The 134,246-nt window shown below is 36.6% G+C and overlaps 23 protein-coding genes, 1 non-coding gene and 8 pseudogenes across 57 annotated transcripts; 12 read left to right on the forward strand and 20 right to left on the reverse strand.

Moving 5' to 3' along the window:
- The first annotated feature begins 205 nt into the window (after positions 1-205).
- On the forward strand, positions 206-2,673 carry LOC104724613 (ras-related protein RABA5a). 4 transcript variants are annotated; one of them, XM_010443141.3, is made up of 5 exons: positions 206-428; positions 1,231-1,300; positions 1,377-1,473; positions 1,621-2,031; positions 2,107-2,673. In XM_010443141.3, the coding sequence occupies exons 4-5, from the start codon at positions 1,692-1,694 to the stop codon at positions 2,430-2,432; spliced, it is 666 nt and encodes a 221-aa protein (XP_010441443.1). In that variant the 5' UTR covers positions 206-428; positions 1,231-1,300; positions 1,377-1,473; positions 1,621-1,691; the 3' UTR covers positions 2,433-2,673. The 4 variants fall into 4 exon arrangements, with proteins under 4 accessions (XP_010441443.1, XP_010441445.1, XP_087330534.1 ...); XM_010443143.3 differs by having other exon boundaries at positions 236-428; positions 1,442-1,473; XM_087474408.1 differs by lacking the exon at positions 206-428 and adding an exon at positions 993-1,141.
- Positions 2,674-2,819: 146 nt separating this feature from the next.
- LOC104724614 (phosphatidylinositol/phosphatidylcholine transfer protein SFH11-like) lies at positions 2,820-4,791 on the reverse strand (annotated as a pseudogene). The gene is made up of 10 exons (XR_015572923.1): positions 4,691-4,791; positions 4,351-4,617; positions 4,195-4,272; positions 4,018-4,119; positions 3,885-3,934; positions 3,668-3,776; positions 3,507-3,587; positions 3,368-3,442; positions 3,231-3,272; positions 2,820-3,132 (listed from the first exon to the last, which is right to left on the reverse strand). The product of XR_015572923.1 is annotated as a phosphatidylinositol/phosphatidylcholine transfer protein SFH11-like (transcript).
- An 813-nt stretch (positions 4,792-5,604) lies between these two features.
- LOC109127655 (uncharacterized protein At4g04775-like) lies at positions 5,605-6,296 on the forward strand. Its single transcript, XM_019232811.2, has 2 exons — positions 5,605-5,815; positions 5,888-6,296. Exons 1-2 carry the CDS (start codon positions 5,690-5,692, stop codon positions 6,161-6,163), a joined length of 402 nt encoding a protein of 133 aa, XP_019088356.1. The 5' UTR covers positions 5,605-5,689; the 3' UTR covers positions 6,164-6,296.
- On the reverse strand, positions 6,279-9,373 carry LOC104724615 (uncharacterized). Its single transcript, XM_087472046.1, has 4 exons — positions 9,208-9,373; positions 8,019-8,960; positions 7,592-7,931; positions 6,279-7,506 (listed from the first exon to the last, which is right to left on the reverse strand). Exons 1-4 carry the CDS (start codon positions 9,210-9,212, stop codon positions 6,910-6,912), a joined length of 1,884 nt encoding a protein of 627 aa, XP_087328172.1. The 5' UTR covers positions 9,213-9,373; the 3' UTR covers positions 6,279-6,909.
- Positions 9,374-11,077: 1,704 nt separating this feature from the next.
- On the forward strand, positions 11,078-13,114 carry LOC104728490 (putative pectinesterase 68). Of its 2 annotated transcripts, none has more exons than XM_087474410.1 (5): positions 11,078-11,558; positions 11,655-11,844; positions 11,950-12,156; positions 12,348-12,586; positions 12,672-13,114. In XM_087474410.1, exons 1-5 carry the CDS (start codon positions 11,266-11,268, stop codon positions 12,826-12,828), a joined length of 1,086 nt encoding a protein of 361 aa, XP_087330536.1. In that variant the 5' UTR covers positions 11,078-11,265; the 3' UTR covers positions 12,829-13,114. The 2 variants fall into 2 exon arrangements, 1 of the variants encoding a protein (XP_087330536.1); XR_015572001.1 differs by having other exon boundaries at positions 11,109-11,558; positions 12,301-12,586.
- Positions 13,115-13,538: 424 nt separating this feature from the next.
- On the reverse strand, positions 13,539-20,487 carry LOC104728492 (protein transport protein SEC16B homolog). Of its 2 annotated transcripts, none has more exons than XR_015572002.1 (13): positions 18,106-20,481; positions 17,648-17,971; positions 17,426-17,551; positions 17,197-17,319; positions 16,941-17,111; positions 16,472-16,597; positions 16,261-16,395; positions 15,942-16,062; positions 15,748-15,856; positions 15,174-15,494; positions 14,957-15,091; positions 14,592-14,878; positions 13,539-14,286 (listed from the first exon to the last, which is right to left on the reverse strand). XR_015572002.1 is itself a non-coding variant. In XM_087474411.1 (13 exons), the coding sequence occupies exons 1-13, from the start codon at positions 19,717-19,719 to the stop codon at positions 13,833-13,835; spliced, it is 4,053 nt and encodes a 1,350-aa protein (XP_087330537.1). In that variant the 5' UTR covers positions 19,720-20,487; the 3' UTR covers positions 13,539-13,832. The 2 variants fall into 2 exon arrangements, 1 of the variants encoding a protein (XP_087330537.1); XM_087474411.1 differs by having other exon boundaries at positions 15,942-16,069; positions 18,106-20,487.
- Positions 20,488-20,763: 276 nt separating this feature from the next.
- Positions 20,764-27,650, reverse strand: LOC104724617 (protein transport protein SEC16A homolog). Of its 6 annotated transcripts, none has more exons than XR_002034197.2 (13): positions 25,546-27,620; positions 25,033-25,353; positions 24,809-24,937; positions 24,602-24,724; positions 24,348-24,518; positions 23,901-24,035; positions 23,689-23,823; positions 23,399-23,526; positions 23,207-23,315; positions 22,622-22,925; positions 22,253-22,396; positions 21,874-22,172; positions 20,764-21,543 (listed from the first exon to the last, which is right to left on the reverse strand). XR_002034197.2 is itself a non-coding variant. In XM_010443146.3 (13 exons), exons 1-13 carry the CDS (start codon positions 27,169-27,171, stop codon positions 21,057-21,059), a joined length of 4,128 nt encoding a protein of 1,375 aa, XP_010441448.2. In that variant the 5' UTR covers positions 27,172-27,650; the 3' UTR covers positions 20,764-21,056. The 6 variants fall into 6 exon arrangements, 2 of the variants coding, with proteins under 2 accessions (XP_010441448.2, XP_010441451.2); XR_015572005.1 differs by having other exon boundaries at positions 24,253-24,518; positions 25,546-27,616; XM_010443146.3 differs by having other exon boundaries at positions 22,605-22,925; positions 25,546-27,650.
- A 223-nt stretch (positions 27,651-27,873) lies between these two features.
- LOC147934687 (uncharacterized protein At4g02000-like) lies at positions 27,874-30,666 on the reverse strand (annotated as a pseudogene).
- Positions 30,667-37,077: 6,411 nt separating this feature from the next.
- On the forward strand, positions 37,078-41,103 carry LOC147934688 (uncharacterized; annotated as a pseudogene).
- A 5,629-nt stretch (positions 41,104-46,732) lies between these two features.
- LOC104724621 (WAT1-related protein At5g47470) lies at positions 46,733-48,987 on the reverse strand. 3 transcript variants are annotated; one of them, XM_087475968.1, is made up of 9 exons: positions 48,854-48,987; positions 48,529-48,768; positions 48,366-48,431; positions 48,157-48,273; positions 47,855-48,077; positions 47,610-47,774; positions 47,384-47,535; positions 47,183-47,274; positions 46,733-46,977 (listed from the first exon to the last, which is right to left on the reverse strand). In XM_087475968.1, exons 2-9 carry the CDS (start codon positions 48,714-48,716, stop codon positions 46,952-46,954), a joined length of 1,029 nt encoding a protein of 342 aa, XP_087332094.1. In that variant the 5' UTR covers positions 48,717-48,768; positions 48,854-48,987; the 3' UTR covers positions 46,733-46,951. The 3 variants fall into 3 exon arrangements, with proteins under 3 accessions (XP_087332094.1, XP_087332095.1, XP_019087543.2); XM_087475969.1 differs by lacking the exon at positions 46,733-46,977 and having other exon boundaries at positions 46,987-47,274; positions 47,855-48,072; XM_019231998.2 differs by lacking the exon at positions 46,733-46,977 and having other exon boundaries at positions 46,987-47,274.
- LOC104724620 (putative pentatricopeptide repeat-containing protein At5g47460 pseudogene) lies at positions 48,826-51,081 on the forward strand (annotated as a pseudogene). The gene has a single exon (XR_015572859.1). The product of XR_015572859.1 is annotated as a putative pentatricopeptide repeat-containing protein At5g47460 pseudogene (transcript).
- Positions 50,976-52,897, reverse strand: LOC104724622 (protein NONRESPONDING TO OXYLIPINS 2, mitochondrial). Of its 9 annotated transcripts, none has more exons than XR_015572863.1 (5): positions 52,608-52,897; positions 52,339-52,457; positions 51,640-51,686; positions 51,378-51,422; positions 50,976-51,175 (listed from the first exon to the last, which is right to left on the reverse strand). XR_015572863.1 is itself a non-coding variant. In XM_087475972.1 (4 exons), the coding sequence occupies exons 1-3, from the start codon at positions 52,778-52,780 to the stop codon at positions 51,403-51,405; spliced, it is 312 nt and encodes a 103-aa protein (XP_087332098.1). In that variant the 5' UTR covers positions 52,781-52,878; the 3' UTR covers positions 50,976-51,175; positions 51,378-51,402. The 9 variants fall into 9 exon arrangements, 4 of the variants coding, with proteins under 4 accessions (XP_087332098.1, XP_010441460.1, XP_087332097.1 ...); XR_015572860.1 differs by having other exon boundaries at positions 52,282-52,457; XR_015572865.1 differs by having other exon boundaries at positions 51,378-51,437; positions 52,608-52,878.
- A 1,322-nt stretch (positions 52,898-54,219) lies between these two features.
- LOC104724623 (aquaporin TIP2-3-like) lies at positions 54,220-55,576 on the forward strand. The gene is made up of 2 exons (XM_010443160.3): positions 54,220-54,693; positions 55,010-55,576. Exons 1-2 carry the CDS (start codon positions 54,316-54,318, stop codon positions 55,382-55,384), a joined length of 753 nt encoding a protein of 250 aa, XP_010441462.1. The 5' UTR covers positions 54,220-54,315; the 3' UTR covers positions 55,385-55,576.
- A 253-nt stretch (positions 55,577-55,829) lies between these two features.
- LOC104724627 (VAN3-binding protein-like) lies at positions 55,830-58,235 on the forward strand. 2 transcript variants are annotated; one of them, XM_087474412.1, is made up of 6 exons: positions 55,830-56,632; positions 56,772-57,165; positions 57,255-57,431; positions 57,514-57,566; positions 57,654-57,711; positions 57,792-58,235. In XM_087474412.1, exons 1-6 carry the CDS (start codon positions 56,336-56,338, stop codon positions 58,031-58,033), a joined length of 1,221 nt encoding a protein of 406 aa, XP_087330538.1. In that variant the 5' UTR covers positions 55,830-56,335; the 3' UTR covers positions 58,034-58,235. The 2 variants fall into 2 exon arrangements, with proteins under 2 accessions (XP_087330538.1, XP_010441467.2); XM_010443165.3 differs by having other exon boundaries at positions 56,172-56,632; positions 57,517-57,566.
- On the reverse strand, positions 58,093-60,266 carry LOC104724626 (formyltetrahydrofolate deformylase 1, mitochondrial). The gene is made up of 8 exons (XM_010443163.3): positions 59,852-60,266; positions 59,633-59,745; positions 59,325-59,475; positions 59,165-59,238; positions 58,906-59,065; positions 58,587-58,685; positions 58,414-58,500; positions 58,093-58,316 (listed from the first exon to the last, which is right to left on the reverse strand). The coding sequence occupies exons 1-8, from the start codon at positions 59,987-59,989 to the stop codon at positions 58,170-58,172; spliced, it is 969 nt and encodes a 322-aa protein (XP_010441465.2). The 5' UTR covers positions 59,990-60,266; the 3' UTR covers positions 58,093-58,169.
- A 152-nt stretch (positions 60,267-60,418) lies between these two features.
- Positions 60,419-66,294, forward strand: LOC104724625 (E3 ubiquitin ligase PQT3-like). Its single transcript, XM_010443162.3, has 16 exons — positions 60,419-60,974; positions 61,207-61,388; positions 61,804-61,900; positions 62,093-62,174; positions 62,277-62,443; positions 62,532-62,608; positions 62,742-62,798; positions 62,895-63,051; positions 63,152-63,303; positions 63,407-63,571; positions 63,654-63,956; positions 64,073-64,111; positions 64,218-64,536; positions 64,630-64,749; positions 64,839-64,929; positions 65,389-66,294. Exons 2-16 carry the CDS (start codon positions 61,223-61,225, stop codon positions 66,091-66,093), a joined length of 2,697 nt encoding a protein of 898 aa, XP_010441464.2. The 5' UTR covers positions 60,419-60,974; positions 61,207-61,222; the 3' UTR covers positions 66,094-66,294.
- Positions 66,295-66,612: 318 nt separating this feature from the next.
- On the reverse strand, positions 66,613-66,684 carry TRNAP-AGG (transfer RNA proline (anticodon AGG)). The gene has a single exon. It is a non-coding gene; the product is annotated as a tRNA-Pro (tRNA).
- A 904-nt stretch (positions 66,685-67,588) lies between these two features.
- On the reverse strand, positions 67,589-69,875 carry LOC104724624 (uncharacterized). The gene is made up of 10 exons (XM_010443161.3): positions 69,632-69,875; positions 69,403-69,462; positions 69,271-69,310; positions 68,986-69,164; positions 68,869-68,907; positions 68,659-68,748; positions 68,479-68,539; positions 68,281-68,405; positions 68,067-68,158; positions 67,589-67,954 (listed from the first exon to the last, which is right to left on the reverse strand). The coding sequence occupies exons 1-10, from the start codon at positions 69,677-69,679 to the stop codon at positions 67,840-67,842; spliced, it is 849 nt and encodes a 282-aa protein (XP_010441463.2). The 5' UTR covers positions 69,680-69,875; the 3' UTR covers positions 67,589-67,839.
- A 1,845-nt stretch (positions 69,876-71,720) lies between these two features.
- LOC104728493 (uncharacterized) lies at positions 71,721-75,334 on the reverse strand. Its single transcript, XM_087474413.1, has 4 exons — positions 73,489-75,334; positions 73,217-73,363; positions 72,908-73,024; positions 71,721-72,425 (listed from the first exon to the last, which is right to left on the reverse strand). The coding sequence occupies exons 1-4, from the start codon at positions 75,013-75,015 to the stop codon at positions 71,814-71,816; spliced, it is 2,403 nt and encodes an 800-aa protein (XP_087330539.1). The 5' UTR covers positions 75,016-75,334; the 3' UTR covers positions 71,721-71,813.
- Positions 75,335-75,551: 217 nt separating this feature from the next.
- LOC104724629 (transcription factor KUA1) lies at positions 75,552-77,884 on the reverse strand. Its single transcript, XM_010443166.3, has 3 exons — positions 77,292-77,884; positions 76,867-77,075; positions 75,552-76,535 (listed from the first exon to the last, which is right to left on the reverse strand). The coding sequence occupies exons 1-3, from the start codon at positions 77,575-77,577 to the stop codon at positions 75,903-75,905; spliced, it is 1,128 nt and encodes a 375-aa protein (XP_010441468.1). The 5' UTR covers positions 77,578-77,884; the 3' UTR covers positions 75,552-75,902.
- A 3,191-nt stretch (positions 77,885-81,075) lies between these two features.
- Positions 81,076-84,300, forward strand: LOC104724630 (uncharacterized). Its single transcript, XM_010443167.3, has 11 exons — positions 81,076-81,417; positions 81,585-81,660; positions 81,748-81,861; positions 81,941-82,057; positions 82,148-82,477; positions 82,598-82,929; positions 83,017-83,116; positions 83,200-83,259; positions 83,343-83,429; positions 83,508-83,642; positions 83,762-84,300. Exons 1-11 carry the CDS (start codon positions 81,320-81,322, stop codon positions 84,095-84,097), a joined length of 1,785 nt encoding a protein of 594 aa, XP_010441469.1. The 5' UTR covers positions 81,076-81,319; the 3' UTR covers positions 84,098-84,300.
- Positions 84,301-88,315: 4,015 nt separating this feature from the next.
- On the reverse strand, positions 88,316-91,720 carry LOC147934689 (uncharacterized). The gene is made up of 5 exons (XM_087472741.1): positions 91,688-91,720; positions 90,220-91,588; positions 89,918-90,101; positions 89,004-89,254; positions 88,316-88,728 (listed from the first exon to the last, which is right to left on the reverse strand). Exons 1-5 carry the CDS (start codon positions 91,718-91,720, stop codon positions 88,316-88,318), a joined length of 2,250 nt encoding a protein of 749 aa, XP_087328867.1.
- Positions 91,721-94,771: 3,051 nt separating this feature from the next.
- On the reverse strand, positions 94,772-97,129 carry LOC147934690 (uncharacterized; annotated as a pseudogene).
- Positions 97,130-98,921: 1,792 nt separating this feature from the next.
- LOC104724631 (homeobox-leucine zipper protein HAT2) lies at positions 98,922-100,788 on the forward strand. The gene is made up of 4 exons (XM_010443169.3): positions 98,922-99,564; positions 99,731-100,029; positions 100,121-100,200; positions 100,296-100,788. The coding sequence occupies exons 1-4, from the start codon at positions 99,171-99,173 to the stop codon at positions 100,612-100,614; spliced, it is 1,092 nt and encodes a 363-aa protein (XP_010441471.2). The 5' UTR covers positions 98,922-99,170; the 3' UTR covers positions 100,615-100,788.
- A 446-nt stretch (positions 100,789-101,234) lies between these two features.
- Positions 101,235-103,487, forward strand: LOC104724633 (pentatricopeptide repeat-containing protein At5g47360). Its single transcript, XM_010443170.3, has one exon. The coding sequence runs from the start codon at positions 101,356-101,358 to the stop codon at positions 102,790-102,792; it is 1,437 nt and encodes a 478-aa protein (XP_010441472.1). The 5' UTR covers positions 101,235-101,355; the 3' UTR covers positions 102,793-103,487.
- On the reverse strand, positions 102,903-109,936 carry LOC147934691 (uncharacterized; annotated as a pseudogene).
- Positions 109,937-110,667: 731 nt separating this feature from the next.
- On the reverse strand, positions 110,668-112,397 carry LOC104724632 (uncharacterized; annotated as a pseudogene). The gene is made up of 7 exons (XR_015572006.1): positions 112,186-112,397; positions 111,867-111,993; positions 111,657-111,770; positions 111,487-111,561; positions 111,362-111,400; positions 111,136-111,259; positions 110,668-111,054 (listed from the first exon to the last, which is right to left on the reverse strand). The product of XR_015572006.1 is annotated as an uncharacterized LOC104724632 (transcript).
- Positions 112,398-113,926: 1,529 nt separating this feature from the next.
- On the reverse strand, positions 113,927-116,099 carry LOC104724634 (uncharacterized). The gene is made up of 7 exons (XM_010443172.3): positions 115,528-116,099; positions 115,228-115,354; positions 115,029-115,142; positions 114,838-114,903; positions 114,721-114,759; positions 114,505-114,627; positions 113,927-114,419 (listed from the first exon to the last, which is right to left on the reverse strand). The coding sequence occupies exons 1-7, from the start codon at positions 115,710-115,712 to the stop codon at positions 114,129-114,131; spliced, it is 945 nt and encodes a 314-aa protein (XP_010441474.1). The 5' UTR covers positions 115,713-116,099; the 3' UTR covers positions 113,927-114,128.
- A 5,791-nt stretch (positions 116,100-121,890) lies between these two features.
- Positions 121,891-124,017, reverse strand: LOC104724635 (small ribosomal subunit protein uS19m). 3 transcript variants are annotated; one of them, XM_010443174.3, is made up of 5 exons: positions 123,854-124,017; positions 123,177-123,313; positions 122,984-123,052; positions 122,596-122,702; positions 121,891-122,485 (listed from the first exon to the last, which is right to left on the reverse strand). In XM_010443174.3, exons 2-5 carry the CDS (start codon positions 123,295-123,297, stop codon positions 122,129-122,131), a joined length of 654 nt encoding a protein of 217 aa, XP_010441476.1. In that variant the 5' UTR covers positions 123,298-123,313; positions 123,854-124,017; the 3' UTR covers positions 121,891-122,128. The 3 variants fall into 3 exon arrangements, with proteins under 3 accessions (XP_010441476.1, XP_010441475.1, XP_010441477.1); XM_010443173.3 differs by having other exon boundaries at positions 123,177-123,366; XM_010443175.3 differs by having other exon boundaries at positions 123,177-123,361; positions 123,854-123,981.
- A 2,107-nt stretch (positions 124,018-126,124) lies between these two features.
- LOC104724636 (deSI-like protein At4g17486) lies at positions 126,125-128,274 on the reverse strand. 7 transcript variants are annotated; one of them, XM_087474766.1, is made up of 7 exons: positions 128,135-128,263; positions 128,009-128,040; positions 127,884-127,923; positions 127,554-127,796; positions 126,810-127,097; positions 126,633-126,710; positions 126,125-126,548 (listed from the first exon to the last, which is right to left on the reverse strand). In XM_087474766.1, the coding sequence occupies exons 4-7, from the start codon at positions 127,729-127,731 to the stop codon at positions 126,343-126,345; spliced, it is 750 nt and encodes a 249-aa protein (XP_087330892.1). In that variant the 5' UTR covers positions 127,732-127,796; positions 127,884-127,923; positions 128,009-128,040; positions 128,135-128,263; the 3' UTR covers positions 126,125-126,342. The 7 variants fall into 7 exon arrangements, with proteins under 7 accessions (XP_087330892.1, XP_087330889.1, XP_087330893.1 ...); XM_087474763.1 differs by having other exon boundaries at positions 127,554-127,805; positions 128,135-128,240; XM_087474767.1 differs by lacking the exon at positions 127,884-127,923 and having other exon boundaries at positions 128,135-128,265.
- A 3,615-nt stretch (positions 128,275-131,889) lies between these two features.
- Positions 131,890-132,728, reverse strand: LOC147934692 (uncharacterized; annotated as a pseudogene).
- An 867-nt stretch (positions 132,729-133,595) lies between these two features.
- On the forward strand, positions 133,596-134,136 carry LOC104728494 (thionin-like protein 2). Of its 2 annotated transcripts, XM_087474768.1 has the most exons (3): positions 133,699-133,731; positions 133,857-133,953; positions 134,075-134,136. In XM_087474768.1, the coding sequence occupies exons 2-3, from the start codon at positions 133,857-133,859 to the stop codon at positions 134,134-134,136; spliced, it is 159 nt and encodes a 52-aa protein (XP_087330894.1). In that variant the 5' UTR covers positions 133,699-133,731. The 2 variants fall into 2 exon arrangements, with proteins under 2 accessions (XP_019088643.2, XP_087330894.1); XM_019233098.2 differs by having other exon boundaries at positions 133,596-133,953.
- The last annotated feature ends 110 nt before the right edge of the window (positions 134,137-134,246 follow it).

The raw sequence follows: 134,246 nt of genomic DNA on the forward strand, positions 1-134,246 counted from the left end.
ATAAAATCACTAGTTTTCTAAAAACAATTCACATTGCATTGTTTAGATGGAGTAGTTGGTAATTTGGTTTACAAAAAAAAAAAAAAAACTACAAACATACATAATAGTAGTACCAAGGGTAAAAAAAGAAGAAGGTTATTGCTAAATTATAAAAATAAAATAGGGACTAAGATAAAATAGGGAAAGGGGGTCCAAAAAGGCCCATATTGAGCCCATAATTGAAAATTCCGAAACCGAAATGGAAAAAATTCCGGTTTTTTCTCTTTCTCGGTGTCTCTGTCTCTGTGCCAGAAGAAGTTACTCTCAGCGTGTCTTTGATTTCCCAGAAGAAGCGTTGAATCTTTTTTCTGAATCCATATTGAGAGGATCCTCTTTCGTTATTCTTCTCCTTGGATCCATTCCCATCCTCTTTCGTTAGCTTCTACCAGGTAATCTTGTTTTACTCACCATAATTCCCCAGAAAAAAAAAAAAAAAGTTTCTTTTAAAAAAATTCTCTCTCTCTACATGATTATCCCTGTAAATGTGAGTTCTTTTGCAAAATGGGTCTGCGAATTTGTGATCATCAGCGTTTTGTGTGTTGTGTGTGTGTGTGATCTTACATTTTGACGGGAATGTGATGTGATCTCTCATGTAATTCTTTATCTTGTTGACTTGGTTTCCATTACAAATGCTCTGTTTGCTTTAAAAGATATATCCCAAATCTCTCTTTGACTCTCCTCTAAGCGAATTGGGTTCTCTTCACTTGACTTTAGTTTCATAGGTGAAAATTTTCGATTTTTTTTTTTTTGTTTTGTTTTGTGTGTTTATGATTCTCTCTGTAACAGATGTCTCATCATCTTTTAAAAAATTCTGTGTGGCGGCCTACCTTTGGAAGGAAGGTTTTCCTAGTTAAGCAGAAACCAAATTTACTCAATTCATCTTTTTAATGTGAGCCCCTAAAGACAAGACTGAGAATTTCTATCAGTGTTTAGTTTTGCACTTTGTGTGATCTAAAGTGATGAGTATTTTGTTGGTTGAATTGGGCCCGCTGCTTGTCTTTTCTGTCTCAGTTCTGTTTTTTTTTTTCCTCTTTATGATAGATCAGAATATTTCTCTGCTTTCTTATTGGAGGCTTTCATGATGCCTTGTGACTTCTCAACAGTTAGTTTTGTATCTACCGACTTCTTACTTAGATTCTCATGCTGAGCTTTGTGTAACTTAAGTTGCCTTTACTTGTTTCTTTTATTTAGGCTTATGTGAGCTTGTATGACAAGTTTCTCTAGGAGCTGTTAAAGGGGTCAGATCCAGCTTTCAGAAGAGGTAACTTGTTACTGCTGCCTTCCTTACTTTTGGAATCATAATGGTGTTTTTGTGCTGAATCCTCTGCTTGTGTTAGATTTTCTTACGGTGGTTGAGATTATGAGCTGAAAGTTTTTAAATTTAGTCAACTTTGTTGCACAGAACCTTCTAGGAAGCTACCTCCTCAAGCACAGGTGATCTTAAAGATTCTCTTGTTTCACCTTTTCTTCTTAACTCTTTAGATCTCAATCTTTCCTGTTTCCTTTGCCAACTCTACTTATTCTTGTCTTCCCTCTTCCTCACTTTGGCACTTTGTTTTCTTCTTAACTTTGTGTACACAGGCTTACAAGCCAGTGGTTAAGACATGTTGCTGTAGAAGGGATAATCTCGAGCATAAAAAAAAAAAAAGGAGATGGCTTTCTACTCTGAGGACGACAAGAGCGAAGACTACCTCTTTAAGATAGTTCTAATCGGTGATTCTGCAGTTGGGAAATCAAATTTGCTTGCCAGATTTGCGAGGGATGAGTTCTATCCCAATTCAAAGTCGACCATTGGAGTGGAGTTTCAGACGCAGAAGATGGATATCAACGGAAAGGAGATCAAAGCACAGATATGGGACACAGCAGGTCAAGAACGCTTCAGAGCAGTCACTTCTGCGTACTACCGAGGTGCAGTTGGAGCTCTTCTGGTTTACGACATCAGCAGACGGCAGACTTTCCACAGCATTGGTAGATGGCTCAACGAGCTACACAGTAAGAATCCACGCCTTAAAAAAATACCCTTTCTTACTTATCTTCTGCTAAACAATCTCAATGAAACTGTTGCAGCACACTCTGATATGAACGTTGTGACGATCCTGGTGGGCAACAAGTCGGATCTGAAGGACTTGAGAGAGGTCTCAACAGCAGAAGGAAAAGCCTTGGCTGAAGCACAAGGTCTTTTCTTCATGGAGACATCGGCTTTGGACTCATCAAACGTGGCCGCTGCATTTGAGACGGTTGTGAAAGAGATATACAACATACTGAGCAGGAAAGTGATGAGCTCACAGGAGTTAAACAAGCAAGATCCTGCTTCACTCAGCAATGGCAAGAAAGTTGTGATTCCGTCAGAGGGGCAGGGGGAGTCCAAGAAAGGTGGATGTTGTTCTTCTTGATAGGAACTGAAATTGTAGAGAGCTTTCAAAAGCAAGATTATTTTATCATCTGTTTTGATTGTTTATTTTGTCCACTCTGCGATGAATGTTGAAATTTGGGATGGGGCTGTGTTGTGGTGTGGAAGTGTTTAGGTGTAGCAATCTGTAAATTTTCTATTGCAGAAGCTTTTATGAAACTCACACGCTACTCTATAAAGTTTGCTCATGATGATGATGATGATGATGGTCAGTCTTTCTGTTATTGTTGTTAGTTGTTACTTGTTATGCATCACACAGCCAAATCTTGATACATTAGATCTTGCTACTAGAAATGATCTAAACCCTAAATTAAAATAATACTACTATGAAGCATTTGTCTTTGTCATCGGGAAGAGGATCAAATCGAGCTGTGGAATTAGATTTTAATAAAACATAGAGAAATAAATGTGTGAGCAAATGAAGTTGAAGCATCAGAGATCACACGTGCAGTGCAGTTGTTTGTGGAAGTAAATTAGAGGGCATGTGAGACAGATTGGCTCCACACAGGATTGCATTTATCACACCGTAGTACGGATTCCACACACTATCTATCATCATTTCAAGCTCATTAAACCGGACATTTTTCTTAACTAATTTGTCTTAATCTAAACCGGTTTGTATTTGGCTATAGGTTTGCTTCGGTTTCATTCGGTTTAATGATCTCTGCGAGTCCCTTCAAGACCTGAAAATAAGAGAAAGGCCATTGACTCTTAAGCATATATACAACTATGCAAGATCACAACTAGTACAATTTAGCTTATCTTGTTGGTCTCTCTTTACCTTTTTGGTCTCATGGAGTGATACCTCCAACATTTCAATTTTCTGCAGAGGAACCAACCACACAAGTTCAAACAAAAGATTCATGAAATCAAATATTTATTCTTGTGAAATGTGTATATCAATACGCGCGGTTTCACCTTCTGGGAATCCTTAACAGCAGTTTTCAGGGCAGTATACTTTTCCAGTGTAATCACCATCTTTCCTGAGTTTTCCTGCATTTCATTTATATCTCAATTCCTAGAATTTGATTTTCATAAGACAACAATCCTTTTGTACCTTTTGATTGGCTGAAGCATTTTCTGAGACTTTATCTAAAGTTTCCCTCTCTGGATCAGCATCTCCGATTGTGGAAGACTCCTATTGATATAGAAGAAGTTGTCACCAATTTCACTGTGTATAGTAGTACTTGATGGAAGTTCAATAGTTCTGGCACAAACCTGGATCTTTTCCTTGATGTCTGGATCATTCCAAGGTCCTTCATCGCTAAAAAGACAGCCTCCATGATCTGTACAAGTGCAATTTCCTCCAAGAAATGTTGGCAAGTTGCTGTATTTTTTTTGACATCAGACATAACCAAAATGCTGAGATTCCAAAGCAAACAAATCCTTCCACCAGTTAACAGAAAATCGAATATACAAAAAAGGTTTTGTTGACCTTGGATCTACTGCTTCAAGTAGCTCTCCAAGGTAGTTGGGTCCTAGCACCTTGAACAAACATAACTCTCTGATAAAGAACTTGTGACTAAACCAAACAAAACAAAAAAAGAAAGAAGCATCAAAATTCATACTTGAACTTTAGCCAAAGTCCGAGGATCAAGAAAGGTCTTGAGTGCAAGCCACAACATCCTGAATCCAGAACTGGCATTGACAACGAAGAGGCGATGCAAAGTCTAGAACCAAACCAAATCAGATATACAAGGCATTAATTGTTGTTGATGAAGCTGGTAATAAAAATCCGAACCTACCTCAGGGTAGTAGTTGCTGTCTATCTTGTGAATTTCCATGAAGAGTGATCTCGCAGGTTTTGAGAAGTTTGACATTCCCTTTTTTGCAAGAACAATGGATTAGCAGCTTTACAAACAATCAAACGATTCTCATCTCTACGAGAAAGTCATACATACCACTCCAGATACATCCAAAATGGTAGTGGTAGACGAAACGTGCTTCCCTGAAGCAATCGAACAAGCGGGATATCTCAAGCTCAGCGTCTTCTCTTGCTCTTTGATATGATTGTTAACATATCTGTCAACAGTGGTTGCTTTAAGAAAGGCGTTAAGGTCAACCATCCCGAGCCTCTCGATGTAGATTGGTCTACCACTTTTGTCAACCTTATGAAAGCCATGAGGGTAATGTTTCTTCACTTCATCGTATTCCTCAAACTTAAACTCCTGTCAGACATTTTGTCGAACACGTTGTGAGTTGACGGAAAACACACAAAAAACAAAATTTTGTTGGTTATACATTAGAGATCAAATCCACTTTGGAATCAACTCGCCACTTCGTGTAATCGAGAAACGCATCTTTTGGATTTCTCCAGATCAAAATCCCTCATTTTTAGAAACCTGATTGGTTCGAAACAATCTGAGAAGAATCAAAATCTCAACCAGGAGATAAAAAGGATGATTTTTTTTTGATTATGTACCTGAGAAGAGTATTGTGATCACCATGGTTTGACGGTAAGTGACCATGGAGGAGAAGCAAGTTACGAAACGCTTCAACCATATCTTCTTCATTATTTGGTAAGTGTCCTTCATCATCTCTGTTGTTCAAGGAATCAGAGTAGTCTTCAGCACTACCATCGGAGATGTGTATGTCTCTGTAACCCATCTCTGTTTGAAAGGTTCATTGGGGGCTCTGTTCTCAAGAATTCAAAAGCTTGTAAGGAAGGGAGAGGAATCGAATAATTGATTTCTCTCGGGCGCGGGAAAATAGGAAAAAAAGAATAACAACGGTCTTTGGGTTGCTTTACGGCGTCGTTTCTTGGATTGTTACGGAAACAGCAAGGAAGGCCCACTTACAGTTTTTGTAAGATAAAATGGGCCTACTATAACTCACTTTATGATGATTATCTCTGAATTCAACGGGAAAAGGGTATATTTCTACCCGTACTATTTGTAAAGTGTATATTTCTACCTAAACAAAAGAGAAGTGTATTATCTAACCGGAACGCCAATAAAATTCAAAATTACTACCCAAACTTTGAAGCGTTATCGATAATACTACATTGACACAAAAACTGTTAGTCAACCGTTAAATATGAGTGATTCGTATGACACATAAGCAATGATGTGGCAAGAGTTTTTGGAATCAAACTCAAAACGACGTCGTTTTGATTTGGGGGAAAAACTTCAATTAGGGTTTTTTTTTTTTTTTGATTTCACGATTCATTTCTCTCTTTCTCTTTCTCTTTCTCTGCGAAGGCGTTCTTCAATTAGGGTTCTTTCTCTTCGAAGAAATCAAATGGATAATCAAAGAAGAGGTTTCCCCAAGAGATGTCAATGTGGAGAACCTGTTGTTTTGAAGACATCGACAACTGCTAAAAATCCTGGAAGATTGTTTCATGGGTGTCCGTTTGGAAGGGATGGGGTAAGTGTGATTCTCTAAATTTTGTTGTATAGTTTGGCTGTGTCTGCAACTAAAAGTCTGTAAATGTTATAGAATTGGTATCATACATTTAAATGGACCGATACGTCTATGGTCGAAGAGATCGAGGACTTGATTGAGAAAGTGGAGAACATTGATGGAGCTGCAATGACATTGCAGAAGGGTGTCAATGCTTGCGAATCTCAGATTGATACTCTCGCCATGGAGACTCGTGTGCATTTGGGTGTGGTTGAGAAGGAGGTCGAAGAGATGAAAATGCAACTAAGAAGCTTGAAGAACATTGTTGGCTTTGTTATGGTTATGGTTTTGTTTTTCATGTGTATGTATTGAATATGTGAGTTAAAAAGTGGTTGTATGAGAGTAACTAGTTTGGATGTTTAGAGAAAAATATGGCTTGTAAGACTGTTTGTTTGTATGAAAGGTAATGGAAAAAGAACAAGACATATGACATTGCTCAAACCCAATCCAACTGTGATAAAATCCAAAATAGACCGAGACATTTGGTTGTGGTACATGTCACAAAACAGACCATGAAATCAAAAGACATTGTGTTGTTACATGTCCCCAAAAACAGACCATGACATCAAAAAGAGAAAAAGAAATAGTCCTCAACCGCTTCATACTTCAAATGTGTCTTGTGTTGGTTGACTTGAAAATGTGTCTTGTGTTGGTTGACTTGGTCCTCCTCCATCTGCCGATGGTTTAGTCTTCTTCTTCTTCTTAGGTGGCATAGACCTTTCCACTTCCATATTTGGACATTTAGCTGCATTGTGTCCAGTTAAACTGCAACGACGACAATGCATGATTCTCCTCTCTCTACTAGCCTTTTTCTTTTTTGGAGACTCATTCTTCCCTTTCTTCCTTTTTGGCTTTGGCTTTCTTCCTTTTCTGTTTTCAAGTTCTTCAACCAGATTTGGAGGTGGCAATATCACAGAACCGGAGTTATCCCAGAAACACATACCATTTACTGGCCGAATTGAGTCCCTATAAATTTGTTGTTGCCTTCCATTGAGAAGCCAACTAGAGATGTAATCTTCATGATTTGGCTTCATGAGAAGCCAACTGCGATGTAATCTTCATGGAACTCCACTCATTTCCCATCTCCTGCAGGCACATGTCTTCATTGTAATGTTCACAGAGTAAGATGTACCTGACTCACGGACTTCATTTCTACCGTCTGATCCAGGGATAACCTTGCAGAACTTAAGCCTTTTCTGCTCCAACGCTATCATTTCTTTTATTCTAGGAGGTACTCTGCTTAGATCCTTGTCAGCTTTTGTCTTCCTCATATCAATACGCACCATGGTTCTTCTCCTTATCGTCTCCAACATCTCTACCATTGGCATATACCTTGCAGGATCTATTGCATTGTTGAAAGATTCAGAGATGTTGTTATGAACATCTACGCAGGAGGATGTTGGCGTGAAAAAAGCAAGGCTGCAATTCTTTGGGTTCTTCTCCATCATGGCTTCATAAACACGCATATCATAGCTCTTTACCAATTCCAAATTTGCTTCATACTCTTTCGTGGTATAACTTTCCGCTACTTGCCAAAAGAGCTTTTTCATGTCACCTTGATGGGGAAATATCTTCTTTAGGTTCCCATAGATGTGTCTAGCACACATTCTATGTTCAACATAAGGTAACTCTCTTCCCACTGCATTCAATAAACCCTGTAAAAGCAAAACAAATATATATTAGTTAAACCATACATGTCATTTTACATGTTCTAAAGCCTAGTACGGGTTGGAGATATACCTTTTGCCTATCAGATATGATAGTAAACCCTTGACCCTCCTGTAGATTGAAATCAACCTTCAACTTTTCTAGGAACCATACCCAATTGTCTTCATTTTCAATATCAACAACGGCCCAAGCCATGGGATACATTCCATTGTTAGTATCCCTCCCCACAGCAGCCAATAATTGTCCCTTTAGTGTGCATTTCATAAAACAACCATCCACTCCAAAGATAGGACGACACCACATAGACCACATCTTTCGAATGGCAGCAAAACACACATAGAATCTATGGAAGATCTCTGATCCATCATCATCAAGCATTGTGTCTAGCACTACTGTTGACTCAAGGTTAGATCTAGCAAAATATCAAAATGGAAACCTAGTTAACAGATTGGAAAACACTTGTTAAATTTAAAATTTCAGTAATGAAAGAAGAACTTACTGAAGAAGTGCTAAGCGGTAATCTTTCAGCCTAGAAAAATGCTCCTTGTGCTCACGGTCGATGATCTCTACAGCTTTTTTCTTAGCATTTTTACATTTGTCTATGCTTACTATCAGATTGTAGTTCTTCTCAATCTCTTTTTGCATCCTTTTTGGTCCATAATCAGGATCAGTTCTGATATCATCCAAAAACATCTTGCAAATCACAGGTTCTTTCAATATCTTACAATAGTTATCATTTGTGCAACTGTGCTGATCTTCAAAAGTTTTCATTTTCCACTTGCCAACGCACTCCTCATAAGAACAGTAGATATACCATGGACAAGGCTCTTTAGTCCCACACACAGCCGCTGACTTGTCTTTCCCCCATCTACTTATCTTTATGTTATAACCCTCTTTTAATGCATAAGCTACTAAAGCTTCTCTGAACTCCTCTAGACTATCAAATACTTGTTCTATCTCTAGCTGACCACTACCTCGTTTGTATCTAACCAAATGCTCCTCTTCTTCTTCACCATCAGAGTTAGGAGGTGTGTTATGATAATCGAAATCCTCATCCTCATCAACAAAAGAAGCCACATTTCTTTCAACCCGGATCTCTTCTTCACATGGCTCAGATGACTCGATATCATTAGGATGCTCTGTTGAGTTCACCAAAAAAACATTCATCACTCCAGTCCATCTGCCTGCATCACACATCCTCTTAAAACTCAAATCCGCAGACCTCAATCTCTTTCTTTCATTATGCTCTTCAAAAGGGTACTTATACCACATGTTTTGGCCATATAATCCCTCCCCCAACTCCGCCGACAACTTGATGAAAAACTCTTCTGGTTTACATTCTATAGCTATATCTTTACCATTGAGATAAGCAACATCTCCTACATGATTCTTCACCCAATACCCTCCAAAATACACAAGGAATGTCACATGATCCGGATTGCTGTCAACAAAAAAAAATTATACAAAGTTTCAAACACTCAAGCATTTAATCAAACACTTAGTGTGCAGTAAACAAATACGACTCTTTAAAGATAAAACTTCAAATTATTGTCTCCAAATATCTACATTATGCAACTATTAAACAAAAACAAGACAAAATACAAGATTTAATACCAAAAATCGATTGTGTATTACCAAAAATACAAGATTTAATACCAAAAATACGACAAAATACGAACTAAAAATACCTCATTTTCGCTTCTGTAGAAACGATTGTGGGTAATGCTAACAACTCCCACGATTCACGCCTTGTTTCCTCTACACTTATCCCTCGCAATTAACTTCAATCCTCGTTCTCCATTTTCGACTTCGCAGAGAAAGAGAAAGAGAAAGAGAGAAATGAATCGTGAAATCAAAAAAAAAAAAACCCTAATTGAAGTTTTTCCCCCAAATCAAAACGACGTCGTTTTGAGTTTGATTCCAAAAACTCTTGCCACATCATTGCTTATGTGTCATACGAATCACTCATATTTAACGGTTGACTAACAGTTTTTGTGTCAATGTAGTATTATCGATAACGCTTCAAAGTTTGGGTAGTAATTTTGAATTTTATTGGCGTTCCGGTTGGATAATACACTTCTCTTTTGTTTAGGTAGAAATATACACTTTACAAATAGTACGGGTAGAAATATACCCTTTTCCCCTGAATTCAACACAGGTTTATTTTCTGAGTACGTTCCCTAAAATCATTTTTTCCCAAGTACAAGAAACTATTTAAGAGAAAGAAAAAAAATTGTTTTAAGAAATACAAATCATATTTTAAAGAAACATAAGATAAGGAGTAAATAATGTGAAAATAAGGTTGGGTCCCCATGACCATGAGCCACCATAAAAAGATTCCAAACACTTACTTTACTTCCTTTCAGCACTAGTTTTTTTTTGTTTTTCCTTTCTTTCTGGATTAGTATTTTTCATCTTTACACACTTTCAAAACTCTTTTGGATATCTCTCACTATATGTTACATGACAGTTGATATATTTATCTTTTGGGTAAGCGGTTTTTTGATTATATATAAAATAGTGATGAAAACAGAAAATATTCTTACAATTTACAAAAAAAAAAAAAAAGAAACAAACAAAATTTGAACCCCTTAATTGTAAGAAAAACTCTTCGGAGGTACGTAGTTCTAAATGAAACAAACTATGATTTGGGTATGTTCTGAATGTATATTATGTTTTAGCATTCGATTGCTTTGTAAATATTATGGATCGGATATCAAAGAATATATATGGTCCCATTCGGATTTAACAAAAAAGTTTTGGAACAAGCTCCAACGTTCATAAATTATATATAGGTTGCTAGGTTGTGGATATATTGACGAATGATGATGATGATGATGATGATGATGAGTGAGTGCTACTTTTCAAAGGAAGTGGGACCAAATTGACGTTCACGTGATGCTTAAGAAGTAGCCCTGCACTGTGTCCGCACTATCATAAATTCACGTCCTAGCCTCTCTCTATTATTTTCACCCATTTCCATCTTCTTTCCCACTTATAATCACATTTTGCTTTCTCGTTTCAATTTCGTTTTTTCCCCGTTTTATTGTCCATATTCTCCCATTTAATTACATCCAAATTGTGTATGGTTTGAGTGCATGTGTACTGTGCATTTATATAGAGATAAAATACAAACGAGATCAGAGAGAGAGAGAGAGTGGGTTCCTCATGCTACATTTAGTGTGCTTAACTGAGAGCATGCTTCCAATAATCTTATCATGATTATGGGCATCCCAATATACAATATATACTACAGCTATAGACTATGAAAAAATAACAAGTATTCACAGTCAAATAGTAAATCATGGGCTCCTATATTATTATTAACAATAAAGCTATTCCATTGGTCGAATCTGAAATAAAGACAAACCCTAAACTCAAGACCTGAAATAATTAGCCAAACACGTCATTCCAAACAGAAAAAATAACAATGACCTAACACGTTAATAGGCAGTCTACTTTTTTTTTTCTTTTTAAACATAGAAATAAGGACTCTGTTTCTTGGTTTTTAAACAGTAAAAGCTAATACATATGAAGACAAAAAAACATATAGATAATAGATTTATTGGTGTGTGTCTTTGCCTTTCTTGCCTTCACTCCACCACAAAAATATAACCGTTGCGACTGATACGTACAAGAGGACCACTTCATAACAAGTACACATATATAAAACCATCGATCTTCTTCCATCGTAATTTACAATTACTCCCGATCGACCGTTTCCTTTCTCCACACTTCCCAATCCAATGGCGCAACTTACTAATTCCCTTAATTATCTTTTTTCTATTTCTCTCTTGCTATTATTATTCCACTGCTTATGTTTTCGTTTTTCATTGGTTGCAGCTTGCTCAAACTCCACCGAAGACCAACAGATTCAACACCATCACCACCGGAAATGGGTGGGTCCTTCAGGTCACAAAGTCATCACCGTCTCACTTACCGGCCATGCTCAGTTTCGCTCCGTCCAAGACGCCGTTGATTCCATACCAAAGAACAATAACATGAGTATCGTTATCAAGATTGCTCCCGGATATTACCGGTATATATATAAACCTTAATTAGCTAATTTTTTTTTTTTTTCTGAGTGTCAATATAATGGACACATGCAAACTTAATACATTTTTCATGTGTGCAGAGAGAAAGTGGTGGTTCCAGCGACAAAGCCGTACATAACGTTCAAAGGAGCGGGTCGGGACGTGACGGTTATAGAGTGGCACGACCGTGCGTCGGACCGTGGCCCTGACGGTCAACAGTTACGTACTTATCAAACTGCTTCCGTCACCGTCTACGCTAATTATTTCTCCGCTAGAAACATTAGCTTCACGGTACTCTATATATATTTCTAAAGCAATTAATTTAAGGAAAACTTTCACAAAAAAAAATGTGAGTCTTTATTTTTATTTGTTATATATATTTTTTGATATGTGAAGAATACTGCGCCGGCTCCATTGCCGGGTATGCAAGGATGGCAAGCGGTAGCTTTTAGAATCTCCGGCGACAAAGCTTTCTTTTCCGGCTGTGGGTTCTACGGTGCACAAGACACTTTATGCGACGATGCTGGCCGTCACTACTTCAAGGAGTGTTACATTGAAGGCTCTATCGACTTTATTTTCGGTAACGGCCGCTCCATGTATAAAGTAAGGACTCCTAATTACCAAAAACAGACTTTTTTTTTTTTTTTTTTTTTGGTATCAAAAACAGACTAATTTTTTTTTTTGGTATCAAAAACAGACTAATTTTTGGGGACTTGTAATAAAAATGTGTCTATATGTCTTATACAGAAAATGATTACACATTAAATAATATGTGTTGTTGCTTGTTGGTGAAGGATTGTGAGTTGCATTCGATAGCGTCAAGATTCGGATCGATAGCAGCGCATGGGAGGACATGCCCGGAGGAGAAAACGGGTTTCGCGTTCGTGGGTTGTCGGGTAACGGGTACGGGTCCGTTGTACGTAGGCCGTGCCATGGGCCAATACTCACGTATTGTCTACGCCTACACCTACTTCGATGCTCTCGTCGCTCATGGTGGCTGGGACGATTGGGACCACAAATCCAACAAAAGCAAGTACGTAACTATTATTTTACAGTGCTAATAAATGTATGATTTGAGAGGTTAATCTGAAGAAATTAATAAATGGCTGAAATATTAGGACGGCATTTTTTGGAGTGTACAATTGCTACGGGCCAGGAGCAGCAGCGACGAGAGGCGTCTCATGGGCCAGAGCGTTGGACTATGACTCGGCCCATCCATTTATTGCTAAGAGCTTCGTTAATGGGAGACATTGGATCGCTCCACGAGATGCCTAACCAAAACTTCAAAGTTCAAAGTTCAAACTTCGTTTTGCTTCTACTCCTAGCTTAATTATATTCGTTTATTGTTTTTATTCTTTTCCCGATTTATTTATACCTTGTGATACAGAGCAGAATTGCATCTTCTTCATTTGTATACATTTTTCAATTAAGGTTTCGTGTGCTGCCAAAAAAAAAAAAGCTAATTTATACACAATCTTGATTAAGTACTAGGACAATAGGAGCAAATAACTCGTCTGTATTTTACCTAGGGAAGTTGATTTATACAATCTTGTATCTGAAATTCTGAATCCCCAATCGTAATCTGTTCATCGTAACCTGAGAATCTCTTCTCTTAATCGGATTCTCTGCTGGTATCAATTCCAGTAGCTGTTAAGTACTTGAGGAACTAGCAACTTCTTTATCAAAAAGTCCCTCAATGAGCTATATAGCTCGAAACTGAGAGGTAATTGATAGAGAAAATTAGACCAGGAGAAAGCAGAGCAAAGGATGGCTTCTCTTGAAGTTTCACAAAAACGAGGCTTGCTATATTCACTGAAGTTAAGATATTGCAAAATGATTTAGCAAATCAGGAAGTATTGCATGCAAATCTAGACATTACTGGCTGGAAAGTTCAACAGTTTCGTACTAAAACATGCAGAGACTAATACAAGGATGTGTAACATTGTGCTGACATAGAAAAAAAATTAATGAATAAGAGAAAGCAATACATGAAAAATTGGTCAGATTTGACCTTATTATATATTGAGAAAAACAAAAAGGTACAGTTTTGCAACTCTCCCGAAGACAACTTTTGGTTCCATTCTCAAAACCCAAATGAAGCAAAGAATCATCTATACAAACTACCATTATATATATTGCCTGCCCCTGAAGAAGACGAAGGAGGCGTAAATTCCAAGCTCCATGTTTCCCTCATGTATTGGTTTCTGTGGGACAATTTTCCTACCTGTGACAGTGACCAAAAACTTTTGTGAAATTTCCAGTTCCCGGTGAGTCGTGACTTAGAGTTCCACTTCCTGAAGCTCCTCTCCTAAGCTGCTGCTGCTACCGTTGAGTAAAACTGGTTTGAAGGTTGATGGACTAGCCGGAGGCGTAAACGAAGTGTTGAAGTTTCCACTCCATGAGGCTGTTCTTCTGGAAGCCGGAGGAGGCTGATGATCCCCGTTGACACTTATTCCCAATCCATTTCTTTGGATGTTATCCATACTTGGATGTCTCTGCATCATCATTGGTGGCGGAGCCCCTGAGGAGGCTACTACTTCATCTGCCGAGTTCTCCTCCTGTCTGGCTTCAACAGCAGCCGCGTCCATCACCTGGTCGTTTGAAAACGATGCAGGTGCTGCTGGAACAAAGAATTTTGCTTTTGCGGGGATTGGTGGTTTTGCAGTTTGTACGGAAGGTGACTGAAACATGGTCTGAGAGTTTCCACGGCCTTGATTGAAGGTGTCAACATATCTGCACAAAAAGAGAGGAAAATGATTAGCTCTAAGCATGCGTATTATCCTCAGTAAAACACTAACAAGACAGCAAACACTTACACTCAAAAACATTACAACTCACAGCTATAGAACGGCAACTACAATCAAGAAAATTATGCTTATTTCATACTGAATGATTCATCTTTTACACTTTCCTAGTAGTAAAACCAAGTGTGGCTTATAATCCCTCCCTAATATGACGGTACAATTGCGCTCATGGTTTAGAATCCAGGATAGTCTCCACACATTGTAATTCTAAAGTGCCTCAAGCTATTTGTTTACCTTGCTCGCACACCCGTACGCCCACGAGCTGAGAATTGATTCGAACCGTGTGAGATTGGTGGGATTCCGGAAGAATTATCTGATGGAGTTGGGCCGCCAGAGCTCCAGTTACCATTAGATGGATTCACGTCAGATTTGTTTTCATAACCCGATGAGTTGTTTTGGAATGAGCCTATTGTAGGAGGAGGAGGCAGTGCAGCTTCCTCAGCTGGGAGTTCCACACCTTTTTCCACCCATCTCTTTAGATTATCGTCATAGTAGAATTGATTTTCTGCCCCCAGTTTTGCCTTAACCCAAAGCATGAACCAAAAAAATTAGAATAAGTTCAAGAGATATCATCACGACCAAAGCATTTAGCAGTATACCTCTTTGGATGGCCGAGCTAAGACCCTCCCTACTTTTTCCAGCATGCGACTAAACCGCGAACCTGCCACAGTCCCAGAGGATTTCAACTTTTTCACCCCGTCAACTGCCTTTTCTTTCGAGGAGCCAGCCATATCCTAGAATAAGGGAAATCTTTTCTAAATTCCATATTTTAAATTATTCTTAGCGGTGATAAGATAATGGTTTTCTGGTATAGACCTGTATTGGCGTTCTACCAAAATCTGGCTCTGATACACTTCTAGTATGTACTGCCATTCTCCTTCCATTCCCACCCGACTCATGTATGGGTTCCATTGAAGCAGGGGGCATCAGTGATGACATTGTATTAACTGATTGACTATATGGTAACTTAGTGGCTTCCTGCTGTTGATGTTGATACTCATTTCCCTGTAGGTTTCCTTTGGTTGAATGTGGTGCAGGTGGTGGCATACCCCCAACAGCACGATGTGCTCTACTATCAAAAAAGTTCAGCAGTTTTCCAACAAGTTTTGCCGGGGCCAAATTCTCTGTATACCCGCACTGAAATTGAGATGCATGGTTAAGTTGCATAATTAAAGAAAAGATTACGCCTTAGATTATTCCAAGTTTTATGGATGTCCATACGGCTGAGTTTCATTTTCACAATTAAAATCAATGGAAAGGAACTCACAGATGTAAATCTTATTTTTTATTTCCATTTATATGAATAGAAAACTAACAGATGTAAATCAACCAGACAAGAATTTGTGGTTCTATGAAGTTCTATTGGAACCAGAAGTAGAGTAGGTTGTACCTGTTGGTGAATACGGATTCTCTCTTCAAGAGATGAAACAAACTGTTTCCACATTTCCACTTCAGGTGATCGCCCAGTCTTGAGGCATTTTATTACTGATTGACAGTATCTGATTCAGCCAAAGCACACAGGACATCAGAAAACCATTACACAGCTTAACAAAGGAGTAGATGATGGAAAGTGAATCTCCTTACTTCAATGCAGTCGAGAGTTTACCAACTTCAGCCAGCATATGGGCATATATGACTTTATATGGCTGAAACGGTATCAGGGTATACTGAGAGTTTCCCAGCGTCTTAGAGTATTCATATAACTCTGTTCTCTGACCATGCAAAGTTCAATCGACGAATCAAGTAATCATCAAACAATTAAAGAAAAGAATGGTGTTCTCCATAAATTTCGTTGGAGTATCTATGCAACATATTTGAGGAACATGGATGGTATTTATGATAAACATACAATTGTGCGGCTAGTATGATGATAACTAAAAGCCAAAATTATAGAAACAATCACCTGTATAGCCTCTGGACTTGCATATGTTCGAGGATATTTCCAGTGATCCGCTCCAACAAGGCAGAGTCTGGCGCTTTCAGAGTATGGATCAAAGTTCTTATCCGCAATTAAATAACAAATATGCGCCGCAATTATCTGATTCATAACCGTAGTTCAAATGTCATGATAAAGTTTTCATGAAGTAAAACAACACAACAAGGCAGAAAACCACCTCGCCCCTTTCTTTCCACATGCAATCTCCAAGATGAGTAATGACAAGCTCATCATCTGTTGTTCTGTTAGCAGTTATTATACCCAAATTTTCTTCCCAACTGTCAAGCATGCTAGTACTTCCAAACTGCAATTCAAGGAAACAAAGAGACATTACTAACAAGTTCCCCAGGCAGAACTTCATAAGAAAATATGTCGTTTGCAAAGGTAGTGTAACGTAGTTCCCAATGGTAGAGAAATATTTGGGATTTGGGGTTTTCCTATTTCCTATCTAATAAGCTCTTGAAAAGCAGTAGGGGGTTCTGTTTTTATTGGATTCTTGGAAGGAACAATAGATTTTAGCTATTTAGAATTTAATACTTTGTACTCCTCAGTACAAGTTTTCATTGTGATCTCTCCATCTTTGGTCAACACGTTTCAAAGTATTTTACATTATCTTACTGATACGAAATAGATGGTTTATGCATTACCTGAGGTTGCTGTGGATGCACATTTATGGAACCAGGAAAAGAGAGATCACTTGTACTTCCAGTTGAGAAAACTTCAGCTGGTTGCCCTGCAACCAGCAGGCATAATGTTCGTAAAGGTGACCCGGGAACCAGCTGACGAAGGGCCATTTGTTTCACAGTGTCAACATAGAACTGCATCAATTAAGATATCGACCAAGTCAGTCCACCAAGCACTACCGTGGAATGCTTAGTTCTATAGCAATCAAGAGATAAAAACCTGTTGCCCAAGTTGTGCCGCGATAACAAGTGCTGGTCCCCATAAATGACCTACTTGTGCACACTGGAGAGCCTCCATCTTCCTACCAGAAGCCAGAAGAGTCTGAACCTCTGAAGCAATTACCTGGGGAATTCTTCCAAATGAGTTAATTAGCAAAATCCAGACTATGTTAACTTTAGAACCATTATCATCGAAAGATAAAATACCAGATATGATGTCCAATACTCACTTGCATTTGTGATTCAGGTGGTAAATGCTGTAAGCATTGGCTAATAGGACCATAACCATTTTGTACACCATCTTTCTTGGCATTTGCAAAAAGTTTAGCTACGGCAGCTTCAGCAGAGTCCGTTTCCTGTTTGCAGTGTACAGACAAGGATGAGAAAATTGTAATACATATCAAATATTTCCTTAAGACAAGAACGGACAAGACAACTCATGAATTTCTCACCTTTTGCGATGCATCAGTACCAAAAGGAGACCGGAGTTTCCCATAATACTGACAAGATATTCTTAGCAAAGAAAGGAGCATCTTTAAAAGTTTCCCTCTTGAAAAATCCATGTTGGAAGATTCACAATTCAAAATTTTCTCATCAAGCCACTTATGTAAGTCTTTACTTCCAGCATTTCCTCCTACCAAGGGACCTGGAATAGATTGTTGATCCAGACAATTGAAGTAGCTCAAAGAGTTTTCCCCGAGACTTGAATAAGAGGCACTCCCAGTAATAATTTCTGCCAAGTTTAAGACAGAGATATAGCTTCCTCCAGTTCCATTCTGAGTCGGATAGAAAAAGGTCAGCATTGAAAAAATTCTCACAATTCATTTTATGAAGTTAACAGGAGAATGTCTTTCATACATGTTCCTGGAGTGTAAAATAACCTAATGAAAAATACCACTTTGGTTCTAACCTGACTTCCAAATGATGAACTCTGGAGAGAACCACTGTCATCCTTCATAACAATAAGCTTTCCTCCAAATCCAAAATTGACAAGTGCATGTGGTGGACGCCCATCAGATGATCTTCCTGCACTTGGGGAGAAAAGCTGATTGTTCTGGAATGATTGTGAAGCATTATTTACAGAATTCTGTCTACTATAGAAATCATTCGAGAAACTCATAGGTCCATTCTGCGTGACACTAGCCACATTCGTATGCTGAGGGATGAAGCTCTCAACGCCAATCTCATTTGGCTTTAACTGTTCAGCCACAGATCCTGTACTGTACAAATTATTTACTTGCTGGTTCCCTCCGAAGTTTGATAATGATGCAGAAGTTACAGCCGCCTCGGCGTTACCTGCATTTTCTGATTGCCAAGTGTTAGTAGTCTGCTGATTGTTGGCATAGTACGATTGATCCCAATTTCCATGTTGGCTCTGGATATCAAATTCTTGCGTTCTGAGTGTCTGCTTTTTATCGTAAACATCATGTACGTTACTCTCTCTATTATGGTACATAGCTGCAAGAGAATTGCCATTCTGAACATGCTGATCATTAGCTTGACCAGTAGTTTGAAAAGCCTGGTTGTAGCTGTCCAGAGAGCGCCATTCTTGAGCAATTGTGTCATAGTACCATCCCGGATATTGGGAGTCAAAGACCATGTGTTCCGGATACCCATTGTTCACTTGTGAAACCTGGTTCCAAGTAGACACATTCTCAACTGTGCCAGCCACTGCGGAAGTTGTACTCTGTCTCTGATAAGCAACATCCAAGTTATTAGCAGAAATGTTATCCCAGTTACTCGTTGTTGAGATTTCATAGCCCTCCTGTGAATTCATGCTTGCATCATGACCATCAACTTGATACCATTGGCCAGTACTTTCATCATATTTCCATCCAGGATAGAGATTTTCCCAAGATTGACTATTATCCACGTACTGCCCACTTGCAGAATCGTGATGCACTTGACCCTGATGTTGGTCAGAACCTGGGGAATTATCTAAACCATCTCTTGTGTTCATTGTATCATTAAATACCAAGTTTCCCCCGGTGGCCACAGCAACTTGTGCCTTTCCCTGTAAACTTCCTGCAGTTGCATCCAACTCAGTGAAGAAATCAGAGTATGAACCAAAACCACGACCGTCATTAACAGATAAATCGGCATCAAACGAACCCCAATCAAGCTCCTTAACCCCAGGAATCCCGGGCTCATTAACTAGCTTGCTTTCTTTTGCTGAATCAGATAGTGGAATCTCAGCTACCTCTGATCTCATTTCATCATCTCTTGCATCACTGTTGACAAATTGAACAGGTTCCAGGGCAGTGGAGGAAGGATCGTCGTCTATTCCCAGGGAACTACTTGCGCCCTCATTCAATGTGTCAACTCCATCAGCCACAGGATCTTTGGCAATGGAGAGATTAGAAAAAGCTCTGGTGTCATCGGAGTCACTTCCGTAGTCGAATTTCAGCTCTGAGGCAGAGGATGAAGCCTGAGCTTGGGTGGGAGAAAAGGCATCATCAACAAGCTTGTCGAAGAAATCCTCATCCGTTTGATCCTCCAGCAGGAACTGAGAAGCCGAAGCCATCAATCCAAAACGAGATAAAAAAAATCACACCGCGCGAGGATCAAATAATGCCAAAGGAAGTAGTTCTATAGAACAAAGCGATCAAGTGGAGCATGACGATGCCATTAAGACTCCGATCCAAAACCTAGAAGAAGAATTCGTCGGCGAAAAATTCCGATCCACCCAAATTTGTAACTTTACAAAAAAAAAAAAAAACTGTTACGGCTAATTTAAGCCTTTTGTTTCCATCTCACAGCCTACACAATAGAACTGCTTCCCCCAAAATTGTCTTCCGGTATGATTCGAATTATGTCTTCCTATTAACGTTTCTATATATGCATCCAACATGGCGGACCTGATCTGTTGGAAGGGATCATCAAATGCAAAGATCTGTGTCTAAGAAACTTACAGATTTTACGAAATCACAAAAACGGGAGCTTCTCCGGCAACGTTTCTTTGTGACGACAGGTAGAACACACACAGAGATGCTCAAATGAATATATATATATATATCTCAGCTACGCTTTATTTTCCAGTTTCCTTTTTCAGATTCTACGCAAGGATCGGTTAGCTGGAAGATGCTCACGACGTGTTTGACGAAATTCCTGATCCAGATGTAATATATATCGGAAGGAAGAAGAAGACATATATATATATATATATATAATTGGATTCTGGTTTGTTTTCTGTTTTTTTTTCCTTTTACGTTGGAGGAAGAAGAAGAAGAAGAAGAAGACCTTTCTCTCTCTCTCTGTGTCTTCTAAAGCTCCACACAGATCTGATGAATACAACGGTAGCCATTGGATCGCTCCTTAACCGACCGGTTCATCCGTTAATTAACTATATAGCTGAGATCGGACAAACTAAATAAATTATTAAAAAAAAACACGGCCCAATGATTAATGGCCAGCCCACATAAAACAAAAGACAGAGAGAGAGAGAGAAATATTTCCGGACCAAAGCTCGCGTTGAACCACACTATTTCGGACACAATGTTTTTTTGCTTATTTGTTTTTTTAAAAAATTTTAAGGGTAAACAAAAATTTGGGATTGATGAAAATCGAATTTAACAAAGAGAAATATTAATGAATATATATATTATTGTGCAACTTCTGAAGTCTGTTAACAAAAGAAATTAATGAATTTTATATTTAGAAAAAAAAAAAAAAAGCAAATGATACAAACTGCATACTACATATTGCCCCCCTATCATTGACAGAAGCAGAGTAAGTGTTCCATATATTTTGGGTAACTCATGGATTAACATTTGATTGGTTCATCGGATCTACCTGTGACAGTGTCAGTGAGCAAAACTTTTTTTTTGTTTTTTTTTTTGTTGATATTACAGATTTTTCAACTTACAGTTCCACTTCCTGAAGCTCCTCTCCTAAACTGCTACTGCTACTATTGAGCGGGCTTGGTTTATATGTTGATGCACTCGTTGGAGACATAAACGAGGTGTTGACGCTTCCGCTCCATGAAGCTGTTCTTCTTGAACCTGCAGGAGGAAGATCACCATCTAGGCTTATTCCTGATCCACTTCTTCTCATGTTGTCTAGACTTGGAAATCTCTGCATTGTCATCGGAGATGGTGTAGGGGACTGGAATGACGACTGGCTTGGGGGTGGAGCGCCTGCAGAGCCTACTACTGCTTCATCTGCTGAGTTCTCCTGTCTTGTTTCAGCACTAACTGATTCCATTACCTGGTCGTTTGCAAACGATGCAGGTGCTGCTGGGACGAAGAATTTTGTTTTTGCAGGAATTGGTGGTTTAGCAGATTGTACGGGAGGTGACTGAAACATGCTCGACGAGTTTCCACGGCCTTGATTGTAGGTGTCAACGTATCTGCCCCGAGAATAAGAGTTAAATTATCAGTTCTAAGCATGCACCTCATCTACAGTAAAATACTAACAAAGGAACATTTGATTCACCAGCATTTCTCTTTAGTAATCTATCAGACAAATCATAACTAATTATTTAGCTGCACAACTGGTTACTGCAATCAAGAAAAATATGCCCATCTCACACGCAAAGCTCTAATAAATTAATGGTCACTTATATTCTCTCCTTAATGCTATTCTAATCTGACACTACACTTATGCTCATGATTTAGGATTTAGGATCCAGGATAGTCTTCACAGATTAATATCTGAATTATCTCAAACGGCTGCTTACCTTGCACGCCCACCCATACGCCTACGAGCTGAGAATTGGTTCGAGGTCTGTAAGACTGGTGGGGCTCCAGACGAACTTTCCGACGGAGTTGGGCTGCCACTACTCCAGCTCCCACCAGTAGGAGACATCTCGTCCTTCATGTCAGATTTGTTTTCATAGCCCAATGAGTTGCTTCGTGATGCGCCTAACGTTGGAGGAGGAGGTAGTGCAGCTTCCTCAGCTGGCGGTTCCACTCCTCTTTGCACCCATGTCTTTAGGTTATCATCATAGTAGAACTGATTCTCCTCACCCAGTTTTGCCTTCACCCAAAGCATGATTCACAAAGATTAGAATAAGTTCAAGAAGATACATCACGATCTTAATATCTAGCAAGGTGCACCTCTTTAGATGGCCGAGAGAAGAACTTCCCTACAGTGTTCTTCACTATGACATCAAAGCTAAACCGAGAACTTGGGAAAGTCCGAGTTGATTTCACCTGTGTCACCTTATCAGCAGCTTTGTCTTTTGCGGAGTTAGCCTGATCCTATCAGAAAAAGGTAAATATTTCAGCAATAAGCAATGGTTTTCTAAACCCAATTTGGTTGGTAAAGTTGGAAAGCCTCCTTAGGACTACTCGATCCAGAGAATTATCCGAGGTGGGGAGGCGGCACGGTAATAGGGTAATTGCATGATGAGGACACCTGTTGCTGATAAAAAAGAAGAAAAAGAAATGGTTTTCTAGTGATATAGACCTGTATTGGCGTCCTACCAAAATCTGGCTCTGATACACTTCTAGAATGTGCTGCCATTGTCCTCCCGTTCACACCCCACTCATGTACGGGTTCAATTGAAGCAGGTGGTATCAATGATGACATTGTATTAGCCGATTGACTATATGGTAACTTAGCCGCTTCCTGCTGTTGATGTTGATACTCATTTATCTGTAGGTTTCCAGTTGTTGAATGTGGTGCAGGTGGTGGCATGCCCCCAACAACACGATTTGCTGCACTATCAATAAAGCCCATGAGTTTTCCAACAAGTTTTGCTGGGGCCAAATTCACAGCATACCCGCCCTGAAATAGAAATGTCTAATTAGGTTGGATCATTAAAAAAAAAAAAAAGCTTCACATTATTCCCAGTTGTATGGATATCCATAAAGTTTAAATTTCTTTTTTTACATCTTTAATCGAAGTACACCTCACAGACGTAATTCTTATTCACAATTGCAATTTCTTTTTCTGGCAACTTGCACATTTCCATTTAAAGGAAAAGGCAGCTAACAGATGTAAAAGACACCGGAAAAATCAACTGTTTTATGTAATTCTATTGGAACCAGAAGTTTTGTAAGTTCTACCTGTTGATGGATACGGATTCTCTCTTCAAGAGATAGAACAAACTGTTTCAACATTTCTCCTTCAGATGATCGACCAGTCTTGAGGCATTTTAATACTGCTTGACAATACCTGTAACAGCCACAGATGAACGACATCAAGAAGCCGTATACAGTCTAACTAAGGAGTAGATGATGGAAAGTGAATCTTCTTACTTTTGTGCAGCCGAAAGTTTACCAACTTCAGCCAGCATATGGGCATATATGATTTTATATGGTTGAAACGACGACAGGATATACTGAGAGTTTCCCAGCGTCTTGGAGTATTCATATAACTCTGTTCTCTGCCCATGTACAGATCAATCGACGAATCAAGACAATATCAAACAAGAAAAAGAATAGTGTACTCCATGAATTTCGTCAGAGTTTCTATTCATGATATTCTCAAAATAGAATCTTCCGTCTAGTATTCTGATAACTAAAATCCACAGTGTTAAAAAAATCACCTGTATAGCCTCGGGACTTGCATATGTTCGAGGACATTTCCAATGGTCCGCCCCAACAAGGCAGATTCTGGCGCTTTCTGAGTATGGATCAAAGTCCATATCCGCGATTAAATAGCAAATATGCGCCGCAATTATCTGATTCATAACAGTAATCTAAATGTCATTATAAAGTCTTCCATAAAGTAAAACAATACAACAAGGCAGAGAACCACCTCTCCCCGTTCTTTCCATATGTTATCTCCAAGATTAGTAATCACAAGCTCATCACCTGTGGTTCTGTTAGCAGTTATTATACCCAAATTCTCTTCCCAATTGTCAAGCATGCACTGCATGCTACTACTTCCAAACTGAATTTCAAGGAAACAAAGAGACATTATTAAAAAGCTCCCTGTGGCAGAGCTGCCGAAGAAAATATGTCTTTTAAAATCAAAGAGTGAACTAGATCCCTGTGATGGAGAACTGTCTCTACCCTACGTTTTCTGTCATTGCATTTTAAGTTTATTTTTTCTCTCTATAACCTATCGCATTGTCTGACAGGGGAGAAATAGATGGTTAATGTATTACCTGTGGTTGTTGTTGAGGCACATTTCAAGTTTATTTTTTCTCTCTATAATCTATCACATTGTCTGACAGGGGGAAATAGATGGTTAATGTATTACCTGTGGTTTTTGTTGAGGCACATTTACAGAACCAGGAAAATGGATATCGCTTGTACTTCCAGTTGAAAACACTTCTTCTGGTTGTCCAGCAACCAGCAAGCACAATGTTCGTAAAGGTGACCCTGGTATCAGATGGCGTAGGGCCATTTGTTTCACAGTGTCTACATAGAACTGCAATAAAAGACATTAACCATGTCAGTAAAACATCAACGAGAGTGATATGTCTAGATCTATAGAAACCAAGGGAAAGGGACCTGATCCCCAAGTTGTGCCGCGATAACAAGTGCTGGTCCCCATAAATGGCCTTCTTGTGCACATTGTAGAGCCTCCATTTTTCTACCAGAAGCCAGAAGATTCTGAACATCTGAAGCAGTTACCTGGGAAAATCTTCCACATGAGTTAATCAGGAAAAAACAAAAATTCTTCGAAAGAGCATATGGGATTTAATGTCAAATACTTACTTCCATTTGTGATTCGGGTGGTAAATGCTGCAAGCATTGGCTAAAAGGAATATAACCGCCATTTTGGATGCCATCTTTCTTGGCGAATGCAAAAAGTTTGGCGACTGCTGCTTCTGCAGTATCCGTCTCCTGTTTCAGTGTAAATACCAAGATGAGGAAGTTGCAACCTATACAAATGTTTCCTTTAAGAAAATAATTGACAAGACATCTCATGAATTGCTCACCTTTTGCGATGCATCAGTGCCAAAAGGAGATCGGAGTTTCCCATAATGCTGACAAGATATTTTGAGCAAAGAAAGAAGCATCTTTAAGAGTTTCCCTCTTGAAAAATTCATGTTGGAAGATTCACAATTTAGTAGTCTCTCATCAATCCACTTATGCAACTCTTTGCTTCCAACATTTCCTCCTACCAAAGGACCTGGAAAAGATTGTTGATGCAGACAACGGAAGTAGCTCAAAGAGTCTTCCCCGGGACTTGAATAAGAGACACTCCCTGAAATAACTTCTGCCAAGTTTAAGACAGAGACGGTGCTTCCCCCAGTTCCCTTTGAATTCAAATAGAATAAGATCAGCAGTTAAACCAGAATTAAATTTCACTTTATTGAGGTTACAATTGGACAATATATTTCATGCATGTTAATAATAGGCACCCAAAAAAAGTAACAGCTCTACAGTAGTTGGCATAGACTTCCCAAGGTGTAAAATAAACTAAAGATAATCCACACATAAGGACTAACCTGACTTCGAAATGATGAATTCTGCAGAGGGCCATTATTATCCTTCATTACAATGAGCTTCCCACCAAACCCAAAATTAACAAGTGCATGTGGTGGACGCCCATCAGATGATCTTCCTGCGCTTGGGGAGAAAAGCTGATTGGTCTGAAAAGATTGTTGAGCATCACCTACAGATTGCTGTCTACTAAAGGAATGGTTTGAGAAACTCAATGGTCCATTCTGCGTGACACTAGCCACATTCATATGCTGAGGGATGAAGCTCTGAGTTCCAATCACATTTGGCTTAAACTGTTCCGCCGCAGGTTCTAATTGCTGGTTTCCTCCGAAGCTTGATAATGAATCAGAAATTACAGCCGACTCTTGTTCACCTGCATTTATTGATTGCCAAGTGTTTGTAGCCTGCTGGTTGTTGGCATGGTAAGATTGGTCCCAACTTCCTTGTTGGCTCTGAATAGGAAACTCTTGCGCTTTGAATGTCTGGTTTTTATCATTAAAATTATACATACTACTCTCGCTATTACTGTGATACATAGCTGTAAGAGCATGACCATTCTGAACATGCTGATCATGAGCTTCACCAGTTACGGATGTTTGAGAAGCCTGGTTGTAGCTGTCCAGAGACCGCCACTCTTGAGCAATTGTATCATAGTACCATCCAGGATACTGGGCGTCAAATACCATGTGTTCTGGATATCCACTGCCCACTTGTGAAACCTGGTTCCAAGTAGACACACTCTCAGTAGTGCCAGCCACTGTAGATGCTGTACTCTGTTTCAGATAAGCAACATCCGAGTTATCAGCAGCAACTGTTGAGTTTATATAACTCTCCTGTGAATTAGCGCTTACATCATGACCATCAACTTGATACCATTGGGCAGTGCTTGCATCATAAGTCCATCCAGGATAGAGATTTTCCCAAGATTGACTGTCACCTACATACTGCCCGCTTGCAGAACCGTGGTGCACTTGACCCTGATGTTGCTCAAACCCTGCCGAATGATCCAAACCAACACTTGTGTTGTTTGTATCATTAGATACTAAATTTCCCCCAGTGGCCACAGCTACCTCCGCCTTTCCCTGTAAATCTCCTGCAGGTCCATCCAACTCAGTGAAGAAATCAGAGTAAGAACCAAACCCACGACCGTCGTTGGCAGATGAATCCGCACAAAACGAACCCCAATCAACCTCCTTAACCCCAGGACTCCCAGATCCGTCGACTAAATTACTTTCTTTTGCTGTTTCAGATAGTGGGATATCATCAACCTCCGATCTCACCACATCATCCTCCCTTAACTTATTGGCATCGCTGCTGACAAGTTGAACAGCTTCCGCGGCGGCAATAGATGAAGAAGGCTCGTCTTTTCCCACCGAGCCACTCGTACCCTCGTTTGCAACAACATGGTTCCCCAAAACCGCTTCGTTCAACGCGACATCTCCATCACCCACAAAATCGTCAGCAACAGAGAGATTCGCAAAAGCTTTGGCATCATCAGAGTCACTGCCGTCGTCGAATTTTAGCTCCTTAGCAGAGGAAGAAGCGGTGGGAGTATAGGAATCATCAACAAGTTTATCGAAGAAATCCTCGTCCGTTTGATCCTCCATCAAGAAATCAGCAGTCGAAGCCATCAAATTTGACAACCGGAATTGAAATTAAAAACCCTAACCCTAAAACCCCACAAAAATCACAGAAAGAGATGGATGGATCTGCAAGCTTTCTCCCGAGAATCCAAAACGAAAGTTAAAAAAATTTATAGAAGATCAAAGATCAAATAGAGTAGAGAGTGGCATAGAACGATCCAAATCTAGCAAGGAAACGTCGGTGATTTCCCGGATCTAAACTCCGATTGAAACTCCGATTTGATTAGTCGGTGAAATCTTCGAGATCGATTGAGAGAGAAAGAGAGACTCTTTGACTTGTTTTGGGATTCTCTTTTCCGAAATTACCCTTTTATATTAATAATTCGTCATTGGGACGATTATGTATTGATGAGCCCATAATGAATCCATTTTTATGACGTCAAAAAAAAAAAAAAAAAAAAAATCCTTTTTATTTTATTTTGGTAACGTTAATGACTATTGACTAGTGAGTATTGAGTAATATAGACATATAGTATTGACCGGATCACTTATCCTTTATAATATAAATCACATATCCCTTGACCAATTATGTCTTGACACATGGAATTTTAAACAAGTATTCAATTTAATCAAAATTAAGCAGCAAATATACATCAAACAAAACAACTTAACTTTTTTTTTTTTTACACAAGGGGAAGATTTTATTAAAAGCCGAGAGGAACTATCTCAAGCTATCGGTCCACCAAATATATTACAAGATATATAAGAGTATTACATGATACAGTATAATTTGAACATAAAACAGAGTATAGAACTATCAGAACTAGGATTAACTTAACATTTCCAAAAAATTACAGTAGCTGAGATGACTGTTAATTTCAGAGCCAAAAAGAGAGGGGGCATGTCCTGCTAATTGTCATCCAACTTCACACTGCAAGCTAAATTTCGTTAGACCATAGGCTATCATGCCTAAACTGAAGGAACTATTCACATCAAAAAGAGAAGCTTGACAGAACATAGCAGAAGCTTTAGCGAGGGTTAGGAGGTTGATGATTAGGTCCTTGTCTTGGTCCGGTAAACCTGATCGTTTCTTCAAGGGGAGTTCCTTGTTTGGATTAACATCCCATCTCCTTTTTGAACATTCTCCCACTTCAAACTTAGACTGTAACTTGGTAGGAGAACCACCAACGAGATTTGACCCTATAGACTCATCTTTGCCCGAAAGTTCAAAATGAGGAAAGGCTAAGGCAAAGTAAGGACCTGATCTCTTCTTAGGACGAAAATCCTGGTTCTCCTGAGGCATAACTGGAACTTGAGCAACAGGGCTTGATTGTTGTGATATGGGAGCCGAGTCTGATTCCTCTTGTCCATCATTTATCCTTTGTTGAACCTAATTATCTTGGTGGTTGAAATGATTCGGATTTATAGGTTCAAAAGGACATCTGGAAACGGGGTGCATAATTCTGCAACAGTTGGTACAGATTTTTTCCATCCTCTCATACTGGAAGCCCAACATGACGCGATCCCCTGATTGAAATCTCGCTCTCCTGAAGAACCTGAAACGATCCGTTATAGAGACTCTGATTTTGACCCTGATGAATGAAACCTGATTGGTAACAGAGTCTTCAAAGTCCATGTGAACGATCTCCCCTAAGGATCTAGCTATTCTGCGAACAGTCTTAGCAGAAACATAAGATATAGGGATACCTCTGATTTGAACCCAAAAGTCTAAGGACGTTAAGAAGTCCAGTCTTGGTAAGTCATCACATCGTTGCAAAGCTACGAATCATTTATTGAAGCTCCAGGGTTCCCGGCGTAATACTGATGTCAAGTCTCTTTCAGACTGGAAGCGAAACTGGATAAAACGATCATCAAGCACTCTGCCATGAACCGAAGATGCGAGCCCACAAGCTGTAGGTAGATTATCCGCCACTTCAAGCAAATTCTGATCCGTCGGATTAAGTGGTCGAGCAATCAAACTTAACCTGTTTCTGGCTAGAACATCTTCATAGTCTGAGCTTGGAATTAAAAGTTCTGGATCATCTCTCCCTAAAGCTAAGTATTGAATCTCATCCCAAAGATCTTTCTCCATTTAGCTTCTCTAAGGAGGAAAGCGTTGAGGTTTGAAAGCTCTAGAAAAGGTTATTTATAAGAGGAAGAGAGGGTTGAAAAGGAGGAAAGAAGAGGAAAAAAAACTTAAGATTACTGCAATATTATCCTAACCACACGTCGTAGGAAAAATATCTACTGCAGTAGAAACAAAAGGAATGAAAGTATCGAGATAATTAGATAATAGGATAAGTAAGGGATCCAGAGTAAGTCAACTTCCTTAAGGAAATCTTAGAAAAGACAAAAAAAACGTCTTCCAAACCTCTTCAGAGTAATTAATCTTAAAGATAAAAAATAATTATGTCCAAGTCAACTCTGAAAACCAGAGACCGAAACTGGAATCATAAATCATTAGAGGGCTCAAAAGGATGATTGGAAACGGTCAGAACACTCATGTATGGGCTGATCTGTGGCTCTTAGAGCATGTACCATGAGCAATTGAAATATTGTCTGAAATTAATCGTTTGGAAACGAAGGCAGACTGAGTTGGGAAACTATTCCAGGAAGAAGAGGTTGCAGCCTTGAAGCTAATACCTTGGAAATAATCTTGTAAAGGACTGAGCATAAGCTAATTGGTCTGAGATCTGACATTAGATTAGAATTTCTAACTTTAGGAATGAGACAGAGCTGAGTGTAATTCCATTCTGAAAGAAAGGAACCAGTATTAAAAAAATTCTGAACTTCCTCTGTAACCTAAGGGTCTATGATATCCCAGTATTTTTGAAAAAAGACCTGTCATACCATCAGCGCCCGGAGCCTTAGTAGGGTTTATTGAGAAAACCGCTTTTTTGATCTCTCCACTAGTCACATTGCTTATCAGACTTTCATTCATCTGATTGTAAACTTTAGGCTGAAAATCATGAAATAACCAATCAAAGTTCCCAGGATTAGAAGATGTTAATAGTTCCTTGAAGTAAGTGGTAGCTACTTCTCCTTTAGAAGCTTTCGACTTTTGAGTGTTTCCAGAGCCATCCACCAGAGCTTCGATTCTGTTTCTTGATCTATTTGCCTGGACAAAAGCGTGGAAAAATTTAATGTTACAGTCTCCTTCCTGTAACCATTTTTCTCGGCTTTGTTGACTCCAATAAGTCTCTTCTTCCCTATAGGCTACAACCAACTTATGCTTAAGATCATGGACTTGAGAAAAGGAAGGAAAAGAAGAAGATTGTTCCTGTTCTAAAGCAATTTGAATCTGAGTTATCTTTTCCAAAGAGTTGAGTCGATTCTCTTTTTTCCAGTTGCTTAAAGCTTTCCTACATCGTCTGATCTTATCTGAAACTGATGAGAAAGGAGAAGAGTAGTTGTTGAGCCAAGCCGAAGAAATAGCTTCTTTAACCAAATGTTTATTTAAAAGTCTTTTATCAAAACAAAAATTTCCTCTGTAAGGACTGTTGGAAGATAGAAGCTTGATTAAAACTGGCCTATGATCTGAACCTCTTTTATCTAAGAATTTCTGATTAGAAGATGGAAATAAATGAAACCATTTTGTATTTCCAAAACATCTATCTAATTTACTTTGGATCCACAAATTGTTTCTCCTGCCTCTCCAAGTAAAGCCATTACCATAAGAAGGCAATTCATTCATATCACAAGTTCTAAGCATCTCCGCAAAAGGTAGAAAGGAAGATTCGTTTCTTCTGGGACCTCCTAGTTTCTCACCATTGTGCAGAATTTCGTTAAAGCCTCCCATCATACACCAGCTGTCTTTCCTTGTGATAGCTATACTCATGAGTTTATCCCAAACTAATGGTCTTGAAGTAAACAAAGGATCACCATATACAAACGTGACAAAAAAATCTACTGAACCAAACTGAACATGGAAGTCTAGGAGATGCTTATCCACAATATGAAAAGTGATATCCACACTACTTTTCCAAAATAAAGCCAAACCTCCACTCTTTCCTATTGGATTTATAGTAAACACCCTATCATAACCTAACCATTCCTGTATATCTACCAATACATTACTATTATTCATAGTCTCCATTAGAAACAAAATCTCAGGGAAATGTTCTTTACGCAGTTCCTTGAGACGAGGAATTGTCAAGTCTTGAGGCCGCTCCAAACTTTGACAATTCCAGCTCAGTAGGCTCATTAGATCGAAGACAGTCCCTCAAAGGGGACCATCTTTTGATTTGTGATCTTAGCTACTTTATTAAATTTAGCTTCCTCTACTAAACCTTTCCTTTTTCCTAACAAATTTATTTCTGAATCTAAGGATAACTCAGAATTATTTGCAGGATAGGGAATAGGAGTACCTCTTTTGTTTCTTGCTGGCTTGAAGGATTTCTTCTTGGAGTGAGGCCTTGCCTTTGTTGTTCCAGACGTACTCGCTTCAAAGTTTAGGATATCATATACGTATGATGATTCCAGACTAACTTCATATAGGTTTTCTGGTTCTGGTATAGTCTTTGTAGAGGGAGAAGAATGAACCTCTGGATAGATCAGAACCTTTGTTCCAGTATTAGTTTGACACTGAGTTCCAAATTGTATATCAGTTGGTTCTTCGTTCATCATGGGAATATCCGGAGAGATAACCTTCCCGATTGGAGTAGCTAGGTCTGGGACAGCTTGAATAATCAGAGACGGAGAGTTAAAGGAAGCGAGGACTGTGGATCTATCATGAACTAAGTTCCGTGACTCTTTCCCTTTAAATTCTTTAAGCTTCTGAAGAAACAAAGGACACTTTTCTCGTTCATGCGTAAGACGCTGGCAAAAATAGCATCGCTTTTGAATCCTTTCGTAGTCATATAGGATTGTAACAACTTCACCAGAAGGAAGCCCTATCACTTTGGATCTTCGAAGTGATTTCGTAACATCAAAAAGAATCTCAACTCTAACGAAATCCCTATTCTGAGAGATTGATGGATCATAATCAACTTGTAAAACTGGTCCTGCAAATTCAGCAAATACCTTGATCGCTTCCGACGTGTGATGATTGACCGGTCTGTTGCGAATTTGAACCCAGATTGGAAGAAATTGGAGATATTCAGGCGGAGGCTTTTCTACCCATCGATCAATGACTAGTGACCATTGATTATACGTGTGCACTCCCAATTTGAGAATCTTTTCTAGGTCTTGTTCATACTTGAAGATGAATTGGAATTTATCTTTTGAAAGATCCACTCCTCTCACACGATCGTAGATTAACCATTTCCTTGACATATCCAGAACGATATCTGAAACGTTTTGACAGTCTGGGTTGAGAATTCTACCCATTAAACTCATAGAGTTTGTATCCCTTGAAGAAAACTGTGGCAGATCCGGCAATTGGAATGGTTCATCGGCTTCTTCCAGCGACATAGCTTTAATCATGTTATCGATTGAGGAAGACATAACTGGAGTCTTGCTAAAGGATTGAGGGAAAGAGAGGACGATGTAGCACAGGCTCAAAGACTGAAGAAATCTGTGAAGATCTTGATGAAACAGCGAAGTATAGGATTACAAACCCAAATTAAACAAAATAAGGGTGTAAACAGGTGAAAATCTAAGAAGATAAGGATGCTTTTCTGACAAAGATATTTTCGAGGGTGGATAAGAGACTCTAGTATACAGAGAGTTTTCTAAGCCCAAAAGAGGGAAACTTTTATACAATTTCTTTTTAAATGGTTATACAAAACAACTTAACTACATGATCTTTTTTTGTAAGAAAAAAAAAAAAGAAAACATATTATGAATGTGAGGTTGTTATAATTTTTTTTCCTGGGCCAGCCATGAAAAGTAGTTTAAAACCATACAATCAGTTTTTTAAATTAAATTTCGATTAGATGTATCATGTAAAGATATTTTAAAATTCTTTTTTTTTTGTCATTTGGATTTATATTATAAATGAAGAGATTCAATCTGTTGAATACAAAAAAGGTGAAAACATAGAAATCACCTAAACTAAGCCCAAACAAAGGAAGCATAAGCTGCCAAGTTAAACACTTCCAGAGACATAAGCCGGCAAGTTACACACTTCCGGAAGCTAAAAAGCAAAGACTAACAACTTAGAAAACAACTCACTAAGGCAGTAACAAAAACCAGAGAACTAAAATTGCCCTACTGAACCAGAAAGAAACTCACAAGCTTTCCCATAGAACCTGTAAACGCCAGAGAGTACCAATAAGCCCGGAAGTGCCATAAACATAATAGCACACCGTCGACAAACCATCATCAGCACCGGCAGGAAAGAAAGCAAGTTCGAACGACATCAGAGAAACAGAAGCCACAACCATCCAGCCACACAAAACCAGTCAGAAGAAGACGAGCCAAACTAGTGACAAAGAAGAAACCTTGAGATTCGACCTGAGACAAGCCAAAGAGGACTAACAGCTCTTACACGCAGACCCTCGTCGACCCAGCCTTAACCATCTACAGAACCAAGACTGGTGACCTCCTCGCAAGAGAACAGCTGAAAGACGATTCCACTAATATGCCTAAAACCCAAAACCACAACTCAAAAGAGTCGCCGAAGAGAGCTAGTAGATGGCTAGCAACAAAATACCATCCGGTTGACAAGCAGAAAGAACGAAACCTAACATATAGCGCAAACACTGACTAGCTAGGAGACCTAACAGAGCAGAAGAACTAAGGAAAGAGTTCCAACCAACAGAGAACGCAAGTTTGAGAGAAGACACAAACCACAAACTTCTCTTTGCAACTTGAAACCATACTAGCACCAACAACACATCCTAGTTGAAAAACCCGCAGTCCAAAGAAGAGAGGATCGAAAGAGATACCATACCAGATCAGGAAACGAGCGATTGTCTCCTTCAAAGATATTTTAAGATTCATGAACACATAAATTTAGAATATACCATAATGATTTCAACATTTTAAAATCTGTGCGTATGCACGTGATCATATAGAAGAAAAACACATGAAAATTACCTTTTCGTAACGTTTTACCAAAATAAATTACAGAGTATAAAAATCAATAATGTTGATTGAAAAAACCCTCTTAATAAATAGAACAGAGAAAATGATATAGATTGAGATTGTATTCCATAAATGATGATGTATAAAAAATCTAATTAAAGCATCTCCACGCTAACAATAATAATATACTCCTCATTATTAAAATTTAAAAGATAATTTTTCCTCATTATTATCTTCCTGTTTGTTTAATCTCCAAAAAAAAATAAAAAGAAAACCTCATGTTAGTTTATTCAAAAATTAGGTAAATTATTACTTACCAAAAAAAAACATTAGGTAAATTATTTTAAATTTATCTAAAGACGTTAAAAAGAAAAGATAACTTTTAAATGATGTAAAAATTGAGTAATTTCACATTAAATTAAAGGGTTATTATCTTAAAACATATTGTAGCAAATCTAAGTTCACTAACTTTTTAAGGAACGACTGTCATATTTTTCCTTCAGAACTATCATGTCGTACCAGATTCACTTCGATCTTTGACCTTGATCTATATCTCCTAGAACTTAAGTACTCTACCTATTTCTACCTGAATCCATAATTCTATTGCTATTTCTCCACTAATCTGGGTTTAAACGGTTTTGGAACTAAACCCGATATAAATCGGTATAAATCCAATTTATAATCTGAATAATATATACAACCCAACCCATCATGTCCTTCACTTGAAATCCAAATTCCCAAATTTGTTTTGTTAAAACTCTAACCAGAACAAATCATTAACAGTTTTCATATTAAAAACATTAAATTGTTTCAAAAATAAAATGCATTGGATTATCCATGAAGGAGCTTTTGAATTTGCAAACACAAACACGAGTGCATAACTGCATATTGATCTCTCTGCTTTGTCCAAAAGAAAAAAGATCTCTCTGCAAACGAATCAAAGAAGATCACAAAGATTTATGTTCATGAGTGGAGCTTCTTGGCCAACCCCGACGGGTCGGACCCCATTATCATCATCATTACCCACTTTCACGTCCCTAAATTATTCTCTTATCTCTCTCTTTCCCTAAACCCAAATCATAAATTATTCTCTCTTGTTTTGCTTTTGCTTTTTAATTCTTTTCATTTCACTCAATAACAACAAGAATGCCCAGATCTCCCGATCCATCCGCAAAATTAGAATTTTTTTGAGATTTGATCATATGGGTCACCTAAAAATTTAGTCTTTTTGATCTGGGTTTAATGCCAAGATTCATCATTTCATATGGGAAACAACAACGACAGCGGAGGACGCCGTCGGCGGCGAAACCATTTGGCTCCTCCTTCACGTTCTCTATTTTGTTGATTTTATAATCAATTTCAAAACAAAACAGAGTAGATAACATGTGAGACTGTGTTCTTCCTCATGAGTCGTGACCATATCTGAAGTTTATGGTCTTCTTGTTGCAATTTGACTTCTCTGATTTTGCTTAGAACATGAAAATATATAATATCAACCTTTGGTCAAATTTTCATGTGTAATTATCTAAGTTTATGTAATTGATTATCTGTCTTATGGTTTTGAATTCTACGGGTCTGATTGGTAACGTACCCAAAGCTGTACAGAAAAGCTGTAAGCTGTTACGAAATAGTGCAAAGCTGTAGGAAAGAGCTATACATGAAAGTTGTACCAAAAAGCTGAGAGTAAAGTTTTTAATAAAGTTTTTAGTAACGCTTTTGTGATTGATAAAAAATCAAAGCTGTACAAGTGGTACAACTTTAATTGTGTTCACCAATCAAGGCCTACTTCTAATGAAAAGAAGAAAATGAGAAGAAGAGAGAAGAAAAATCAATTTGGGAATTTTTGGTTTTCAAGTTTTCTTGGTTTAGTTTTGTAATTGGGTTAAATTTTGGTAAAATCCGGTTAAATGAGTTCATTAGTTGGTTAATGAAATAGTAAACCAATAGCAAACTGTATAAACGAGATTTGTGGAGCAATAGATGATATCTGATATTCCGAAGGGGAAATAGCAATAGAAGTATGGATTCGGGTAAAAATAAGTGGAGTACCTAAATTCGTAGGAGATATAGATCGAGGTCAAAGATCAAGGTGAATCTAGTACGATATGATAGTTCTGAGGGGGAAATAGAAAGTCGTTCCACTTTTTACATATATCTATATATATAAAGTTAACTTTGCCCACTTCTCCTTCCTCCACATCAACATCTACTTAATCATTTTTTTTTCATAAAAAAATACTATTTTTAATATTAATTCATTGATATTTATTAATTATAATTAATAATAGTAAAAAATAAATAAAAATGAATTAACTAAAATTAATGAAATTTTAAAATAGTATAAACAATAATATAATTATTTAGTAAATAATAAAAATAATAACTATCTAAAAATGAATTAAGTAAATTAAATGAAAATTTTAAAATAGTAAAAATAATACTATAAATTTGTTTTAGTAATAATGTTATTATTAAAATTATAACCAAAAAATGATTATATTCCAAAATTTAGAATGGGTTAATGAGTTTTAGAATGTAAGTAAGATTTTAATGAATGGTAGAGCAAAAAAAATAAGTTATAAAAATCTAAACATGAAAATAAAATTGAAGTGAAACATTAGTTTCTAAGAAACATATACCATAAAGATTTATTATTAAATTTTACTTATAACAAAGAAAAGATTAATTACTTAACTTAACTTAACTTAAAAGTTTTGATCTAAAACAAATACATTGTAAGGGAAAAACTTTTTTTTGGGAAAACTATAAAAAGAATTTTGAAAAAATAATCTATCTAAAGAAACAAAATCAATGGTCAGGAAATATAGAAAAATGATATGCAAACCGTTACAAAAAGTGGCATGTGATTTGTATAACATATCTCATAAAGTATATTATCAACTGGAGCTACAATTTTATAACATGATATAAAACATATATAACAAATATATATATATATCTATATATATATATATATATTATCAAATGCTTTTAACCCAAAACATTGATAAAAACAACATATTTAAAGTACACTATATTTTTTTGAGAAGACGAAGTTGGGGTTGCATCACAAAATTAACATATGCAAATAACATATGAGATTTTAGAAAAATATGTATCTTGGATTAGTGAATAGATATTCATTGTAGGGTTTAAATGATTCATCATTTAAGCATTCTTGACTTAGTCTGAAATTCTATTATGGCAGATGATGCATTTTGACAACCTCATTGTAGTCTGAAATTCTATTATGGCAGATGATGCATTTTGACACTTTGTATATTCACATTTAATGTAGGATATCGATATGTTTAAATGATCTCTATAATTAGGTCAACGATCGACATTGACGTTAGAACTTTTAAAATTATGTTTTTATGGAATATGAATATGGAATAAACTCTTTTAAAGATAAAAGTTCAGAAAATTGTCGACAATATTATTGCGACACTAAACAATATATGTTATATATAGATTAGTAAAATAAGTACGACATTTATATAGATTTATCTTTTAATATTCAAATTATTATCATATTCAATGATTCTTATTGATAAAAATTTGGACTAAAATCTCACGTAAAATCGCAAATAGATATAACAAAGAAATATTATCTTAAAATTATATATCCTTTATCCTATAAAACACAAGTCACTCTACTAATAAAAAATTGACATATCAGCAAAACTAAATTATCTTTTAAAAATATATGTAAAACAACAAATGATCGAAGAAAAAAAACTTTACTTTAAAAAGAAAAAAAGAAAAAAACAAATTATTTGTTTGACGAAAAAATCTCAAGTAATTTTTCTAACTGCTTTCCCATACCTCCATGATCGTCTACATCTCCACACAATAACTACTTTTCTTTCTTTTACTATATATATATATATATTACAGTATTATTTTATAAAAACCAAAACCAGTTTCTATGGTTAAAAAATCAGAACAAATCCACAAACCAATCGTTGGCTATGGGATGTTTATTTTTCCTGTGACAATAATATATTCACATCCAAGGTAAATTGGGTGTTCGATTCATTTTTTTTGTCTCTGCATCTCCTTTACATGATCTCACGTTATTTTCTTTTGCTTCTTCTTTCACAGCTGACAGCCCTCTATTTCCAAAGTCTCACGTACATTTTGAATCTACGCTTCTATTCACTCTGAGTTTGGCTTACATCATCACCACCAACCAAGACTCCATTCCTTTTCGACAGTTCTTCCAAGGAGATCTTTATGCCTCTCCTCTGGCATGACATGAGTGCAACCTTAAGACATACGGCACAAAGGTCAATTTCTCTGACCAGCCATTCTTACAAGATAAAACATCCAAATTAAATATCCAGTTTTTCTTCCTTCGTCTTTGATGCAGTTAGATACACGTCTCTCTTCTCAGTTCTCTCTTATATATTTATATTGTTTTTTTTTCAAGTTTTAAAAGTATATATTCCACACTTGGTCTCTGAAAAATACACCAAAAATATAGTAATTGTTGTAAAACACTTAGAGTTGATCTTCTATAACCGGTCCATACATGGTCCATACACGGCCCATGTATGTCCAAGACAATAAGGCCCATTGGCCATCTCTTTTGTACTTAGTCGGTTTAGTGTTTCCTAAGGTGATAAGGGTTTGTCCTTCACTATATATATGTATGATTATCGAACACTTAATAAGAAATAAGACAAGAGAAAATCTCCTTCGATTTCTCTAGTTTACAACACGTTATCAGCACGACTTGTTCTAAAGTCCAACTGAGATAAAACCCTAAACCCCTAAACCGCCGCTGTCGCCTTCTCTCTTTATTCGTGTTCCGTTTCTGTCGGGGGTGAGTTCTGTTCGGTGATCGTTTCCTGCTCGTGACCAGTTCGTGATCAATCTTCGTTCGTGGTCCGGTTCAGTTCGTGATCAAGCTTTTATTCATAACTCGTTCGAGGTTCGAGGTAAATCCCTGTTCGTGATCGGTTCGTGTGCTGATATTTTCCAAGGTTCGTGATCAAGAGAAGTAAAACCGAAGTCTTTAGCTCTCGGTTCATATCCAGTCAACCCCAAATCGGTGGAAGGTAAATAATTCGAAAACCATCAGACATATACACATCGAACCTGACTTAAATCTATAAGAACCTTATAATACTAAAATCGGATTGTGTGAGGTTTAGGGTTGCTAGATTACTTGCGAATTGAACAAATTATATCATGATTGAAATCTGGTTGTTATTGATTGATTGATTGCATGAAAGCATTGAACCTAGAAACCTAAAATCGAATTAGAGAGAAAATTAATATGTTTGTTCTAGGTTGTTAGAATCGAAATTGTTCTATATTTTGCATGAAAAATCAAAACAAAAGATTAGGATAACTTCCAAATTAATTATAGTAATTATCCTAAAATCCTAGAAAATATTTCCTAAAAACTTTGTGATTAGTAAAATGGAAAATTTAAGAAAAAGGAAATTTAGTAAAAGGAAAACATTGCATGCTAGAGAGAAAATTAATTAGAGAGAAAATTAATATGTTTGTTCTAGGTTGTTAGAATCGATATTGTTCTATATTTTGCATGAAAAATCAAAACAAAAGATTAGGATAACTTCCAAATTAATTATAGTAATTATCCTAAAATCCTAGAAAATATTTCCTAAAAACTTTGTGATTAGTAAAATGGAAAATTTAAGAAAAAGAAAATTTAGTAAAAGGAAAACATTGCATGCTAGATTATATTTGTTGTCTAGGATTATTGTTTCATGCATGATAAGCCACGAAAATTTGAGTATAAAAGCATGGCATGGTTCGGTCTCAAATACCGCATGACCTTTAAGTGTTTGGCATGGTTCGGTCTCAAATACAACATGACCTTTAAGTGATTGGCATGGTTCGGTCTCAAATACCGCATGGCCTTAAATTGTTACATGGTACGGTCTCAAATACCGCATGCTAATGATCGGATGTTCGTTCTGTATTGTGCAGATGGCAAAGCTGAACAACCTCTCCTATGCTGCCCTTAATGCTTCTGGAGACAATTACTTGCAATGGGCTTTGGATACTAAGATCCATCTGAAATCAAAAGATTTATGCGAATGCATTGAGGATGAGGTTGAGTGTGCAGAAAAGGATAAGTATAAGGCAATTATGCATATACGCCATCACCTTGCTGAGAGTCTCAAGAACCAGTACCTCACAGTTGAAGATCCTCTTGACCTTTGGACAGAGCTGAAAGGCAGATATGGACACCAAAAGACGGTGCTCCTACCAAAGGCTCAATTTGATTGGAAAAACCTAAGGATCCATGACTAGAAATTCGTGGATGAGTATAACTCAGAGCTATTTAAGATAGTCTCAATCCTAAGGTTATGTGGTACAGAGGTTACTGAGAAGGATCTGCTAGAGAAGACATTCTCTACCTTTCACTCCAACAACATACTGCTTCAACAACAGTATCGTGAAAAGGGGTTTAAGACTTATGCAGACCTTATCTCTTGTTTGATACTTGCTGAGCAGAACAATGAGCTATTGATGATGAATAGTGCATTGAGACCGCCGGGTACAGCACCATTACCGGAAGCTCACAAGGTTGATATGGCAAAGAAAAATCCCAACGAGCCTAAAGAGCCAAAGAAGACTAAAGAGTCTAACTATGTCCATAGGGACAAGTATGGTCGTGGCCGTGAGAGAGGTGCACGTGGTGGTCCTGGTCGTGAGACCTATCAAGGACACAATTTTGGTGGTCAAGGCCGTGGAAACCGATTCGGCTTCGGCCGGGGTCGGGGTAGAGGCCGCGGACAATTTAAACCGCAACATAAGACTAAGTTCACTTGCCATATATGTGGTATGGAGAACCATTGGGTAAAGACATGCAGAACTCCTAAGCACCTTGTTGATCTCTATCAAGAGAATTTGAAAAAGAATCCAGAAGCTAACCTGGTTCATCTCGATGGTGAAGGTGATTTCGACCATGAGAAGGATGACCTATTGGATTATGAAACTTCTGATTGTTTAAGAGAAGATAATTAAACTCAAATGTGGTCTTGATTTACTTTTATATTTTATGCATTACATTTTGATTGGATTATTGTTTGGATAATTATTTTGGTTTAAATTCAAATTTCCTTCAATATATTTTGCTTGTTTTATTACTTTAAAGTTTAAAACATAAATTCTTGTCCATTATAAAAATGGTTGAGGACAAGAACATCCTTGTGGTGGATAGTGGATCCAGCCACACAATTTTGAAGGATAAGAGATATTTTATTAATCTCATTATGAAAAATGTCAATGTTAGTACGATTGCGGGTATAGCAAGCCTAATTGAAGGCTACGGCCAGGCTAATATTTTTCTACCAAACAGCACACATCTTGAAATAAGTGATGCCTTGTATTCACCCAGCTCAAAGAGAAGTTTATTGAGCTTCAAGGACATTTGTTTGAATGGTTTCCATGTTGAAACAAAGGATGAAGGAAACAGAGAGTTCCTATATATAACCGAGATCACCCGAGGACATAAGAAAGTCCTAGAGGCTATACCTGCACTAGCCATTGGTCTTTACCATGCTAAGATTGATATGATAGAAGCTAACTTGGCAATGAATAAGATGTTCAATGAACAATTCACTTTATGGCATGACCGGCTTGGCCATCCGGGTTCTAACATTATACGTAAGCTATTAATGAATTCAAATGGGAACACTCTTAAAGAGAGAAAAGTTATCCCTAAAAATCTCATGTGTGTAGCATGTGCACAAGGGAAACTAATTATAAGGCCATCACCAACAAAAGTAAATAAAGAAACTTTGCATTTTCTGGAAAGGATACAAGGAGACATATGTGGACCTATACACCCTCCTTGTGGGACATTTAGATATTTCATGGTCCTTATTGATGCATCGACTAGATGGTCGCATGTTTGCTTATTGTCAACTAGAAACCTTGCGTTTGCTAGATTGTTGGCCCATATTATACGCCTGCGAGCCCACTTTCCAGATTTTCCACTTAAGACTATACGTCTAGACAATGCTGGTGAATTTACATCCCAAGCGTTTAATGATTATTGTATGTCCATGGGGGTGAGTGTGGAACATCCTGTGGCACATGTCCATACACATAATGGATTAGCTGAATCCTTCATTAAACGTATTCAATTGATTGCTCGGTCGTTGCTTATGAGGTCGTAGCTTCCTGTGTCGGCTTGGGGACACGCAGTACTACATGCAGCTGAACTAATACGCATCAGGCCATCTAGTGAACATAAGTATTCACCATCCCAACTATTAACGGGTCATGAGCCAGACATATCCCTTCTCAAAACATTCGGGTGTGCCGTTTATGTACTGATTGCTCCACCATAGAGAACTAAGATGGGACCTCAAAGGAGGATGAGAATATATGTTGGATATGATTCTCCCACCATTATAAAGTATCTTGAGCCAACCTTAGGAGATTTATTTAAGGCCAGAAACGCGGACTGTCAATTCGTTGAGTCTGAATTCCCTGTATTAGGTGGTGAGACTAGCAAGCTGGTCAAGGAATTAACATGGAATCAAACATCCTTAAATTGGCAAGATCCTCGAACTCTAGCATGTGATGCAGAGGTTCAAAAAACTATACATTTGCAAAAGCTAGCTATTCAATTGTGATACACAGAGTTTTAAACCCTATTTTCCTACTACAAGTGCACAGCAAAGAAGTAGTACTTAGGGGTCGAATCCCACGAAGACCAAGTTTTACTCTATGGTTCTATTGGTTCAATTTCAAGCTAAGACAATTCAAAGTTGGGTTTTTTTGGTAACAGTAACGCGATTAAAACGGTATAAAAAGGCAATAAGCAAAACACTAGATCAGGGGTAATTCTCGGGAATTTCAGAGATAACAACTAAACAACTATTCAGGGCATAGATTAAGTACCAATCTAGAACTCAAACATAAATATAAACTGATCCACTGTCGTGGTATCAATAACTCTATCTGATCGATTCTGTGCGAAAACGCGGAGCACGTGCTCAGACATCCGGAGCACATGCTCGGCGGTCCATAAACCCTAAACTGTCGTTTGAGCCCAGAATCGCAGACAAGCATTAAAGAACAGGAATGATAAGTTCACAAATCACCTACACATCAACTTTCGCAGGTCTAGGATAATTTGCCCACTAATGTCTTTTCTAGCAACCTATTACACTTTTGATGAATAGATAAACCTAGAATCATAGATTGGGTGATCAAATCAACCTAAGCATTAAGTCTAACAATAGTGAAGACAATCGATTATAAAAAGCCCTATTTGTGTTCTGTTGCTAACCCATGAAACCCCTTTTGAAACCCCTAATCTAGCAAAGAAAACTACTCAGACATAGAGAAATGAATCATAGCAAAAGATGAGAAATTCAATGACATAAAAATAAAAAGGGTTCAGAGAATGCTTCACAAGGTAGCCGCTCTTCTCCCTCTCCCAAAAGCGTCGCTCAAAAACCAAAAGAAAAAGTATATCCCTCTCTCCTAAAAACCCTAGGTTAAATAGCATACAAGTAGAGAAAAATAAGGAAAGATTCCAAATTCAAATCTCCCTATTAAAAACGATCTCAGCCCTCTTTCTCTCACAAAAGATCGCCTAAAATAAAGGGAATTAGGCAGGGAATCGGCGCCTAGATGCTTGCCACGTGTCGTCATGAAACCGTAGAGTTGGGAGCATGTGCTCGGAAATCGGGAGCATGTGCTCCTGGGTCTAAAATCAGCTTTTCTGCTCCAATTCAACTCCTTTCTGCTCCGATTGCTCCTGTTGTTCCAATCCTTTCTTTTAGCTTCCTAGCCTCTTATTATAACCTGAAAAGGACTCAAACAACTACAAAACTATCAAATAAACGGGGTCAAAGTGAGTCAAAACCGTAACATATCAAATTGCCAGATTCCTTTGCTGACCCAAAGAGAGTAACAAAATCGTACATATCAGCTTGTAATGCACCAGTACGTATTGATGTTCACAAGGAACACAATGATCAAGTTGCTACAGAGTCTAAGGCCTGTTTGAAACGAGGCAGACCATTGGGTTCCAAAGATAAGAACCCTCGGAAATCTAAGAAAGGTGCAAATCAAACCGAGGTTACGGAAATTATAGACATGGCCGCGGCAAATCCTAAGGTACCAAATGAGGTTTGGGACGCTGAACCTCAAGGACCTGAAGGTATTGATAATAATGAGATCCCAATCAATTATATCATGTCTGGAATAAAATAGAACCGTAAAGATGTCGACATCGATGATGTATTTGCTTATCAGATAGCACTTGAGATAAATGAGGATCATGAACCCACGTCTATATTAGAGTGCACTCAAAGTAAAGATTGGCTAAAGTGGAAAGAAGCCATTGACGTGGAGTTAAACTCTTTAAAGAAGAGGAATGTGTTTGGTCCAATCTTAAGGACACCATTCGATATAAAGCCAGTTGGACATAAGTGGGTCTTTGTAAGGAAGAGAAATGAGAATAATGAAATCGTGAGATTTAAGGCACGACTTGTGGCACAAGAATTCTCTCAAAGACCAGGAATAGATTATGAGGAGACATACTCCCCTGTGATGGATGCAACGACTTTTAGATTTCTATGTTGTAACCGCATATTTATATGGTCCACTGGAAAATGAAATTTATATGAGATTACCAGAGAGTATTGAGCTCAAAGATAAGAGTGGTTCTCGAGAACAATACTGCATAAAGCTAGACAAATCCCTTTATGGACTGAAACAAAGTGGGCGTATGTGGTACAATAGACTAAGTGAGTACCTAGCTAAAGAGGGCTATAAAAATGATCCCATCATTCCATGTATTTTTATAAAGAAGTTTGCAAACAAAGGGTTTGTAATCATAGCAGTATATGTGGATGATTTGAATATCCTAGGAACCTCTGGGGAAATCGCCCAAACAGTCGAATATCTAAAGAAAGAATTCGAGATGAAAGACCTAGGCAAGACTAAATTCTGTTTGGGATTGCAACTTGAGTACATAGATAATGGAATCCTTGTGCATCAAATGGCATATACAGAAAAGGTACTCAAGAGGTTTAATATGGACCAAGATCACCCATTGACTAGCCCAATGGTTGTAAGGAGCCTTGATTTGGATAAAGATCCATTCGGTCCAAAGAAGGACGATGAAGAGATTCTCGGTCCAGAAGTGCCATACCTCAGTGCAATAGGAGCGTTAATGTTCTTGGCTAGCCACACTAGACCAGACATATGTTTTGCCGTGAACCTCCTTGCTAGATTTAGCTCATGTCCAACCCAAAGGCACTGGAACGGTATCAAACATGTATTGCGTTACCTACAAGGAACGCTTGATTTGGGTTTATATTATACTAACCATAACAAAGAAGGTTTAGTTGGTTTTGCTGATGCAGGTTATCTATCTGATCCACATAATTCAAGGTCTCACACCGGCTATGTGTTTACTCACGGTGGTACCGCGATTTCGTGGCGTTCTATGAAGCAAAGCATTGTGGCCACTTCATCTAATCACGCGGAGATTCTAGCAATTCATGAAGCCAGCCGTGAATGTGTTTGGTTGAGATCGATGATTCAACATATCAGGACAGATTGTGGCATGGCCGACGATAAGGAAGCAACGGTTATATATGAAGACAATACGTCCTGCATCGCACAGCTCAAGGAAGAATATATCAAGGGAGATCGGACGAAGCACATTCTACCCAAATTTTTCTTCACACATGAACTACAAAATGCCGGAGAAGTTCAAGTGGTACAAGTTCCGTCTTGCGACAATTCAGCCGATCTCTTCACCAAATCATTACCGACATCGACATTCAAGAAGCTCACGCACCAGATTGGAATGCGGAGACTTAAGAACTTCTAGGGATGCTTGGAACAGGGGGATTAATGTGTGCTGTACTCTTTTCCCTTCACCATGGTTTTGTCCCAATGGGTTTTCCTGGTAAGGTTTTAATGAGGCAGCACCCCCAAGCGCATTACAGAAAACCTACTTAGCATTTTGCACGGTTATGTCATCCAAGGGGGAGTGTTGTAAAACACTTGGAGTGGATCTTCCATAACCGGCCTATACACGGTCCATACACGGCCCATGTACGTCCAAGACAATAAGGCCCATTGGCCATCTCTTCTGTATTTAGTCGGTTTAGTGTTTCCTAAGGTGATAAGGGTTTGTCTTCACTATATATATGTATGATTATCGAACACTTAATAAGAAATAAGACAAGAGAAAACCTCCTTCGATTTCTCTAGTTTACAACAGTAACAGAATCCGTAACATATTAATATCATCCCAACAATATGAAGAACTTGATATTTGACATAAATGATGTTCAGGGTTCCGCTCAGGTACAATACTAGGTTAATCTCAAATTTGATACATGTTCCATTTTTATAGTTGTGATTGTGACATTGCATATCATAAAATGAATCATTTTACTTTACCAGTTTAACATGATATCTCAGTTAAATTATGTATAAAATATTTAATATTCTCACTAATGATTATTGAAAATATTGCAGCAAAATAACATAAATTTAAAAAAAAAATTTAATTTTTTTGTTTCGTACGTAGTACGGGGTAGGATACTAGTATGTTGTATATCACTGAGTAAAATAAGCTTTATATTTATACTCAAAAGTTGGAATGATTATATTTGAGCTCAATAATTTCTAATAAATATTTAAAATTAAAATTCCGCGTGTGCGTGGATACAAATTCTAGTATAATATATAATTTGATATACTAACATTTATACACATGTTAATTAGCTTGTCATCTTAGGTGGAGTTATAAGATGATTGATTTAACTCATGAGGAAAGAAGAAAAAGCATACTATGAAACAAAGTTGTAATTCGATATGGTTTGTGACTTCATCCATCATCTTCTATCAATTGCTCTGCGAAAAAACAATATCAAAACTCTATATTTCTTTTTTTTTCCCCGTTTTAAAATGTTGACTAAGCAATAAGACTAATAAAAAAAAACTCGATATCCAACTCTCTACCATTTTTTGTTTTTTTCCATAAATTGATAGAAGAAGAAGATGATACACAACAAAGCAAACAATCAAGACAGAAGAGGCTTCTTAGAGTCAAACTCACTCTCAAAACTCTCAATTTCTGAAAACCCTTCTTTGCCTTTTGCCCATAACACGAGGTATAGCCCTACAAACATCAACACCATCCCTCCCACACTGCAAATTTTTTCTTTTGTTAAATCATTCATTAAAAAGGTAAGAAACTCAAATTTTACCACATAAGATTGTTTGTTAAAACTTAAAAGAGTTGTGTGAATAATGTTACCTTCCAAGGCTAACGGACTCTCCTAATGTAAAAACGGAGTAAGCAACCGAAATAACAGTAGCGAAAGGACTGAACATTGAAACCAAAACCGGTCCACGTTTCTTCATTGCCCATCCATTAAAGCTAACACATGCTCCACTCACTGTCCCTCCCTGCCATTTCAAATGTTATAACCATAAACCATTTACTTATGTTATGTATAAACGAAAAACCATCTGAAACTTACCAGGACAGAATAACCAACGAGGTTACCGAAACTAACAAATGAAGTGGCAAGTACTTTTGCTTTTCGGTTTTGTAATAGCAGTACCACCGTTGTTATCAACACTCCTAGTAATGCCGTTATTGCACTTAACGATATCGGTGCCGGAAACTCTGCTAATGTTGACGCCTGCAATAACCATTTTTAGAAACTAAACAAAACTGGTTATATATATATATGATGATTGATATATGAACCATGTTATTTGCCTGAAGAACGACGTTGGTTGATAAAACAAAGACGGCTCCAAGAAGGTAGATACATCCGACGACTCTGTCTCGATCAAACACGAATTCTGAGGCATTATCGTATTCGTTGAGTCTTACCGAAGTGCTGTGCATTAGGCTCATAGTTAAAGCGCCGAACACACACAACAATGTCCCTAAGATCTTCAATTTGCTGTACACACATTTCAGACTCATCTTCTCTAACCTATCCAGAAAAGAAGACACACTTAATGTTGGAAACACCGTATGAGATTGCATGATATAACAAGGATTTAGTTACTCACCCAACGATCCAAGCTATGAGAAAAATGAGACCAGGAGCGAGATTAGGCATCGCTGTCGCCATTGCTGGTGATGTCAACCTGATTCCTTCTAGAAACAGAGACTGGAACAGAGTAACCCTGTTTAAGAAATTGTGCCAATTTTAAACCAAGTTTCATACTTTTAAAAACACAAGAAAAGAGAGAGTAAGTAAATGGGGAGGATGATTTACCCAGCAAAGGCGATCAAAACTAGCTTAACAATCAGCCTCAAACTAAGCTCATTCGGCCATTGCTTCCTTTTTAGAACAACAAACCATTATTTTAATATGTGAAAAGACAAAAGTTTGGTTTTTTTCTAGGGTATGTGGAAAAAGTTATCAGGGCAAGGCAAACCTTTCGAAGAGAATGGCGAAAGGGGAGAGGACAATGAAAGTGGCAAATGTAGAGAAGATGACAATGGTAAAAGGGCCGAGACCGAGTGACATCAAATAACTCATGAGCAAAGAATTGCCCGCGTATACGAATTGAACCATTACTAAACCTCCTACTATTACCATCTCTTCTATCATCTCCTTCTTCATCCTCTCCTCCAGGAGATTGAGCACCGATTGATAAAAAATCTAAACACAAAAACTGCATGGCAGGAAATACATCATAATAAGCATAATGAGTTATGTTAAGATTGCAATACATAAAAAGATTAGAACAAATGAATTACTCTGGGTGATCCCGCCTAAAAAAATGAATTACTCTTTATCTCTCCTCTACATTCATCCAGAAAATATCTCTGGAATCGTAAACCATTATCTTCCTTTCTCTCTCATTCCTTTTACTCTCTCATTAACAAACCCTTCATTTGTTATTCCCACACCTATCTATATTTGTTACTTTTGATGTCTATTTTAAGTCAATTTTTATCCCAACCTTCAATCTCTATTCTGTTCTGCAATCTTCCCCAAATTAAAGATCCATTTTTTTTTTTTTGAAAAAAAAGTTACCAAATTTTTTGGAATTTTGCTTATATATGAAGCATCATGGACCAGTCTGTTTAAAAGTGAAATGCTAAGATCTGTGTCGAATAAACTTACTGCTTTTCCCACATGGAGTCATGTTGGTTCCACTGCCTCTTCGAACTCGTGGACTACCATCCTTCCTGCTCTGGCTCGGTTCGGTTCCATCGGCGTATTACGATCTGCAGTTGAATTGATCAATGACGGCGACAAGCCAGATGCTTCTCCACTTGTTCACTTGCTCCGCGTCTCCGGCGACCATGGCTACGTTTCTTTGTGTCAGCAGCTTCATGGCTACGTCATAAAACATGGGTTTGTCTCAGATACGCGTCTTTCCAATTCCCTGATGAGGTTTTACAAGACCAGCGACTCCCTGGAAGATGCTCACAAAGTGTTTGATGAAATGCCTGAGCCAGATGTCATTTCTTGGAACTCATTGGTCTCTGGTTATGTTCAATCGGGAAGGTTCCAGGAAGGACTCTCTTTGTTTCTCGAGCTCCACAGATCTGATGTCTTCCCTAACGAATTCTCTTTTACAGCCGCTTTAGCTGCTTGTGCAAGACTGCGTCACTTGCTGCTTGGAGCCTCTATCCATTCCAAGACTGTGAAGCTTGGCATAGAGAAAGGCAATGTCGTAGTGGGTAATTGTCTAATTGACATGTACGGGAAATGTGGTTCCATGGATGATGCAGTTTTGGTATTCCAACACATGGAAGAAAAGGACACTGTTTCTTGGAATGCCATTGTTGCTTCCTGCTCAAGGAACTGTAAGCTCGAGCTGGGACTTTGGTTTTTCCACCAAATGCCAAATCCAGATACTGTAACATACAACGAGCTCATCGATGCTTTTGTCAAGTCCGGGGATTTCAATAATGCCTTTCAGGTTCTATCAGATATGCCTACCCCTAATTCATCTTCATGGAACACTATATTGACCGGCTATGTCAACAGTGATCGATCAGGAGAAGCTACTGAGTTTTTCAAAAAAATGCATTCGTTGGGAGTCAGATTTGATGAGTACAGCTTGTCGATATTTCTCGCCGCCATTGCCACCCTAGCTGTGGTTCCATGGGGAAGCCTTATCCATTCTTGTGCTCTCAAGCTCGGTCTAGATTCTCGAGTTGTTGTCGCAAGTGCTCTTATAGACATGTATTCCAAATGCGGAATGTTGAAGCACGCTGAGCTGATCTTTTGGAAGATGCCTAGAAAGAATCTAACTGCATGGAACGCAATGATCTCTGGGTATGCTCGTAATGGCGATTCAACTGAGGCAATCAAGCTCTTTAACCAATTAAAACAAGAAAGATTCATGAAACCTGATCGGTTCACATTCTTGAATCTCTTAGCTGTTTGTTCTCATTGTGAAGTGCCAATGGAAGTCACAGTTGGCTTCTTTGAGATGATGGTCAACGAGTATGGGATCAAACCCAGCATAGAGCATTGTTGTTCTCTTATAAGAGCTATGGGGCAGACAGGAGAGGTTTGGCAAGCAAAAAGGGTGATTCAAGATTTTGGTTTTGGGTATGATAGTGTGGCTTGGAGGGCTTTGCTTGGTGCTTGTAGTGCTCAAAAGGATCTGAAAGCTGCCAAAACCGTCGCCGCCAAGATGATCGAGTTGGGGGAAGCTGGTGAGGATGAGTATGTATACATAGTTATGTCGAATCTCTATGCTTACCATGACAGATGGAGAGAAGTTAGTCAAATTAGGAAGATAATGAGAGAAAAAGGGGTAAAGAAAGAAGTCGGGTCTAGCTGGATTCAAGAGCAAAATGTAGTACTACAGATTTAGATTTAGATTGAGCTTTTGGTTATCTAAATATAATGTCAAGCTAGCTTTGAATCTGGGAGATGACTCGTGGAAAAAGGTGAAATTGTATTACATTTTTTTTTTCATGAATCAAAAAGAAAATGACATGAGTCTGGAGTCACAAACAAAGAACTTGTCTCTAAGTTTACGAGAAGAACTTTCCTCACAGTAGTAAAAATCTTCATAAATGTATCAGGTCACCTTGGGACTGAAAGGCCCATCTCTGCAACAGTAAACAGAAAGAGAAATAAAGGTTAGGAGCGAAACAGAAACTGATAATTACAAAGAAAGAAAGACGGATGATTTGGGCTTATTGATTTCAGGGTAAGAAACTTTGGAAAATGTAAACTATCACCAAAGCCATCTCATCTAAAATAGCTTCCTAAAATCTAAATGATCACCAAAGCATTGTTGACAGAGCCCACCTTTAAAAACAACTGCAAATACGTCTCACGTGCCATCGATTCCATCTGGGACAAAGAGCACTTTTACAAATTACTAGAGTATATTTGCCACTCTTATACACAGATCATGAACTAACTTCCCTAGACTGGTATTCATAGAAAAGATAGCAAAAAAAAAACACAATGAAAATCTTAAATTCCACGTTTTCCAGGGTTTATCTATCCTACAGCTTGTATTCCAATATTTCATTTGGATTACTAGAACTAAAAAAAAGGTTCGTACTTGATAAAGATGCAAGGATCCCACATGGTAACGGTGAAATTATGTGCCTGCATGAACCAAGTACTCATAATTAGACGGACACAATGGCACGAAAGCTCTTGCATGAACCAAGTACTCATAATTAGACGGACACATTGGCACTAAAGCTCAAAACTCTTTCACAACTCTAGAAACTGATTCACTCAATCAGTATTAGTTATACTAGGGTCAAACCTCCTACTTGTTATGAGTCAAACATTAAATCTACCAACACTACATAAAACAACTCTGTTCTTACCAAGTAAGAAAGTCAGAAAACTAAGAATTAACATAAATAAGGAAAAAGCATAGTCATATGAATTAATCATAGATCTTGCAAACACTTCATATAAGCAATCAATTATAACATCGAAGCTACTATAAATTTGATCCCTTTTCTCACAGCAATCTAACGTCCTCACATGTAAATGACTAGAAAAGGTTTATAAGTTTTCTAATACAAAACCGACTGCTAAGGCCAAAGGTCATGTGTGCAATACATAAAAGTTATCATATGTGAGGTCAGTCAATTTAAGTACTGCAACATAGAATAGACTAAAGGGAAGAATGATCAAAAATAGAGAAGAAGGCACCCAAAAAAAAAAAAAGAAATGCTATACTCACAAGAAAGAAAGAGCAGAAAAGAGAATTAGAGGTCGGGAGAGGTGCAGCAGAGAGTACCCTGAGAGAGAGCTCGGCTGCTTCTGGAAGTAGTGCTAAGGCAAGACGTCAACCGAGCAGCCGCCACCGTGCTGTGAAGCGGTAACAGCGACTGAACACAACCAAGCTCAGATGGACACCTACACAGAAACGGTAAAACCCACGCAAACTCATCAAATGGAAAACCCTAAATCGAAGAATTTATGAACACCGCGGATCAAAGAAATGACGAAATGGGAAGTTGAAATTTTGAAATTAGGCGATTGAAGTCATGGAAACAGTCGACAGACCTGGAGAAAGAGAATCTGGGAAGAGGAGAAACAGCTGGTTTAGACGGAATGCGAAATCCGGCGGATGAAGCAGCCGGTGAAGATCCGGTGCCAACAGGAGAATTTCGAAGCGAAGATCTGATGGCGGATCTGAGAGACGAGACGGAGGATCTGTTCATGATTCTGAAAGCCATTCCAAGAGATAGAGAAGATGATGCCCGGAAGAAGAAGAAAAAAGTGAGATCGACCTTCGTCCACAGAGAGAGGTTTATAGGGTTTTAAGACGGACGGAGTAAAGAAGAAAGAAGCTTGAAAATAAATAAATATCGCTCTGTTTTTGTTGGGTTTTGGAATATTTCATTGATGGGCTTTAGTTAGGCCCATTGTCTAAAAAGATCCACAATCTGAAGCTGCTGGATGGATCGGAGGGTTTCTGAGTAGAGTGAGATGAACTGCTTACGTATCCTCCGAAATAGAACATGCGTAATGAATTAACTAACTAATATAATGTGTTATCCCTGCCTGCCTAAACCTTTTCACTATAGATAATATAACTATTGATTAGTCCCCCTTTTGATGACCAACCTAAAATAAAAATACAAGGTGGGATTGGAATGGGACGGCTAAAAACAAAACAAAAAAAATGTAATAGATCACTTAAGAAAGGTTATTAAATTTGCCATCATGGTGGAGCTGGAGCACCTTTCAATATTCAGAAATCAGAATTATACACTTTTCGGCTATATGAAACATACAATTACCTTTCTATGGGTAAATCACATAATACCACGCATAAATTCGTTTAAGCCCTTTTATGTTCCAACAATACAAAACAATTCGTTTAAGCAATATTAATCAACGCATGGTTATATTCTTCACCTGAAAATAGCTGACTAAATACATTTTGGATCAAAGGCCAAAAATTTTCTTCATCTATTTCCCGATCAGTCCCATCATTTCAAGTACGAATTTGAGTAGAGACACCCAAAACAAAAAAAAAAAACATTATTCTAGTATTCGAAAGCTACAAACATCTTTATTTCTGACTTATGAAAAAGTTGAGATTCCAGAAAATAGACTCACCTACGATATTTTTGTCTATAAGCATATGCTGCATATCTATGGTAAGTTTATATAAATGCCAAAAAAATGAAGAAAATAACCTCTAGATGTTCCATAATCGCAGATAGTTAAACTTAAAACTTAAAAACTTGATTTTTTTTTATATAGTTATCTTGGTTAAATAGCATCCCAGATCCAACAACTCATAAGAAGTAAGAAACAAAAACAGATAGAAAATAACATAGTATAATCCCTACTAATATTTTAGCAATTTCCCTATCTAATCTAATCCAATACGAAAATTTTAAAATAACAAAGACTAGTAAACATAATAAGACCATTATCATTATTGGTGTGACACAACATTAAATTTAAATGCGAAATATCAAAGTGCCAACAGAAGATTCTTATCCTTACATGTTTTAAAATCCCAACATAGTTGTCACTAACCATCTTAAATATTGCTAATCTTCGAATTAATCAATTAAGAGGCGGTTTGGACGGCTTCCAATAATGATTTGACACGTCATACATGCCCCATCATTGTCGTCTCCTCTTCGCTATATAAACAAGAGCCCATACAAAGCCCAAATAACAGAGAAAGAAGAAAGAGCTAAACAGAAAAACAAAACCAACCACAAGCCAAACCTTTATTTTCAAAAAGAAAATGGTGAAGATCGAAGTTGGAAGTGTGGGTGACTCATTCAGCGTAGCATCTCTAAAAGCTTACTTGTCTGAGTTTATCGCAACCCTTCTCTTCGTATTCGCTGGCGTTGGCTCTGCTATCGCGTTTGACAAGCTGACCTCTGATGGAGCCTTAGACCCAGCTGGTCTTGTAGCCATCGCGATAGCCCACGCTTTTGCTCTGTTCGTTGGAGTTTCCATTGCTGCTAACATCTCCGGTGGTCACCTTAACCCAGCTGTGACTCTTGGCCTTGCCATCGGCGGGAACATAACATTGATCACAGGTTTCTTCTATTGGATAGCTCAATGTCTTGGTTCCATCGTCGCTTGTCTTCTCCTCGTCTTTGTTACCAATGGAAAGGTATGTACTAGTAGCCTAGGAGTGGTTATTGATCTTGCTTTTCTGGTTCGCTTTGGTTTGCATCATGAATATTAGTTTTTTAGGTTACAATATTTTAGGCTTTCATTGTTTGTTGCTTACGTTATCAGAAAATGCTTTTGCGGTTTAGGTTGAGAACTTTTAGTTCGGTTTTATTAGGTAAGCTATATTCCGATTCGCTTTGATTTTATTCGGTTTGGTTCATTTGCTTACCGGACAATAGTGTGACAAAAATATATTAGTACGTTTTTTTCGGTTTAAGGGTATCAAATGAATTGTTTCCCGGTTTTTTTTGCAGAGCGTACCAACCCACGGAGTCGCAGCCGGTTTAGGAGCGGCCGAAGGTATTGTGATGGAGATCATCGTGACATTTGCTTTGGTCTACACCGTTTACGCCACCGCAGCTGACCCAAAGAAAGGATCGCTTGGAACCATCGCGCCTATCGCTATTGGTTTCATCGTTGGTGCTAACATCCTTGCCGCTGGTCCATTCAGTGGTGGCTCCATGAACCCAGCAAGGTCATTCGGACCAGCTGTTGTCAGTGGAGACTTGTCACAGATTTGGATCTATTGGGTTGGACCACTCGTTGGTGGTGCACTCGCCGGACTCATCTACGGTGACGTGTTCATTGGTTCTTACGAAGCTGTAGAAACCCGTGAGCTCCGAGTGTAATTAAATATAAACGGGTTTGTGATTGTTTGATGTTTGCTTGTTGGTTGGTTTGATGTTTTGTTTGGTTGTTTAATGTTTTGGTGTTTGTTCAGTTTTTTCCAAGATTGTACCACTTAGAGAAACAAACAAAAAGTTATCTTGTTAATAAGAAAATGTATATATATATATTCCACTTCATGGGTTTTTTCAAACGTATCAATTGGTTTTTTTTTTGTTTTTTATTATTCATATGGTTTTGTATAACGTGAAAACATTATGCACAAAGCCGAAATTGCTTTTGTAGAACCATTACCATACAATGGACTGTTGTTTCTTTTGGTTACATGGCTAATCCATAGATTTGTAGAAAACAATGATAGCAATATAGAATTGTTTATATGTAGCACTAATGAACTCGTGGGGGAGGAGTATCTTTATAGGAATACCAAAAGTGTCATGGTTTTGTGTGATGACAATTAGTATAACAGAAACTGGTCGGCAGAGTCACGAACTCTGTTAAAGTTGTCCAGTCAAATCTTCTCAAACTCAAAAAGACAAGACAAAAGAACAGCTTATGGCACTTAAACCTATGCAAATGTCCCCACAATATCCTGCCTTTATTTCCTAATTATTCATATTACAAGTTCCATGGTTTCTCTAATCTATATTTTGTGTCCATTTGATGAGACATTTCCTGAATAAATGGACTCTGCACAAAGCACAATTACATCGATTTGTGTTCCCTCCGTATCTCCCAACCTTTTGCCTTACTTATATCAGAACGTGGAGACTCCATTAGTATATTTTCGATTGGATTTGAACAATTCCAAGTTATTAAAAGAAAAGAGGTCGTTTTTGTTTATTGGTGATCTTCTCTCTTTCACAACCTTGAGTCAACCAACATATTAACCTTCTTCATCTAGAAAAGTTCTATCGTCATCTTGGGGTTTCTACAAATCTGAGTAGAAGAAAATGGAAGGTGGGTTTTATTCAGACAGGAATGATAGTTCTTCATCGTTGTTCGGATCAGAGAATCTGGAGGAAGAGTTGGATGAGGGAAATGTGAGAAGTGAAGAGATTTTCTCCCAGATTCATCAGCCTAAGACACCAAGGGAGCCAATGAAGTTCCTGTCCAGATCATGGAGTCTATCTGCTTCTGAAATCTCCAAAGCTTTAGCGCAGAAGCAAAGACAACGGCGAGATCTGTTTTCTGTTTCCCAGAACAGTCCTAGAGTCTTCTCCCAAGATGTTGCTGCAGATCCACTCATGGTAAGATCCCTTTCCTGCTAATACTTATAACTCTCTTTAACTACTCTGACTATTCCTGTACAATCAGATACTTTCACTTGTGTAGGACATATTCACTAGTTATTGAATTCTGATTTTGATGATTCCTTGGTATTTGCAGGCAGAGAAGATCATGAACTCAGTTGGGGCACGCAGATCAGGGAGATTACCAAAGTGGTTTTACCACAAGCAACACACCAACCCAAGCAACATGAGGATTCCAAAGAAAAAAGATAAAGCGCGGGTAGAGAAAGCCCGTGTTCATTCAGCTGTGTCCATTGCTGCTTTGGCAGCTGGGTTAGCATCTGTAACCTCTGAGAAAAGCTGTAGCAAAGAGTCAAGCTCCACGATGGCACTGTCTCTAGCCTCAGCAACAGAGCTACTGGCTTCGTATTGCATTGAAATGGCTGAGCAAGCAGGTGCTGATCACAACTGTGTTGCTTCCACAGTTAGGTCTTCCATCGATATCCACAGCCCTGGAGATCTCATGACTCTCACCGCCGCGGCTGCAACTGGTAAGGCTATTTTTCAAAAGTTGGTGTTTGAGGCTTTGATTGGATTAGTAAAATGAGATTTGATCTGAATTTGTTGAAAAATGAATCAGCATTGAGAGGAGAAGCGGCTTTAAAGGTGAGGCAGCCAAAGGAAGCAAGGAGTAATGCAACTATCACACCTTGCGAGAGGAGCTTCTCAGAGTCTCACTGGCCCGTAAATTGTCAGTTTAGATTGGAGGAACTAAATCTTCCTCTAGAGGGCGAACTGGTGCAATGTGCACGAAATGGTAAATCCTATTCTTCTTAAATTCTGCCTGATTCATGACTGGTTCCACTAGTTAAGATGCTAATAATACTTAACTTTAACAGCAGGATTGCAGCGAATAAAGCGAGTATGTGTCTATATCAACAAGAAGTCTCAGGTACTTGAGCAGACTGGATTTGATCTGTAAGAGACAAATGTATTTGCTTCTCTATACTAGTTACTTAAACCTCTATGGATTTCTCAGGTCATGATCAAACTCAAAAGCAAACACGTTGGAGGGGCATTCTCTAAGAAGATCAAATGTAAGCATTTTCTATTCTTACAAGAGTTAAAGGAAATTACCTGAAACACGGATGTCTGAAGCTTGTTGTTGCTTTTGAAGGCATAGTTTATGGAGTCTGCGACGAGATATCTGCATGGCCTTACAGGAAAGAGAGGGAAAATTCCGAAGAAATCTATTTTGGTTTGAAAACAGGACAGGGTCTTTTGGAGTTCAAGTGCAAGAGTAAGATTGAGAAGCAAAGATGGGTTGGTGGGATTCAGACCAGTCTCCAGAAAGTAACATGCCTCGAGGCCGCCAAATGCTCCCTGGAATCTCTGAGTCTCAGCGATCGCATGCGGTAGATAATCCTGTAAATACTTACTATTCCCAAGTTTTTTCTGCTGCAAATGAATCATCAATCTTACAGAAAATTCTTATAATATTCTCTTGAATTGTTCATACAAAAAATCAGATGAGAACCAGTCATTGGTTTTGTAACTAGAATACAACAGTCTTGTTTGTGCCATAAGGTAATACCCGTAGTTCACAGTATGATTTTATAGCTTTCGTGAGGCATTTTTTCTCTAGGTCCTCAGACTTCTGGACAAAGCTCCTTAGGTTATCTCGGTGGGAAACACTCTCAACCTGTGATAAGCCAAATTCAGACAGATAAATTGAGAAAGCTGCCGAGTACATTGATAATGACAAATACTACCAATCAACTAGTTGGCAGATGAGTTACCATTTGCTCAATGATAGGCCCTGAATCAAGTTCCTCGGTAACAAAGTGACTCGTTGCTCCAATTAATTTGACTCCTGCATCAAATGCCTGCAAACAGAATCTAGAATAAAAATGGCAAAAATACAAAAAAAACAATCCACTACGAGAAGAGAGCCAAGACAAAACTCAGTGACCTGTTTCGCAGGATTTCCGCCTTTAAATGATGGTAAGAGACCATGGTGGATGTTGATTACATCCTTTCCATAACCTTTCAGAAAGTTACCCGACAGAATCTGCCAAAAGGTATGAATTCAATTTTTCTTAGTGAAGCTATTCTTGGTTAGAAATAGACAGAGCAACTACGCTGTATGCAGTAATATTCATCTGAAGGCTGACGATGACTGCTTGGTAACATGATTGCTACTAAACATTTGATCACATGATTGCTACTAAACATTTGATCAAAGAATTAAAAGAATAGAGATAAGGCAAGGACCAAAAAAACTGATTTACCTGCATGTATCTAGCAAGAACAAGGAAATCAGTATCTTTAACCAATTCCAAAATCTCATCTTCTCTTTTATTATCTTTTGTTGTCGATACATAATGATATGGGATGCCATGCCTCTCAAGAAACCGCATAATGTGAGTGTTTGAAGCTCTTTCATGATTGCTACAAACACCAAAAAAATATTCCAGCAGCATAAGCACCCGAGACACTACTAGACATACTGAGTCAGTAAGATGAAAACAGGAACTTGTATAAGCTCACCTTATTACACAGGTAATATCCACGGGGAGTTTCCCGTCCTGCCATTTATGCAACATTTCGACAAGACAATGATCCTGTATATAGAATCACATACTAATCAGCAGGACATACAAAGAGTACAAAAGGTTAAAAAGAAAAAGGAAGTGGCGAATTTGAATACCTGTTTTGAGAGCAGAAGAGCTATCTTATACTTGGGATCTATAGAAGGCACACGGACAACCGAGTTCAAGGCATCATATGTTTGTGCAATGGTTTGAAAATCTTCATCGACTTGGTTTCTCGGCCATTTAACCGGATCAAAGATAAACTCGCTGTCAAAAGAAACCATTTTGCTTTTCTTTTTTTTCAAAACAACTAAACACCAAAACATGACCTTTCACTCCTAGATTCATTCATTATCAAAGAACTTAATAATTTAAAGTCTATAGCTTTGAGAAAGTTACTAAAAAAAAAAGAGGGTAACAAAACCTGCGGGAGTAGAAGACATTGTTGTTTTCAGGAACAAAAACATCGTAGCCAAGAATGTTTCCGCCTTTAGCTGCAATACAATCTGATAGCTTTGCTACAATCCCAACAGCATCCTACCATTCAAAATAACAAACCAAACAAAAAAAAGAGTATTAATTGAAATTGATTTACGATTCTCGAATCAACAGAGCAAGATTTTATCAAGGAGTTGTTGTGTACCTGACAATGGAAAACATGAACGCCAGGAATGAGAACAGGGGAGACGGAGGAATCGAGGGACTCGCCGTGGAATCGAGACGATTTGAGAAACGAGTTCTTAGCGAATCCAGAAGCTCTCAGGGAGATTCGTCGTATCATGGTCTCTCTTCTCTCCGCCTCAAGCCTCAACGAGAGAGAGAGAGAGAGAGAGAGACCAAACTACGGTCCCGATTCCCCAGACAGAGGATCGCTCCACTCATCCATATTGTTTTTTTTTTTTTTTGTAAAACTGAGATCTGTAATTTTTTTAAAAACAATTTGATCAAAAATATAAAAAAGGGGCCTTAAAAACAAAATCAAGGGCCCAATAAATGTTTTGATTACCCTCCGACCGAAGACAACAATTAATTCTCAAGTGTTTTATGCTGATTTGTATAAATTTTTTAGGTTTGAGAAATAAAGAAAAATATATATAAATTGGTTGGAAAAAAATCAAAAATGTCAATAATGGGAAATTAGGTAAATTAATATGTCATTTAATGGGCCCAGCCCTTTCTTTTTACTAAGGAAAAAAAAAACAAAACAAACAAACAAAACCGTGGTTCGGTTCATATTTCCATCCACACTGTAAATGGGGGGCTTCCTCCGCATACGATAAGATTTTAATTATTTTATTTAAGGAAATTCTCTGTGCGTCTGTGGGATTTTTGTAGATTACAAAAAAAAAAAAAAAAAAAAAAAAGAAGATACGAGAGAGAGAGCTCTTCTGAGTCGAAACCCTAGATTTCAAGATCGATCTCCTTCTCGTGAAGACACACCGCTCAGCTCCTCGATTTCTATGATTATTATTATCCTGTAGATTCTCTTTTTTCAAATCGGAGGAGCTTGGAGCTAGATACCGGATCTTACGAAGTGAAGCCACGGTCATCCGATTCTTTGCGACGGTTTCTCGTTTTGTAGCTGTGAAGACCTTAGGAGAGGAGCTTTGGAGACATCTACGGCGATCTACTCTACTCGATTTGATGATTCAAAACACGGACCTTCTCGTCGTTTCTGAATCTCTGTAAGCAGGATTTGTTGATTTTGGATTTGGTCTTGCTGCACCGCGTGGAGAGGTTTCTTCTGTGGAGTCGAATCAGGCGAAGTATAAAATATTAAATTTTTATAGGTTCTTTTTCGTTTGTATTTTAGTTTTATGATTTTGGAAATCAAATCTCTGGCCTCGTTTTTTATTTTGATACAAAGGCCTTGATTAGGGTTTTCAAAATTTAGTAGCTTTTTTTTTTTTTTTGTGTTTGAGTTTGTGTCAATTCAATTTTATCATCTTTATAAAGATAAGTAATACATATATATGTATTTTTGGTTTATATCATCAGATACAAAATTTTCTCAATGGCAATTTATTGCAAGTTTAAGAGTGCAAGGGATTATGATACCGTTGCCATGGATGGTCCTTTTATATCAGTCGGTATTCTCAAAGACAAAATTTTCGAAACTAAGCATTTGGGCACTGGTAAAGACCTTGATATTGTCGTCTCCAATGCCCAAACTAACGAAGGTTTGTATTCCTACGTCACATTTGTCTCTGTCTCTCTCTCTCTCTCTCTCTTTGATAGTTAGTTTGCTACGTCAATAACTGTCTCTTCCTGATCTATATGTCAGATGTTAGTTTGCTGCGTGAACTTGCTGTTGTTTATTGCCAGATTCTTTTATGGTCTGTTACCAAATCAAGTGTTTTCTTTTGGTAGTAGTTGGCTATATGCTTGCAGCTATGAGACAATCAACTTAATTACATTCTCTGTGCTAACTTTGAAATTTACTATGATTATATGCTAGGTTGGTTAACTATTATTATGAAAGAGTTTGTTGGAATCTGAATTCTAGAATTTTCTTGGGAAGCTTTGGTATCCTGTGTCTCGCCAACATTGCTTGTACTCTGTGGCCTTTACATGTTATCTGTTTTGAATTTTCAGAGTATCTGGATGAAGCAATGTTAATCCCAAAGAATACATCGGTTCTTATTCGTCGTGTTCCTGGACGCCCTCGCATCACTGTTATTACTACACAAGAGTACTTTCTCAGATCTTTAGTTTCTATTTTCTTGGTCTACTTATTTTAGCTATTTTATCTTAACTCGCCATAATATTTAAAAACATTGCATTTTACTGCTCCATCTTAAGCTTTACATAAATTAGATATTTTAGACTATCGGATTTATTAAGAAACATTGAGATCCTCATGCAAAATATCTTTACTTTGCAGGCCTAGAATCGAGAATAAAGTTGAAAACGTTCAGGCTGAAACCAACAATATACCTGTTGCCGATTCATCTGCAGCTAAATATGTAAGTTGATTATAGTGAACATTTCTCAGCTTATGATGGCATTGACTGCACCTAATTTTCTAACTACAAAAGTACTGATTTTCATCTTTATTCACCTCTTAGCCTGAAGATGAGTGGGACGAGTTTGGGACTGATTTATATTCCATTCCTGATGCCCAAGATGCTCAGCATATTAATCCATGTCCTGATCTTGCACCAGCAGACGAGAAAGTAGATGAAGAAAGCAAAATTCAGGCGCTGATTGACACTCCAGCACTTGACTGGCAACGGTAATCAATCTTCCAGAAATGGTGGAGTTAAGACTGTTGAATTTGTGAGAAGGTTTAACAGCCGTTTTAATTTTATTCAATGTAACAGACAAGGTCCAGATACTTTTGGTGCTGGGAGAGGTTACGGAAGGGGTATGACTGGAAGAATGAATGGACGTGGTTTTGGTAATTTATACTTTCTTTTCTTTGATTTTGATTGAATTCTGGAATGTCTTCATTAACTTGTGTCAAGTTTATAATTTTTTTTTATATGCATCCAGTTGTAAGATACTTAGTTTGGTTTTGTTGGCTTCAATAGGAATGGAAAGGAAAACGCCACCTCCAGGATATGTGTGCCATCGTTGCAACGTCCCTGGTATGTCAGCTTTGAAAATCGTTATATTTCTCTCGCTTTTGTGTATTAAAATATCATAGGTAAAAAGTGTTAAATGCGTTTTGTTTACTGCTTCAGGACATTTTATTCAGCATTGCCCCACAAATGGTGACCCTAACTATGATGTTAAGAGAGTTAAACCACCTACTGGTATCCCCAAGTCCATGTTGATGGCGACCCCAGATGGTTCTTATTCCTTGCCAAGTGGCGCAGTTGCAGTTCTTAAACCAAATGAGTACGTTGTGCCGAATCAGTTTGGGAATGTTGTTATTGTATACTTCTTCGCACATATTGATTATATTTCTAATGCTTATTGTGCTTACAACAATATTCAGGGATGCTTTTGAGAAGGAAATGGAGGGATTGCCATCAACAACACGCTCTGTAGGAGAACTTCCCCCTGAGCTAAAATGCCCATTATGCAAAGAAGTGATGAGAGATGCTGCGCTTACAAGCAAATGTTGTTTCCAGAGCTTCTGTGACAAGTGTAAGTTCTTCTAGTGCATTCTGCTATTCCACAAAAGCCTTTTGACCGTTGCCAGTCTGTTCTACATATGCATCTTTTTCACTTCAATTTATATGCAATTCAGGTATCAGAGATCACATTATTTCAAAGTCAAGGTGTGTTTGTGGAGCAACTGATGTACTTGCTGACGATCTTCTACCAAACAAGACCCTCAGGGATACCATAAACCGTATTTTGGAAGCTGGAAATGATAGCACTGAGAACGCCGGCAGCGTTGGCCATATCCCAGGTCTGTCATTATCTTACATTCATGTGTTTTTGTACTTTGTTTGATTGGTCCTCACTACTGAATCATCATGGACATAATATAGATTTGGAGTCTGCACGCTGTCCACCTCCCAAGGCTCTATCTCCTACTACATCCGTTGCATCTAAAGGTGAGAAGAAACCAGTACTTAGTAACAATAACGATGCTTCAACCATAAAGCCGCCAATGGAAGTTGCAGAGATCACAAGTGCCCCTCGGGCATCTGCAGAAGTGAATGTGGAAAAGCCAGTTGATGCATGTGAAAGCACTCAAGGGCCCGTGATTGTGAAAGAAGCAACAGTCTCGAAGTTGAATACGCAAGCCCCCAAGGAAGAAATGCAGCAGCAGGTTGCTGCTGGAGAGCCAGGTAAGAGAAAGATGTCCTAATATTAGCTTCGCTGGACTTTGCGAATGATAGTCTGATATAGTCCACACTCTAGTTGCTGTTCATCAATGTAATACGTTCTTTTTGTCTTTGTACAGGAAAAAAGAAGAAAAAGAAAGCCAGAGTGCCTGGGAATGGTAAAAGCTTTCTTTCCTATGCTGAAGGTCATTCATTGTCATTTTCAAAGTCTATATGAATTGAAAGGGATGCCTAAAAGATGATTTTTTTTGTGATTTGTTGCAGAAATGCAATGGAATCCTGTGCCAGATCTAGCGGGCCCTGACTATATGATGCCAATGGGACCAGGTCCACAGTACTTCAATGGCATGCAACCTGGCTTCAACGGTGTACAACCAGGCTTCAACGGTGTTCAACCTGGCTTCAATGGCTTTCACCCCGGCTTCAATGGGTTTGGAGGCCCTTTTCCAGGCGCAATGCCTCCATTTATGGGTTACGGATTAAATCCAATGGACATGGGATTTGGTGGGGGTATGAATATGATGCATCCAGATCCGTTCATTGCACAAGGATTTGGGTTCCCTAATATACCACCACCTCACAGGTAAACCAACACTCACTGAATGTTCTATCAAAGAAGAGCAATAAAAGCTGTCTCAATAATAGTCTCATGAGGGAACTTTGTGTGCATGTGCAGGGACCTAGCGGAAATGGGAAACCGCATGAATCTCCAACGTGCCATGATGGGCAGAGATGAAGCGGAAGCCCGAAAAGCTGAGATGCTAAGAAAACGTGAAAACGAGAGACGAACTGAAGGGTAAAAAAATACTAACTCTATTTTACTAGACGTAAGGATGATAATGCTAAAAGCTAAACGTGACTTGTGTATGTATAATTGTGAAACAGTGGGAAGATGTTTAGGGAAGGAGAGAATAGCAGAATGATGATGAACAATGGGACTTCAGCCTCTGCATCATCCATCAACCCTAATAAATCTGTATGTCTCCTTTTGTGGTCTCATCTTTATCTTTCTCTCTCCCTCTTCTCTTCTTATCTGTGTTTACTAGTGCTTTGCCCTCTTTATTTACTATTGGTTTTTTATTTTTACGATCAGAAAATGGCCTCTAATTCCCCACCACTCATTTTGCTCATCAACCACAAAACCCACTTAAAAAAAATAAAAATAATAATGATATGTTTAATTCTTTTCTAAAATTTGGGTTTATTAGAATCTATAGAGAATTTTGCAATCTGAACTTAAAAATAAAAAACAATTAGTATGGCAGAGATTGCAAAAAAAATTGAAAGAATCTTTTAAAGTAGGCCTTAGTAGATTCGCAAGGCTAGTGGCCATTGGGCTATAGAGCCCAATTAATTAATTTGTCTAGGCCCGAATCTTATTAAATCGATATTATTTTAATTTTAACTGTGTGGGTTTTAACGAATGTTTTTACAGAGACAAGCGCCTCCGCCACCGACTCACGACTACGACCGTCGGAGAAGACCGGAGAGACAATCCCCAGAGCATCCGCCACCGCGTAAAAACTTATCTCCGTCGCGAGATTCCAAGAGAAAATCCGATCGTTATCCCGAAGAAAGAGATCGGCAGCGCGACCGTGAAAGGTCTTCTCGTCACCAAGACCTAGACCGTGAACAAGACCGCACTCGCGACCGTCGCGATGAAGAAAGAAGCAGGGACCACCGTCACCACCGTGGTGATTCGGAACGCAGCCAGCATCACCACCGTGGTGATTCGGAACGCAGCCAGCATCACCACCGCAAGAGATCGAAACCTCGTTCATCGGAGCCACCAGCTGCAGCAGCAGCGGCTAAAGCAGAGATGATTGATAATAGTCACAAGTCAAGCGTGTTCGCTCGTATAAGCTTTCCGGAGGAAGAAACATCTTCCGGTAAAAGAAGAAAAGTATCATCGTCTTCTCCGCCTGCAGCCGTCGCCGTGGGAACATCGGTTCACCGACACAGCAGCAGCCGGAAGGAAATAGAAGTAGCGGATTATGAGTCGAGCGACGAAGACAGGCATTTCAAGAGGAAGCCATCAAGGTACGAGCGATCACCACCGGTGGTGGTTGCTGATGTCTGTGAAGATAAACACCGATACTCCAAGCGTGGCAAGGGAGACCGAGAGAGATCTCGAGCTTGATTTTTCAAACCTTTTTTTTTTTGTTTCTTTTTCATTTCTTTGTTTTTTTTGTATAATCGGAAAACAAAAGAAAATTGAGAATCTTGTTTTTTTTTTTGACAATCAATTGAGAATCTTGTTATTTTGCTGTAATGAACAAAATCAGAGAGCTCTTTTTGTCACCAAATGCTTTTTTAAAGAAATATGTATTTTGTAATGGAATTCGATTTTGCAATTGTTCTTGATTTATTGATTCTCTCTTAGTCTAATGATATCAATGACGACGAATCAAAGGATTAGATGTATTATAAATCCACTTATTTTGTTCTGTTTTGATATAAATATACCTAATTTTTTGTTTATTTCTTTTGTTGAGAATTTGTAATTTACGATACTACACAATCATCAATTCAGACAACTTATGTAATAGTCAAAGTCAAAATCAGTGGAGGTTTAGTTGATGTTCTTATGATAGCCCTCGCTTCTTACTGGGCCTTAGTGAAATCTAGCCCATTAGGAATTTTTAAAAAAAAAAGGAAAGGGGCGTTCCGAGAATTGAACTCGGGACCTCTCGCACCCTAAGCGAGAATCATACCACTAGACCAAACGCCCTCTATGTTACCTTTCTATTCCTCAATCCTACTGATTTTGTCTTGAGCAATTAGTTTTTTCTTCAAAAGGAATCTCCAACTTTTAGAAATGGTTAAAAAAGTCTCCAATTTTTTAAAATGATTGAAAAATCTGGAAATCTAATTAACCTTGCATTTGATCACCAACTTTTGTTGACGGAAGCAAATTACATTTACACCGTATTATTATGTGAACAATTTTCAGTGTCTTTAACCAAGTTTATTTCAGTTATTAATCTCTCTCTATTATTATTATTAACAAGTCTAGACCAAAAAGAAAAAATCACATTTACACCGTATTATGTGACAGTCAGACAAGTATACTGTAGTGTGAATACAAGTGCACTCCCTAAGCTAAATCCAAAACTTACCTATAACATAGTATGGAACTAGTACGGTGTGAAACACATGCTGCAATCATGTATCAAATTTGTGTGATGTGAGCTATGTGACAATTGTGCCCATTTTCCATCATACCGTATTCGAAAAAAAAACTTGAAGGGTTTACCTAAAGAACAACAACTTACTTCATCAGGAGTGCTGTCAAGGTATGATGCTTTGAACACTTTAGCAAAAAAACCTTGCCCAGCACAGCCCTTGATCTGGTATTTGCTTCCACCTAGCAAATAGAAAGAGACCAATGCATGTTTCAAAATTTAAAGGAAACATTCTTTATCCTGCAGAGGTTTGTGCAATGTTGAAAAGGGGGAAAAGAAGATTCGTGCAGCAGGAAAGCGAGTCAATAATCAAGCTTTACTTTGGGATCCCCATGTGGCTTCTTTATCTTCAAAGACCTTCAGAGTTCTTGGAATTGTTTGTTATTGTGATCTCTTTGGTCTTGAAATGAATCAGAGCTTAACTGGTATGCATCTTGTTGCAAGTAGAAATAGAAAGAAACCCAAATTTGTTTTTGATTCCTATTTGTTATTTACGTTTTAAAAGCAAATATATCAAAATAACACATGACTGAACCCACCCCCACCACTAGTAAACGAAAAGAAAATGGTTTTCTAGAGCTGTGTGTGTTGTTGTATCATATTCCTTTTCCAAAGAGCTAATTTGAACAGTTACATCGTTACTTTTTTGGTCTGAGAAAAAAAAGCACCTCTATCTCTTCTTCTTTTCTCTCTCTATGCTTTCAAACTTCGGTTAAGATCAACGATGATAGAATCACAGCGTATGCCAGGAACGCAAATATCGCTATCTGTATCAACAATTTTGGATTTTCTCTCATGTTTGGCGATGTCACCGATCTGTCACAAAAAAAAACCATTCAAAACTTATATATATATATATATATTTAAACACAAACATATATTTTGTTACACAAAAGGAAAGATTTTGGATTGTTGTTGGTCGGTTTACCTTGCGATACGCTGCGAGAGCCGATGAAACGGTAAGCTTTGGATGAAGACAATGCCTGGCCCCGTTAGAGTCGCCATTACTACGTTATCACCCTTTTGGGTGTTGAAAGATTGCAACAGATTATGAACAATTCAAAAATCCTCAAAACTTCTTCACAATTTAAAACAATATATATATATATATATATATGTGATGGAAGAGTGTAAATATGTACCCCGAATACTGCTCGTCTCAAAGGAGCATTGTTTTTGATTTGGACGTCGACCGAGGGAGTGAGAGCAGCGATGCAAGACACGTCAATGGTAAGAACTTCTCCTACCTCCAGAACTTTTTGTACAACTAACATATATGTACAATTTAATTTAATTGTACATAAACAGTAACAGCATTTCATTGGGATAAAACCTCTCACCTGAGCCACCTGCGAGGATAAAAGCAAGACCTTGTCCAGATAGGCGTTGTCTTAGAAATCCCTGCAACAACAATTTTGTGAGTAGAAGCCAGACAAGAATTTGTGGGATTGGTAAAGAATACTATAGTGTAGATACTGGCATTAGAAACCAATGCAAAGTAGCATTGTCCGTCGTCTAACCTCTGCACCAGCGGCAACAACGTTTCTTGCCCACTGGTCAACTCCGTTGACAACCTTCACATCATGGACGGAACAAAGGAATGCATCTGGCTACAGAGAGCAAGAAGACGTACAAGGAGGGGTCACACAACTCTATAGGAGCTTGATCTGAATGAGGAAAGAAAGTGAGAGTTAAAGCGTCCACATTTTAGGAAGAAAGACTCTACGTACCTGGCACAAGATCTCACCTCCAAACATTGCCAAATCGATCTACAGGAGAAACAAAATAAACATGAATCAAATCTACATTATGATTGATATAGAAAAAGAAAAGCTAAAATCACTAACCGGGAGAATTCTAGCCAAATAAGGTGCAGCAATACCAACAAAGCCGTCGGTTTGGCCGGTATTACGAAGAAGCACGCTGGTGACACTCTTGCCCAAAAGCCACTGAAGAACTCCAACTTCTTGTTCAGGAGTGTAAGTGTTTTCCATCTCGATGGAACCAGACATGTAGCACATGGAAGCTTTACAAGCAACCAAAATCAAATTTTTAGGTGAAAACAAGTCTCTTACAAAATTGAATAGACAAAAAGTGAACTTTTTTATTCAGGGGGGAACGAACAAGTATACCAGGCTTAGCAATCACTTTCTCCTCTGACTTTAACATAATCTGACGACCGATAGAGATTGGACAAGTTAAGAAGGATATATATATATTATAATAATAGCCACAAAATGTGAAGATCACACTAAGAAATCAACCTGAACAACTTGAGATTCACCTCCCAAAATCTGGAATGGTGTAACTGTATCTTGTTGACTCTGCAATGCATCAAAATAATATCAAATGTCAATAAAATCACAGATCATAAGCAAAACGAATCCCAAGTAAAAATATACAACAAATCAAATCAACAATTAGAATTCTCTAAGTCCTACTTATTACAATGGACAATCAAAATCATAGTGACATGATTGAAAATAGTAAAACCTGGTAGACATAAGGCTGAAATGGAGTTGAAAAGAACGGTGCGGCCATGGTGGTGAAGATTGGCTCTGGAAAAGGGGAGTTTTTAACAAATTCGCGACAGATCAAGACGACAGACGACGAATTCTGCGGTCAATTTCGAAATTAGTCAGAGAGAGAGGTGCTCGGAGTTTTCCATATACAGTCGACCAAAACCACCGATGAAATTAGCTGATGGCTGGATCTTATTATCAGATGACACGTGTTCATTTATTACGTGGAAAATTCTCATTGGGCTTTAACAAGCAAAGATCCAGCTTTTGAAAATGATTGAAAACTCTGGAAATTTAATTAACCTTGTATTTTAATCACCAATTTTTGTTGACGAAAGCAAATTAGTTTTGCTTTTAAGTTAATAATTTATTGTTCCAATTTTGAAAATTTATGTTTTTTTCAAAATTTTCTGTTTTTTTTTTGTTAATTTAACATTAAATTAAAAAAAACTCGTAAGATTTGTAACCTAAGCCGGAGAATGAGAGTTTACAAAAGCTATTTCTGAAACTAAAATATGTGAAAAACGAGCAGGACAATCGGCTTTTACGTTAGCTGTGCGCGGAATCCTGTTAAGAGTGAAGTTAGGAAAAGATGCTCTGAGAAGGCTGAAGTCATCTAGCTGATTAGAAAAAACAGGCCAATCATCCGGAGACTGCACCATCGCAACTAGCTCTGCACAGTTGGACTCGAAATTGGGACAATCAACTCCAGCAGTCAGAAGAGACTCCATCGCCCAGATCAAAGTTTGCAACTCCGAATGAAGGGGTGAAGGGCTTCGTCAAAGACATTATGCTCCCAAAATTTTCCGTTTTATACTACCTAAATTGTAGCCATTTTGTGCTGAGCAATTTTTTATGAAAAAAGAATCTCCAACTTTTAAAAATTGTTGAAAAAATCTCCAACTTTCAATAATGATTGAAAAATCTGGAAGTTTTATGAACTTTGCATTTTAATCACCAATTTTTTTGATGGAAGCAAATTAATTTTGCTTCTAAGTTGGTAATTTCTTTTTCCAAATTTGAAAATTCATGTTTTTTTTTGATATTTTTCTTCTATATAATACATAAATCTTTGCCTTTTGTAAATTTTATTTCCGTGAAAATTTTTTCCAAATAATTTTTTTGCTTCCAGTTTTTAATAATGGTTGAAAAAAATTCCCATCTTGCAATCTACCACCAACTTTCTTTTCATTGCACCAAATAATGATATAGGAGTTCACAAAATCTCTCACAAATGGAGGGATGCCATATTTGTTAACTCCCACACACCAAACATTCCTAATCGCATTTAGGGTCTCTGATTTGGGAAGTTGGACAATGGAAGCTGCTCCCCACTGCTCGCGTGGCATGCAACGATCAGTGTTGGTTTTGTATTTAATTGATTTTATTTTCAATTGTATTCTATCTCTAACTATTTTTATTATTCAATTATTTTTTCTATTATAATAAGTCGAAGATTTTTAAAACAAATCACATTTACGTATGTGAATAATTTTCAGTATCTTTAACCAATTTTATGTTCAGTTATTAATCTCTCCATTATTATAATACGGTGTAAATGTGATTTATTTCATCTTCTTTTGAAAAGTCGTGTCCCATGCCTTAATCCGTATGATCCAAAATACACCTAATACGATAAATACACATCACACAATTTCATACTTTTGGCATTGTTTAAATCATTTTCATCTGATTACAAGTGCACTCCCTAGGCCAAATCCAAAACTTGATCTTAAACATAGTATGGGAGCAATTAGTATGGTGTGAAACACCTGCTGCAATCAAGTTAATTGGAAGCGATACATGTGGAATTTCCCAAGTAAAAGGTGGCCTTTTGTACCTATGTGAGAGTAGTATTATGCAATTTGGGTGGTGTGAGCTATCTGACAGTTGCGGCCCATTTTGCATCATACCGTATTCGAAAAAAACTTGAAGGGTTTACCTAAAGAACAACTTCATCAGGATTGCTGTCAAGGTATGATGCTTTGAACACTTCAGCAAAATAACCTTGCCCAGCACTATGCCATATATGTAAATACCAAAAAAAACTTTAGTCCCTGTTTCGTAAATAAGCTTTGCATATCCTATCAAAACCCTCTTTGCGACTTGAGAGGGTATATTTCCTTGGAGCTTTCAAACAAGTAAAAAAGACACTACCAAATCATTCTAGTTACAATCCTTTTGAGTCCAAGAAACAATATATAGAGGAACAAAAGCATCAGAAACTTTTTGGACGCCATGACCCGGAGGTTGACTCGAATCCCAAATCTTTTCATCAGCTGCAACACCATACCACATACCATCACCATCCCTCGGAACAACATCCTCGCAGCATCTCCAGCTCCGGTAATGTTTCTCACATCTTCCCCTGATACGTCCACGTACGACACCGACTCTGGATTATCTTTCTTGCCTTTATTGGTCTCGGATTGGTTTAGCCCGAGACGATCATTGAGCCAGATAGAGATGTTGATTAGCAGCTTAGCCATCCATCCAACCTCGTCTTCTGATATGGGACGTGTCATCCAGTCCCCTTTGTACTTCACACTGCCTGCTATTTGGTTGCCAGCACCACGTGGCTTGAACACCTCGTCACGGTTTTTCTGGGGATGGTCCGGCTCTAGGGAAAAGGCGATTGGTTTTATGACATCCCCGCCAAAGAAGTTTGAAACCGCTGATTTCAGTGAATCTACACACTTAAGGGACTCTGTGAGGTTTTTCTCGGATACAGTTTGCAGTTCGGCTTCTGCCCGCAGTATGAATAGCTGCAAATGCAAAGAACAAAACCCCTTCAGTAAAGTTACATGTTTTAAGTTCCACTCGCCCTAATGAGCTAAGGGATTCTAGAATCATATAAACTAAAGTAGAGTATCGGATACAAGTAAACAAGCGTGCAGATGTGTGCTTAGGGATTCTGATGGCTTATTGATACAACCAGGGTACTGATAAACAAATGTCGGATTTACGTGAACAAGTCCTCAAAAATAAATAGCTCATAACATGGCCGATAACTGCATATTCATCTAATATTCAAGCAACAGATTCTCCTGTTAATTCAGATAGAAGGCTAAAAACAGCAAAACAAGTAAACGGGAATGTTATCCATAACTTTGTCAACTGTATCATTCCATATCTGAGCTATTTATAAGCACATTTCTAGATATCATCCAACAAATTTATTAATCTTCTACCTTTTCTATTCCGAACTTATCACTACAGTAGAATATTATAAAAGGACGACATTAACCTGAAGCAGTTGTTGTCCACCATCTTCACCATCACTAAAGAGTTTCAAGTCTTTGTTCCAGTTTTCATGTAAGAATGAACCATCAGCGTTGCTCTCACACAACCCATCTTCCCAATCCTGAAGTTCCACCAGCAGTTAAACATGATTTGTCAGTATCGAGTTTGTGTATTTATGTGAAAAAAATGATTTTACAGTGTTTTGTTGAACTTTTCAAAGATGTTATGATGAAATAAACTAGATACCCTTTTTTATGATGAGAGCCCAGAGAACTGATAACAAATATGGTGTTGAGGAAAAATATAGGCATACCTTCAACTGCTCACGGATAGATGGAGCAAATCTAGACAATTCGTTCACTTTTGAATTTCCAGATCCAGTTTGTTTGGAGTGAAAGGCTTTATCAATATCCTTCATCAGAACCAAAAGCTCTTTTGACGATGTCAATGCAATCATCACCTATTTAGAGAGACACAATGGAATCATTCAGTCGCATTAATATTTAAAAACAGAAGTCTTGCAATCCATTTTCCAACAGATAAGTCCATGAATTATAGAAAAATAGCTTAAGCTAGGTAACAAACCTTTAGAACCATCTGAGTTACTATTTCTGGATCTGTGTGAAGGAACTTGTGCGCAAAGCCAATAAAATGCATGACCAGAGAACTGTAGTAGAGATAATTGAAAATCACATAGCTCTGCCACAAAGACGTGTATCCACAAACGCGTGATTCATAAGACTCATCCTGTTTCACATCTTTTACAGATCCATTGGAAGCAGCTTCAAGATCTGAGAAATCATCCAAACTGATCATCCATGGTTCCAGGTACATAACCCAGATGGAGAACACCTGAGAAGCATTCTTCATTGAGCTTCCACTTGTAGGACAGAACAAGAAGCTCCTCAGTATATAACGATAGAGCGGCCTCTGTAAATGGGTATTCCAGGAAGTGAGCGGCCTAAGGTTCAAATTCGCAACATGGAATGCCGATCCTGAAGTCGGTGTCTTCCAGCGGGGGCTCTCGCCATACTCAACATAGTTTTCAGTCCCGACACCACTTGTAACCCAGCTCAAATTCAGATACTTGACAAGCAACTTCACAACTTCTTCCAAGCCACAAGTAGGTGGAATCTCCTCCACAGCAGAACGGAAAGGAGGAGCCACACCGAAAGATTTAGCCGTAACAACCGGAAACGGTGAGAAGTCGTTCTCAACCAGCCAATAATGCAAGAAGACATTCACCAAGAACTCAGCTTTTGTCATCACTGACCCATCATACCCATATCCGTAATGCAAAAGAAAGCTACGATAAGGCTGGTGTGCATTTAAGTCGAAAACAGGAACAAAGGCTTTCAGATATGAGTAAAGAAGCCTTAAGTAGAGATTACACTCCAATTTCTGATCTGAATCACGCTTATTACTACTACTACTACTACTACCAGGAAAACCTTTGATATGTGTCCAATTCTGTAGCCTAGACACCTTTCTCTTCTGGATAGGAACCACAGATGCAGTCTCACTGTTTCCTCTACAAACCGGATAATAGGAGAGCCAAAACATGTAATACTCGAAAACATTAAGCCTAACTTCATAAGATGAACCCCGAAGTGAATCCTCCTCAATTTTACCTTTCAAAAAGGGGCACAGATTAGATAACGCAGTTCGATCCTTCTCGCTGGAGAGCATGAACCGAGCATACTCCGGTAAACGTTCCGTCGGGAAAACGTACTTAACAAGAGACAATTTATCAACAGCAAAGATTGAGCTCATAAGTATACCACTAGGGGATAACAGAGCGAATACCCTTTCCGCTAAATCCAAATCGTTAGCCGCCGAGACTACATCGATCCAACCGTTCGGCGGCGGAGACGACGAAGACTGTGCCGGGGATGCGGCGGTTGGGTCGCCGAAGCCGAAGATCTTACAGATTAAACTCGGGAATGTAACAGAGAAGAAATGACGACACTGATCAGGCGTGTGCGACTGTAGAAACGATTCAACGGAAGAGCAAGCATCGGAGATATTAGGCGGCGTGGAAGCTGCGAGTATAGCCGACGCTAGGTCTTGAGATTGCGATAGCGAATCGACGGTGTACGAGTGTGGAAGCATCGCTGATTACGAAGCTGAAGACGAAACTAGGGTTTTTAACGCAAAAGAGAGAGAGAGAGAGAGAGAGAGAGAGAGAGAGAGAGCAAAGGGGTTTACGCCGGAGAAAAGAAGGGTTTGAAATGCGAGGCGACTCAAATCGCGCCTTGTGAAGGGGAAACACCTAAAGGGGGACAAAAGTATCGACACGACGACGAAAGGGCAAAAAAAAAAAAAAAAAAAGAGAGAGCGTTACGTGCCACGTGGCCACCGACGTTAATCACCGCGGTTTTTCCATTTTACTTTTGGGCTTTTTCTCCAAAAAAGTCAATCGGTGGTGAACGCGGGAACACTCTCGATACTCATCGCCCTAAATTTAACGTTCCCGATTTTGACACGTAATTAGTTTTTTTAAGGCCCATTTTGTACAACTGAAGCCCATTTGTCTTTGGGGGTACTAGTCAGCTTACTCAAGCTGCGAGCAGAATCTAGAATCCGGTTGAAACCGGTTTGGCTTGATTTAATTTCCGTTTTCAATCCCGGTTAGTATGGTCAGAGGATAAGCAAACTGTCTTTTTATTTATTCAAAACTTATAAATTTTAAATTTTAGTACACATTAAACGAAAATTAACGCATCCTAGAGTCAAAAATAAAAAGCATACAAAATATAAAGAAATGTAAGCAAAAAAAATAATAATTTATTTTTCTCCCTTTTTTTTCTTTTTTTTTTCTTTTCCCCTAATGATCAAAGCTGAACTAAAAAACATCCTACCAAGTTAAACAACCTAACAAAGCAAATCTTATTTAAGTTACTGTAAACCAAGAACTAACCTGTCACAACCCCAACCCCATAGATCAGAGATCTTCCATCAAGTTGCCATTTTTAGACAGTCACTTTCCAAAGATCCTTTTACAGAGCGTGTATCACGCTTTTGATGTCCGAACTATCAGAGCTAGGGTTTGGGTGAAATGCTGATTGTCTTGAGGATGAGCCGCCACCTAGCTTCAGCGAAAGAGACTGATCGGATTCTCCATTCTTGTTGGACTCTGCAAGGCTAAGCTTAGACATACCGAGAAGCTCATCAACATTGATAGGAGCTTTGGAGTGCACGGCAGTTGGTCTGAGAATCTCATGAGTTTCCTCTTTCTTGGGTGGTTCAGGAACATAACCAGCAGGCCATATTGGGAATGGAAACGGGTAATACGGTGAGAAGTAGGTTGGATAGAGTATGGGGAATGAGCCAGGTAGTTGTTGTTGCGGTTGCGGTTGCGGTTGCGGTTGTGGTTGCGGTTGCGGTTGTGTAGTTTCTTCCAGTCTGGAAGCAGAAGAAGAAGCAGCAGCAGCAGCAGTTGCGGCTGGTTCCCCGGTGGTAGAGTTTGTGGAGTCCATGGATTCACATTCTTCAATTTCCAAGATTGATGGTGCTTGAAGGGAGCTAGGAGCAGCAAGTGTCTGATGAACGGAGTCAGCACTTTGCATTTCTGTTTCCACAGGAATGTTCTCTCCGTCCGGTTCTTGCAAATCCATCGGAATATCTCCAACCTACAATGACAAATTAACAGATGCATAAGCAACATATACAAAAAGAATTGCATTTCAAAACCAAAAGGGTTTAAAGTTCCAGGCTTTTAAGCTTTTAGGCGAGTCCGATCTCTCTATTCAATTGCTTAACCAAAGATTAGCTGCAAAATGGTACCCTAAAGCATATTCTATTAACAGAATCCAACTATTTTTGTAATTCTCGTTTCATATCGAAATGTAGAAGACAAGCCAAGTGTCCCCCACGAGTTATTCAGTCTCTCACTATAATATATATAAAAATGTGCATAAGACCGATCAAATAAGTGTTTTTGAGTGAAGGAAGGCAACTAACCTCATCAGGAACCATATCAAAGAGACTAGAACGTCTTTTGCGACGAGACACATTGGATTGTCTGATGAAATACTTCTGAGCATGGCTAGCAACTTGTGTAGGTGTCCTTGTAGTCACATAGTTCCTTGAGATACCTCGCCAATCGCCTTTTCCCAGCTTCTGTAAACCTAATAAGAACATCCTGTGTTCCTCCTCTGTCCATGGAGTTCCTAAAAAAAAAAACAAATCAAACACACAAAATACACATTCAATCAGACAAATTCCTCACCGGAACTGCAATAACCACACATCAAACTCTGGTTACATAATGCAATTTAAGCGACTACGATGCAAGATAAACTTATTTCCCACGGATTGTACGGATGATTGAATTGATTCGTACAAAAAAATTGGAATTTGATTTTTGTTTTAAAAAAAGGAGAAACCTTTCTTTCTCTCGCGGCTAGAGGAAGAGCCAGCAACGAAATCCTCGGAAGCATAACCATCACCAGGGACATGGTCAGGGACATCACCCGGAGAACCAGGAGTAATAGACCCGGTTCCACCATGCCCACCCGATCCAGAACCCGTGTAATGGCTAAGATTACCCATACTTGCACTTTTCCGGATCGAACCTTCGGTGAGCCTAACACCAAACAGCTTCACCCCGCGATTGGGACAAGTCCTAGAGTTGTGGCCATTGTGATTGCAGTGAGAGCACCGACGAGTCATACCCGACCCGATTTGCTTATCTAGAATCGGATCTGATCGGAGTTCTGAGACGGTGGCGGATCGGATCTTAGCTGATCGCAGAAGCACAGAATCTAATTGAGAGAGAGATAGAGAGACAAGGAGCGGAAGAAAGACAATAATATTGGTTTATCTGGTCGGATTTATTACATAAATTCTTTTTTTCTTTTTAATTTTCTTTCGCTTCTCCTAATGTTTCTCTTATTTATATATATACACAATCTGAAAATATTTGGTGTATCCTTGGTGGATTTTTTCCTTTTTCATATTTCACAATTGACTTATAGTCAATGCAACGTGTCCACACTAGTAGATTTATTTTGGGGAAAATTATTGAATTACTTGAAGTATGAAATCCAATTATCTGTTACTATTAATTATTAATGGCTATTTTTGTACTATAATTTTTTTGAATAGATGTATTACAGGCTGCTATCTAAATATTCGAAAGTTTATTTACTATAGAAATATTTTTAAAGAAACAGATTTATTTGTCTTTTCTTTTCAACATGATGACATATAGTATCATCTTAAATCAAAGTATATCTTAATGACACAACAAATATAATATCCCATTTGTCTTAAGCTAAATAATTACTTATATTTTCTTAGATTTTTCTATTTATATAAGGATGGATATCTACAAAAAAAAAAAAAAAAAAACACAGCAAAGAAAGTGTGAGTATTTTATGTACAAGTGCTAAACCTCCACCCAAAATAATTAACAATTGGCTGAATATTATTTGCCACAAGATTATAATCACACTATTAACATTTGTAAGTTATTTAATAGCGCCTTCACGCGTTCCATACATAACTTTGACTAGATATTAGGAAGTTACAAACAAAATAAATATGACATCAGTTTAGTAAGATATCATAAGAAGAAGAAAAAAAAAGTTAACATCCCTACACAAAAAAGAAAAATCAGATTTTGGTTTTCTAGATAGGGCCACAACAAAACTATTGGTTGTTTTTACTTAATAATCTAAACCTTAAAAAATAAATATTTGTAGTAGAATAGACCCCCCATGAGTAACTAAAATATGTTATCTTTTTTTTTTTAAATATTATTTTCTTTGAAATGTTATCTTAAGAAGAAAGAAAAATATTATTGTGCCTCTCATTTTTTGCTAAGAGGACAAATGTCATATCTTATACTAGTAAGTGTTTTCATTTATTAATTTTGTATGATTAATCGTCAAATATATTAAAAAGACAGGATCTTCAAACTAATCTCTATGTCCTAATATTAAAACTAAAAGCATCACAATTTGTTGTTAGGACAAGAAAAAAAAAAAGGACGAACGTACAAGGAAAAAAAAAAGAACCAACATAGATAGATGATAGAGAGAATGAGTGGATAGGTTTAGTCATATAGATTAGTAGGTCCCACGTTCTCAAAAGCCACGTGGACACGAGGAGAACGGCTTATCCAGAAAAGCAAAATATTCATTTTATTTTTGGTCTCTCTCTCACTTCAGAGACTCTCTCAGATCATCTCTTTTCTTCTTTTTTTTAGTTTAGGATTCCTTCACAAAGCTTTCTCCGCCGTACACGTGTCTTTCTCCCGTCGGTGGGCATATTCGCATATTATTTTTTGTCATCATCACTCATCTTTAAATTTTTTATTCTATAAAACAACAAACAACAACGTTTTACTTAAAAAATGTTCACCTAATAATAGTTTCTAGCTATTTTTATCCACATACTGTATGTAACTTTTGCTTTCTCCAAACTTTCTATTACCAATTTTAATCTAACATTTTTATATCTTTTTGCATGCCGTAGACTTGGAGCCAATTTTTTTTTTTTTTTATCAAAGAATAAAAATTTGACAGAAATCTCAGAAAAACGTTTTCACCTGAGGTTGTGTTTGAATTCCCCAAAAAAACGAACGTGGATATTGGGCCAACCCAAAAGTTAAGGCCCAAGTAATTCTGCTTCCAACAAATTATTTTTTGAACATCATCACCTCTTACTTAAATTATTTTCGATGGAAAAATGAAATTCCAATAATAAAAAAGTGTCACGTTGTATATGAACTAGATTAATATCCGTGCTAGAACACGGATTGAAATTTATTTTATTTACATTGTAATTTTTATATAAAATTTTAATTTATATGATTGTTTTTAAAATTTTGTTTGATAAAACAATATGCAATAAAATCATATGCTAAATATGATAGCTTAAAAAAGGACAAATATTTTGTAGGTTTTATATTGCTAATGATTCTAGATAAGTACTCGTGCGATAACACTGGTTAAATTTTATTTTATACAAAATTTTGTATATTTGCTATTTTAAAATAAAAATTTAATATGTTGTATTATGTTATATATGTGAAGTTATTTCAACAATATATATTCTACATCATAAATTGAATGTCATTATAAGACATAATTTGTAAATTTGGTTTTTAAAAAGCGAGTTATTATATTATGAGTAATTTAATATATTGTTATACTTTTTGTTTTAATATACTTGGTTTCTTGAAATTCTTTCATATGATAGTGACATATTATTGACATTGCTATAGCAAATCAATTTAGAGTGTTTATAGTTTCTAACTTTTATATCAAGTTTTAATATATTAAAATATTAAAAAAAAATTATTTAAAGTTTATTATATTATATAAAATTCTAAAATTCAACAAAAAAAATACGAAATTGAATTTAAATATTTAAATTTTGACCGCTACTCAGTAAAAATTTTAATTCAATAGATATTATTTTTAAAGAATAATATTACTAAAGCTTGAATATTTTATAAATTGAACAATTTATATTTGTTTTTAAAAATTTAACTTATGGTATCTCCGAAAATAAAACTATTTTTAATTATAATAAATAATATGATAATTTTTTTTGTTTCACAAAATAGACTCATATATAAAAATAAGAGGTGAAGTATAATGATAATTAAAAAATTAATATGTTAAGTTAGATATCAAAAGATTTTAGTTGATGAATAGTTTAATAAAGGAAATTAATATGGTAAGTTAGATGATATGATTCTTTAGAATATTATCTTTAAGATTTTCAGTATAACCTATTTGTAACTAATTAATCTATTAATTAATGTATAACCTATTTGTAACCAACTTATTAAAATTATATAGTTTATAAAACAATGTTGTGTACTTTCGTTTTATTATAAAGGGGATTTAACGAAGTTTTCAAAATTAGGCAAGAAAAAAAAAGAAAAAAGAAGAGACTTTATATTAAACCATTAAATTCTAAATATATTCGTACCGACATGATAACATCAACTATACTGTACTCTCTTTTAGTAATATTACTATTTTTGACCATAGAAAATAACTGCTATTGCAAATTTGTAGTAATTTGATTCTCGAGAAAAAAGGAGGGAAATTTGATATAGGACATTTAAAAATTAAAATGTGACAAAAAAAAAATAACGGAATTAAATGCAATACAACAACCATAAAGTGAATGGAATTGAATATTTTTGGCAGGCACCAATATCTGATCAAACCTGGTCCCTTTTCCTCTGGGCTACAGTTTCAGTCCTCGTCTCTCTGCATTTACTTCTTCCTTCATTCTTCATATTCTCCTCTGCTTCTATTTGAATTCTCTCCTTCTTTTCTCATATTCTTTCACTGATAATTAGTTTCTTGGACATCAAATTTCTCACGTTCATTTGAAGTGGTTTTCAACTTTTCATCATCTCGGTTTAATAACGTTTTTGGCCTGAGAGATGGGTGGTTTGGATTTCACTAAAGAAGATAAAGGACACAGAAGAAACAGAGATTCTTGGCATTCCCCTGATTCTCATAAACATGGAAGGTCTAAAAGGTACTCTCGCTTCTGTAGTTTAAGCTCAATCTTTGACTACATCGAATTTATATGTTAGTTAACTCCATTACTGGGGTTTCGAAATGTACTCTCGCTGTTTCTTAACGCACCAGTGTAATGTCTCTATAAAAGGTTTCATTCTCTCTTTTTTTTATTTATATTCCTAGTGCGTCGTCAGAGCGAGATCTCCACGTTTCTAGCAATGGAGCTTCACAATCTGCTGACAACTTCACTAGAATGCAAGTAAGACTGACAAATTGTATTTCATAAGAATAAGACAATATGTTTCTCTTAAAGTTGATTTGTTTTTTCTCTATTTCTTGTCTATAGACAAAATCCTCTGTTCAAACAAGAGCAAACAAGATACCAAAACCTCTGCATAATCGTCAGATATTTATTAAAAACAACGTGTCTTCTACCGATAGAGCATCCTTGGAACGAGATGTAAGCCCAAGAGCATTATCATGTCCCATAAGTGAAACTGCTAGTACATGTGAATGATTCTTGTGATTTGGCTAAACAGGTTGAGCAGCTTCACCTTCGTCTGCAACAAGAGAAATCTATGAGAATGGTGTTAGAGAGAGCAATGGGACGTGCGTCAAGCAGTTTATCTCCAGGCCACCGACATTTTGCTGGTCAGGTAACACTTCAGTACTTATGCGTTATACTTAAAGAGTAAATTAAAATTTCTGAGACTTTTGAGTATATATATGTGATTTGAATGATTCAGGCAAAGGAACTTATCACGGAGATTGAACTGTTGGAAGCGGAGGTTGCGAATCGCGAGCATCATGTGCTCTCTCTGTACCGGAGTATCTTCGAACAGACAGTCAGCAGAGCATCCTCAGAACAAAGCTCAGTCATTTCTTCTCCAGCTCATCAAATAAAGCAGCAGCCACCAAAAAGACATCCAAGTGTTATTTCAAATGCATTTTGTTCCTCCATGAGTTTCCCTACAAATCCTTGGCATGCTCTTGTTGCTTTTAAAGATTCAAGTAGAAAAACATACAAAGGGGACCAATCTTCTCAGTTCCAGAACAAAGACTATATTACTTCAACAGTAAGTTTCTCAAGTCAAGCAAAAGTAAATGTGAAAAAAGACACTAATCTCCCCCTCAGTTTATAGATGAGACTTCTTCTAACTTTTATCTGTTCTGTTTTTTTTTTATATAACTTTCAGTCCCATTCCAAGGATTCAGTAACAGGGAAATCTCCATCGCAAAGGACACTAAAGGATCATCTGTATCAATGCCCAAATAAGTTGTCTGAAGATATGGTCAAGTGTATGGCTTCAGTGTATTTTTGGCTCTGCAGCAGTGCCATGTCAGCCGATCCTGAGAAGAGGAGAAGATCTACAACCCTATCAAGATCGTCGACCAGCAATGTCATCATCCCCAAGAACATTATGAATGAAGACCGAGCCTGGTCCTGCAGATCCATGGTGGAAGTATCTTGGATCTCATCAGACAAGAGAAGATTTTCTCAAGCATCATATGCTATTAACAACTATAGGTTAGTCCAACAACAGTGATTTTATTTTCAAAAAGAAAAATTCATTTGATGGTTTGGATCACAAGAAAGCATACTTTCCACTTGCAGGCTCCTTGTTGAACAACTGGAGAGAGTTAGTATAAATCAAATGGAAGGCAATGCAAAGTTAGCATTTTGGATCAACATATACAATGCTCTCCTCATGCATGTAAGAACATATTGATCATTTGATCTGATACAACATCTCCTTGCCTTTTCTTATTCATAATTAATTCTATGTATCTTCTCAAGGCATACTTGGCATATGGTGTACCTGCTAATTCCCTGAGAAGGTTAGCTTTGTTTCACAAGGTATTCTACTTTTATTTCAATGCATAACATGAAAATAGATTCATATTTGATCAGAGACTAATGAGTTTCATTGTGTAGTGCAGTCTGCGTATAATATCGGTGGGCAAATTATAAATGCAAACACCATTGAATACTCTATCTTCCGCTTCCAGACTCCACGGAACGGACGTGTAAGAGTCTTTACTCCTTATCCTTATTTTTCAAAACACAAAAGAGAAACCTATTGAAATCAACGTATTACTATACAGTGGCTTGAGACCATTATTTCCACCGCCTTGAGGAAGAAACCAGCCGAAGATAAAGTAAGCTCAATGTTCAGCCTTCACAAACCAGAGCCACTTCTCTGTTTTGCTCTTTGCACTGGCGCTCTCTCAGATCCATTGGTAACTGCTCTTGACTCTATTACTAATCTTACATATTCTAAAGTTGTCATACTTCTTCAGTCAGAAATGTTGGTTTACGTACTTGTGCAAAACTGCAAATAAATGGCTTTTTATTGCAGTTAAAAGCCTACACTGCATCAAACGTTAAAGAGGAATTAGAAGCATCTAAAAGAGAGTTTCTTGGAGCAAACGTGATTGTAAAGATGCAGAAAAAAGTGTTGTTACCCAAGATTATAGAGAGGTTTGCAAAGGAAGCTTCACTGAGCTCTGATGATTTGATGAGATGGTTAATAGATAACGCAGACGAAAAGCTTGGGGAATCGATACAACAATGCGTACAAGGTAAACCAAACAACAAGAAATCGCCTCAGGTCGTTGAATGGTTAGCGTACAGTTCAAGGTTCCGTTATGTTTTCTCAAACGACTTGATGGAGAAAAAGCCTTGGTGGGTTTAGAGAAGGATTTTGCTTGTAGTATAAGAAACCTCTCCATGCCCTAATTTCTCGTCCGTGTATGAGACAATGGAAAAGGCTTTCCTTGTGTATATGAGAAACTTTGTCCCTTTTCATACCTTTTGTTGTGATTTTAAAAATAACAAATTAGTAAACTATATAACAGCTCCTAAATCACAAGATTTAATAATTTGGACTTTGGTTGATGCCTTGATTGTATAGAATACGAGTGAGATTGTGGTTTGAATTTTATAGAGGTGGCTTTGAGAACGCAAGAGCTAAGTATTTTGTAATCTTCCAACTTAACACACAAGGATTATTAAACTCACTTTAGATTTATTAGAAAATAAGTCTTACAAGGTTTTTCCTTAACTCTATTTTCTAATTCTCTCAAGTTCTTAGATCTCAACTTTGATCTAAGAAACCTTTTTCCCTCTTTGAATCTTCAAGCTATTCATTCTCTAAACTTAAGATTCAATTACAAGGATTGCTCAAACTATGAAGTGATGATCTTTCTCAAGACCCAGCCTCCCCTATTTATACTAATTGGTCTTAGTCTCACAATAAGCTAATTCCCAATTTTGTTTAAACTAAGAATTGTTAATTTTCTTTTTCTTTGCAGTATAGGAAATTAACAATCTTTGTAAAACTTCCTTTTTAATTGAAAGACTTTACTCTTCCAGAAACTTCTCCTTGCTTCACGAACCTTCGCTTGACCGCCTAGATAAATTTCCTTTTACAGTTCTTGGTTTCTGACATGTTGAATCATCTATTGAACTATCTTTGTTTTAGTACACCACCTATGTCAATAGATGCATCTTCAATCTCCCCCTTTTTAACCGTGTGCTTCTTCAAGCATACATTACCAAAATCTCTTTACTGTTTTAACCAGCTAATAACTCAACATAGATCTAATCAGAAACTTATTCATAACAAAGTTGCTTACAACCGATAATATCCAAAAGACAAATCATTGCAACTGCTTTTAAAGTCTGAGGCAAAGTCTGAAACAAAGAAAAAAAAAACACAATCAGCACCCCCATAAACTGATCCTTAATGTTGTTGCTCCCCCTTACACTGATAACTCCCCCATAAACTGACCTTCTCCCCCTGCTTGAAAAGCATATCGGTTAAAAACAATTCAGAGCACACAATAAACCACTCCTGTAAGAGTCTATAACACATGAGCTGTATCAATCAGCGCTCCATACACTAATTCAGGATCATTTTGATCAAGTAATGACATATGAATACTCCCAAGCTCAACATTAAGATAATTCTGACCAAACTCTGCAACATGAGGTGATTCAACTCTAATAGGTGGAACATAGAAACTGGGACAATTTGGAAACTTATCTGCGTAAGCCTTCCCAGTACAACCATCCTTCCGATAAGCCACATGTTTGAAAAGAACTTCCGTATTAGCAATCTCTAGCCTCTCTTGATGCATAAGAACCTTAAAAATGGTCCTAGGAAAAACCAACCAGCGAGAATCACACTTCTGAATTGCAGACAAATCGACTACTTGATCATACACCATTCTGCCGAAATCAAATTGAATCCCGTTAAAAATCTTGTACACAAGTCTTGCTCGGTTTTCAGACACATGATTCCGATGAGATGATGGGATCCAATTGTAGCTGGATATGTTGAACAAAGCTCCAAAAACAGCTGGCAAATCTTTGGGATTCAAATCCTCCCACTTAATATCATCTTCTCCACTCAAGATCTCAGCAATTTTCTCAAGACTAAGTAAATCCACAGCTGCATCAGCTCGTTTCTCTTCCTCAGACAAAGGTGACTGATTAAATACTTGGTTAATGACATCCGGAGAAAACACAAAAGTATGACCACGAACCAAAACTTCTACACCATCAGCTGAAACATTTTCAGGTAAATTGGCATAAAATTCAGCAATAACCTCCTTCACAAAAGAAGTCAAACCTTCAACACTAGCCGAAATACCCATTCTCTTAACCAAATCAAGATATCCCCATTCATCTTTAGCATCAAGATCTACAAGGCGTTCCTTGATAATTTTTCTAGAGCTAAAAGATTTATACCTTGTTTGAGCCGAAACTGAAGCAAACACCTTAGGATCAAATTTCGAATTGGATTTTTTACGAGATGAACTTGATTCCCCTGTTTTCTTGTTTTCTTCGGTGGTGCAAGACCAAGTCTTTTGTGCACTCTATTTTTCCCAGTCATTCGCTCAAATCATTCTTGAACAGAGACTTCAGTAAGATCAATTTCGTCACCCAAAAGCTCTGGTTCTTTCCCTTTTCGAAATTTGAGAACTTGTTCAGACGAATTCCCAATCGCCAGTTCATCTGACTCCGTTTCTTCGGATTTACCCAGATGATCATCACATGCAGTCCCAAATGATTCTTTGTCCTGGCCTTGGATCTTCTCTGCCGAAGAAGAATCTTCGGAATATGGTACCAAACCCGGTGCATGCTCAACCTCCTCGATTTCTTCATCAATTAGATGCGGTCGATTCTTGTCACCATCAGATCGACTCTCAGATCTTCTTCTTCCGGAAATCAACCCTCTGCATGTTGTTGTAACCATCAATGCAAACCAAGGATTCTTCTTCTCTTCTTCTCTCAAAGTTTTCGGCTTTTCCCTTTTTTTTTTAAGACTCTTCTTTTTCCTAGTAACCATGAATTCCCCTTTTTTATAAAACAAAACCCCTTTTTTTTTAACAAACGGCCCAAGCCCATAATCTCTTAAACCTAGACATACAACTGATCCATTCTCTTAATATAACTTTCGACAACTCATGAACCAGTTCCTGTACCACGAGGGTACAATCATACTTCACACACACCAATAAGATTTCTCAGCATCACAAATCTCTGAAAATCTAATGCTTTAGTGAACAAATCAGCCAACTGCATCTCTGTAGACAAATGATCAATCTGAACCTGCTTGTTTTCCACAAGCTCTCTAATAAAATGATGCCTCACATCAATGTGCTTTGTTCTTGAGTGTTGCACATGATGTTTTGATAGATCAATGGCCCTTTTGTTGTCACATAATACTTGTAGGATCCCTGAATCCATACCATAATCTGCAGACATTTGCTTCATCCAGAGTAATTGAGTACAACAACTTCCCATAGCAATATATTCTGATTCAGCTGTTGATAAAGATGTTGAATTCTGTTTCTTACTTAACCAAGAGATTAAGTTATTCCCTAGAAAGAAACAACCCCCACTTGTACTTTTTTGATCATCCATGCTTCCAGCATAATCTCCATCACAATATCCTACTAAAATAGAATTTGATCCTTTTGACATCCAAAGACCAAGGTCAAGTGTTCCCTTGACATATTTAATGATCCTATTAACAGCTTCTAGGTGAGATTGCTTAGGATTTGATTGATATCTTGCACACACTCCTACACTAAAGCATAAATCAGGTCTCCTTGCTGTTAAATAGAGCAGACTTCCGATCATACCTCTATATAAAGTAATATCAACAGCTTGACCTTTCTCATCTTTTGTTAATTTCTTCGACGTACTCATATGAGTTACTGCTTCCTTGCATTTTTCTAACTTAAACTTTGTCAATAACTTTCTTGCATAGGTACTTTGTGATACAAATATTCCTTTATCTGTTTGTGTGATCTGCAATCCCAGAAAATACTTTAGTTCACCAACTAAGCTCATTTCAAACTCTTGAGACATATTCTCCACAAATTTGTTCAAAGATGATATCATCCACATAGATCTGAACAACCATGATATCTTGCTCTAAGGTCAATACGAACAAGGTCTTGTCCACACTACCTCGTTCATAGCCTTGCTGAAGTAGAAAATTAGTCAGCCTTTCATACCAAGCCCTTGGAGCTTGTTTTAAACCATACAAGACTTTCTTTAGACTATAAACATAATTAGGATTGACTGAGTCTTCAAATCCTTTAGGCTGCTCTACATATACCTCCTCTTGCAAGATCCCATTTAAGAAAGCACTCTTAACATCCATTTGAAATACTTTGAAATTCAATATAAAAGCCATTCCCAAGAAAAACCGTATCGATTTAAGTCTTGCTACTGGAGCAAAAGTTTCTTCAAAATCAATCCCTTCTATTTGTGTATACCCTTCAGCCCCCAGTCTTGCTTTGTTTCGAACCATTGTTCCATTCTCATCAGTTTTGTTCTTGAAAATCCATTTTGTTCTAATTACATGTATATTGGAAGATCGAGGAACTAATTTTCACACTTCATTCCGTTCAAACTGCTCCAACTCTTCCTCCATTGCTATAATCCATGAATTATCACTAAGAGCCTCAACATGATTCTTTGGTTCAACAAAAGAGACAAAACACTCACACTGAACTTTTTCCCAACTTGCAAAGTTGCTTTCCATCTTCTTGAAATCAATCTTAACACCTCTAGTTTTCATACCATATTTTAGATCTTCTATAACATCAGATGCTGAGTGATTTTTATGAACTTGTACTAATGATTCTTGACTTGTTTCTGCTTTTACTTCAGTTACAACCCCAGATTTTGATTCTTTTGATTCACTAACTTCAGGCTCCTCTGTATCACTGTCAGATTCACATCCTTTCCATTGATTGAAAGAATAATCATCAAAGACCACATTGACAGATTCTACTATTGTGCCTGCCCGTTTATTGTAAATCCTGAAAGTTGTACTGCTACTGAATAACCCAGAAAAATTCCTTCATCACTTCTAGAATCAAACTTTCCAAGATAATCCCTATCATTCAGGATATAAAATTTGCAACCAAAAACGTGAAAATAGCTCATATTTGGAACTTTTCCCTTCTACAGCTCATATGGTGTCTTGGTTGAATTCTTCCTCACATAAACTCGATTTATAATGTAACAAGCAGTATTCAAAGCCTCCACCCAAAATTTTTGTGAAACATGATTACCATGAATCATCGCTCGTGCCATCTCTTGCAACGTTCTATTCTTCCTCTCTACTACTCCGTTTTGCTGAGGTCTCCGTGGAGTAGAGAACTGATGCACAATTCCATGATTCTCACAGAACACTTTCATTGTTTCATATTGAAACTCACCACCATGATCACTACGAATCCTCTTGATTCCTCCTTTCTCGTTAATTAGTTCCAATGCCCAGATTCTAAAGCTCTCAACTGTGTCTGATTTTTCTCGAATAAACCTAACCCATGTATATCTTGAAAAGTCATCTACAAGCACAAATGCATATTTCTTCCCAGCTATACTCTCTGTTTACATTGGCCCCATTAAATCCATATGAACCAGATCTAAGACTTCTTTTAATTGTACATCAGGAACCTTTTTGTGTTGAATTTTCACTTGCTTACCTTGATTGCATGGACCACACACCATTCGATCGACACCTTTAATATGAGGAACTCCTCAAACTATCTCATTGTTGACTAGTGTAGTTAAATTTCTGACATTCATATGTCTGAGTCTTTGATGCCATAGATTTAGATCATCTCGTGCCGAATAACACACATCTGAGTTGCTATCCCACATATAGCAATTGTTCCCAGATCGACGTCCTCTTAGTACAACAGTCTTCTCTTCATTCACAGCTTTGCAATCCACTTTGGTAAATGAAATCGTTAGTCCTTCATCACATAGTTTACTTACACTTATCAGATTTGCTTTAAAACCTTGAACTAAGTAGACATTTATCAGTTTTGGCAAAGTATTGTCATCTGCTCTTCCTTTTCCTTAAATATCTCCATGACCTCCATCTCCAAAAGTGACCTTACCGCCTCTTATTCTTCTGAAATCTTGTTAATAATTCTGAGTATCAGTCATATGGCGTGAGCAACCACTATCAAAATACCAAGGACTTTCATTGTCAAGTTCTTCTGTAATCAATGCCATGCTGCACCTGAAATTAATCTCCGGAGTATGCTTTGCAACTTCTCTTGAAACAGTTTGATATAAGTCAGATTTCTTTACCCATATCTGATTAATTACGAATTCTATTCCAGAAAAATTTTCCTTGTCGCTTAAGCCTCTCAACCCTTTCCCAGAATTTGTAACAAAAAAACATGATGTGTCCACGCTTTCCACAGTAATAACACCCTCTTCTTTCTTTTTGAAAATTTGTTACTGTCTCTCTACTTGGAATATTCAGCCCACCTGACACAAATTTGGTTTGTCCTGAACTACTTTCTGTTTGATCATTAAATCCCAAGCCTCTATGAATATTTTCTGTCCTTCCATAACTTAGAATTTCATCTAATTGCTTGGTTCCTGCAAACATATGTATCTTCTTGTGCTGGTGTTCGAGCTCTGTTTGTAGCTTCTCCGATTTTTCTTTTTCTGCTTTTAACTCACTTCCCAGTTCTTCACAACGCTTGACTAGGTTAAGTTTTTCTTTAATCAAAGACACACTACCTTGGCTAAGTTTCCTTTTTGTTTCTAACTCTTCCTGAAGAGTTTTGACTAAAGTTGTAAGACGATGCTGCTCCTTCACTAACTCCTGATTCTCTTTAGCGATATTGACAAGAGCGTTTCGAACATCATTATAACTTTCCACTAACTCTTCCTCAGGTTCTTCTTCTAAATCAGAATCTTCTTCTTCGTCAATAAACTCAGTGATACCGAGATATGCAACAAAATTTAGAATCTCCTCTTCACTCTCTTCCTCGGTATCTTCTTCTAGACTGATCAAAGACTTCTCCTTTTGACTAACACACTCTTCGTGATTGTGTCCTAAACCCTTACATATCAAGCACTTATTCTCACGTCTTCTAACTGTCGGACATTCTCGGGCAAAGTGTCCAAATCCTTTGCATTCGTGACATTGCATCTCTAATTTTCTTGAGAATTTTCCTTCTTCAGCTTTCTTGTATGGTGTAAATTTCTTCTGACTTTGTCCTTGTTCTACCCTTTTTAAAACCCTATCAAACCGACGGACCAGCAAGCTAACTGGATCCTCACCTTCAACCTTATCCTTGTTTTCACATGCCGCCAAAGCTATGCCTTTAGTATTCTTGACTCCTCCCAACTCCATCTCATGAGTGTGTAGCATCCCTACTACTTCTCCAAAGCTCATATCCTCAACCTTATTTGACACACATAGAGCGGTTTTGAAAGCCAAAAATTTTGTTGGTAGACAACGAAGAAATTTTTTAACTAATTTTTGATCTTTGTATTTTTTTCCCAAGGTTACAGCTTCTTGAGCCAAAGTGCTGATCTTATAGCTGAAGTCAGATATAGATTCATGTTCATGCATTCTCACGTTCTCAAAACGAGAGGCTAACATATCTTTCCTAGAGCTCTGAACTTTTGTTGTTCCTTCGTAATGAATCTGAAGAGTATCCCATGCTTCTTTTGCTGTCTCACACCCCTGAATCAACTCAAATTGCTTCCTTCCAACACAGCAGTGAATAGCCGTGAGAGCTCGTGAAATATATTTTGATTTTTTAAGTTCATCATCAGTCCAATCTTCCTCTGGTTTAACACTCTTCTTTTCGTCTTCATCCTTGATTGTTGGTTCTTCCCACTTCTCGAGCACAGTCTTCCAGGCGAGTCAGTCTATTCCACCGATTATAGATTTCATCCTTGATTTCCAGAATCCATAATTCCCATCATCTAGAATGACCGTGTTGCTGAGAAGATCACCGTTGCCCTCCATCTTTTCCATAGGATCTTATCCGTAATAAATCCTTACAAGTGGAAGCTCTGATACCAATTGAGAACGCAAGAGCTAAGTATTTTGTAATCTTCCAACTTAACACACAAGGATTATTAAACTCACTTTAGATTTATTAGAAAATAGGTCTTACAAGGTTTCTCTTTAACTCTATTTTCTAATTCTCTCAAGTTCTTAGATCTCAACTTTGATCTAAGAAACCTTTTTCCCTCTTTGAATCTTCAAGCTATTCTTTCTCTAAGCTTAAGATTCAATTACAAGGATTGCTCAAACTATGAAGTGCTGATCTTTCTCAAGACCCAGCCTCCCCTATTTATACTAATTGGTCTTAGTCTCACAATAAGCTAATTCCCAATTTTGTTAAACCCATGTTTTAAAATTCCCCGCCTAGCACCGATTACGCACCGCAAAATCGCTAGACCCACCCTCTCCGCCTTGATTAATGACTAATCCCCGCCTAGCATCGATTATCTAATTATACCTGTCTAATTTGATTACAACCCGTATAATCCGATTACTTTTCGCTTAATTTTATATATAATGATTATTTTTAGAGCCAAATATAAATCAAATATGTATTTTTTTTTTGTTATTTAGACATTTAAATTAAGAGTTTATGATGTTTTACAATAACTAATGTACAAATTTTTAATGAAAATCATAAATTTTCTTTAAAATTACGTTTTTATGTGTTTACCGTAATTTTAAAGACAATACTATAATTTTATATTTTATATGATATGTTTATTTAAACATAAACAGAATTATACATATATTTAATACTATATATTTTTATTTTATTATTAATTTAATAAAATAACCCTAAAACTAATCTCCGATTAATTCCCGTTTAATCTTCGATTTTCTCGCTAGGCGCTAGGCCCATCCCGACCACCCGACTAGTGCCTAGCGATTTCTAAAACAGGGATTTAAATTAAGAATTGTTAATGTCTTTTTTCTTTACAGTATAGGAAATTAACAATCTTTGTAAAACTTCCTTTTTAATTGAAAGACTTTACTCTTCCAGAAACTTCTCCTTGCTTCACGAACCTTCGCTTGACCGTCTAGATAGATTTCTTTTTATAGTTTTTGGTTTCCGACATGTTGAATCATCTCTTAAACTATCTTTGTTTTAGTACACCATCTATATCAATAGATGCATCTTCAGGCTCTTCTTGGACATGGACAAAACTATGATGTTTTTTGTTGATGCAATATATTCAAAAGAATTCCATCAGCCAAGTAGAGCATAATATAATTTTGTAATACTATCCATTTTTGTATTTTCAAGATTAAAATTTTTTCTTTTGGCAGGTTAACATTTTCTTCTGGATCATCGTAGTATCCAAGAAAAATAAAAATTTCTAAGTACCTAATGGTGCACAAAAAAATAAATAGAAAAGCTAAGTAATTAAATTATTTTTACATGGGTAATTAATTTTCTTAGTCGTGGTTTTTGGCTTGAAACTTTCAAACGACTCAAATTGTTGTATCACTTGTATTGTATGTGTAAAATAATCTCATACTGTACGTTACGTTGATAAAATTATTAAAACGAAAGATTTCATGTTCATTCTTGAGTAGAAAAAAAGAGACGGATGTTTGACCGTTGACTGGGATATGCACGTGTGGGTGTCACACACACACGTGTGCTTAGCTGTAATGGGTGGTTTAGGCTCGCATGGGAATATGTGCGCCACGTCAATTCCACATGGTAACCCAAACACCTTTCCCATTTTTTCTATTCCAATTTCGAAGCTTTCTTCTTTTCTTTTTTTTTTGTCAAAGAAATTTCGAAGCTTTCTCTCAAGAAGATTCTCCAATTCCATCCTCATTTTGTTTTCCTTGTAATCATTGATGAAATTATGACTTTTAAAACAAAATCATTGAAGAAATTATAATCCCTATCTTTATTTTTGGCATGGGAATCTCAATGATCATATCACCATTAGTAATAAATAAGTAAATAATAGTATGCCTCAAGTATAACGTCGGAAATTATCAAAACTGTCACCTTCGCATTCCTAATAATTAAATCTCAGTTTATTTTTTCATAAATCCTTATAAGAAGAATCCAACAATCATGTGATGCAAACCTAAAATTCCGAGCTTTTCTTTAGAATAATAAGAATAAGTTGCCTTATGGGTTCATCATAATCATGCATGTTTCCTATATCAAATGTTCCAGTTAACAGATCGAGTACATGTGAGAGGACAATTAGACAAAAATATTTGTTTATGAAATTATTGGTTTTTAGTTAGGTTAAGGATGAAAAATCAGAGTATTTTAAATGTCACCAACACCAATGATGACCTCGTTCTACAGCCAATGCTGTAAAGGACAATCAAAGCTAATATACACATGCATGAAACATATGATTAAGCAAAACCATAATTATTAGTCCTACGCAATTTCGAAACATATAAAATCATTACAACATATATATATATATATTATGTACTTTATCTATATTTATCTTTTAAAATATTACTTTGCCTATGATTTTGTTTTGTTTTGTTTTGTGACTCAACTTTGGATTTAGATCTGTGATATAGTAGGCCTACTACAAAAATAGTAAAATTTGTCTTCGGAAGAAAACTAATTAATCGGAAAGAATGGTGTATTCAATTCAATTATTCACTTATATATCATCATGTAAACTGAGAAACTAAGATAAGAGTATCCTTCTCGAAGGCACAAAAGGATGCTCATATCCTTCTCCACTACTACCTTGAAAGAGAGGACTGAGGAGGCCCTAGCTAGGGAGAAAATTAGGGATAAAAAGATATATGCCGAGTTGATGGTTTTTGGAAGACGTGAGATATATATATATATCCCAATTTGCTATCTACAGTTTAACCATACCAAAGCGAGGCAGTAGGGGATAAATGCCAAAAGGGAGAGTCGAGTCATTCACCACTTAAAAGGTTTATAGAAAATTTATATAAAATCTTATTAAATATAAATAATTTAAATATTTTAGTTTTTATTCATATCATTATATTATTTTTAATACAATAAATACTAATTATTTAATATTTTGGTAAATTACTTAAGGATCCACCAATATTCCTAAAAATTTGTCCAATCGAACCAAACGACGTAGATGGAGGAGGAGCTTGCTGGTTTTGTTGTTGATCGTTCCGCTTTTGTAAAATTTACGCTTGTTGAGTCTGAAGATATCCACGAACATTTGGATGTATGGAATTCAAGTCACAAAATAAAATTTTGTTTTCTTCCTTTAGCTCTTTCAAAACATAATTTTTACTTTGCATCTCCAAATGTTGTTGTTTTTGTTCACTTGTCTTCTTTAATTGCTCCAAAAATTGTTTATTTCCTTCTTCTAAAGTGTTGATAATCGATGTTGTTTGATCACCAATTTTTCTTTTCATTTTGGATTTTTTTACCCCAAGAGATCGTGGAGAGGAAGATCCACCAACAATCTCATCATCATCATTCAAATTTAGCGAAGAAGAAGATAAATGTGGAGATGCTTGTGTAGGAGAACCAATGGTAGGATTATCTGATTCTAACGATGTATAGTCAAAACCAGATGGGATAGATAATCGATTAGGATGAGCAACACCATCTTGAAACTTTTCAAAGTTCTTAACAATATCCTAAACACGTCCAAATTGTTTTATTATTTTATATGATGCAATGTATTTCTTTTAATAAATGTGATATTTAAATAATATTTATGAATGTTAAAAATTTAAATAATATCATAATTTTATGAAAGTTTCATAAAATAAATGGGTTAGTTTGCAACTTTTATAAGTAAAAAGTATTAATAGTAAATTAAAAAAAGAATCTCTACGGAATATTCCTTTTTAGAGGAAAAAATATAGGTATCCATTAGACCATCTCCAATGGTTTTCCCTATTTTTTTCTCTATAATAGAGGATCTCTATAATAGAGGAGAGGTTTGGTTCAATGATTTTCTCTATTTTTTCTTCTAAAAAAGAATATTCCAAATAGATTCTTTTTTATTTTACAATTAACACCTTTTATTTATAAAAATTGCAAACTAACCCATTTTACTTTAAATTTGTAACACTTTCATAAAATTATTATTTTTATTTAAATTAAATATTTTAGCGATATTGGTGGATCCCAAAGTAATTTACCGAATTATTAAGTTATTAGTTTTTGTTGTATTAAAATAATTATTATGGATTGAATGAAAAATAAAATTTATAATTTATATAAATTATCTTATCCAAATGGTAGCCTCAATATTTTAGACTAAATATTTATACTTAAATTTATATTAAAATTACTTATTTTATTAAATTTGTATTATTAGTTCTTAAAAATATTTATTTTATTTATTTTGGTCATAAATAAAAGAAGTTAAAGATTAAGAAGACCACTTTACAAATAAAATAGTTCACCTCTATTTATAGAGGAAAAAATAGAGTTCCTCTAAAAATAGAGAAAAAATAGCAATCGCTATTATAGAAGTGAAAATAGAGATCTATTGGAGTAAAACTACTCTATAATAAAGTTTACAGGTGAAAATAGAGAACTATTGGAGATGCTCTTAGAGCAAAAATCACATCTATTATAGAATTCTTCTATTTTAGAGGTAAAAATAAAGAAAACCATTCAAGATGGTCTTACAAACAAAAGATGAAAGTTCTCATTTAGGCTATGTTGAATATTTTCTCGTTCATTTAGGCTATGTTGAATATTTTCTCGTTAAGAGATTTTTGGCTGAACTTCGAGACAAATTGTTATGAGTTGATCAAGATGGTGCATATCACAATTGAATGTGTCTACGATTTCATCTTATTGTAAGGTATATTCATTATTTGATAGGTTTGTTTTTCATCGTTATTTTTAATTTTATATTCTCTCTTCTTATGTATCGATGTTCTAGGATTTATTTTTGTTTTTAAAAATTGATTTTGTAAAAAGTTAAACTGATTTTTCTACTTCATATTTTTTTTTCATACATAGCATCTATTTAATAGTTTATATTTTCTCATTCTACTAAAAAATAATTAGAAATTAATTTACCAATAAAAATTTAATTTTTTTTAATATGCGTAAGATAATATCTAAACATCAATTTATTAGGAATAGGGAGTAGTAGATAATTTCTTTTTACTGTTTACGTTCGTATGAATACTGTTCATCATGTTTTGAGGACTCCTTTTTCACGAAGAGGAAATGATTAAAAAGAAAACATGCGCGCGAGTGGAAGTGACGCACTTAGTTAGTGCGTGTGGATCGAGTGAAAGTGAACACGTGGGACAGACAGATCACACTGAAACACAACTCCGACATCTTGTCGGATCTTATGTAAAGCATTGGGTCCCGCTCTCATAATCATCTCTCACCACGAAAACCATCTTTTTGCTCTCAATAATTGTCGCCCCCATTGCCGTGTCTCTTCCACTCTCTGTGTCAGCTCTTGAGATACACGTCTTTCACTTTCTAAGCTTTTGGGAGCGTCTACAAAACGGTTTTTATAATATGATGTTTGTTGATTAGCAAATACTCCTCTATCCCACAAATATCGATATTTTGGTATATCCTTGTTTGATATTTTGGTATATTTTTTGTCACACAAAAATTAATGTTTTATAAATTTTAAGAAGTAATCATTCAAAATATTTAAAATTTTGAATTGTTATTAGTTTATATTTTCTCTTTCTACCAAAAAGTAATTATAAATTAATTTACAAATAAAAATTAAAATTTTTCTTAATATGTATGAAAATGTCAGAACATCCATGTATATGAGACAGAAAGAGTAGATTAACAAATAAATAATCTATATTTATCCAGCTCTTCTATTCTATTTGTTGTTTCATTTTATTGTTCAAATACGTTTTAAAGTTGTCTTTATTCCGTTTTTGTAGTTGTTGTTTTCAATTTTTCATATAATGGTCAAGTACAATACAATATGAAATTGTATTGTACTGTTCTTCTAAAATTAAAATGATTTGATTGAGGTTTGCAAGATAACAGTTATTAATCTTATTTTCACTGTTTCTATAGAAAAATAATCTTTTTTTTTTTGCATACTCTACAACATTATAGCTAAGGTTATGATTATGTGATGACACTTATAGTCTGTTACAACCAATCATAATTCGGATTATGATTATTGAAATTACATGCTTCAATCATTGTAAGACAAATGTTCATAAAAACACAAGTTAGCCTTCATAAAAGATAAGTTGAAAAGAAAGGAAATATTATTATTAGATGATAAAAAGTAGTAGGCAGTTAAAGGCATCAAATAATTTATAGTAACAAGTTAAGCATTGATTGAGGCAGATGGATGGTTACACATGCATGATAAGGAGCAGGCGAGTGAGGAAACCACACAACACGCACGGTCACGCGGGGATGACCCACATGCTCCAATCTCCATGCCCCTCCATGTTACTGTACGCAAAGTGGTTATACTTATCAAATACACTCGTCTTGACCAATATTGCTGCTCAAACTTATTAAATGCAGAAATTTTATTTCTTAAAGGCAAAAGCAGATACACATTTTTAAAGGTTTTACTGACGGAATCAAAATAAAAGTAATAGCTTTAAAAATGTCATTGTTGATGAAAGTAGAAACCATGATGATGATGATGATGATATTATATCTTGGCAAATATTCATCTTCACACGTATATCATTGGTTCATAACCGTTGGTTGGTCCACAACTTTGAACAAGTTCAGATTCTTTTGGATTGTGTTTTGTACCAACCACTCGAATTAGTCAATATTCCATTATATCCAACCTCAAATACTATTTTCCTTTTTTTTTCCTGAACTATATGTATAGATTTTTTTTTATAAAAAATATGTGACAAATAATTGGCTACATACACTATTGGAGATTTGACTCAGCTCGGTATTGGCGTAACTAATCGAGATACTATTTTGTATTTTCTATGGGATACTTTTTTTCTTGACATCTTGCATTATACATGAAGTTTTGATGATTATTATATGACGTACTTGATAAAGACAAAACGAAGTACAAATTTTAATATTTATCAACTTTGAAATGCTAGATATACACGATATACAAAAACAGAACATCAGGTAAGTGCAAACACGCGTTATCCGTATACAAAAACATTCACTTAATCGGAGATTACTTTCTCATAGTGACCGGACATTTGTATTGGTTTTAATTAATGACATTGGCTTTAAATCTTCAGACACAAACACATATACATGTGTACACTTTGAAAGCAGATTTGACCATCTTATATACTTGGGTTCTTTCTTGTAAGAAAAAAAACTAAAATGTGCCCCTTTTTTTTTGTTTTTAAGAAAACATAAATATTGATTATTGAGCAGGTACAAAAAGAAAGACATATCAAAGGCGAAAGGGGGGACACACAAGTTGGAAGATAAAGTAATAGAAAACCCAAAAAAACAAAGAAACAATAATGATGGATTGTAATGAGCCACCTGACAAAATCTCATCATTCAAAGTACTATATTAACCCCCCCCCCCTCTTCTTATTCTTCTTCAACACCTCACCTCACATCTCTCTTTCTCCCACAACAAAGAGTCCTAAAGATCATTTACTTCAAGTTGAAACAACCCATCTGTATCATCTTTCTGGCTATTTTCATTCTCTAACTCAAAAAAAAAAAAAGATCAAACCTTTCTTCTTCTTCAAACTGTTGAGTTCCTTCAGGATGATGATGGGAAAAGAAGATCTCGGTTTAAGCCTAAGCTTAGGGGTTTCACAAAATAACCATCCTCTTCAGCTGAATCTGAATCAAAACTCTTCTTTATCAAACAATCTCCAGAGATTTCTATGGAACCAAACATTTGATCCTACATCAGGTACATACACTTAGGAAAATCTCAGATATTCTCTGTTTTTTTTTTTTTTTTTCAAAGAAACAGAACAGATCTCAAATTTTAAAGGATTACGCTTTTCTTCTTCTTCTTCTCCGATAGAGATCTCAAACCTAAAAATTTGATTGCTCTTTTTTTTTTTTTTTTGCAGATCTTCGCAAGATAGACGTGAATAGTTTCCCATCGACTGCGAACTGCGAGGAAGAAGCAGGAGTCTCGTCTCCAAACAGCACGATCTCGAGCACCATCAGCGGGAAGAGGAGTGAGAGAGAAGGTATCTCCGGAACCGGCGACGACCACGACGAGATCACTCCGGATCGAGGGTATTCGCGTGGAACCTCCGACGAAGATGATGACGGCGGCGAAACGTCGAGGAAGAAGCTCAGGTTATCAAAAGATCAGTCTGCTTTTCTCGAAGAGACCTTCAAAGAACACAACACTCTCAATCCCGTAAGTGTTAGAAAAAAGTAAGAAAATCTGAAATAAGTGGTATTATCGTAATTACTGTGAAATTAACAAGGTTATTATTGTAATTTTGCAGAAACAGAAGCTAGCTTTGGCCAAGAAGCTGAACTTGACGGCAAGACAAGTGGAAGTGTGGTTCCAGAACAGAAGAGCAAGGTGAGATTTTTCTTGTCTGAACCTCTAGTCGTAGATTACGTTTATATCCCTATGTAGGAGTTTTATTTACAAAAGTCCGGTTTTGATTTTTACAGAACCAAGTTAAAGCAAACGGAGGTAGATTGCGAGTACTTGAAACGGTGCGTAGAGAAGCTAACGGAAGAGAATCGGAGACTTCAGAAAGAGGCAATGGAGCTTCGAACTCTCAAGCTGTCTCCACAGTTCTACGGCCAGATGACTCCACCAACTACACTCATCATGTGTCCTTCGTGCGAGCGTGTGGCTGGCCCATCATCATCATCATCTAACCACCACCACCAAAATCACAGGCTCGTCTCGATCAACCCGTGGGTTGCTTGTGCTGGTCAGGTGGCTCATGGGCTGAATTTTGAAGCCTTGCGTCCACGATCGTGAATTTAATTTTGAAGCCTTGCGTCCACGATCGCGAATTGAATTTAATTGGTCTTACCTGTGTCACACAGGCTGTGTGTGGGGGTCATTGTAATTTTGGATGATTGGCCTTTCTCATGAACTAGTCTTATCATGTATGATGCAACCTTAAAAAAATATATTTAAATTTAGCAAAAATTTAGTTACAGACGTGCAATTTTAACCAAATTTATGAAAATGAAACTCTCTTTTTGATATCAAACAGGAGTTCTAAATTAAACCAACAAATTCACAGACGTTTTCTTGATAAATCCCGTCTCCGGTTCGTGATTATGGTGTAAAGTGTAGCTTAGTTACAATTTTTAACGAAATGATATAATCTTCTGACCTAATTTGTAACATGTCTGGATGAGTATGAGATGTGTTTTTTTAACTTCAGATTTGCTGATTTTCTCATATATTAGGACACGTTCTTAAAGATTAAAAGATCGTTTAACCTTTTGTTCCACGACAACTAAACAAATTGTTTGGCTCCTAGTGGTTTGATAGCGTTCTAAACAATTGTATGAGCAACTCTTATTGGGTCTTAGTAGTTAATGGGCTGTACTGTTATATCGGCCCATATTTATAGTCTTCGTCGTCGTTTTCATATTCCAATGTAGTACTGCGAAGCTCTCCTTCTTCTCTGTTCAATTCTCAAGTCTCTCCTTTTTTCGATTTTCTTAACGAAATCTTTCGCCAATCGCTGATCCTATAGTGACCCAGATGCTAAATCACTTGATTTCTCGTCTGGTTTCTCCCTCATTACGATCTCATCCCTCAAAAATCTCAGCTTTACGGTTTTCCACAACTGTCTCAGCCGCCGAGAGACTATACGACCAGCTTCAGGGATGCACGACCAATCTCGAGAAGCAATTAGCCTCGGCTAAGGTGAAATTGGACTCTGCTTGTATCAACGAGGTGATAAGAAGATGCCATCCAAATCAATTCCAATCGGGTCTTAGATTTTTCATATGGGCAGGAACTCAATCCAGCCATAGACACAGTCCTTTTATGTATAGCAAAGCTTGCGACTTTCTTAAGATTAGAGCAAACCCAGGTTTGATTAAGGACGTTGTTGAAGCTTATCGTAAAGAGGAATGCTTTGTTAGTGTTAAGACGATGAGGGTTGTTCTGACTCTGTGCAATCAAGCGAGACTCGCTGACGAGGCGTTGTGGGTATTGCGGAAGTTTCCTGAATTCGATTTATGCGCAGACACTGTTGCTTATAATTTGGTGATTAGGTTGTTTGCTGATAAGGGAGATCTGAATATGGCTGATATGTTGATGAAAAAGATGGATTGTGTTGATCTTTATCCAGATGTGATTACTTATACATCACTGATCAATGGGTATTGCAATGCTGGTATGATCGATGAAGCTTGGAAGTTGGCTAAGGAGATGAGTAAGAACGATTGCGTGCTTAACACCGTGACGTATTCCAGGATTCTTGAAGGAGTTTGCAAGTCTGGCTCTATGGAGGCAGCGTTAGAGTTGTTGGCTGAAATGGAGAAAGAAGATGGTGGTGGTGGATCTATTAGCCCCAATGCGGTTACTTATACTTTGGTAATTCAAGCGTTTTGTGAGAAGAAGAGGATTAGAGAGGCGTTGTTGGTATTGGATAGAATGGGAGACCGTGGATGCACTCCGAATCGTGTTACTGCTAGTGTTTTGATTCAGGGGGTTTTGGAGAGCGATGAGGATGTTAAGGATCTTTCTAAGTTGATTGATAAATTGGTGAAACTTGGTGGTGTTTCTCTTTCTGAATGTTTTAGTTCGGCTACTGTGTCGCTAATCCGTATGAAAAGATGGGGAGAGGCAGAAAAGATCTTCCGACTGATGTTGGTCCGCGGGATTAGACCTGATGGTCTTGCGTGCAGTCTTGTTCTCAGGGAATTATGTTTATCGGAAAGGTTTCTCGATTGTTTCCTTGTGTATCAAGAAATCGAGAAGGCGGATGTGAAATCAACAATAGACTCAGATATACACGCGAATCTTTTGCTCGGTCTCTGCAAACAGGGGAGTTCTTGGGAAGCTGCCAAGCTCGCCAAATCCATGCTCGATAAGAAATTGAGATTAAGAGTTTCTCATGTTGAGAAAATCATTGAAGCGTTGAAGAAAACTGGTGATGAAGATCTCATGCGTCGTTTCTCTACTGATTGATTTGATTAATTCAGATAGGTTAAGAATAAGGATTCTTGTTGTACAAGAATCAACATTAAGCTTTTTCGATATTGGATAAATTAGTATAGCAATTGAGGTATTTTCTATTCTTAAGGATGCAAGGGCTCCTCGGTCTTGTGGTTGCGTCTTTGTGCGGTTGGTTCTGTAGATACGGTACCACGTGTGTGACTACATCTTGATCCGCTATTTTGAGGTGTCTACCGGGGACACTCACAAACTTCACTTTTCCAGCAACATCTAGTGTTTTCAGACCGATCCAATCCTCTGTATAGAGCTTTGTCTGTTAAGCAGGGAGAACATTTTCCAAGTCACCATCCGGGTAAAACCCGAACCAAGTTGACTCATTTGGAACAATAACCTGGTCGTCTTGAAACTGTAAAGCAAAACAGAATGGTGAAGAGGGGAAACAACAGATACAAGTTGAAAAGTAGTCATGGTTGTGAAGAGACCAAACCTTGACAAGAACCAGGTTGTGTAAACTGGCAAAACGCTTTTTGTAAGTTGAGTTTCTTTGGTTTGGTGACCCATTGTTAAGCCTAGGTAGATACTTAGAGCTTTCCAAGTACTTTGTCATATCCTGAGAAACAACAAAAAGAAATCAAAGAGTTTGTGGACTCTCTGTTAAAACTATATGTTGCTGTTTTGATCATTAAATACATATTTGTGTTGTAAAACATTTGGAGTGGACTTTCATAACCGGCCCGTTACATGTCTTATTCTGTAAGGCCCATCGGCCCTTCTTCCTTATGTCAAAGTCGGTTTAGGAATTAGGAAGATAAGGCTTAGCCTTCTACTATATATATGATGTACTAATCGATTCATTAATAATAATAAGAAGAGAATACATCTTTCGAGTTTCTCTAACTTTCATAACACGTTATCAGCACGATTTGTTCTAAAGTCCAACTGAGAAAAACCCTAAAACCCTAAACCGCTGCCGCTCACCATCCTTGTTCGTTCAAGCTCTCAAACGGAGGATAAGCTCGTGACTAGTTCGTAAGTTCGCGGGTTCGTGATCAGCTTTCTGTTCGTGATCAAGGCGGGTTCATGGTTTAGTTCCTGTTCGTGATTGGTTCGTGTGTTTGTCGAGTTCAAGTTCGAGGTTCGTGAATCAACCCAAAGTAAATCCAAGGTCTTTAGCTCCCGGATCAATTCCAGTCAACCTCCAAACGGTGGAAGGTAAACAAATCAAACCTCTTTAGAACCTATGAATCGAACCTGATCTCTTAAATCTAAAGGAACATTAAAATCTACAAGTAAACAATCAACAAACAAGTTCATAAGCCTTGAATCCCTAAAAACCCTAAAACCCTAAAACATTAAAATCCGATTTCTATGAGGTTTTAGGATTGTTTAGATTGTTTGAAATTGAACCAATTATGCTATAATTAAAATCCGGTTGTGATTGTTTGTTTGATTGAGAATTGGTTGCTTGAAACCTTAGAACTAAAACCTAAAATTTGAAATTCATAGAGAAAATATTAATCTGGTTGTTCTAGGTTGTTTAAATCCGATTGTTCTTGATTGTTTGTTTAAAAATCAAAACTCTAAAATTAAAACTTAAAATCGGAATTGTTCTATGTTTGCATGAAAAAATCAAAACAAAATTAGGATAACTTCCAAATTAATTCTAGACATTATCCTAAAAGCCTAGAAAATATTTCCTAAAATTTTGTCATTATCCTGTTTTAAGAAAAATGAAATCTTATCTAAGTTAAAGGAAAATTGCTAAAACCTGAAATTATGTGCATATTTCCTGTTCATACTAGAATTTTTCTAGGATTATATTTTCAAGCATGTTAAGCCACGAAATTAAGCATAAAGGCAAAGCATGTTTCGGTCTCATATACCGCGTGGCCTAGTTTGATATAATGGCATGTTTCGGTCTCAAATACCGCATGACCTAGTTTAATATTAAATCCATGGTTCGGTCTTAAATACCGCATGGCCTAAGACCAAAATAATTGCATGGTTCGATCTCAAATACCGCATGATAATAATTGGATGCATGTTTTGTATTTTATAATGGGCATTGGATACTAAGATTAACCTGAAATCAAAGGACCTATGTGAGTGCATTAAGGATGATAATAATTGCACTGAGAAAAATAGATATAAGGCGATTTTGCACATACGCCATCATCTTGCTGAGAGTCTCAAGAACCAATACCTTACCATAGAGAATCCTCCTGACCTTTGGACAGAGTTGAAAAACAGATATGGACACCAATAGACTGTGCTCCTATGAAAGGATCAATTCGATTGGAAAAATCTAAGGATCCAGGATTTTAAATCCGTGGATGAGTATAATTCAGAGCTATTTAAGATAGTCTCGATCTTGAAATTATGTGGTAAGGAAGTTACTAAGGAAGACTTGCTAGAGAAAACATTCCCAACCTTTCACACTAATAACATACTGCTTCAGCAACATTATCGTGAAAAGGGGTTTAAGACATATGCAAGTCTAATCTCGTGTTTGCTATTTGCTGAGCAGAACAATGAGTTATTACTAATGAACAGTGCAATGAGACCTCCTGGTTCTGCCCTATTACCAGAAGCCCATAATGTTGATATGACCAAGAAAGAGCCTCAAGGACCTAAAGAAATTAAAGAGTCCAACTACGTCCATAGAGACAAGTATCACGACCGTGGCCGTGGTAGAGGACGTAGTGGTCGTGGCAATTACCAAGGAAATAATTATGATGGTCATGGCCGTGGGAATCGATCAGACTTCGGTTGTGGTCGAGGTAGAGGCCGCGGAATTTTCAAACCGCAACATAAGACCAAATCCATTTGCCATAGATGTGGTATGGAGAATCATTGGGTAAAGACATGCAAAACACCTAAGCACCTTGTTGATCTCTATAAAGAGAGTTTGAAAAAAGAAGAGAATCCAAAAGATAACCTGGTTCATCTCGATGGTGAAGAAGATTTCGACCATGAGAATGATGACCAATTGGATAATAAGACTTCAGATTGTCTAGGAGAGGATAATTAAATTTAAAATTGTCTTGATTTAATTTTTATGCTTTGATTTTTATTGAATTATGATTTTGGTTTAAATTCAATTATATTATTACCTTTAAATATGCATTTGTTATGCTTTTATGGCTAAAACATAATTCTTGTCCATATTGAGAAATGGCTGAGGACAAGAATATACTTGTGGTTGATAGTGGATCAAGCCACACAATTTTGAAAGATAAGAGATATTTTGCATAATCTCATTTTGAAAAATGCCAATATTAGCACAATAGCGGGTATAGCAAGTTTAATTGAAGGCTACGGCCAGACACATATTTTATTACCAAATGGCACACATCTTGAACTAAGTGATGCCTTATATTCACTCAGCTCAAAGAGGAGCTTATTAAGTTTTAAAGACATTCGTTTGAATGGTTTCCATCTTGAAACAAAGGGTGAAGGAAACAAAGAGTTCCTATATATTACTGAAATCACCCAAGGACATAAGAAAGTCCTAGAGACTATACCTGCACTAGCCACTGGTCTTTACCATGCTAAGATAAATATGATAGAGGCTAATTTGGCAATGAATAAGATGTTAAATGAACAATTCACTTTATGGCATGACCGGCTTGGCCATCCGGGTTCTAACATGATGCGTAAGCTAATTATGAATTCAAATGGGCACACTCTTAAAGAGAGACGAGTTATCCTTAAAAATTTCACTTGTGTAGCATGTACACAAGGGAAACTCATTATAACGTCATCACCAGTCAAAGTAACTAAAGAGATTTTCCACTTAAGACTATACGTCTAGACAATGCTGGTGAATTTACATCCCAAGCGTTTAATGAATATTGTATGTCCATGGGGGTAAGTGTGGAACATCCTGTGGCACATGTACATACACAAAATGGATTAGCTGAATCCTTTATTAAACATATTCAATTGATTGCTCGACCATTACTCCTAAGGTCGAAGCTTCCTGTGTCGGCATGGAGACAAGCAGTATTGCATGCAGCAGAACTTATACGCATCAGGCCATCTAGTGAGCATAAATATTTGCCATCCCAATTACTAACGGATCATGAGCCAGACATATCCCATCTAAAGACATTCGAGTGTGTCGTTTATGTACCGATTGCACCATCACAGAGAACTAAGATGAGATCTCAAAGGAGGATGGGAATATATGTTGGATATGATTCTCCCACCATTATTAAGTATCTAGAGCCAACTACCAGTGATTTATTTAAGGCCAGATACGTGGATTGTCAGTTTGCTGAATCCGAATTTCCTATGTTGGGTGGAGAGACAAACAAGCTGGTTAAAGAAATATCATGGAATCAAACATCCTTAAATTGGCAAGATCCTCAGACTCTAGCATGTGAGGCAGAGGTCCAAAAAATTATACGTTTACAAAAGCTAGCTAATCAATTGCCAAATCCCTTTGCTGACCCAAAGAGAGTTATGAAATCGTACATACCAGCTTGTAATGCACCAGTACGTATTGATGTTTAAAAAGAACACAATCAAGTTGCTACAGAGTTTAAGGCACGTTTGAAACGTGGTAGACCAATAGGTTCCAAAGATAAGAACCCTCGGAAATCAAAGAAAGGTGCAAAACAAACCGAGGTTAAGGAAATTATAGACATGGCCGCGGAAAATCCTAAGGCACCGAATGAGGTTTGGGACGCTGAACCTCAAGGACCTGAAGGTATTGATAATAATGAGATCTCAATCAAATATCATGTCTGGAATACAATGGAACCGTAAAGATGTCGACATCAATGAAATATTTGCATACAAGGTAGCACTTGAAATAAATGAGGATCATGAACCCACGTCCATATTAGAGTGCACTCAAAGTAAAGAATGGATAAAATGGAAAGAAGCCATTGACGTGGAGTTAAGTTCATTAAAGAAAAGGAATGTGTTTGGTCCGATCTTAAGGACACCATTCGATATAAAGCCAGTTGGACACAAATGGGTCTTTGTAAGAAAGAGAAATGAGAATAATGAAATCGTGAGATATAAGGCACGATTTGTAGCACAAGGATTCTCTCAAAGACCAGGAATAGATTATGAGGAGACATACTCCCCTGTGATGGATGCAACGACTTTTAGATTTTTAATAAGTCTGGCTATAAGAGAAAAACTTGATTTGCGGCTAATGGATGTAGTGACTGCATATTTATATGGTCCACTGGATAATGAGATTTATATGAGATTACCAGAGGGTATTGAGCTTAAAGATAAGAATGGTTCTCGAGAACAATACTGCATAAGGCTAGACAAACCCCTTTATGGACTGAAACAAAGTGGACGAATGTGGTACAATAGACTAAGTGAGTACCTAGCCAAAGAGGGCTATAAGAATGATCCCATCAGTCCATGTATTTTTATAAAGAAGTTTGCAAACAAAGGGTTTGTAATCATAGCAGTATATGTGGATGATTTAAATATCCTAGGAACCTCTGGGGAAATCGCCCAAACAGTTGAATATCTCAAGAAAGAATTTGAAATGAAAGATCTAGGTAAAACTAAGTTCTGTTTGGGATTGCAGCTTGAGTACATAAATGATGGAATCCTTGTGCATCAAATGGAATATACCGAAAAGGTACTCAAGAGATTTAATATGGACCAAGCTCACCCATTTCCTAGCCCAATGGTTGTGAGAAGCTTGAATTTGGACAGTGATCCATTTGGTCCAAGGAAGGACGATGAACCACACTAGACCAGACATATGTTTTGCCGTGAACCTCATAGCTAGATTTAGCTCTTGTCCAATCCAAAGGCACTGGAACGGTATCAAACATGTATTACGTTACCTACTAGGAACGCTTGATTTGGGTTTATTTTATACTAACTATAACAAAGAAGGTTTAGTTGGTTTTGCTGATGCAGGTTACTTATCGGATCCACACAATTCAAAGTCTCAGACCGGCTATGTATTTACACACGGTGGTACAGCGATCTCATGGCGTTCTATGAATCAGAGCATTATGGCCACTTCATCTAATCATGCGGAAATCCTAGCTATTCATGAAGCCAGCCATGAGTGTGTTTGGTTGAGATTGATGACTCAACATATCAGGACAAATTGTGGCATGGCCGACGATAAGGAGCCGATGGTACTATATGAAGATAATACGGCTTGCATCGCACAACTCAAGGAAGGATATATCAAGGGAGATCGGACGAAGCACATTTTACCCAAGTTCTTCTTCACACAAGAACTACAAAAGGCCGGAGAAGTTCAAGTGGTACAAGTTCAGTCCTGCGACAACTCAGCCGATCTCTTCACCAAATCACTACCGACATCAATATTCAAGAAGCTCACACACCAGATTGGAATACGGAGACTTAAGGACTTTTAGTGATGCTTAGAACAGGGGGAGCAATGAGTGCTGTACTCTTTTTCCTTCACCATGGTTTTGTCCCACTGGGTTTTCCTGGTAAAGTTTTAATGAGGCAGCACCCCCAAGCGTATTGCGCTGATCCTTTAGCATCGGCACAATTATGTCATCCAAGGGGGAGTGTTGTAAAACACTTGCAGTGGACTTCCATAACCGGCCCGTTACATGTCTTATTCTGTAAGGCCCATCGAGCCTTCTTCCTTATGTCAAAGTCCGTTTAGGAATTAGGAAGATAAGGCTTAACCTTCTACTATATATATGATGTACTAATTGATTCATTAATAATAATAAGAAGAGAATACATCTTTCCAGTTTCTCTAACTTTCATAGCAATTTGTTGATTTTGCAATTTTTCTTATAATTATAAACTATGGAGAATAGAGACATACCGTAGGGATTTTGAAATAACCACTAGGAGCAAGATGATCCTGCAGAGTCATTAAAGATTTGAATTCATTTATTAATTGAGGATTTAATCATGTCATCTATATAGAGAGATAGAGAAACATACTTGAACGAGGTCGCTATAGAGATTTCCCTTGATAATCTCATCAATCTGCTTACAATATGGTCCGGACTTAAACCAAAAAAAGAAAAAACAAATAGAGTAAATGTGTGATTGATTAAAATCAAAAGAGCTTGGGAGGAAAAAACAAAAGAGAGCTTACATTAGCATGAGGACCAGCTAAGGATATATAGTTGTAAACAGGAGGCCCACCGTCGTAAGAATTAGATGAAAAATGGATAATTTCGATTGGTTTTTATATTTCCAGTATGACGGTGTTGATTAGTTTCTATATTCTTGCATAAGCATTTACATTCAGCGGCAGATCTAGAACATTTTTTTTTAATTTGAATGTATGCTAAATTTTATTCAAATAAAAAAAATCTTTTGTACAATAATTACGTCCGTGGGTTGATAGAGTTTGAAAGAATTGAAAGAATCATAAAAAACTAAATTAAAAAACAAGCTCTAATCGAGAGGAGCCTAAGGACGTGTGTGGAACCAAACTTGCTGTCCATCCATGAGTTTGTCAGGGCGGAGACGGCGTATAGAAAGTATCTTATCTAGAACAAATTTTTATTAGATGTAAAAACTTATATATATTAATATATTAAATTTTATATATAATAAGAAAATAAAATTAGTTAATATAAATGAAGATGCAAAAATATATCCATTTTGCTATGATTATTTATTTTAATTGTAGTATAAAATTTATCATAAAAAACAAGAGAATTGCAACAAAAATTTAATAATAAGTATTATGCAAATATAATGCAAAGCTTAAGTAAATATTATGCAAAAAGAGTAGTTATTTTGCATTGAAAATACAATTCAATTGGAAAGAAGTAAAACTCATAAAAACTATTTATATATAAATATATAATAAAAATATGTAGTTATATTTTTTTTAATCCAAATATGAAGAAGAAATATTGAATGGATGCAAAGAAATATAAGTGAATAGGTGCATAAGTAGTATCATACTACATAAACTCACTTGCACCCTCATCTTTGCATTTGCATTAACTTTTTTTTTTGTTGCATTTGCATAGTCATTAACTTCTTTTGTTGCATTTGCATTAACTACATGTTTCGGTGTTTCCTAGTTCTTTCCTTGTTCTGGAGATACGGTACGACGTGTGTGACTACATCTTGATACGCCATATCGAGGTGTCCACCCGGTACACTCACAAACTTCACTTTTCCAGCAGTATCCAGTGTTTTCAGACCAATCCAGTCCTCGGTATAGAGCTTTGTCTGTTGAGCAGGGAGAACATGTTCGAAGTCTCCATCCGGATAAAACCCCAACCAAGTTGATTCATTTGGAACAATAACCTTATCGTCTTGAAACTGTAAAACAAAAACAGAATCATGAAGAAAGGAATCAAAAGATAGTTGAAAAGTAGTCATATGATTTTGAAGAAAACAAACCTTGACAAGAACCAGGTTGTGTAAACTGGCGAAACGGTCTCTGTAAGTTGAGTTTTTTTTGGTTTGGTATCTCATTGCTAAGCTTAGGTAGATACTTTGAGCTTTCCAAGTACATTGTTATATCCTGATAAATCAAAAACAAATAACTTTTGTGATATATCTATTAAAATATTATGTTGTTGCATGTTTTCATCATTAATTACTTATGGTGAATAGAACGACATACAGTAGGGATTTTGTAATAACCACTAGGAGCAGCATTCTTCTGCGTGGAGTCATTAAAGATTTTAATTAATTTCTAATTGAGGATATTTAATTATATGATCTATATAGAGAGAAAGAGAAATATACTTGAGCGAAGTCGCTATAGAGACCTCTCTTGATAATCTCATCAAACTTCTTACAATATGGACTGGACTTTAAACCCTCCAAAAAAGTAAAAACACAAACAAATGTTGTTGTTACTGTGATTGATTCAAATCAAATCAACTAAGATGAAAAAACAAAAAAAGAGAGCTTACATTACACATAGGAATAAAAGAAATGCCAGCATGAGGACCAGCCAAAGATATATAGTTGTAAACAGGAGGCCCACCGTCGCAGAACTCGATCAAGCCTCGAGCCACCAGGTTCCCCTGTTCCATCATTCATCATCAACATCCATGAAACTGAAACGTGTAATAATCATCAATAACCGATCTAATATGTTATCAAGAAAATGTAACAAGAACCTGAGATCTTGCAACAATGTTGTATCCTTTACTCAACTCTTTCATTTGCTTCACTTTTTCACATGCTATTTCTGCTTGATGTGCAAGTGGCATGAACATTGAAGTGAATACTCCATTGCCAATTTCTCTGGACTCCATACCAAAAAAAAAAAAAAACCGAGAACCCGATCAAACCAAATACATCATCTTGTTCATGCTATATATAGATCAAGAATAAGGAGTCACATTGCACGTCTTATATATCAAGAATACACAACTCTTCTACATGACCCGATTTTATGGATTATCAAATAAAAGAAAGTGTCCTGGATTGACTTACACGCAAAAGCCAGGTGAGCCAGAGAGGTTATGGAGAAGCAATGTGAAGTTAGCATTTGTATTATCAGAACATCCAGCTATGATTCCATGAAGCATTATGAACGGAACTGAAACAGAGACGTCAACCATGGCTAAGAATGCAACCACCACCGCAACACAAGACCACTTTAAACCTTTCTCCATTTGTAAAACACCAAATATACGAAAGTTCCGATTGGCGTGTATGTTTTTGCGTCTCCAAGAACTTTTGAGATGGGCATACATATATATAGGGGAATACAAAGAGCCTCATGCATGTGGTTGGAAGTTGCGGCCAAGTAAAGAATTAGAAAGAATTAGATGAAACAATGGACGGTTTTGATTGGTTTTATATTTCCAGTATGAAATGGACGGTGCTGATTAGTTGATATATATTCCTGCATGAGAGTTAACTTTTTTTTTTGGTTGCATTTTCCATTAACTTCTTTTGTTGCATTTGCATTAACTCTATGATTCCTAGTTCTTCCTCCTCTAATGATATCATCTCGTTGCCCCCTTTAGTACGTACGTGTATATGTGTTTTTAACATATTTACTACGGTAATTTCATATTACATTATTTGCAATATCTCATAGATCCAATCCATATTGTATTCGAACATTTTTAAGAATAAGATATCTCGAGATAAAATAATTTGTTTAATTGTCTTCTTATAAGTTATAAATAATTTGGAAGAGAAGATTTCAATTATAAGATCTCTTGAAATCTTCTCTTCCAAACTTGTACTTCTCTGATCCATTTGTAAGGCAATCGGCTAAGAATTATTTGCTAAGAATAAGATATCTCGAGATAAAATAATTTGTTTAATTGTCTTCTTATGACAGGTAAATAATTTGCTAAGAATTAAATATCATCTAAAATACAGAGTAACCTATTATATATATAATTTGTTTTTTTTTTAACAAGAGAGAGAATGCATAAAAAATCTATCTATTTCAGGGTTTTTTAATTCCTAAATCCACAAAAAATTATAAATTCAAATTGCACCTTGTATAAATTATAAACTAATTTTAATTTTAATAAATAAGTTCTACAAAATATATAAATAAATTTGCTCCGGTAAAGAATACCATCACTAAAATTAATTTTTAACTTGTTTGCTTCCTATATATACAGATTCTTTATATATTCAGAGTTTATATGTAGATCTACAAACAAAAAATTAACCTTTTTTTAGCTCCCAACTCTGCAAATTTGATGTAAAAAAAAAATCTCTGCAAAATAGATATATGAATATAACTCATACCTTATGTAAATTAAAAATATATTTTTAACCCAAAAATGATTGGAAGTCGTCGATCAAACATAAGTTACAAGTCTTGTGAGGGCTCCATGAAAGTAATAGCTTGAAAATGTGAACTTAATAAATAAATAAAACATATCAAATCCATAACTAGTGAAGTAGTAATAACAGTGAAAATTGTAATGGCTCAGTTCTCATTAATTAATTACTCTCGCAAATCGTACAACTCACGGCCCTGAAATGAATGTGAACAAAAGAGAGAGGTCAACAAGTTCACGTCATTTGTCTAATCTTACAACTTAGATTGGAATTTTTTTGTTTTTTGTTTTTTTACATTTCTAGATCGAAAGAACACTTGAAATGGATCCATTGATTGACTTCCGTATGCAGACAAATATATGTTATTGATGACTCTGATTGACTCTCATCCAAAAAGACAATAGCAAACTTGTCCAATCTCTTTTGCAACGTCCATGTATGTATTGAAGAGGTTACAAAACTGGTGATGAATATCGATCTCGTTCACCGTGTCTCTACAGATTAATTTGATAATTCATGTATAATGTATAAGAATAAGAATTCTTGTTCTATAAAATCATCACTAAGTTTTTTAGATATTTTGCATAAGTAAGTATAACGATTGAGGTACATATTTGCTCTTTTTAAGGACGCAAGGGTTCTTTGGTCTTGCGGTTGAGTCTTTGTACTGAAGACTGTTTGTTCTGGAGATAAGGTACAACGTATTTGACGACATCTTCATCTGCCATTCTGATGTGTTCACCAGCTACACTCACAAACTTCACTTTTCCAGCAACATCCAATGTTTTCAGACCAATCCAATCCTCTGTATATAGCTTTGTCTGTTGAGCAGAGAGAAGAGGTTTGAATTCGCCATCCGGATAAAACCCGAACCAAGATGAATCTTTTGGAACAATAACCTTATCGTCCTGGAACTGTTAAAACAAACCAGAATCATCAAGAGGGGACTCAAAAAGATTAGTTTGAAAAGTATAATGGTTTTGAATAAAGACACCAAACCTTGACAAGAACAAGATTGTGTAAACTGGCAAAACGCTCTTTGTAAGTTGAGTTTCTTTGGTTTGGTATCTCATTATTAAGCCTAGGTAGATACTTAGAGCTTTCGAGGTACTTTTTCATATCCTGATACATCAAAGACAAAGATTAAAAGCAGATGTTTTCATCACTAAGATGTGTATATAATTGGCGATTTTGCTATGGTGTGAGTAGACATACAGTAGGGATTTTGAGATAACCACTAGGAGCAAGATGATCCTGTAGAGTTATTAAAGATGTTTATATTAATATGTAACTGAGGATTTAGTCCTAATAAAGAGAGAAAGAGATGTATACTTGAATGAAGTCGCTATAGATATCTCCCTTGATTAGGTCATCTGCTAACTTACAGAATAAACCAGACTTAACAAAAGAACAAAACAACAACAGAAAAAAGACAAATAATTATGTTACTGTGATTGGTTGATTAAAAATTAAATAATAGAAAAAATATTAGATATTTAGAGGGGAAAAAAAAAAATTCTTACACCACACATAGGAACAGAGGATATCCCAGCATGAGGACCAGCCAAGGATATGTAGTTGTAAACCGGAGGTCCACCGTCGCAGAACTCGATCAAGCCTCGAGCCACTAGGTTCCCCTGTTCCATCATTCATCAATCAACATCCATGAAACTAAAAAAAGAGAGGATATTTTAGGGTTTTCAAGAAAGGGTATCAAGAAACCTGAGATCTTCCGACAATGTTGTATCCTTGACTCAATTCTTTCATTTGCTTCACCTTCTCACACGCTATTTCCACTTGCCGTGTGAGTGGCATTAACCATGAATCGGCTACTCCATTTCCGATTTCTCTAGATTCCATACCAAAAACAGAAAGAAAGATGGATCAAACCAAATACATCATCATAGCTAAGCTAAGCCAATATGGACGTTTTAGATAGCAAGAATATTACACTATCTTCTATAAGTTCTTTATCTTTCGGTTATCAAAACAACGAATTAACTAGTCTGCGGATTGACTTACACGCAAAAGCCAGGAGAGCCAGAGAGGTTAGTGAGAAGCTGTGTGAAGTTAGCATCTCTATCATTCGAACATTGAGCTGAGATTCCATGAAACATTACGAAAGGAACCGAAACAGAGACATGAACCATGGCTAATAATGCAACCGCCACCGCAACACAAGACCGCTTCAAACCTTTATGTCCCATTGAAAAACGAGAAAGTTGCGGTTGGCGTTTAATGTTTTATGAGAGTAGTATCCAAGAACATTTGAGATAGGAGTAAATATATAAAGGAATAGAAAGAAAGAGTGTGATGTGGTTGGAAGTTGCGGTCAAGTAAGAAAGAACTAGATGAATTAATGGACGGTGCTGATTTGATTCTATATCTACAGAACGAAAATAGACGGTGCTGACTAGTTGATATCTTCCTGCAGCTGCATTAAATCTCTGCTTGTATGTGCCTATGTATTTATAACATATCATCATATACTAGCTAGGGGGGTTTCATATTTTGATCTTTACTAAATATAAATATTTGCAACCCAATCTGGTAACTGATATGGATGTAATAAATATTTGAATATGTGTCAAATTGTTTTTGTAAGTACCAATTTAAATCTATATATGTACTTTTATCCCTCAACAACACATTAACATTCTTGTTGTTGTTTTTTTTTTTTTTTTTTTTTTTGTTTAAAAGAATGTTAATGTGTTGTTGTTTTTTTTTTTTTTTTTTTTTTTTGTTTAAAAGAATGTTAATGTGTTGTTGCGGGATAAAATGTCACTGTCACTTGCTTCTTTCGTTAGCCAATCACCTTTCTAGATCTTATTTTGGTTCCATCTTTCATAGGTAAAAAATATCTCCAAAACTATATTCCTAGTAACATATATTTGGGAGTACATATGCTTTGACATTTGATATCTTCTTACTAGAATTGGACCGTACTATAGCATGGATTGAATTTCCTTTTGTTTATTTTATAATTTTTATTTAAAGCAGCATGATTATTTTATTTATTTTAAAAATTTTTTTTACGAAACACTGTGTTACGAAATCATATGCTAAATATGACTTATGGAAAAAAAATATAATTTGTAAGATCTATTCTAGTAGATTTAAATTTTGATCTGTGGTATACTGTGTGTTAAGTTATGTGATAAAAATTTTAATTTTTGTTTGTTAATTATATTTAATTTGAGTGTTTAAAATTATATAATAGAATTTTGATTATTAATTCGATGATTTAACCCACGAGATACCGTAAAATATTTTTTTGTTTACGATATTAGTTTAATCAAATTAATTTGATATGTTTATTAATCTAATATTCATATTGTTAACAAAATAATAAAATATTATTTTACCAGTGTAGCACCGAATTAATGACATTTCAAATTTATATTATCTCTACTCAAACACGTCTTGCCATATAATTTAAATATAAAATCAAATAAAAGTGAAAAAAGAATTACATATTTTTGTTTTAATTAGGTTGAGAGATTTCTTTATCTTTTAAATGTTACCTATAATTGATTTTATATGTTACCTGTAATTAACTAAATCCATACTATCTCTAGTTACCAAATATCAAACAACCCCGTAAATTATGATACACCTAAATTATGAATATCATAATTTTATAACCGAAAAACCACTAATATATCTATTACATTTTGAAGACCAAACTCTTATATCAGCGAGAGAGAATGTAAGACCAAACTCTTATATCTATTACAGTTCCTCGTGGCTGTGATGATTTATATTGACCATTCCAATGAAACTGAAAGACTTTCAATCACCAATTCTCTGTCGTGAAGATGAACTACGTACTATTTTTTAAGAGAAAATAAATGATTTACTGATAACTTTTTTGGTTGCAGTTTTAAAATAATCACAACGCCCAGGGTTTGGGTTATATATACGAGACGAAGCGGTTGCAATGAACAATTACATATAACTAATCAATAACGCAAACCGCCGCGTCGTAAATCATTAACGAGCAGACTTCATTGCCTGACTTCTTTAGATAGATTAAGGAGTAGACTTCATAATCTTAATTTTCTCTCCACAATATCTAAACGGTAGAAGTGTACTGTAAAAGTCAACTATTGAAGTCAACGAAGTCGTCCAAATATTACAGAAACTGAAGCAAATTCACAGATTACAGACATAAATACGCCATTCAAACAAACAGACACGATAAAGAAAGATTCACAGATTTTACAACTTAATTGAAAGATCTACGAAACCAAAGAGATTAATACAACAATGAGGATTATACCAGCGATTAAGACATTCTCGACCACCCCACGTACACGACGAACTGACATACGTAATTCCTTCATCTGATCTTTCACCTTGTCTAGCTCCTGCTAGACCCATAACATTTCCTCATTTTCTAGGATGGCTGTAATAGAATCCCTTTGGTCAGCAAGTCCACCTCTCATTGCTTGAAGTTCTTGCATAATAGCCTCATCCCACCATTTCATAATATGGTCCTCTCCATCCTATACCATAGAAATAAATATACCATAAGAATATTATCTATACTCAAATAATAATTATACCAAACAAATAAACCACCAGACAATCTAACAACCTCATGGTTATTGCATCCAAAGAAAATCTTTCCAGGATTGTCCGCTGTGGTGGAACATTTCATAACGGTTTTCCTTCCGCAGAAACATTTGTCAGGAATTCCAACTGTCAGGCCAAGAAAGTTTACTTCAGGTGGACCTTCACTCCATACTTGCAAAGAACTAGAAGATGGCTGAGTGTAGTTGTGTAACCCCATATCTGTGTGCAAAATGAACAAAAAACGATGAGAACAAATATATTTTCGAACAAAATTAGCTAAAGCGTTACAAAAGCAAATCGCCGACGATAAATCAAGAAATACTTATCTGAGATGTCCTTGAGCTTCGAAGACGAGAAATGATGAGAATACAATCTGAATTTCCGAGAACAATAATATCAGAATTTTTGAGAGAGAAATTTTGGAGAGAGAGAGATCACATATAAACTAGGGTTGACTTACAGAAAGAAATATATATATCGTTAAATTATCCGGTTAGGTTAAAATCAAGGAATCAGTACGCATTCGGTTAGGTTCAGCTATCAGTTTGGTTAAATTATTTGTATTAATGTAATATTAATAATTGATAGCATAACAAAGTTAACCACAAATAGTATAGTCCACAGAGAAGTCTACTTAAGCAAACCCTAAATCAAATAATTATAACCTAATCAGCCTTTCCTCCCTTAATTTGACTCGTTTATAGGTAAATTGATTTTATTTCAATGCAGGAAGTTTATGTGGTTATTATTTGGTCAATAGGTTTATCAAATTATTTTTATAATTTTTTTAATTAAAATTTAAACTATAATTAAGGAGTAGACGTCTTTTTATGTCTTCTTGTTAACATCAATTTGTAATCCACCTTAAAGAAATCTATCGCAGACTTCCTCCGGGTTACATCTGTCATTTCGGCTTGTGTTTTTTGTTTGGTCGTAAGGGAGTTAACTGTAATTTCAGTATCCTTAGTGGTTATGTTTCTCAAATATCGAATATGGGGTCTACAATTGCATTCAAGGCCAAATAAAGGTATACAAACTGCAATTGTCCCATGATTTTGAGAAAAAAGGACTTACGTTTAATTTTTTTTTGGTAGAATGAGGGAGACGTCTCCCTTATTTATTAAAATGAAAGAAAAAATTATAAACAGATCGCAGCCCCTCTGGCATCCTCCATCATAACTAAAAGAACACTCTCTGGGCAAGCATCAAAGCAATACAAGCCTAAAGTTGGGAGAAAGCGTAGTTAGCTAATCTGTCTACAAGACGATTAACTTCTCTATACACATGTGTAACCAGGACTGTCTAGTCCTTTTAAAAAACCCATAACACAACCATACTAGGAAAAATAGAGGATGAGTGTCACATATCCCTGTCGTAAGAAAACCAATCACTATATCCTAATCAACCTTCAACTCCAAGTGAGTAATACATCTCCCCCATGCTATATACAGACCATAATAGACCCCCACAATTCGGCGAGAGGAGCCGAACAATAGCCTATATTGAAAGAAAAACCTTGAATCCACGCCCCCTCACCATCCCGATTGACTCTCCCTGCAGTTGCCATCCCTGGATTACCGTGAGAAGTACTGTCCGTGTTTAGTTTAAACCAATTCTCCTGAGGCGGAACCCACGAAACCTGTTTCTCCACCTTTGTCCCTTATGACCTGAGACCATAGTGAGACAAATGCGCCTGATAGACTACCTTCGCTATATCCTTGACAAAGCAGACCATATCTCTGCATTTTTCAGTCACACCAAAAACGCTCCCATAGGACTCAGTCTTACGTTTAATCTTATACTTAAGAGTTAAGAACTACAATTTAATTATGGTAGACCAGATGACACTTTTCGTTTCACACGACTTTTTTATATATATTTTTTGAACCAACCTAATTCTACATGTGTAATATTAGTTGTGCTAACAAAGTAACAAAATTAGATAGTTTTTGTCAAATAGTTGAGAGAAGTTGCGCGCGTGAATCTCACTCGTGGCGATTTCTCTCTCAAATTTTCTCCTCTTCTGATCACAAACTCGTGCACCGACGGTGGGTCCTTTTTCAATTCTGATGACAATAAGGACCCTACAGCTGTTCTTCATCCGCGACTCATTGCATCTTCTCGGCTAAACTATTGGATCAAGATCAAGAGGGCAGTGGAGGGGAGAAGCATCTGCGCGACTCCTAAGGTAAGAGCTCTACCGGTGGTGTAGCGACGCATAGTGGAAGAGGGAGATTCACGGTGAGGAACGAGCGAGGAAGATAGTTAGATCTGGGGACTGGAGATTCTGGAGGTTTCACGGGATCGGTTTCAATAGGGGAGGTAGTCTCCGATCCGACGAAGCTAAGCCACCGTCGAAGGTCTCTTCATCTACTCCCTACTGTCTTTCTCCCTCACGACTGAGCAAGAAGCTTCCTCGACAAAGACGAGCTCGGTTCTCTTCGTTCTTCTCAAAACTGCTCTGCGGTGGCGAGATGGAAACGGATCTTGGATCACCATCTCTGTTTGGCTAGCATCGTCCAGGCTTACTAGAGGTCTTGTTCCGATAAGTATCCGCAGATCTGTTGGACGGCGGCTACAACGTGTTCTACGTTTGTAGATTAAGGTTTTCAGCGACCGGTTTAGTTCAGTATGTGAACCCGGTCGGTTTTGTATTTCAATGGTTTAGTTTTCGGTTTGATGTATATGGGTCATGCACTAAGGGGATTTTGTATGGGCCTAGTCTGGAAATAGCCCATTAGGCATATATTTTTTTAATTGAATACCCTTTAACAAAAAAACAAAAAACAAAAAAAAAACAAAATAATAAAATTTATATTTTCAGTTTATACAATTTAAGATTTTTACTAATACAAAAGAGAAAAAATTCAGAATAACTACATATTGTATGTTAAAGAGATATTTTCATATTGATCCAATAATTTTGATGATTTAAATGTATTTTTTCAGCAAATATGCCATTTCAGTTTATTAAGCACTAGCAAATCTTTTCATAGCAAGAATTCATTTTCAAAAAATTAAAGTAAATAGTTTTATTTTACAAACATCTACGAAAAAAAAAATCCTAAATATAACATTTTGATAAAATATTTATATATATATATATATATTTTTAATTTACAGAAGTTATTTATTTTTTTATTTTTGCTGAAACATACTTGATTACAAAAGCTTCTTGGTGGAAAGACATTGCTTATGAAATATTTAAACGCATTCCGTAACCGTGTATAACATCCTTAATTACCCTCTCTCTCTCTCTAGCTGAGAATTTGATATTTTATGTTTCATATATAAATCATAAAATTTATAAACTAAAGTGATTTTTCTAGCTTAAACGACATTCGACATATAGAACACGTTGCTCACAGGTCTTTTGACGTCTTTATTAAAGTAATAATAGCATCAAAGTGTGAACTAAATAAATACCTCCCAAGTCTAGACGACAGTTGCGACTTACGAGTCAGCATAGCAAATCCGTAACCACAGTACCTGTGAAAAATTGATTATACATCTAATTATTAGTCTCACAAATCTTTGTGCTAATTATTAGTCTCGCAAATCTTACGAATTATGCACTGACATGTGAACTCAAAAGAGAGAAGAAGACACTATTTTGTCAGCAAGTTCACACACACCATTTGTCTCACTACCATCCAACATCTTTAGATTGGGTTCTCATTTCAATTTCTATCTTGTTTTACATTTTTAGTGCGAAAGAATACTCAAAATGGACCCATTGACTCACTTGTGTATACAGACAATATTCTTGATCGAGACCGCTTCAACAAGCACTAAGTTGACGCCTAGTTTGGTTCATGAAGCTCCATAATTGATATTGGTAAATCGAATTCCAAAAAAAACTTTGGCACTTTGTGGTCCACAAATACAGAGTCGACAACAAAACTGAAGACTTTGTAAAAGACTTCGTCTACATTCATGTCGTAAGCTAATGAGTTTTACCTGTTAAGAATTTATTGACTCGATTCGTTTCTAGCTTTTCAACACAGTCCTTTCGAGCTGTGTTACCAGTTCATTCCCAAAGAAACTACTTTGCTTTAGCATGCTTCTTCACTTTTCTTGTAAACGCAAACTCTCCGAATTTGTGCCCAACCTTCCCCTCTGTGATCTTACAACGCACATGACTTTTGCCATTGTAGATTCTCACCGACGAATCAACATACTCTGGCAGAATTGTTGATCTCCTCGACCAAATTTTCTTGGTCAGAGCTGCATTTTTCTTCTTCATCAGGAACGCATCAACGAATGGATCTTTCCATACAGATCGGCTCACCATCTTATTTCCTTTCGTCTCAGCTTCTTCTATACTCTTCTCATCCAAAGACAATGGCAAACTTGGCCAATCTTTTGCAACGTTCACACGGATGTTAAACCCATTCAGCTCCTAATTAACCATCCCAAACCACAAAAGGGGAAGGTTAATCATATGATCCACAACAATTAACATGATAGGTGTATCTATTTAGATCCACCATGATTCTTTAGTTTTCTAACCTGTCCATCCATAGCTGAAATAGCAGATTTGGCAGAATCCTCACTCATGAAGTTAACAAATCCATAACCTCTAGACCTCCCAGTCACTTTGTTTGTCATGACTCTTGCTGCACAACACAAGATACGACAAGATGCTAGTTAATAACACAAGATGTGGAACAATCAAATAGAATGATCGTTAAGTCCCGAGGCATACATGAAAGCAAAACACAAATACCATAATGTAAATGTTCATCAACATCAATTATATGGTACACATGTACAATGATGACTAAGACGGCTTAAACCCAACCACACATCCTTGAATGGTCTAAGCATTAACTAGCAAGCAAATCCATATTCTATTGAAGAACACAGTAAAAGAAAGATGTCAAAATCCAGGGCTTACCCTCAGTGACTCCACTGAAGCTAGAGAAAGCGTCCTTCAAGGACTGCTCGTCAGTTCCAGGTGATAGACCTGGGACCAAAAATTAACAGTGACCAAAACATTAGAACAGCTATAGAAGAGAAAGCAAATATACAGTTTGACAACCGCAAATAGTAAGAAAATGAAACCAATCTGATAGGAAAGTTAAACTGACCACCAATGTAAAGTTTTGTGGACATGTAGCGGAGAGAAGTGAGCATTGATGTCAATGGAACATTTCTGTTTTGAACAACTCCTTGTTTCAAGTGACCACCTAGTTTTGAGCAGAAAGCCATACTAGAAGATAGATGACTGCAATAGAATAAACCCTTTGAAGCTAAGTCTCAACTCTCAAAATGTCTAGACTGCGTCCATATACCCAGAAAAATATATATTAAACAAAGTCATGAAAAATTTTCAACTAGACCTAGACAGACGAATGTTAAGAGTGAAACCAAACTTGATCTGAAATTAGGACAATCACTAACTGAAATGTACCCCAAAAAAACAAAAAACAAAAATCGACAAGCACAACAAATTTAGAGCTTCATTCTCAGTTTCATGAGTAAAGCAAAGCAAAGACCCTACAGAAAGTTCATGATTCACAAACGACCTACATTGGTTACAAAATTAGGCAGATCAACCTAATTGTGACCCACTGACCCGTAACTAATACCACAATCTCTCACTAAAAGCTAATAGTATCTTCCTCGAAACAACTTTGAGAGAGAGAGAGAGAGAGAGAGAGAGAGAGAGAGAGCAATTAGATTTATAATAACGTCGTCGATTTAGCCCATTTTTAAAAATTTCGCAGAAATGATTGAAAAGTTAAAGGAAGCCATTGAAGCATACCAGTTAAAGAACGACGACGAAGAAAAAGAACCCTAGAAGACGACGGTGAACAATGTTTTACGGCTTTCAGAGCATCGTGTTCGAGGAGGAACTCACAATTCTATTTTGGACTGTCTGGATCTGATCACAACCCAAACTGGGCCGTTACTAAAATTAATAGGCCCAATTAACTATTCCCGGGTAGCCCAATAACTAATACTATTGTGAGTAGACGTAACCGTGTGGTTACGGTTATCACGATTACGGTTTATTAACCACCGCTTACAGTCAAAAATTTTCTTTAATCTTATTTATAACTGTTAAATAAATAGTTAAACGGTTACGGTTAAATATGGTTCTGGTTGAAGCGGTTACGGTTATATACGGTTACGGTTATTTGATAATATAATACGGTTAATATTATTTGATGATTATTTATAATTAATATGTTCTTTTAGTGTACTCATATTTCTATATATTATATGATTCGTATTAAGTAAACTAGGATGTCGACCCATGCGTTACCGCACGGGAAAATAAAAACTTAAAATGATTACCATTGTTAATTTCACATTTCGAGTGAATTTTTTTTGGTAGTTTTTTAACTGTATAATATAAAAGTCATAAATAATGACTAAGATGAATTAACCAAATTAGTTAAATAAAATATTGTTTATATATATATATATAAATGAAAAATCGATTCAGTGACAATAAAAGAATAATGTTAAAGATGTATAAATCTAGGATTACCGAATCATACTCAGATAATCAATTTTGAAAGATATTCACATAGAATAAAATTTAAATCATTATTTTATCAAAAATTTATAAAAAATAATAAGAGAATTAGGGAGAAAGAGGTCATAGCTGCAACTGCAACCAATCAAATTGACTAAAAAGATAAATCTATGAAAAAATAGAAATCACAATTAATTACCTAAATTAATACTTGAAAGAGATGAGCAATACAATTAGATGGAAAACGACACCAAACAAAAGTTTGATGAATGAATCAATAAATAAAACAATCCAATTTTCTTAACAAAAATGAGTGAATTAATGTTGATTAATAAATTGAAAGAAAATAATACTAAGAATTTTCAAATTTGGAGGTATTAAACAATAGTCAAATAACAAAAACTCTTTTCAAGGTCCATAATATATATATATATATATATATATAATCAAAGAGGTGTGAAACAAAAATGTGCAAAAACTAACTAATATGAACATTGAAAGCTGGGAGTACGACGAAGAAACACAATTGTTGGATCAAAATATTGCAACTTTTAAGATCATTAACAAATCTAAACAGTTAGATGAGATAATAAAAATAATCTCATCAGTTATATTTAAATTGACCCCTAAAAGTGAGTTTGCTATAATATATAAACATATAAATCTATGATTTTAAACACAATTGTTGGATCAAAACTTTGCAACTTTGAGATTATTAACAAAGGGTAAGATCATTAATAATACTCAAAGAGCAAAAACTCTTTTCAAAGTCCATAAAAATCTGTATATATATAAAAATAAAGAGTGTGAAAACAAAAAGGTGTGAAACAAAAATGTGTGAAAACTAACAAGTGCAACCATTGAAAGCTAGGAGTACGACGAATAAACACAATTGTTGGAACAAAACATTGCAACTTTATATAAATAAACAGGTGTAAAACAAAAGGGTGTGAAAACTAACGAGTGCCAACATGGAAAGCTGAGGGTGCAACAAAGAAACACAATTGTTGGACCGAAACATTGCAACTTTTGAGATCATTAACAAAAAGTTTAATAGGTGCGATTTTTAAAAGATGGGGGTACGACGAAGAAACATGATGATTGGAAAAAAAACTTACAACTATTGGGATCATCAATAATTTTAAACCGTTAGATGAGATAATAGAATCAATCTTATCCGTTAGATTAAAGTTGACCCAAAAATGGGTTTGCTATTATATATAGATAATTACTAGTATAGTTTATTATGTTTTTAAAACAGTTACGGTTTAACTATGCGGTTAACCAACAGTTTTAATACATTTATGGGTTTTAACCATTTTATACGGTTACGTTCTGGTTACGGTTTGAAATACGGTCCAAAATACGGTTACGGTTTAATTTTGGTCATGCCTACTTGTGGGTGCTTAACTGAATATACAGCTTCAGACATATATCACCATAACAACTAACTGTTGTACTAATAAATTAATTAATTAGTCTCGCAAATCTTATAAATTATGATGATACTCTGAAATGTGAACTCAGGGAGAGAAGAAGAAGAAGGCACAATTTGTGTCGACAAGTTCACACCATTTGTCGTCTCTAATCTTACACTACAATCCAACAATCTTGAGATGGGTTCTCATTTAAATTACATATCTTCTTTTTTTTTCTTTTTTTTTCTTTCTATTTTTACATTTCTAGATCCAAAGAATGAGAATACTCAAAATGGACCCATTGCCTCACTTCTGTTTACAGACAACAGAACTTCTTGATGATGATCATGATCAAGATCGCTTCAACAACAACTCAGGAGATGCATCAGCATCATCATCTGGTTCTTGGAGGAGCTCTCGGGCAAGTCGCACTGGTCTGTCTTGTAGATACGCAATGTCGCTGTTTGGTGCTGTTATCAGATGATGATCCGATCCTTCTCCATCTGTTTCGTACGACACTGAAGATGTAACTGACTCTTCTGATCCATCGTTATCATCTACAATAGAGGCAAGTAAAATCCAATAAGCCTATTTGCAGTTTTACTTTTTGCGGTTAAGAAGAGAAAACACGATAAACTTACCAGAGAACTCGAGGGCTTCGGGATGATTAACCGATGAGATCTGTATGCTTTCTGGAAGGATACAGTTACAGAAAGAACCTGGAGGAGTTTAACCATGAAGAAACAAAAGAGTTCAAAAACAAGAACCAATTTAGAAAGTACAAGCTGGAAGATATATATATAAGAAAGTTATCTTACCAACTCGAGCCATCCGATTAATCCATCCGGGAATAGGCTTTCCTGTTACCTGCAAGCATACTTCTTCTGTGAAATGGTTACAGTTTTTGGCAATCAGATGGTATGTGTCCCCATGATACTTTCTCGAAAGCTTCTCCATGAATGAGCGGAAATCTGTGCGAGACATGCTGGTGGTTCCCAACAAAACAGACCGCCTAAAGATGAAACCTGGACAGCTCCTAGGTTCAACCTCAAATACCCCACTGCTCGAATACTCATGAGCCCCATATCCATATTCGAAACCATGAGCTAGTAGTAGACATAGCAAAGTGCAAAACTCCACATAAGATAAAAATTTGGCAACAATAACAATAACAATAGCTTTAGCAGAAGTATAATTATAAATCATCAGGCAAGCTCTAATTAGAATGAGAATGTTTCAGACGATAAGTCAGAGATTTTGAAAGCTTTCCATTCTAGTCCACATTTTCCTTCTAAATATTGTGTAATAAACCATGCATTGTCGCCTAATCAATAGATCAAAACTTGTTAACAACAATTGAGAAGCATATTCTAAGGTTCTCCTATTCAAGATTACAGTACTTTGCTAACACGATTGATACCTTTTCGTTAAACCAGATATGAATGAAAAGCAAATAGAAAGTACATAGGATACAATAAACAACAAGACTATAGAGAAAAGTTTGAATAGGTGAATCAAGTGATTTAGAAGAAAAGAGAAGAAGAAGCTGGCAATTTAATTACCTTCAATGCCAGAGTGAAATATGCCAAGGCCGAACCAATAGAGATAATTGTTGACAGGAGTAAGATCATAGACGTTGAGATAGACAGGAGTGAGAACGCCTTCTCCTCCTCCTCCAGTGATGTCTTGTTGCTTCTCCTCACCAGAACATAAGCTTGAGCTCAAACCAAGCACCCGCATTTTTACAACGAACCCAATGTCTCTCTCCCAAATTCTTCAAATAATCATACTTCTTCCTAAAATCTCTGCAAAAACTAAATTAGAAAAGGATGAGAAGCTAAAGTAAAAACATCCCCGAGCTTTTGGTAGGGTAGGCTAGTGAGAGAAGAGACCAACGAATCTGATTCAGAACAAAATCTCTTTCAAATGAATCTGGAAAGATCAAGAAAACCCACTAATCAAAAACCATAATTTAGAGGAAAAGGAACTCAAATCTGAAACCCCCAATAATACATACGAGGATGATGAGGATCGTTCCCCAAAAGAACCCTAACACATACGAACAAAATCGAAATCGAGAGAGCTCTTAGTTTGTCTCTCACGGAAAACAAATCCTTGGAGAGAAGATGAAGAGAGAGCTTACATGAGAATTGGCGAGAGAAAGAGAGAGAGAGAGAGAGATTGGAAGATGAAGGTGAAAAACGTCCGGCTGGCTGATACGCAAAGCGGAAAGGGAAAAACAAAAACTTGGGATAAAAAGCGTTATTTTGATGAGATATGATCGACATTGCAAAAGTGTGTAATAAGATTTTTTAACCGAAAAGTTAATTAATTAATTTCTGTAATTAACTTACTCAAGTCTTTATTAGTAAAACTAATTTCCTTTCTTGACTACATAAAAATTAAACCTTAGTAATCAAGAAATGATATTTTTAAGATTCAAATCGATTTCCAATTTGCATTTTCATTTTTTTGTACTTTAGATTTCGCGCTAATATAAAACACGCGTGAAATCATTATCTTATTTATTTACGACTTTACCATTCTATCATTTTATTTAATAAATTTTCAAATTATGTCTATGATACCATTAATTTTTTATAAACAATTTTTATAGTATATTTTTAAAAAAATAAAAATTACCATCACAATTTCTGATTTCATTGCATTTTAATAACGACTTGAGTAAATCTTAATACACACTATAACAACTGATTAAAATCTAAAGTAATAACATATCTTTCGTTGCTAAAATAGGGTTTACAATGTTTTTAAGGGGATCAAAAGATTTTATAAATTTCAGCTTTTAATCGGTTGTTATAGTTTTATATAATCAATACGCGCTACACCTGAGCTCTTTCTTATAGGGGTTCGTTGTTTCATTGATGGGTCGTAGAAGGAGAGTGATATGTTTTCAGGTATGGGATGGTATTGCTTACACTCGACCAAGGGCACGCCAACCATGAAAGCTGCATATTTACCCCAGAGTCTCTCCCCTCTACACCCTTAAGTCGAAGTTTTCGTCTGTATTATGCGGTGTATGATTGGCGCCGACAATCACGATGTAGCTTTCTTTACTAACTGTTCGGATTTGGTGAATATGGTGTCTTCACATTCAAAGTAGCCAGCATTTTCTGTCTACCTTGAGGATATTGCAATGAACAGGGAAGAATTTTCGACCTTCTCACTTTCTCTTATTCCACATAGTGCGAATGCAAAAGCTTATTTATTGGCATGACGGGTTCGTACCATTCAGCATTCTGTTAAACTTGTAAACAATGTTCTTTCCAATTAGTTCTTTCCAATCGACTCTTTTGAGCTAATTTATTTAAGTTGTTGACAAAAAAAAATGCGCTATACCAAGACTTTATTTATTTACCTATCTTGGAATTTCTTTTTCTTTCTTTATAGAGACCATTTTTATATTATCTCATATCTTTTCAAATATAAAAAATGCTGTTTAGTGTAACTGATTTTTCCTCAATTAAATCTTAATCATATGACATCCCAACACATGGACTAGCCTAACATATGACATTCCAACTCATGGACAGGAAAAAAACAACAAATGGAAACGAATGGAATCATAACTTCAAACTAATGACAGATATTACACCACAACTAGCTCTACTAATATGAACAATTAGCAAAAAAACATAAGATAAAATATGACAAAAAATTAAAGTATAATAGGCTGAGAAACACCAAGATAATGAACGGCGATAAAGTCATAAAACCAATATTATGAAGAAGGCACAATCACATTTTTAAGAGTGATTCGGGCTTAAATTAACCACCTGACTAATCTCTTCAGGGAGAGGGTATGAAAACCACTATACCACCGTTTGATTAACACGAAGCTTATTCGTCTCTTTTTCTTTTGCTTCCTACACATTTCCGGATTCGAATCAAACTTGGAACAAAAGTAAACAAAAACGGCCAGGTGGATGATTCGGCTGCTGGTCCAAAATTAACTTTCCTCACTTTGTTGTCCTCTCCAGCAATGTAGACCAAGTTATTAAGGTCAAATTCATCCTTTCCAAAGTTTCTATCACAACAAACGACGGCTTTTTTCTCCTCATTGACCAAGAAACTCATGCCATCCCAAATACATGTTCAGGCGGGAAATCCACTCGAAACATTTCAGAAACGGAAACCCCTATATATATCTATTTAACCAGGTGTGATTGAAATAGTAATTCTATAGTGGTTGTTTTTATGATTGTTAAGTTCCAAGTTGAAATCTACCAGCGATTTAAAGAGAACATTTTATTTGGCACCAATTTGATATTTCATGTATTTTTATTATAACTAAACAGTATTAGGTATTAAATGTCCACCTACTATGCTTTTATCTTATGTACCAAAATCTGAAATAATATATCTGTTATGTTATGAGAAACAGAGCTCAACACTATGGGTGGGAAAATAGTTACACATTCACAAAAGCCATAGGGGAGACTATAATTCACAGCAGTCGAGGAGATTTGCTTGTGGTGATCATAAGGCCTAGTATAATCGAAAGCTCTTACAAGGAGCCTTCTCCTGGATGGATCCAAGGATTAAGGTTTAAAAATTGTTTTTTACAAGGGACTATAATAAATTAGCTTGTGGTTTTAACTGAAACTAACATTTGGCTTTTAATAACAAGAAAAAAAAAACAGAATGACAGATCCAATCATAGTGGCCTATGCCAAAGGCCAACTTGCTGACTTCTGGGGAGATTCTCGAGCTTTATTAGACGTTATACCAGTTGACATGGTTGTGAACGCTGCAATAGCAGCCATGGCAAAGCACGGTTGTGGTGTCTCAGAGCTTAAAGTTTACAATGTCACTTCTTCATCTCATTCGAATCCCATGCGATCGAGTTGGTGAATTGATGGACCTCTCTCATCAACATCTTCGTGACTCTCCACTGGAAGAAACAGTGATAGACTTAGAGCGTATGAAATTCCACAGTTCCTTAGAGGGTTTCACTTCCTCTTTATCGAACACAATAACAAAACAGGAAAGAGGGATTGACAACGAAGGAAGAGGATTGAGCATGAGAGGAAAGAGGAAGCTAAACTATTTTGTGTCATTGGCAAGAACATATGAGCCTTACACATTCTGTTGGTTTTGGTGATCCATTCAAAGCTCGACATGTTTCAAGTGATGATACTCATCAATTGTTGAGTATATTAAACCATCACCTTCCAATGACTGAATAACACCAAAAAAAAAAGCAAAATCATGAACTCAACAACTTTGCAGAGTAAAGAGAGATAGATGTTATAAGGAGAAAGAGCGTACTAGAGCTTGTTCTTTGAAATCTTCAATTGCTGAACCATTTCATCAATGTGTATCCCCTGTTCTCTTGCACTGCAGTGAACAAATAACAATAGTTAGGTGCTGCAACAGCCGCGAGTAAACTCAAACTCACGTGCCAGCAGGTTGCTTTAGAAACTCTAAACTCTAAGTTGTTATTTGGTAGATATAGTGAATTGTTTCTCCTCTCTAGTGTTGAAGGTTGTTTCAAAATCCAATAATTTTTTTTTTATATATCATTAATATCTACGCAAAAGTCCAAGTTTAAAAGATTTGTGTTGCATACCAAAATCAATCTTGTAAAGTGTGAATTTCAAGTCAAGAGTATATAAATTTTCAATAAACAATACACCCTTATGAGTACCTTAAAATCACCATCACTATAACAATTGTGAAACCCCTAGATTAACTAAACTATCACTATTACAATTACACGTCTACAATCACAGCAAAAAAAAAAAAAAAAACAAAACAAAATTTGAAACCCTAATTAGACTGAGGACACGCGGATTAACTAAATCATTACAACCACACCCAAAAAAAAATACATGTTTTGAAACCCTAACTAGACTCTGTTTCACTTTGTCTTTGTTACGTGTAAACAGGTTGGCGACAGAGAGGGCATGAGTTTTTTTGTCGATTCAACCACTCGATGACACATTCTTCATGAAAAAGATGCAAGCAATTACTTAGGCATAGGGTAGATTCGTTCAACCTCGCATCCCGACTCCAACAAATTCTCCAAACAAATCGCACAAGTCTTCATTTCTTCTTGTTCGCTCTCTTTGTCCACCAGATCTGTTGTAGACGGACCTGCAGAGCTACAAGGCACGACGATGTATTCCTTCTGTGTCAGTGTGATAGTGACTATTATGTATAAGGGTTGTTGTGGTGTCAAGTCAGAACTTTGACTTCTGAGTTATTGGGCTTTAACAAGAATCTGATCGGATATTTGTTTGGACATGACACGATCGTGGAGTTCGCTGAGAACAAGTTGATAGATGTAGTTTGGTTCGAAGTTTTCGAACTTGAGATAGATGAGTGGGTTGGAAGGAGAAGTATCGTCTGGGTAAGATCTGAAACTCGTTACACTGTCATCGTTCTTGTCTATGATAAGTTCCTCGAATTCTCTGCATGTCTCGACTGATTATTACATCGCTTAAGAAGTCTGACAAGGGATGAGTAAGTCGATCGTCTTCTTGCTAGTTATAGATGGAGCCTGTCTTCGCTCTGATTAAAGCATAAGTTGGTTGCTAATTGTAGATAATATGATTAATGATGCATTGTCTAATAATCTGATCATTATGGATTAATTTGGTGTGTGTTCAGACGCTTTCTTGAAGGATTAAAAGCGGAAGGGCCCATGATTTTGGAGTAACATCTCTAGGAACTATGTCAAGACTAGGGATCGGAGGCAAGTGGGAACTCATGGATCAATTTACTTGAAGAAACTGCAGCAAGCAGCAGAGAAGAATAAGAAGAATAAAGTGGAGGCAGCTGCGAGTACGAAGGAGGATCAGGGGAAAGGCTCGGACTTGGAGGAACCGTCTGGAGTTTTGAAGACTGATTAAAAAAAAAAAAAGAAGAAGACTGATGGTCCAGATTTATTAATGGTATTTGATTTTTGTGGATAGTAAATAGGGAAAGCTCCATTTTTTCCTACGTTCTGATTCTTCTTGCTCTGGAAGAAGATTAGCTTGTTGTGCACGTAATTTCTGATTCTGGGGGGTTTTTTTAGCTACTTACTACATATGGGTTACTCAATATTCGATTGGATATAAATCATACAAAACCACACAGTTGAGATTTCAACACTGTAGAACTTTTTTCAATTACTTTCTCCAGTTAAAGTATGTGGAATGTGGATATTGACTTGAGCAGGGAAACGAGATCAACCAAAAAATTGTGATTCTTTTAAACAAACTAAGCACGAATTTACGGTTTAAGGGAACCGAACTAAAATGTTTTTAATTGAATAAAGGAACCGTTTCGATTGCGTTTTAAACCAAAAGGCTGTAAATTTAAGTTAATGCATATTTATATGCCATAAGCGGAATAAGATCATCTTCAAATGGGAATTGAATTTTAAAAAATATATTATCCATTATCGAAACCTTGATTCTTGTTGACTTAAGAAAATATTAACTAGTAAAGCAAATCCAGAGTCGTCCATCTATATAACCAAACAATAACAGCACAGATTACCACTACCACCATTCATTCATTCACAAGTAACACACAACTTCCTCATCAACTTTTATAATATTTTCTATATACTAAAAGAAAATATTAAAAAGATGGAGAGCAAAAGAATGGTGATGTTTGTGACAATGCTGATAGTGATCATGGTAATGGGAAACCTTCTAATTCAGACAGAAGCTGATCAAGCTCAAGCTCCATCTCAACTTTCTTCTTTCAAAGATTGTTACCAAGGTTGTGTTTCGGTTTGTATGTCCAAGAATAAGTACCAAAATCTTTGGACGTGTCCATTTCCGTGTATCGAGACCTGTCTTGTATATCTTGTTCCCAAAATGCCAGTGCCTTCTCCTCCTTCACAGATGGTTTCAACAAACGAAATCATTCATAATGATTATTACTGCAAACTCGGTTGTGCTACTTATCACTGTGTTTCCCTTTCTTTCACCCAAAATCTGAGTAAGTTTAATTTATTTATTTATTATGATTACTTTGGTTTATTGGCATACATATATGAACATAAGATTATGGTATCTATGGCTTATTTTGTTGTTGTTGTTGTTGTTTGTGGCATGAGCAGATGTATACAAAGTTCCGGACTGTGTGGATTCATGCTCGGGCAAGTGCTCCGCCAAGAGTTAATAGCCTACTTTTGCCTTTTTTATTGTAATAAATTACCAATCTAAAAATGATATGAACCGTTTAGTTTGTTGTTTGTATCATTACGATGAATATTTATAAACAATCGATGC

This window comes from Camelina sativa, chromosome 11, assembly GCF_030686135.1.
Source record: "Camelina sativa cultivar CO46 ecotype springtype chromosome 11, ASM3068613v1".
In the NCBI taxonomy this organism is placed as follows: domain Eukaryota; kingdom Viridiplantae; phylum Streptophyta; class Magnoliopsida; order Brassicales; family Brassicaceae; genus Camelina; species Camelina sativa.

Coding starts and splice junctions, on each gene's coding strand:
- LOC104724613 (XM_010443141.3), top strand. CDS start 1,692: ATGGCTTTCTACTCTGAGGACGACAAGAGCGAAGACTACCTCTTTAAG. Junction 2,032..2,106: donor ATGGCTCAACGAGCTACACA/GTAAGAATCCAC, acceptor AAACTGTTGCAG/CACACTCTGATATGAACGTT.
- LOC109127655 (XM_019232811.2), top strand. CDS start 5,690: ATGGATAATCAAAGAAGAGGTTTCCCCAAGAGATGTCAATGTGGAGAA. Junction 5,816..5,887: donor GTCCGTTTGGAAGGGATGGG/GTAAGTGTGATT, acceptor TAAATGTTATAG/AATTGGTATCATACATTTAA.
- LOC104724615 (XM_087472046.1), bottom strand. Junction 7,932..8,018: donor TACCGCTTAGCACTTCTTCA/GTAAGTTCTTCT, acceptor ATATTTTGCTAG/ATCTAACCTTGAGTCAACAG. Junction 7,507..7,591: donor TCATATCTGATAGGCAAAAG/GTATATCTCCAA, acceptor TTGCTTTTACAG/GGTTTATTGAATGCAGTGGG.
- LOC104728490 (XM_087474410.1), top strand. CDS start 11,266: ATGGCGCAACTTACTAATTCCCTTAATTATCTTTTTTCTATTTCTCTC. Junction 11,845..11,949: donor CTAGAAACATTAGCTTCACG/GTACTCTATATA, acceptor TGATATGTGAAG/AATACTGCGCCGGCTCCATT. Junction 12,587..12,671: donor CACAAATCCAACAAAAGCAA/GTACGTAACTAT, acceptor CTGAAATATTAG/GACGGCATTTTTTGGAGTGT.
- LOC104728492 (XM_087474411.1), bottom strand. CDS start 19,719: ATGGCTTCGGCTTCTCAGTTCCTGCTGGAGGATCAAACGGATGAGGAT. Junction 17,320..17,425: donor CACCTGAATCACAAATGCAA/GTGAGTATTGGA, acceptor AGAATTCCCCAG/GTAATTGCTTCAGAGGTTCA. Junction 14,879..14,956: donor TAGCTCGGCCATCCAAAGAG/GTATACTGCTAA, acceptor CTTTGGGTTAAG/GCAAAACTGGGGGCAGAAAA.
- LOC104724617 (XM_010443146.3), bottom strand. CDS start 27,171: ATGGCTTCGACTGCTGATTTCTTGATGGAGGATCAAACGGACGAGGAT. Junction 24,725..24,808: donor CACCCGAATCACAAATGGAA/GTAAGTATTTGA, acceptor AGATTTTCCCAG/GTAACTGCTTCAGATGTTCA. Junction 22,173..22,252: donor TCTCTCGGCCATCTAAAGAG/GTGCACCTTGCT, acceptor CTTTGGGTGAAG/GCAAAACTGGGTGAGGAGAA.
- LOC104724621 (XM_019231998.2), bottom strand. CDS start 48,716: ATGAAGAAGGAGATGATAGAAGAGATGGTAATAGTAGGAGGTTTAGTA. Junction 48,274..48,365: donor GTTTTGATCGCCTTTGCTGG/GTAAATCATCCT, acceptor TTTCTTAAACAG/GGTTACTCTGTTCCAGTCTC. Junction 47,536..47,609: donor TCGTTGGTTATTCTGTCCTG/GTAAGTTTCAGA, acceptor TTGAAATGGCAG/GGAGGGACAGTGAGTGGAGC.
- LOC104724622 (XM_087475970.1), bottom strand. CDS start 52,780: ATGGCTTTCAGAATCATGAACAGATCCTCCGTCTCGTCTCTCAGATCC. Junction 52,458..52,607: donor CCCAGATTCTCTTTCTCCAG/GTCTGTCGACTG, acceptor GTTTCTGTGTAG/GTGTCCATCTGAGCTTGGTT.
- LOC104724623 (XM_010443160.3), top strand. CDS start 54,316: ATGGTGAAGATCGAAGTTGGAAGTGTGGGTGACTCATTCAGCGTAGCA. Junction 54,694..55,009: donor TCTTTGTTACCAATGGAAAG/GTATGTACTAGT, acceptor TTTTTTTTGCAG/AGCGTACCAACCCACGGAGT.
- LOC104724627 (XM_087474412.1), top strand. CDS start 56,336: ATGGAAGGTGGGTTTTATTCAGACAGGAATGATAGTTCTTCATCGTTG. Junction 57,166..57,254: donor CACCGCCGCGGCTGCAACTG/GTAAGGCTATTT, acceptor AAAATGAATCAG/CATTGAGAGGAGAAGCGGCT. Junction 57,712..57,791: donor ATTCTCTAAGAAGATCAAAT/GTAAGCATTTTC, acceptor TTGCTTTTGAAG/GCATAGTTTATGGAGTCTGC.
- LOC104724626 (XM_010443163.3), bottom strand. CDS start 59,989: ATGATACGACGAATCTCCCTGAGAGCTTCTGGATTCGCTAAGAACTCG. Junction 59,066..59,164: donor GATATTACCTGTGTAATAAG/GTGAGCTTATAC, acceptor TGGTGTTTGTAG/CAATCATGAAAGAGCTTCAA. Junction 58,501..58,586: donor GCGGAAATCCTGCGAAACAG/GTCACTGAGTTT, acceptor TTCTGTTTGCAG/GCATTTGATGCAGGAGTCAA.
- LOC104724625 (XM_010443162.3), top strand. CDS start 61,223: ATGGCAATTTATTGCAAGTTTAAGAGTGCAAGGGATTATGATACCGTT. Junction 64,537..64,629: donor AATATACCACCACCTCACAG/GTAAACCAACAC, acceptor GTGCATGTGCAG/GGACCTAGCGGAAATGGGAA. Junction 64,930..65,388: donor CCATCAACCCTAATAAATCT/GTATGTCTCCTT, acceptor ATGTTTTTACAG/AGACAAGCGCCTCCGCCACC.
- LOC104724624 (XM_010443161.3), bottom strand. CDS start 69,679: ATGGCCGCACCGTTCTTTTCAACTCCATTTCAGCCTTATGTCTACCAG. Junction 69,463..69,631: donor TTCAGCCTTATGTCTACCAG/GTTTTACTATTT, acceptor GATGCATTGCAG/AGTCAACAAGATACAGTTAC. Junction 68,749..68,868: donor GAGGTGAGATCTTGTGCCAG/GTACGTAGAGTC, acceptor TGCTCTCTGTAG/CCAGATGCATTCCTTTGTTC.
- LOC104728493 (XM_087474413.1), bottom strand. CDS start 75,015: ATGCTTCCACACTCGTACACCGTCGATTCGCTATCGCAATCTCAAGAC. Junction 73,025..73,216: donor CTATCCGTGAGCAGTTGAAG/GTATGCCTATAT, acceptor GTGGAACTTCAG/GATTGGGAAGATGGGTTGTG. Junction 72,426..72,907: donor GTGGACAACAACTGCTTCAG/GTTAATGTCGTC, acceptor TTGCATTTGCAG/CTATTCATACTGCGGGCAGA.
- LOC104724629 (XM_010443166.3), bottom strand. CDS start 77,577: ATGACTCGTCGGTGCTCTCACTGCAATCACAATGGCCACAACTCTAGG. Junction 77,076..77,291: donor TAGCCGCGAGAGAAAGAAAG/GTTTCTCCTTTT, acceptor TTTTTTTTTTAG/GAACTCCATGGACAGAGGAG. Junction 76,536..76,866: donor TTGATATGGTTCCTGATGAG/GTTAGTTGCCTT, acceptor TTGTCATTGTAG/GTTGGAGATATTCCGATGGA.
- LOC104724630 (XM_010443167.3), top strand. CDS start 81,320: ATGGGTGGTTTGGATTTCACTAAAGAAGATAAAGGACACAGAAGAAAC. Junction 81,862..81,940: donor GAGCATCCTTGGAACGAGAT/GTAAGCCCAAGA, acceptor TTGGCTAAACAG/GTTGAGCAGCTTCACCTTCG. Junction 82,930..83,016: donor TATGCTATTAACAACTATAG/GTTAGTCCAACA, acceptor TTCCACTTGCAG/GCTCCTTGTTGAACAACTGG.
- LOC147934689 (XM_087472741.1), bottom strand. CDS start 91,720: ATGGAGGGCAACGGTGATCTTCTCAGCAACACG. Junction 91,589..91,687: donor GTGATCTTCTCAGCAACACG/GTCATTCTAGAT, acceptor GTGCTCGAGAAG/TGGGAAGAACCAACAATCAA. Junction 89,255..89,917: donor CTTGACAATGAAAGTCCTTG/GTATTTTGATAG, acceptor TACATGGGTTAG/GTTTATTCGAGAAAAATCAG.
- LOC104724631 (XM_010443169.3), top strand. CDS start 99,171: ATGAGCCACCTGACAAAATCTCATCATTCAAAGTACTATATTAACCCC. Junction 99,565..99,730: donor AACATTTGATCCTACATCAG/GTACATACACTT, acceptor TTTTTTTTGCAG/ATCTTCGCAAGATAGACGTG. Junction 100,030..100,120: donor AACACAACACTCTCAATCCC/GTAAGTGTTAGA, acceptor GTAATTTTGCAG/AAACAGAAGCTAGCTTTGGC.
- LOC104724633 (XM_010443170.3), top strand. CDS start 101,356: ATGCTAAATCACTTGATTTCTCGTCTGGTTTCTCCCTCATTACGATCT.
- LOC104724634 (XM_010443172.3), bottom strand. CDS start 115,712: ATGGGACATAAAGGTTTGAAGCGGTCTTGTGTTGCGGTGGCGGTTGCA. Junction 115,143..115,227: donor ACATTGTCGGAAGATCTCAG/GTTTCTTGATAC, acceptor ATGATGGAACAG/GGGAACCTAGTGGCTCGAGG. Junction 114,904..115,028: donor CCTCTGTTCCTATGTGTGGT/GTAAGAATTTTT, acceptor TCTTTTGTTAAG/TCTGGTTTATTCTGTAAGTT.
- LOC104724635 (XM_010443174.3), bottom strand. CDS start 123,297: ATGGCTTTCTGCTCAAAACTAGGTGGTCACTTGAAACAAGGAGTTGTT. Junction 123,053..123,176: donor CACAAAACTTTACATTGGTG/GTCAGTTTAACT, acceptor TTTTGGTCCCAG/GTCTATCACCTGGAACTGAC. Junction 122,703..122,983: donor CTTCAGTGGAGTCACTGAGG/GTAAGCCCTGGA, acceptor TGTGTTGTGCAG/CAAGAGTCATGACAAACAAA.
- LOC104724636 (XM_010443177.3), bottom strand. CDS start 127,731: ATGCGGGTGCTTGGTTTGAGCTCAAGCTTATGTTCTGGTGAGGAGAAG. Junction 127,098..127,553: donor ATTTCACTCTGGCATTGAAG/GTAATTAAATTG, acceptor GTCTACTACTAG/CTCATGGTTTCGAATATGGA. Junction 126,549..126,632: donor CGAAGCCCTCGAGTTCTCTG/GTAAGTTTATCG, acceptor CCTCTATTGTAG/ATGATAACGATGGATCAGAA.
- LOC104728494 (XM_019233098.2), top strand. CDS start 133,596: ATGGAGAGCAAAAGAATGGTGATGTTTGTGACAATGCTGATAGTGATC. Junction 133,954..134,074: donor TTCTTTCACCCAAAATCTGA/GTAAGTTTAATT, acceptor TGGCATGAGCAG/ATGTATACAAAGTTCCGGAC.